Source organism: Aquarana catesbeiana, linkage group LG06 (genome assembly GCF_042186555.1).
Source record: "Aquarana catesbeiana isolate 2022-GZ linkage group LG06, ASM4218655v1, whole genome shotgun sequence".
Taxonomy (NCBI): Eukaryota; Metazoa; Chordata; class Amphibia; order Anura; family Ranidae; genus Aquarana; species Aquarana catesbeiana.
The window spans coordinates 52,873,234-53,017,412 of NC_133329.1; the positions used below are offsets into that span (position 1 = coordinate 52,873,234).

Genomic DNA, 144,179 nt, shown 5'->3' on the forward strand with positions numbered 1-144,179 from the left:
TGTGTCCTAGCAGTGACCAGTGTGGAAAAACATTGATCACTGCAAACAGGAGTTTACAAGATACAACTATAAGTGCCAAAAAACCAAAACGTATTTTCTAACAGTCATTTCTCAAGCACAGGCAGACAGTAAATGGTTAACAGGTGTGTGAAGCTCCTCCCAGCCTGACCAGCTAATTCCTTCAAAGACAACAAGGAAAGTGAGATAAATCAGGGATGGCTGACACCAACTCGGGCACAAATAGCTCTATGGAAACAGCTTAAGTTTGAAGCGTCATGCAGAAGTCTAATCATCAGTCACCGTGCTGTGTAAATTAGGGCTGCAACTAACGATTATTTTCATAATCGATTAATCGGATAAAATCATAAAAAAATGTAATGTGCCATTTTTTCGTTTCCTCCCAGGGACACCAATGACGGGGCGCTATTCCTCCAGGGGACACCAATGATGGGGTGCTATTCCTCCAGGGGACACCAATGATGGGGTGCTATTCCTCCCGGGAAGACCAATGATGGGGCGCTATTCCTTCCGGGGACACTAATGACGGGGCGCTTTTCCTCCTGGAAACACCAATGATGGAGCACAATCCCACCCAGGAACACCAATGGGGCACTATTCCCCCCTCCCCCTCCAAGGAACACCAATGGGGCACTATTCCCCCCTCCCCCTCCAAGGAACACCAATGGGGCACTATTCCCCCCCCTCCCCCTCCAAGGAACACCAATGGGGCACTATTCCCCCCCCTCCCCTCCAAGGAACACCAATGGGGCACTATGACTATTCCACCCCTCCCTCCCAGGAAAACCAATGATGGGGCACTATTATTCCAGGCAGCCACCCCTGAAACACCAATGATGGGGCACTCCCTTATTTTTCTTTTATGTTCAACCAATTTTTTGTTTATTTTTTGTTTGATTTTCATTGCAATTAGGCATTCACAGGCCATCACAGCTTGCATGTATTCTGAGAGGTGTGGTTTTCATCTGCTTGGCAAAGTGTTTTATCTCCAGGTGTTATACATGCCTTTGATTAATCACCTCCCCTTATATACCTCAGTTGTGATGACTGTCCCTTAGTTATGAGTAAGCATCCATTGATGTGAAACGCGTTAGCTGCTTTTTGTCCTATATATCCACTTTGATGTGACCTGCAACATTTTAATGAAATAAAGGTGCTTTTTTTTCACGGCAGTGCGGCCATCCGGAGCTCTTTGATTCATTATCTACATCTCCTGTACTATGTCTGCAGTCTCTGACCCTCTCCTGTGTTATATCTGCAGTCTCTGACCCTCTCCTGTACTATGTCTGCAGTCTTTGACCATCTCTTGTACTATGTCTGCAGTCTCTGACCCTCTCCTGTACTATGTCTACAGTCTCTGACCATCTCCTGTACTATGTCTACAGTCTCTGACCCTCTCCTGTACCATGTCTGCAGTCTCTGACCATCTCCTGTACTATGTCTGCAGTCTCTGACCATCTCCTGTACTATGTCTGCAGTCTCTGATCATCTCCTGTAATATGTCTGCAGTCTCTGACCATCTCCTGTACTATGTCTGCAGTCTCTGACCCTCTCCTGTACTATGTCTGCAGTCTCTGACACTCTACTGTACAATGTCTGCAGTCTCTGACCATCTCCTGTACAATGTCTGCAGTCTCTGACCCTCTCCTTTACTATGTCTGCAGTCTTTGACCATCTCCTGTAGTATGTTTTGCAGTCTGTGACCATCTCCTGTAGTATTTCTGCAATAAAGGGGGCTACAGGCACAGTAGGTGGTGAGGGAATGTGTACCTAGGCATGGTGGATAGTGAGGGATGGGGGGCTACAGGCACTTTGGGTGGTGAGGGAAAAGGGCGGTAGGTGCAATGGGTGGTAAAGCAAGGGAGGCTGCAGGCATAGAAGATAATGAGGAAAGGGGTCCCGGGTGCAGTGGGTAGTAATGGAAAGAATGCCTAGGCACAAGTGGTGGTTAATAAAGGCAAGGCTGTAGAGAAAATGTTATTGTAGCATACAGGGCAAGGGGCTTCATAATCCAGGGCGAACCAAAATCCTCAGCACCAGGCTTATGATGCTCCTAATCCAGGCCGAACGACCAGGCCGCAAAGGTCGCACTTGCAATTGGGCCCTGGTGTTCCACCACTAATATATTTTTTTATAATGGCACACAGTGAAATAATTAAAAAGTGCCATTATAAAAAAAAAAAACACATTGTGACAGATTGTCACACAATACACACTGGGATCTGTGATCAAATAGTGTATTGTGCTATTATTTAATGACACTGCACAAAGCCAGGCAAGTATCAGTTTCACTTTCACTCTGCTTTAACACTGTTGCTGATGCCCGGGTCAGAGGCCCCTCCCCTCTCCGCTGTATACATTTGGAGATAAAACTACTAGCCCCAGGGAGATCCCCCTGTTTGTGGACACCATAGAGCTGCCAATCGCCGCCTCCCACCTTCACCAGCAAGGTACAGGGGAACCTCTGCAAGGGGGAGTCAACTTTTTGGAGACTCTGATGTAAGAGGGGGGCCTCTGGGATCACTAATGTAAGGAAGGGGCCCTCTGGGGACACTGATGTAAGAAGGGATCCTCTGGGGACACTAATGTAAGGACGGGGCCCTCTGGGAACACTAATGTAAGAGGGGACCCTCTGGGGACACTGATGTAAGAGGGGACCCTCTGGGGACACTGATGTAAGAGGGGACCCTCTGGGGACACTAATGTAAGGACGGGGCCCTCTGGGAACACTGATGTAAGAGGGGACCCTCTGGGGACACTGATGGAAGTGGGGGTCCTCTGGGGACACTAATGTAAGAGGGGGGGCTCTCTGGGGACCCTGTGTAAGGAGGGGCTCTCTGGGGACACTAATGTAAGGGGGGGGGGCTCTCTAGGGAGGGAGGATTGTATTGGGAGCACTGAAGTGTCAGGTGTGATTGTGTGGCAATGGCAAATGGTTTACCTGGTATCACAGGTCAGGTAGAGGGCCCCTTAAAAGAATTTTGCTTAGGGTCCCAGGGAGGTCACGATCGGCACTGCCCACCACTACACAGGCACAGTCCCCCCCCTCTCCTGTATTACCAACTAATGTGTCTGTGAGCTGCTGGGGCACTACAAGTGCCAGCATGCCAGAAGATGGGGGCAGCAGTGTGTTCAATCAGGCTGATTTTTGGGTGAAATGTGCTTGTGTATGTGTGTGTGTGTGTGTAATTGTGTGTGTATACTGTATGTATACTGTACAGTGGCAGCTTGTGCTCAAAACTTTTGGGGGGGCTCAAACAAACTGAAAAAAAAAAAAACATCAATTGCCGCCACTGTGCCCATCAAATGCAGCCACTGTGCCCACCAATTGACGCTACTGTGCCCATCAAAGGCAGCCACTGTGCCCATCAATTGCCGCCACTGTGCCCATCAATTGCCGCCACTGTGCCCATCAAACGCAGCCACTGTGCCATCAAACGCAGCCACTGGGCCATCAATTTCTGCCACTGTGCCATGAAATGCAGCCACTGTGCCATGAAATGCAGCTACTGTACCCATCAATTGCTGACAGTGTGCCCATCAATTGCTGCCAGTGTGCTTATCAGTTACCACTACTGTGCCCCTCAATTGCTGAAACTGTGCTCATCAAGTGCTGCCAGTGTGCCTATCAATTGCCGCTACTGTGCCCATCAAATGCTGCCAGCGTGCATCCCCTGCCCGGCACTTACCTTGTCTCGGTGGGGCAGCGGGTCACAGCGAGCGGTGTCCTCCACACTCCTCAATGTCTTCTCCCGTCATTCCTTCCCGTCCTCTGCGATAGGCGTCCAATCACAGCGCCTGTCGTTTCACCAATCAGGTGACAAGTAACAGACCCCAGCACCTGATTGGCTGGGAGGCGGTTCAGTGTTAGCAAAGCGAATATTCATTCGCATTGCTAACACAAAGCTTAGTGAACAGCGAGCGCCCAGCATGGCGCCCGCTGTTCACCTTTTTGGACGCCTATTACAGCCCATGGCTCTAATCAGGTGCTTACAAAAAATACCCCAGCGCTGTATTTCAGGTGCCCTGTATGTATACTGTATGTATACTCAGTATGTGTACTGTATGTGTGTATACTGTATGTGTATGTATACTGTGTATGTATACTGCATGTGAGTGTATACTGTATGTTTACTGTATGTGTGTATGTATACTATGTGTGTGTATACTGTATGTTTACTGTATGTGTGTATGTATACTGTATGTGTGTATACTGTATGTATACTGTATGTGTGTATGTACTACGGTTGTCCCGATACCGATACTAGTATCGGTATCGGCACCGAAACCGAGCATTTGCCCAAGTACTTGTACTCGGGCAAATGCTCCCGATGCTTCCCCCGATACCTTGAGAGTCAGCAGTGATCGGCGCGTGGGGGAGTTACAAGCTCCCCCCCGCGGCTTTCAGCTACTTTAGTGACATACAGCGGTGATCGGTGCTTGTAACTCCCCCACACGCCATCACTGCTGACTGTCACCGCATCCTCCATGCCCCCTCCGTTCCGCTGTCCCTCTCTCTTCCTCTGTCCTCCTCCGTTCTGCTGTTCCCCTCCGTTGTGCCGTCTCTCTGTCCATGTCCTCCTCCTTCCTTTGTGTATGGACAGAGTCAGCTGACTCTGTCTATTCACATAACTGAAACATTGTAACCTCCTGTGATTATGATGTGTCAGTTTATGAATGGAGAGGAGCCGCTGTCTTCTCTCCATTCATTTTCAGGGCAGCTGAGGCTGCAGAGAAAGGAAGTGGGGAATCTCTATCCTCTGTCTCTTTCTCTGTTTCAAGGGGGAGATATCAGGGGTCTGTTAAGACCCCTGATATCTCATCAAAGCCCCCCAACAGGGCTGATTAAAAAAGAAAAAAAAACACATATTGCAATAAATAATAAAAATAAATATTATTGTAAAAAATAATAAAAATGTAAATTAAAAAAAAAAAAAACCACACAGACACCGTTCACCTCCCCCCCCCCTTAAAAAAAAAGAAAAAAAAGAAAGCGTGGTAAAAAAAAAAAAACACTGTCATGTGACATTTAAAAAAAAGTATCGGTTATCGGTATCGGTGAGTACTTGAAAAAAAAGTATCGGTACTTGTACTCGGTCCTAAAAAAAAGTGGTATCGGGACAACACTAGTATGTATACTGTATGTGTGTGTATACTGTATGTATACTGTTTGTGTTTGTATACTGTATGTATACTGCATGTGTATGTATACTGTATTTGTGTATGTATACTATGTGTGTATGTATACTGTATGTATACTGTATGTGTGTATGTATACTGCATGCGGGTGTGTATACTGTATGTACTGTATACTGTATGTGTGTATGTATACTGTATGCGAGTATGTATACTGCATGTGTATGTATACTGTGTATGTATACTGCATGTGTATGTATACTGTATGTATACTTTATGTGTGTATGTATACTGTATGTATACTGTATGTGTGTATGTATACTGCATGCGGGTTGGTATACTGTATGTATACTGTATGTCTGTATGTATACTGTATGTGTGTATACTGTTTGTATACTGCATGTGTATGTATACTGTGTATGTATACTGTACAGTATGTGTGTATGTATACTGCATGTGTATGTATACTGTGTATGTGTATGTATACTGCATGTGTATGTATACTGTGTATGTATACTGTATGTGTGTATGTATACTGCATGTGTATGTATACTGTGTATGTATGTATACTGCATGTGTATGTATACTGTGTATGTATGTATACTGCATGAGTATGTATACTGCGTATGTATACTGTATGTGTGTATGTATACTGTATGAACCAGGTGTGCCCACAGCTGCTCAACAAAAGTTTCTCCAACAATCCCATGCCCGTGAAAAACTTGCCAATTGGAGCCATCTGATTGGTGCACTGCTGAGCTCGGCCTCGGATCAGGCAGCAGGTCTGGGTACACACCTGTGCAGTGATATCATGGCACACATCAAGCATGGCCTTTATTCACATGCCCCACTACCCGATCTGAGGCCAGCCACAGCAGTTCACTATTCAGCTGGCTCTACGACTCACTTGGGCAGTTCAGAGGCTGCAACAAGTGGATTTTTTCTAATTAAAAGCCTTTTCCCGACAGCTACCTACCACACCAAGCACTAAGGTGCAAAGGTGGATGTAAGGGGACACTGATGGAAGGTGACACCCTGGGGGCTCTGCCATAGGGTGGCACACTGGGGGGCTCTGCCATAAGATGGCACTCTGTGGACCTTTATTTATAGGGAGAATGTTGGGACTCTGATGTGAGCGTGGCGCTCATCCTGACTGCTGTACTCGATATGTTGTTTTGTTTGTTACTTACTCCTGGCGTGACGGCCACCTGTAAGCCCAGGGGCCCCATAATCTTCTATTGCCCGAGGGCCCCATGAGTTGTCAGTCCGCCCCTGGTTTAGTATATTCAGATTCGGTTTGTATATTTGTTGTTCCGAATTGATTTGTATTTTCTGAATTTTTTTAGGAAGATTACATAGTTAGTCAGGTTGAAAAAAGACACAAGTTCATCTACTTCAACCATAAAAGTAATATATTCATTTTAACATTGAAAACTGGCTACAAGGGCGAGTTCAGAGGGTGGTGATAAATGGGGAGTACTCAGAATGGTCAGGGGTGGGTAGTGGGGTACCCCAGGGTTCTGTGCTGGGACCAATCCTATTTAATTTGCTCATAAATGACCTGGAGGATGGGATAAACAGTTCAATCTCTGTATTTGCGGATGATGCTAAGCTAAGCAGGGCAATAACTTCCCCGCAGGATGTGGAAACCTTGCAAGAAGATCTGAACAAATGAATGGGGTGGGCAACTACATGGGAAATGAGGTTCAATGTAGAAAAATGTAAAATAATGCATTTGGTTGGGAAAATATGAATGCAATCTATACACTGGAGGCAGAACCTCTGGGGGAATCTAGGATGGAAAAGGACCTGGGGGTCCAAGTAGATGATAGGCTCAGCAATGGCATGGAATGCCAAGCTGAGGCATAACAAAGCAAACAGAATATTGGCTTGCATTAAAAAGGGGATCAACTGCAGAGATAAAACGATAATTCTCCCGCTCTACAAGACTCTGGTCCGGCTGCACCTGGATAGGGATAAGCCGAACACCCCCCAGTTCGGTTCGCACCAGAACCTGCGAACGGACCGAAAATTTGCATGAACGTTAGAACCCCATTGACGTCTATGGGACTCGAACGTTCGAAATCAAAAGTGCTCATTTTAAAGGCTAATTTGCATGGTATTGTCCTAAAAAGGGTTTGGGGACCCGGGTCCTACCCCAGGGGACATGTATCAATGCAAATAAAACTTTTAAAAACTGCAGTTTTTTCGGGAGCAGGGATTTTAATGATGCTTAAAGTAAAAAAAGAAAAAGTGAAATATTCCTTTAAATATCGTACCTGGGGGGTGTCTATAGTATGCCTGTAAAGTGGCGCGTGTTTCCTGTGTTTAGAACAGTCCCTGCACCAAATGTCACTTTTAAAGGAAAAAATCTCATTTAAAACTGCTTGCGGGTTTAATGTAATGTCGGGTCCTGGCAATATGGATGAAAATCAGTGAGACAAACGGCATGGGTACCCCCCAGTCCATTACCAGGCCCTTTGGGTCTTGTATGGATATTAAGGGGAACCCCGCACCCAAATTAAAATAAGGAAAGGTGTGGGGCCACCAGGCCCTATATACTCTGAACAGCAGTATACAGGCGGTGCAAACAAGACAGGGACTGTAGGTTTGTTGTTAAGTAGAATCTCTTTGTAATTTTGAACGGGTACATTTTTAACGTGTTTAGCTCCAGCCAAAAAATCTTTTTTAAGCTTTTTGGAAAACATAGGGAAGGGTTATCACCCCTGTGACATTTGTTTTGCTGTCTTTCCTCCTCTTCAGAAGATTTCACCTCACTTTTTGTCCCAATGACAAATGTTTTCTGAAAATTTGGGTTTTTTTTGTGGAACAAGGATTGGAAAGCATCAGTGGAAAGGAGAAATGTTTTTCCCATATTAACTCTTACAGGAGAGAATTTCCCTTCCTAGGGGTAGATTTCATCTCACTTCCCGTTGTCTCCTTCCGTTTGCAAGTAGGAGTCGTTTGTAAGTTAGATGTTTGAAAGTAGGGGCCTGCCCTATATACTCAGCAGAAATTTGGGCCTTAGGTGTTGTTGTGGCCACAACACTGTAAGCCCTCACAGGGCCCTGCTGTGAAATATTAGATCAAGAATTGTAATTACATGCCCCCTGTTGAACAGGGGCAGAAAAACTGGGCCTTTGGTGGTGGTGGTGGTGGTGCTGGTGCCACAACACTGTAAGTCCTCACTCGCTCTTGGTGGGTGCAGAAATGGGCCCTGCTGTGAAATATTAGATCAAGAATTGTAATTACATGCCCCTGTTGAACAAGGGCAGAAAAATTGGGCCTTTGGTGGTGGTGGTGGTGCTGGTGCCACAACACTGTAAGTCCTCACTCGCTCTTGGTGGGTGCAGAAATGGGCCCTGCTGTGAAATATTAGATCAAGAATTGTAATTACATGCCCCTGTTGAACAAGGGCAGAAAAATTGGGTCTTTGGTGGTGGTGGTGGTGGTGGTGGTGCTGGTGCCACAACACTGTAAGTCCTCACTCGCTCTTGGTGGGTGCAGAAATGGGCCCTGCTGTGAAATATTAGATCAAGAATTGTAATTACATGCCCCTGTTGAACAGGGGCTGAAAAATTAGGCCTTAGGCACTGGTGCTGGTGCCACAACACTGCAACCCCTCACAGACACTCTAGTTGGAACGCAGGAACGAGCCCTGCTGCAAAGTATTGCATCAAAAATTGTAATTACACACCCCTGTTAAACAGGGGCAGAAAAATTGGGCCTTAGGCACTGGTGCTGGTGCCACAACACTGCAACCCCTCACAGATACTCTAGTTGGAATGCTGAAATGAGCCCTGCTGCAAAGTATTGCATCAAAAATTGTAATTACTCGCCCCTGTTAAACAGGGGCTGAAAAATTGTGCCTTAGGCACTGGTGGTGGCGCCCAGAACCAAAAATGTTCTTACAAGCTATCAGCGTGATCATTGAGGAGGAAGAGGATAATTACTCAGGGATAGTCACTCAGCATCAGCATAGGCAGTCTTTGAAGGGATCTGAGATTTCAAAAAAAATTATTCGGTTACATCAGCATCAGGTGCTTGGTAGCTGGTGGTGATCCAAGATTCATTTTTATGAAGGTCAGTCGATCGACCGAGTCGGTGGACAGACGCACCCTGTGATCGGTTACAAAGCCTCCAGCAGCACTGAATGTGCGTTCCGAAAGAACGCTGGATGCAGGACAGGCCAGTAGCTCAATTGCATACTGTGCAAGCTCTGGCCAGTGATCCATCCTCAAGACCCAGTAACCCAGAGGATTTTCGGTGGGAAAGGTGTCCAAGTCTGATCTTGCCCCTAGGTATTCCTGCACCATGTAAAACAGACGCTGGCGATGGTTGCTGGAACCGATCATACCTTGGGGCTGCAGACCAAAAAATTGTCTGAACGCATCGGTCAGACGGCCACCTTCTCCACCGCTCCTTCTTTGACTGACCGAAGCCTCAGCAACACGTTGTCCAGAAACAGGAGTTTATAACCTCCCAGTCTCTGGGAACGTGTTGCACAGACCTTTCTGCAAGGCCTCCCGAAGATGTTTCATCCTCTGCTCCCTCTGCGATGGCAAGATAAGGTCCGCAACCTTACCCTTGTAACGTGGATCAAGGAGGGTTGCCAGCCAGTATTGGTCCTTCTCCTTGATACCACGAATACGAGGATCCTTACGCAGGCTTTGCAGGATCAGAGAGGCCATGCAGGATAGGTTTGCTGAGGCATTCGGTCCAGAGTCCTCTGGGTCACTAAGGATGACATGGTCCGCAGCCACCTCCTCCCAGCCACGTACAAGTCCATGTGTTTCTTGGGACTGATCCCTTAAAGACTGCTGCTGATGCTGAGTGCCAGGCTCCACCTCCATACTGACACAATCTTCCTCCTCCTCCTCCTCCTCCTCTTCCTGTGTGATCGGTGGGCACGCAGGAACACTGGATAAAGGGGGCCTTGAGAGCTAAGGAAGTCCTCCTCTTCCTGCCTCTGTTCTGCCTCAAGTGCCCTGTCCATTATTCCACGCAGCGTGTGCTCCAACAGGTGGACAAAGGGGACAGTGTCACTGATGCATGCACTGTCACTGCTCACCATCCTCGTGGCCTCCTCAAATGGTGACAGGACAGTGCATGCATCCCTGATCATGGCCCACTGGCGTGGGGAAAAAAAAACAAGCTCCCCTGATCCTGTCCTGGTGCCATAGTCGCACAGGTACTCATTGATAGCCCTCTGCTGCGTGTGCAGCCTCTGCAGCATGGCCAACGTTGAGTTCCACCTGGTGGGCATGTGACAGATTAGGCGGTTCTTGGGCAGGTTAAACTCCTTTTTGGAGGTCCGTCAGCCGAGCACTGGCATTATATGATCGGCAGAAATGCACACAGACTTTCCTGGCCTGCCTCAGGACATCCTGTAAGCCCGGGTGCCTGCCCAAGAACCGCTGCACCACCAAGTTAAGGACGTGAGCCACACAGGGCACATGGGTCATTTGTCCCTGTCGGAGGGCAGAGAGGAGGTTGGTGCCATTGTCGCAAACCACCATTCCTGCCTTAAGTTGGCGTGGCGTCAACCACCTCTGAACCTGCCCCTGCAGAGCTGACAGAACCTCTGCCCCAGTGTGGCTCCTGTCCCCCAAGCACACCAGCTCAAGCACCGCATGGCATCTTTTGGCCTGCGTACTTGCGTAGCCCCTTGAACAGCTACGGAGCACCGCTGGTTCCGAGGACAATGCACAGGAAGAGGCCATGGAGGAAGAAGAAGAGGAGGGGGTGGAGGAGAGAGGTGTGTCACAATCATTAGCATTTTGGAGGCATGGTGGCGGAACAACCTCCAACACTACTGCACCTTGTCCTGCATCCTTCCCAGCTGCCAGCAGAGTCACCCAATGCGCCGTGAAACTGAGTCAGCGGTAATATGCACCTTACCGCTGACCCCCCTGTCCAGCGAGGCATGGACATTGCCTTCCACATGCCGGTAGAGAGCCGGAATCGCCTTCCATGAGAAAAAGTGGCGTTTGGGTACCTGCCACTGAGGAACCGCACATTCCACAAACAAACGGAAGGGGGCAGAGTCTACCAACTGAAAAGGCAGCAGTTGAAGTGCTAGCAATTTTGCCAAGCTAGCATTCAACCGCTGGGCATGTGGATGGCTGGGAGCAAACTTCTTTTGGCGGTGCAGCAGCTGGGGCAGGGAAATTTGCCTGGTACAATCTGACGTCGGTGTACCAAAAGCAGATTGCCCACAAGTACTTGGCTGTGACACACCTAATTCTACACCTTCATTCCTCTCAGTGCAGGTCTTAGAGAGGACTGAAGGTCTAGTGGGGTTGGAAATCTCAGCTGATGAGGAGCAAGCAGAGGTCCTCTTTGTTCTTTGGTGTGGGTCTTTTAGATATGCTTGCCAACGAACTGCATGGCAGGTCAACATATGTCTGGTCAAGCATGTGGTACCCAAGCGGGAGATGTTTTGGCCATGCGAGATACGCTTGAGACATATGTTGCAAATTGCAGCGGTGCGATCTGATGCACTCGTCTCAAAAAAGGCCCACACCAAAGAACTTTTTGAATAACACGCAGAGACTGCAGCGCCCTGCACATGTGGAGCTTTGGGGTGTGATGCAGTCAATGTGCTGCCCTTAGGCTGGCCCCTGGAGGGCATCCTGCCTCGTTGGTGATGTGCCGCCTCCTCCTCCTCCTCCTCCTCTCTCCTATCAGGCACCCATGTTGAGTCAGTGACCTCATCATCCCCTCCCTCCTCATCACTGGAGCAAACCTGGCAGTATGCTGCAGCAGGGGGGAGCATGACTGCCAGATTGCTGTCCTTCTTGGGCACCCCCTCTGTCCGTGCTCATGTTACTGCCTTCATCGAGCTCAGTATCATCATCAGAGCCTTCCAAACGCTGGGCATCCTCCTGGAGCATGTACCCAACACTGTGGTCAAACAGTTCGAGGGACTTCTCAGGAGGACATGGTGGGGCTAGGGAAGGAGTCACTGATGACATTGAGCCGAGGGAAGAGGCTGCTGCTTTGACAGACAAAGTACCCTCGGCATGGGTGAGAGAGGATGAGGAGGATGAGGACGGCTTGGTCATCCACTCGACCAAGTCTTCCGCATGTTGCGTCTCAACACGGCCAGCTGCCGAAAAAAAGGCCAAGCGTGTCCCACGGCCACGTGCTGATGAGGATGCACCGTCTCCACGACCAGCACTAGACACAGAGGCTGCTTGCCCTCTCGTTTTGGCTTGTGACTGTCTGCCTCTCCTTCTTGGCCTGAACACTGTGAGGTGGACGCACCCCACTAACTTGTAGGTTTAGCTGAACACTGTGAGCAGGACGCACTGCACTAACTGTAAATAGTCTAGCTGCCTGACTGTGGTACTAATAGGATCAAAAGAACACCAGCAATTTTCTTCAGGTAGCTGTAAATACTGTAACAAGACAAGCCTGCCTGTCAGTAAAAAGATAACAGGAACGGATCTAGCTGAACACTGTGAGCAGGACGCACCCCACTAACTTGTAGGTTTAGCTGAACACTGTGAGGTGGACGCACCCCACTAACTTGTAGGTTTAGCTGAACACTGTGAGCAGGACGCACCCCACTAACTTGTAGGTTTAGCTGAACACTGTGAGGTGGACGCACCACACTAACTTGTAGGTTTAGCTGAACACTGTGAGCAGGACGCACCCCACTAACTTGTAGGTTTAGCTGAACACTGTGAGCAGGACGCACCCCACTAACTTGTAGGTTTAGCTGAACACTGTGAGCAGGACGCACCCCACTAACTTGTAGTTTTAGCTGAACACTGTGAGCAGGACGCACTGCACTAACTGTAAATAGTCTAGCTGCCTGACTGTGGTACTAATAGGATCAAAAGAACACCAGTAATTTTCTTCAGGTAGCTGTAAATACTGTAACAAGACAAGCCTGCCTGTCAGTAGGAAGATAACAGGAACTGATCTAGCTAAACTGAATACAGTGTATATATATATATATATATATATATATATATATATATATATATACATACACACACACACACACACACACACACACACACACACACACACACAACACCTGGAATGCATATATATACACAATACACTGTAAGTGCAGCTAACTGACTGACTGTTCTGCCTAATCTATCTAACTCAAATCAAATGTCACTGTCTGTCTCTCTCTCTCTCTCAATGAACGCCGGAACACACACTACACAGGGCCGCCGTGCAGGCGGCCTTATATAGTGTGGGGCGTGTACTAAATCCCCTGAGCCATAATTGGCCAAAGCCTCCTTGGCTTTGGCCAATTACGGCTCTCTGTTCAGACGGCGCTGTGATTGGCTAAGCATGCGGGTCATAGTGCATGCTTGGCCAATCATCAGCCAGCAATGCACTGCGATGCTGCAGTGAATTATGGGCCGTGACGCGCCACACGAATTTGGCGCGAACGGCCCATATCGTTCGCAATTCGGCGAACGGGCGAACAGACGATGTTCGAGTCGAACATGGGTTCGACTCGAACACGAAGCTCATCCCTACACCTGGAGTATGCTGTCCAGTTCTGGGCACCAGTCCTCAGGAAGGATGTACTGGAAATGGAGCGAGTACAAAGAAGGGCAACAAAGCTAATAAAGGGTCTGGAGGATCTTAGTTATGAGGAAATGTTGCGAGCACTGAACTTATTCTCTCTGGAGAAGAGATGCTTGAGAGGGGATATGATTTCAATATACAAATACCGTACTGGTGACCCCACAATAGAAATAAAAAATTTTCGCAGAAGGGAGTTTAACAAGACTCATGGCCACTCATTAAAATGAGAAGAAAAGAGGTTTAACCTTAAACTACGTAGAGGGTTCTTTACTGTAAGAGCGGCAAGGATGTGGAATTCCCTTCCACAGGCGGTGGTCTCAGCGGGGGGCATCGATAGTTTCAAGAAACTATTAGATAATCACCTGAACAACCACAACATACAGGGATATACAATGTAATACTGACACATGGGGGTGTGGCCAAGATGGCACTGTGAGCGGCAGCGTTTCCTGAGAGCTCTGCTCGTTCTGGGCCCAGAATCCAGATCCAGGGCTGCAATCTTGCCACTGATCACCCATCCAGGTTAGGGTGACGGTGGGGAACCCCCTGGGCATAGTAGGGGAGGAGAAGAGACAGGCAGACGCTGCCGGCGATCCCGCGGACACATCCCGATCGTCCTCACGCGGCTAGGCCGAAGCCGCGGCCTTCCCTGACGAGCCCTGGTGGTCCGGATCGGAGCGGGGCGGACCCCCCAGAGCGACCGGAGTGACGAGCGGGGCAGAGACGAGGACCCTGTAGGCAAGATACTCTGGGGGAAATATCACAGAACACAAAAAAACACCACTGAGGCCTCTCTTGAACCTCCGGACCAGCTAGGCCCAAGCCGCGGACTTTCCTGCCGGCCCCCCGACGTTTACATCCGGATTGGAAGCACCGGAGGCCCCTGTGGGGAAGCGGCCACCCAGCACCACAACACAGGCACTGGGGGAGGAAAGTGCGGCTGTCCTCGGGTCTCCACATGCAGGTAGGCCGCAGTCTCAGTAAATCAGGCCTTTTCAGGAGGGCCTTGGACACCTGGAGTGGGGGGCCCTAGCACCACAGAGACTGCTGGCAGGGGGGAAGATCTGACAGGGGAGCGGAGGGTAGCAACCCCACATCCTTTGTAGAAGGTATGTTACGTGACCTCCTCCCTGATGCTCGCATGTCACCCCACTATGCGGTGGAGAGAGCCCACCGCATACCTCCGAAGCCGGGACCTCCTGGAGCTTCCCCGCGTACCTTCATTCTCCGTCTCCTCAACTTCAGAGACAGGGACGAAGTTCTCCGTGCATCTAGGGTTGTCGGGGACCTCCGCTTCCAGAACACTAAGCTGATGATCTTCCTGGACTATTCCGTGGAGACACAAAAGCTCAGGAAATCCTTTGACCACGTTAAGGCGGCACTGAGAGCACGCAACATCCGATATAGTGTCCTCTTTCCGGCCCGTCTACAGGTCCAGGACGGAGAGTCAACCCACTTCTTCAACACCCCCAGAGAGGCATCCACCTGGCTGGAGTCACTGCCGCCGGCCCGTTGATCGGACATTTGGTATGTAAGCACAGCACCCTTATACAAGATAGATGGGCCTTCTCTGAGTATGGGCTTGAGCCATTCACACTTATCCCGCAGAGGGGACGCACACACTTATATTGCACCTGTTGTGCCCCGTTTATACCCAGGATGTGTGCTGCTCTGACTATGGAAGATATCCCCCATAATGCGGATTCACAAGTTAAGTGCCCCTGACAAAGACATAGTCAGGAGACGGTTGCGATTTGTTGCTTCTCTACGCTTGCTTTTTTCCCCCTCCTGGGATGTTAGGGGCCACACTATGCAGGACTGCCCACTATTGGATCGAATTTATTAAAGGGACGTATTTCAATACTTTTTCTCCCCCTTTTTTTGTCCTAAGTCCCCTACTATTTACTACATTGAGCGAGCGGATGCCTCACGACACTGAGCTGCTCGGACTACTGCTTGACCCCCTAGGAAGTACCCGGGGGGTTGAGTTTGCCACTGCCACGGACCCCCTCTTGCAGCCGGCGAGCTGGAAATGTTAGGGATGAATACCTGCCTCAGTTCATGGGGGTTGGGTGGGGAGGGGGGTGGGGTATGTTGCCCCAATGGCCAGTTTTTCCCTTTCAGGGATTAGGGTTATTTTTTGTTTTATTGGGGAGTTTGTTTGTATAATTTTATGGGGTGTGGTTAAACCCTGGGTTAAGAAAATATTGTTATATGTATTCCTTGCAATTGCATTACAAAAGTCAGCAATGTATGTTTACTCCTACTGGGAGGTCTCCGGGGGGAGGGTGTCATTCTGATCCTGCAATTCCTCTACCAAACTGCAAGAATGACTTCCCTTAACATACTGTCCTGGAATACCAGGGGCTTAAACTCCCCGGTTAAGAGATCTCTGGTCTTTCAGTTCATTAAGGCCCATAGTCCTCATATCTGTATCCTCCAGGAGACACACCTAGTGGGTAGTAAAACATTGGCCCTCAAAAAGCCATGGATAGGGTATCACTATCACTCCACACACTCAAATTTTGCAAGGGGCGTCGGCATCTTGATTCACAAGTCCCTTCCCTTTAGGCTGCTGGATTTAGTGTTGGACTCGGAGGGCAGATATGTATTAATACACGCACAGATCCATACTGTGAAATGGGTTATAGCGGGACTGTACTTGCCCCCTCCAGCCTCGATGGCTCTCCTAAATCGGATCACCTCTAAGACTGCAGAGCTAGCTAATGACAGCATGATACTTTTGGGAGACTTTAACATGGTTCCAGATCTGGACATGGATAGGATGTCGACAGGTGGGCATTCCCATTCAGGACTGGCAGAGTGGGCTGACCTCTACGGCCTGACGGATGTCTGGCGGTGGAGGAATCCCCACTCCAGAGCATACACCTGTCACTCCGCATCACACAGATCCTTCTCTAGGATTGATTTGGCTTATTTGGGGGGTCAGGCTTTGTCACGGCTGAAGGATATTAAGATACACCCCAGGGGCATATCTGACCATGCACCGCTTCTCCTAACCATGAACCTCACGTCTAAATATAAATAGATAGGTCCGCGCTTAGGACAGTGTGAGAGCTGCTGCCTATCTCTAATTGGTACCCCAGAGTGGTCCAATTGTTGAATAAATAAAAGATATGAGAATAAAAACGGCGCTGCCCTCTAATTAAATAAGTGCTAAAGACTAATGTGGTAAGTGAATCACAATAATTATGTTAGGTGTCAGTATTGCAATCTATACAGATTATTCAGAGATGGCCTAAAAAACAATAGCACCAGTAAGTAAGACACTAATAAGTAAATCAAATCCCCCAGAGGGGTGAATAAGTGTGTCAAATTAGAAAATAGAATGTTAAAGATGAACTCTGTGATTAAATACAAAAATAAAAATGATGTGTTTCCTCAAACTCAAAAGTTTTGGGACAAAATGGCGCCAGGTGTAATATAGATTGTGTGGTGAAAAAATTTTTTTTGTGTGTACAGATAGTGCTGCTGTGGTATCCGTGCTACCATTTGCATGTGTATGTGCAAATTATTATGGGACGTGACTTATTGCCCCAATATTCAAAAGTATTGGGACACTTGGGCGCTTATGGAACGTGAATTATCTTAATGTGACACCCTGTTAACAGACACCTTATATGTTAAATACAAATATATAAAAGCATACATCAGCCTTAGATTCCGATTACATAAGTACATACAAGCAATCATTAGCTTTTAAAAAGATTGGGTATATAGTCCATACAAAGGGTTATGTATTTATAACCAGGTAGAAAAGACAGAGTTTGAATATAAATGCTGGTTATTTCATCCTTGGGGACACACCCCAGTGACTTCTGTGCCTTTCAATCGAGATGGTGACTATGAGGTGCTCACCCCCCAATGATACCCCACTCACTAGAGATGATCACCCCTGCAGGGGTACCAAGCGACAGAGTGGGTGTCTCAGGCCAGACAGTGTTTACTCCTAGTATGCTTCCATTCCTTTACTGTGTTTGATCCTCCAGGGAAAAAGAAGTGTGCTCTAATATGACCATGCTGTTCCAACGGTTTTCCACTTATTTTGTTAAAATCTCCAGTATAAACGGAGAAGAAGAAACACAAGGGGGCCTCCTTCGTGAAGTACGTTTGGTAAAATTTATTGCACATAAGCTTTAAAAAAGAGTCCCAGTAAGGAATGTCCACAAAATACAAGCCAGAACCAAAGAAAAGTAGAAACAAGCACCGCTGTGTGCAGGGATGGGACCAGCAGCGAGCTGCGAGCGTGCGTCCCACCGTGCGTTCCAGCCAGCGCTTCCAGGTATGACGTGTGAGCGTGACTCCGCCTTACGCGTTTCGTCATAGGACGTTTTCAAAGACGGTCCGTCTTTGAAAACGTCCTATGACGAAACGCGTAAGGCGGAGTCACGCTCACACGTCATACCTGGAAGCGCTGGCTGGAACGCACGGTGGGACGCACGCTCGCAGCTCGCTGCTGGTCCCATCCCTGCACACAGCGGTGCTTGTTTCTACTTTTCTTTGGTTCTGGCTTGTATTTTGTGGACATTCCTTACTGGGACTCTTTTTTAAAGCTTATGTGCAATAAATTTTACCAAACGTACTTCACGAAGGAGGCCCCCTTGTGTTTCTTTTTCTCCGTTTATACTGGAGATTTTAACAGAATAAGTGGAAAACCGTTGGAACAGCACGGTCATATTAGAGCACACTTCTTTTTCCCTGGAGGATCAAACACAGTAAAGGAATGGAAGCATACTAGGAGTAAACACTGTCTGGCCTGAGACACCCACTCTGTCGCTTGGTACCCCTGCAGGGGTGATCATCTCTAGTGAGTGGGGTATCATTGGGGGGTGAGCACCTCATAGTCACCATCTCGATTGAAAGGCACAGAAGTCACTGGGGTGTGTCCCCAAGGATGAAATAACCAGCATTTATATTCAAACTCTGTCTTTTCTACCTGGTTATAAATACATAACCCTTTGTATGGACTATATACCCAATCTTTTTAAAAGCTAATGATTGCTTGTATGTACTTATGTAATCGGAATCTAAGGCTGATGTATGCTTTTATATATTTGTATTTAACATATAAGGTGTCTGTTAACAGGGTGTCACATTAAGATAATTCACGTTCCATAAGCACCCAAGTGTCCCAATACTTTTGAATATTGGGGCAATAAGTCACGTCCCATAATAATTTGCACATACACATGCAAATGGTAGCACGGATACCACAGCAGCACTATCTGTACACACAAAAAAATTTTTTTCACCACACAATCTATATTACACCTGGCGCCATTTTGTCCCAAAACTTTTGAGTTTGAGGAAACACATCATTTTTATTTTTGTATTTAATCACAGAGTTCATCTTTAACATTCTATTTTCTAATTTGACACACTTATTCACCCCTCTGGGGGATTTGATTCACTTATTAGTGTCTTACTTACTGGTGCTATTGTTTTTTAGGCCATCTCTGAATAATCTGTATAGATTGCAATACTGACACCTAACATAATTATTGTGATTCACTTACCACATTAGTCTTTAGCACTTATTTAATTAGAGGGCAGCGCCGTTTTTATTCTCATATCTTTTATTTATATGAACCTCACGTCGACCCCAGAGAATAGTCTTTGGCGCCTGTCTAGGTTTTGGGTGTCGGATGAGGCAGTGGACGGTCACTTTAGAGGGGCACTCCAGGAATACTGGGAAGTTAATCCGGGCACGGCAGATACAGTGACGGTGTGGGATGCCTTTAAGGCATATACCAGGGGAAGGTATCAGGCAATTATAGCTAAGGTTCGTAGGGAAAGGAGAGCTGATTTGATTAGTGCTGAAAAGAAAGCGGACTTGCAGGAGACACTATTCATAAGAACCAAAGACCCTAGAGACTATGTCACACTCCAGTCCCTGACCGGAGAGGTTGTTCATATCCGCACCTCCCTCACACAGAAACGACTACTTGCTCAATCACACCGCATTTTTGAACAGGGGGAAAGATCCGGGAAGCTATTGGCCTGGTTGTCACGGGAACAGGTGGGGGGGATGAGTGTGTCCTCTATACAGGGACCCGGTGGGACCCTGTTATCCGCCCCTGACGAGATAAATGACTGTTTCGTCTCCTTCTACAGGAACCTTTACAGCTCTAGGGCAGCCTACACCACTGATGAACTGACCTCATACCTAGACCCAATTGATACCCCGGTCCTGACAGGAAAATACCCTGAACAGCTCGATGCTCCCATAACCTCTGATGAAATAACTAAAGCTCTAAAAACCATGCAATCTGGTAAGTCCCCAGGACCGGATGGCATACCGGTCGAGTTCTACAAACAGTACGCTGCAGAGCTGACGGGAGCCTTGCATGCAATGCTCTCGGAGGCCCAGAAGCTCAGAGAACTCCCGGAATCCCTGAGCGAGGCAGTGATAGTTGTAATCCCCAAACCAGGTAAAGATCCAACCCTATGTGCCTCATACCGCCCCATCTCCTTGTTGATGCGAAACTCCTAGCTAAAGTGCTGGCTAACAGGCTCAACACGGTTATAACTGCCCTAATCCATCCGGACGAAACCGGGTTCATGCCGGGGAGGGGAACAGACATCAACATTAGAAGGCTTTTTACACACATGGACAGGGCTCAGCCGGGGTCGGCAGGAGTGGTGGCGTCACTCGACGCTGAAAAAGCCTTTGACTCAGTGAAATGGGGGTATCTGTGGGAGGTCCTTTCAAAATTCGGGTTTGGGCCTCAATTTATGACCTGGTTAAAAATGCTCTATGCAAACCCCAAAGCAAGAATCCGTACGAATGGCACGCTTCCTGAAAGTTTTCCCCTGGGTAGAGGCACTCGGCAGGTTTGCCCACTATCGCCCGGACTGTTTGCTCTGGCGGTGGAACCTCTGGCCATTGTTTTGAGGGCTGATCCAGGAGTGAGTGGCATAGAGGTAGGTGCAATAGAGGAAAAGGTGTCCCTATATGCTGACGATGCCCTACTCTATCTAGCCGATGCCTCTCAGTCGCTACGGAGGTCACTGGACCTATTTGAGGAGTTCGGCCGATTCTCTGGTGTTAGGATAAATTGGAGCAAGTCAGTCCTGTTTCCGCTGCATCCCACGATTTCGCAGGGGGACACGGGATCCTCTCTTCAGTGGGTGGAGGAATTTACCTATCTGGGAATTAAAATCAGCAACACCACACATGAATTCATAGACAAGAATGTACAGCCTCTCACCTTACCGTCAAATGTACAGCTTGGCGCACCCTCCCGCTTACTCCTGTGAGTAGAGTCAATTAAAAATGGTGTTCCTCCCTAAGTTTTTATATTTTTTTCGCAACACCCCATCCCACATACCTAAATCTTTCTTTAGACGCTTGGAGGGCGTGATTGCCTCATTCATCTGGGCTGGGAGGCCGCCTAGGGTGTCGAAACGTATATTATATCTTCCCCTATCAAGTGGAGGCCTAGCTCTCCCTAATTTCTTAATCTACTACTGGGCGGCCGTATCGGTCACGGTGCGCGGGTGGTTCTCCCAGCCCAGGCAGAATCCGGCGGTGAGACTGGAGGTGGCAATTCTGGGGTCATACGCAGCGCTGAGCAATTTAGTATACCGGGGATTGAAAGTTCCTTATTTATTGACGAGGTCCATGAAGACAACTATTAGAGCATGGAAGGAGGCCAGGGCTATTTATGCTAAACCCAACTGCATCTCCCCACACACTCCACTGTGGGGAAATCCTACACTACCTCATCTCTGTGAAATACCAGATCCAGCGCACTGGGCTAAAAGGGGGATCACTACCCTCAAACATGTCATGGTAAACGGGGAAATTATGTCTTTTAGTGAAATGAAGAGACAATACTCCATACCCGGCTCCTTTGAGTTTCAATACTGGCAACTGAGACGTGCATTGAGGGCTCAGTTCTCAGACACGTTAACTCTGGAGCCGGACTCAGTTGAGCGACTACTGACTTCGAGTGAGATAGGGAGGCCCCTTTCCACACTATATCTTTACCTCACGGTAGCCCATGACGTTAAACCCACCCGTACAATGGATAAATGGAAGGAGGACATACCAGCTCTAGGGGATGATGAATGGGAGGATTGTTTGTCCACCTTCATCCCCTCTATGATAGCTGCCAAAGACAGATTCATACAACTTAAATTTATACACAGGGCATACTTCAAACCACACAGAATGGCAAGAATATATCCCAACCTAGATCCACACTGCCCCAGATGCAAGACTGAGGAGGGGTCCTTCTGGAATATGGTCTGGGCCTGCCCCATGCTCCGAACATACTGGGAGGGAGTGGCGGAGAAACTTAGCGAAATTGGGGGATCTAGGGTGCCGCCGGAGCCCATGGTGCTTTTATTAAGCTACCTGGACGAGGTTGAGGGGGACAGATATACAAAACTCTGCATAACGTTCTCCCTCTTTTATGCTAGGAGAGAGATATTGTTGCATTGGAAATCAGCAGAACCCCCCCACCCTCACATCATGGAAAAAGGCTATAGACTCAGTACTTCCCCTCTATAAACTCACATACGAGAGCAGACAATGCCCGGCTAAATTTGATAAGGTGTGGTCGGCGTGGGTGGACGCACAGGGCTAGGGGACGGAGAGGAGGGAGACCAAGTGAGGGATTCTCCCCCTGTCTGGTTGGGGGTGTTTTTGCCCCCGCCCCTCTCCCCCGTGCTGGACAACACTGGACTATTCCACTGAAGAGATCACCGTTGAGGAATACACTTTTGGTGTGTGAGAGGTTCTCACTCACTTAAGGAGGGAAAGTTTGTTTGCCATATAAAGCGATAGGTAGAACTGCAAATAACATCATCAGGTTTTTACTAGTAAAAGAATGTTAAGAAACGGATGTATTGAACTTCAGGGTGCCAATCTCTGATATGAACATACTAAATGACTATGTAGAAAAGTAATACTTGATTGTCGAATGCTGATCATATTGTAATATTTGTTTAATAAAAATTTTCTGTTAAAAATACTGACACATAATCACACACATAGGTTGGACTTGATGGACTTGTGTCTTTTTTCAGCCTCACCTACTATGTAACTATGTAACATGTTATGCTGGCCATACACAGGTCGAATTTCGAAAGAACTTTCTTTAGAAAATCTTATCTAAGAATTTTCATTCGTATTTCGCACCATTAGTGGGCTGCAGCAACAGCCGATTCTCGTGTGGCCATCGAATTTTAATAAGTAATATAAAAAAGTGCGCTTACAATCTATACAAACATGTGATGTTACAAATTGATGAATTTGCATAACACAAAATATATTGAAATATAGCAAACAAATACATAAATAAAAAATGCAGCAAACAATTGCATAAACAAAAACGTATGCGAGGTGAAAATTTCTCTAGTCATATATGATACGACCTGTGAAATATATGCAAACGTGAGAAATCAACCAATATAGTTCAAAAATTGTGTATGTTATTGGAAAGAGTGAATCTAAAAATTATGTGAAAATTATAACTCCAGTCCATAAAGTGAAACAATATGAAAAAAGTTCATCAGTGTGAGGAACCATCATCCACATGAATAGACAAAAGGAGAGAGGGATACAAAAAATGATATGACTCCACTTGCGGTGACTCCAAAGAGTAAAAGTTAAAGATGGACCCTTACCCTCGGTGATGGACCCCCTATTAGCGAGGTCAAACGAGCGTACAGTCTTCGCCCTCTGCAGGGACTATGTAGAGAAGATATCTGCAGCAGCTGACAGATCCAGCATGTCCGGTCTGGGCTGGTCCAAGTCTTGAACCTGGAGGGGGGAGAAGGGCTCACTGTAATCAGCTCCTCTCATCCCCACCTCGCTAACAGGGGGTCCATCACTGAGGGTAAGTCACCGCAAGTGGAGTCATATCATTTTTTGTATCCCTCTCTCCTTTTGTCTATTCATGTGGATGATGGTTCCTCACACTGATGAACTTTTTTCATATTGTTTCACTTTATGGACTGGAGTTATAATTTTCACATAATTTTTAGATTCACTCTTTCCAATAACATACACAATTTTTGAACTATATTGGTTGATTTCTCACGTTTGCATATATTTCACAGGTCGTATCATATATGACTAGAGAAATTTTCACCTCACATACGTTTTTGTTTATGCAATTGTTTGCTGCATTTTTTATTTATGTATTTGTTTGCTATATTTCAATATATTTTGTGTTATGCAAATTCATCAATTTGTAACATCACATGTTTGTATAGATTGTAAGCGCACTTTTTTATATCACTTTTTGAGTTTGTACACTGATATTGGTGTGTTATCAGTGCAGCTATCAGTCTGTTTCTTAAATTAGGCTCCGTAGTGCGGTTCTTCCAATTTATTTAAATCGAATTTTAATAATCGGACATGTTGGAAATTTTTTGAAAATACGAACGATTTTCTAATCAATGATGGGAGAATTGTGCGAGAAATGTAATCGAAAAAGAAATGCGCATGTGCAAGAAAAGAAAATTACCGGAAAGAAAAGAAGATTCCCAGACACGAAAATTCTTTTCTGTAGGAACATGAGGTGAAATTGAAGGTTTAGTTAGTCAAATTTTGAAATCAATGGTGGCACCATCGGATCACAAAACGCACAAATGTTCTGATTTTCAAAAGAAAGTTCTTTCGAAATTTGACCCATATATGGTCAGGCTTAGTGTAGTCAATTTAACAATTAAAAAAAAAAGTAATACTTGTAATTATCAATACAATGTGTTCCTTGTGCTGCTGGTTCCTTCTTTAGTTGATATCCTCCTCTTCTGATCCCCTACCTTAACCACTTCAGCCCCAGAAGGATTTACCCCCCTTCCTGACCAGAGCACTTTTTGCGATTCGGCACTGCGTCGCTTTAACTGACAATTGCGCGGTCGTGCGACGTGGCTCCCAAACAAAATTGATGTGCTTTTTTTCCCACAAATAGAGCTTTCTTTTGGTAGTATTTGATCACCTCTGCGTTTTTTGGTTTTTTTGCGCTATAAACAAAAAAAAAAAAGCATCAATTTTGAAAAAAAAACGCATTATTTTTTATTTTTTGGAATAATAAATATCCCCAAAAAATAATTAAAAAAATTATTTTTCCTCAGTTTAGGCCGATACGTATTCTTCTACATATTTTTGGTTAAAAAAATCGCAATAAGTGTTTATTGATTGGTTTGCGCAAAAGTTATAGCGTTTTCAAAATAGGGGATAGTTTAATGGCATTTTTATTAATAATTTTTTTTTTTTACTAGTAATGGCAGCGATCAGCGATTTTTATTGTGACTGCGACATCATGGCGCACACATCTGACATTTTTGACACATTTTTGGAACCATTGTCATTTATACAGCAATCAGTGCGATTAAAAATGCATTGATTCCTGTGTAAATGACACTGGCAGTGAAGGGGTTAACCACTAGGGGGCTAGGGAGGGGTTAAGTCAGTACTAGGGAGTGATTCTAACTGTAGGGGGGATGGGCTAGCTGTGACACGTCACTGATCTCTGCTCCCGATCACAGGGAGCAGAGATCAGTGACACTTGTCACTAGGCAGAACGGGGAGATGCTTGTTTACATTAGCATTTCCCCATTCGTCCTCTCCGTGAGGCGATCGCGGGTATCCCAGCGGCGATCGAGTCCGCGGGACCCGCGACCCGACTCACGGAGCTCCCGGCCGGAGTGCGCGCGCAATGGCACGGCGGGAAATTAAATGGGACTTACAGGTACGCCCATTTGCCCAGCCGTGCCATTCTGCCGACGTACATTGGCGTGCGCCGGTCGGGAAGTGGTTAATTTGTTATTTCAGATTACTTTTGAACTCTGAGTCATCCCTGCTAGTCCAAACCACAAAGAGAAATTGAATGAGCTTATTGGTTGATATCGACTGGAGTCGCGTGCACCTGAAAGTAACAAACGGATGAATTTCGGATTCATTCATTATGTAATGATTCAAAGATTCTGATGGATCCACCTCCATCCTCCATCCAACCCAAACATAATAATTAGAATTCATCATCTTATTTCACTTTTATACCTCACTGTATTTATTGCAATATGTTCCCATTTCATATGTAGTGCATTTTTTTTTTTTTTTAAATTTATAATAATGAAAAATATTAATGCAAAATGAAACGGATCTGAATCAATTTGGATCATTTGTTATGTCATTACGTTCTTTTGGATGCTTCAAACATTAACTAAAAGGCCCAAACTATCGCATCAGGTCATCCAAATTACAGGAATGAATACAAATGAATTTATTTGTTTTTGTTATAATTTATTTCAGGTTTGTTGAAATTTGTTACTATTGTGATTCGGGATACATCGGAATCTCCGAATAACGAAAATTTTGTCTGAATTTCGATTTGTCATGAAATAAATTGCACTTGTCTAGCCAGCACCCTGATATAAAACCATGCTGGAAATACATCAGCCTTCCTCATGGTGAGCACTCTCAGCTGCTCTGACACTTTCCCAGCATGCCAGGGAAGACAGATCCGTTATATATGGCAAAGGGTAACATGGCATAGAAACGTGGTATTCTTAAAAAGCATTTGACTTTTTGGACTGGACCAGCTGATACATTTTTACTTTTCTAGCTAGGCAGCAGCTGCATGGAGTGTGTAACTCTTCGCCTTCCAGACACACCGGATCCTCAGGAATACATACAGCTGTAAGAATAGTGAACTAACGAGTCTGAGTTTTTTGTTTGGATGCAGAGCTCATCTGTAACGACAAAAGACAGAAAGCAGCACCAGCCAGCCATTTTTCGGTATGTTGTTACTGAAAAAGAAGTAGATGCATGGAACTGACCTCCAGAAAAGGAAATCGTGGGGTGATTCTCCCTAGCGCCCCCTATTTCTGTTTGAATTTTGGGTGGGTGTGGATACCTTCTCCTGCACAGCCTTATTATCTATGCATGGGAAGACTACAACAGTGATTCTCAACCCTCTCCATAAGTACCCCCAACAGGCCATGTTTTGGGAATTGGATAAAATAGCTGTCCAAAATACCAAGCCATTGACTCTGATTTTAAAGCACCTGTGCAAGATGAAGGAAAACCTGCAAACATGGCCTGTTGGGGGTACTTAAAGGGGTTGTAAAGCTTTGTGGTTTTTCACCTCAATGCATTGAGGTGAAAAACCTCTTGCAGTGCAGCAGCCCCCCCCAGTGGCCCTCGTTTTACTTACCTGAATCCTCTTTTTCTCGTGCCGGGGACGAGCACACCAGACTTAGCCATGTCTTGATTGGCTAGATTGATAGCAGCGCAGCCATTGGCTCCCGCTGCTGTCAATCAAATGCAATGATGCGGGCGCCGAGTCCGGCATTCGTGTCTGTGGACGCAAATGCTGAACTCAGGAGCGCGCTGGCAAGGTACCCCCCCCGGGGAATCGCTTCCCCGAGGGGGTTATCTGATGTGGGGAGGAGGTGCGAGAACCGCCAGGGGACCCCAGAAGAGGATGTTCGGGGCCACTCTGTGCAAAACGAGCTGCACAGTGGAGGTAAGTATGATATGTTTGTTATTCTAAATAAAAAAAAAAATAAAAAAACGAACCCTTAGAATCACTTTAAGGACAGGGTTGAGAACCACTGGACTACAAGTCCCATTCTCCACCAATGCAGAGGGCCTCAGATCATGCTTGGTACAACTACAATGATTCCTTGTAGTCCATTCTCTATTTCCATCAGCCCCACACCACAAACTTCTACTGACCTGAGGCTTGGATGTAAACATGGCATGCACTAATCATTGTTGCAATGCTCTACAGCAGGGATCTTCAAACTACGGCACCAGCTGTTACAGAACTACACATCCCATGAGGCATTGTAAAACTCTGACATTCACAGACATGACTAGGCATGATGGGAATTGTAGCTCTTGAACAACTGGAAGGTCATAGTTTGAAGACCCATGCTCTACAGGCTTCAAAGCAAAAAAAGCAATAAATGCAAATTTGATTATATTTTATTGAGGTAGGTGCATTAATTACATTTTTGCAAAAGGTGGACTATGCCTTTAAACATGCTTGGGCTCAACAAAGGTCTATAGTCACTAAACTGTTAAAAAAAAAAAAACGCAGACTCCATGCACCGTCTTTGGTCTCCTGTGTTTCCAGTCTAAACATGAGTCAATTGAGGACATCCTCTGACACCACCTTTCCTGTACTCCGCCGTTGCATTGCTGCAGCCTTCGTCACATTATATGCAGATCATACCAAGTGCAGACGGCGGGGGGAGAACAATGCAGAGATCCTGAGTCTGCATTCATTACACACAATGTATCCAGTCTAGTCTCTTTTCAGATGGATACAATTCTTTGTTGTTACATTGTATCGCTCACTCTTTATTTTTAGCAGTGTGTGTTTGCTGTATCCTATCCTCCATGGAGAAGTGAATGAGTCCATCTCTGGGTTCCTGGATCTCACACTGTGCTGTATGTATGTATGTATGTATGCTGTGCATTCATGTGTAGGCAGGCAAGGGATGAAGTATGAGGGGTCGGTGGTGCTGACCAATAATTAAGAATAATAATTGTATATTAATGGATTCAGGTCAGCGATCTGCGATAATTGATAACGGTGTTTGGAGAAGGCAGTGCCAGGTCTCTCATTAACTCTGTGCCAGCCTGCTCCAAAGTTCACCAAACTTCCATAGGTGGAGGAAAGGCCACCAGCATCAAGACTTAATACGTTTTTATTGTACCGTAGGCTGAGACGGCGAGTGAACTCTGAATACCATCTTCGTGGGGTGAGTTTACAGTCATTTGTGCAGTTCTAGGATCTGATTTGTATAAGTGAGCCAAGAACCTGTACTTCTAGATGGAGTGGGAGAAGTTTTTAGAAGCTTTTCTTTTGAAGTGTTGTCACTGGGACAGGAAGTGAGAGGAAATCTCTCTAATGGAGCCCTAGACAGCAGTAAAAACAGGATAGAGGTTCTAATCTGCTCTGAGTTCCGGAGTCTGTACACCTGCTGTGCCTATTATGAGGGGTCCTACCATCCCTGTGCTGAGTTACCAGATCTGTACACCTGCTGTGCCCATTATAAGGGGTTCCACCATCCATGTGCTGAGTTTCTGGTTCTCCAGACCTGCTGTGCCTGCTATGAGGGTTTCACACCATCCATATACTGAGTTTACAGGTCTCCAGACCTGCTATGGCCATAATGAGGGGTTCCCACCATCCCTGTGCTGAGTTCCTGGGTCTGTTCACATGCTGTGCCCATTTTGAGGGTTCCCACCATCCTTGTGCTGAGTTTCTGGTTCTGTAAACCTACTGTCCCCGTTATGAGGGGTTCCCACCATTCCTGTGCTTTATTTCCCGGGTCTGTTCATCTGCTGTGCCCATTATGAGGGGTTCCCACCATCCCTGTGCCGATTTCCTGGGTCTGTACACCTGCTGTGCCCTTTATGAGGGGTTCCCTTCATCCCTGTGCTGAGTTCCCAGGTTTGTACACCCGCTGTACCCATTATGAGGGGTTCCCACCATCCCTGTGATATATATATATATATATATATATATATATATATATATATATATATAATATATATTATGGACAATGTAACATGAAGAGCTCAAACACATCAAAGTGGGAAGGAACCCCTTAAACCCCCCGGTGGACAGGAAAAGAACAGGATTATGGTCGGGAGATCATTCTTGGTGTATCAAAGACATTCAACATCTCAGGGGGCGACTTATCTGGTCAGACTCCCTCTGTGACTAAGAGAACCATTAAAATAATCTAGAACTAAATCCAACCTTCACAAGAAGTCTATCAGGTCTGATGTTTAGAGCTGTATAAAGAAACGGTTACATTGTTCTAGACTTTATTGCCAAAAATGTTACTTTGTTTATTTTTTAATTCTAGCATAGCATAATAAATATATCAGAAAAACATGCATATTTTGCCTGTTCTGGCTCCTCCTCCCCTCCCCTCCTAAACATGGTAGTGACATTTGTAAATTAAACCTTTTAGTTTTAATTTCATATTATTTTTAGATGCATCTCTGGATCTCTGTGCTTCTCTATGCAATGCAGGCAGGTTATAGCTGGTGGGAGGGGCCGGCAGGGTGCTATAGCCTCAGTACTCAAAGTGATTGTCAAAGGTGTGTGCAGCCTATTACATTAGTGTGTGTACCCCAAAGCTCAAACACACACGCCTTTCTCTGCAGCCTCAGCTGCATCGTACAGTCAATGAATGGGAAGTGCTGTGTGCTGAGCGGCTTCCTGTTCATTCCCAAACTGAAGAATAGTAAACAGTTTACTATGCTTTGGTTATGAATGAACACAGTGAGGGAGTGTGTTTACTGTGTTCATTTAGAAAAAGAAGGGGCCAGTAAATTATATATTTACTAGTCCCATCCCCCACTCTCCATTCTGGGAGCGCAACACAAGTGGAGCCCAGGCAATGGGGGGGGGGGGGGGAATCGGCACAGCACACCCCCTATGCTCACCTATGATTGTAAAAAAAAACAAAAAACAACCCATTCAGTTTAAAATAGAAATGAAAGGCAAAACATTTTTTGTAGAGATTTATAAAAAGACAAATAGCTTTTTTTTTTATTTTATTTTTTTAATTTTTTTATAAGTGATCACATTCCCTCTGTTCTCAGCTGCATAAGAGCTGGTGGGAGGAGAAGCGGCAGTACACTGAGCTTCCCAGCGAATGGCTGTGCAGGGAGGAGTGTGTCAGGACAAGCCTGGTCATTGGAGGAGAGCACACTTAGTTCCCAGCATAGCTAGAGAACTGACCGTGTTGTATTCTCCTGCTTAGTGTGGTCAGTTTTTAATAGAAACGCAGAGGGACTGGCAGGAACACCGGGGATTTCACACAAAGGAAGCAATACAAAGAGAACAGGAGACATTCTCATACAAGTACATGGTGCAGAAGCCACATATCAGGAATATGAAGTGTTGGGGTACCAAACGCTTTAAGAGCCCTCAGTCCTGCGAATATCAAAATGCCTCAATGGAGGAGAGGGGGTTCATAGGCAGGCCGTATTTGCATGCAGACCATCCTGGGTAATGCCCACATGTGATGATGCTGATCCGCCATGATTGAAAGAAATGAAATCCAATGAATGAAAGGGGTGGGCCATGGACAGTCAGGCTGGGGGGGTGGGGGGGCTAGATAATGCATTTTTCAACCACCAACCCTCCCCTCCCCCCCCCATTCCTGCCTACCTTACACCAATCTATCAGTGTTCTGTATGGTGGCGGCTGGTGCTCAAAAAATTGGGGGGGGCGCAAACAAACTGAAAAATACTGAAACAAAAAACATCAAATGCAGCCACTGTGCCCCATTAAAAATGCAGCTGCTGTGCCCCATCATATGCAGCCGCTGTACCCCCCACCCGCCTGCTCGCTGTCTGACCGGCACTTACCCCATATTGGTGGCGGGTCAGGCAGCGGTTGACGGCGGCGAGCTGTGGGACGGGTTGCGAGGGTCAGGCGATGGCTCCTGTGTCCTCCATGCACCTCTTCTTCGCTTCTGCTAGCTGGTCAATGGGATCGGCTGTGCCTTCAGCCAATCAGGTGACCCGTATTAGACCTGCGCCTCCTTATTGGCGGAGAGGCGGTTCAGTGTTAGAAAAGCAAATATTCATTTGCTTTTCTAACACGCCTGGGTGGACTGCAAGCACAATGCTCTGTGCTCCGAGTCCACCTTTTTTGAAGCCTGTTGGAGCCTATGGCTCTAATCAGGTGCTTCAAAAAAACACCCCGCCCCTGGAATTCAGGTGCCCGGTGTCCGAAAAGGGGCCCAACGCCTAAATAGGGAGTGGCAGTGGAAGGCCATGGATAGATTCAGCAATGCCTGAATCTATCTATTTGTCATATAGGGGACGGTGTGACAGAGGGGGCGGAGCCTGTGCGCCCTTAATGGACGGGCCGCCCCTGGCTCTGTAGGGATCTGCTCTACTGCTAGAGCACACCAATCCCGCACCACCATCTTCTATGATGTCATCAGGAGGCTGGGTGCCTTTTCCGTGTTCTTGCAGCAAACTCCCTGATGATGCACTGTGGTGTGTCATCAGGGGGACCACCTGCAAACAGAAGAGACAATCAGCCCCCTGATGATGTGGCATATGTGCAGTAGAATACCCTGCCCCCTCCATGATCGTGGATATCCCAGGGGGCTGTGGGTACTTCATATGTCATTCTGACTTAGGCAAGATACAGGAAATGGGGGGGGAGGGGGGGTGGCATTCCCTAAAAAAGGTAAAACATAAAAAGTTCTGATTGTAGGAGAGGAGGGGGGAGGAGTGGAATGTTAGGAAGTGGGTGGGGATGGTGAAGACCACCTGCCATACATAAACTGCAGCAAGGCGGCTCTATTGCACAAAAATCACATACCTGTTACCTGATTTTGTTCAATAGCCACTGGGGGGCGCATGCCGCCAAAAGTGCGATCGTGCGCTGATTGGCCACAGGGGGAGCCAATCAGCGGGCCCAGCAGACACGATGTTTGCTGGTCACCCGCGATCGCTCCCCACAGAGACAGAATGGCGGTCTGATTATGTAAACAAGCAAACCACCATGCTGTGTTCACTCTGATCTCGTGTTCCTGCTAATCAGTGTCCATGCAGTGAGCCCATCCCCCCCTCCCACAGTAAGGCTCGATTCACACCTATGCATGTTGCTTTTGAGCGTTTTTGGAGGTTTTTTTTTCATTCTTGCCATGTTTTTGAGCAGCGTTTTTGCGGCGTTTTTGCCGCGATTTGCGGTTTTTTTTTTTTTTTTACAGTCTAAAAAAATTTAAAAAAAAAATAAAAAAAAAAAAAAAAAAACAAAAAACGGCAAAAACGCATCAAAAACGCTGCAAAAACGGTGCACTTGCGTTTTTGATGCTTGTCTATTGAAATCCATTACATGCAAAACGCTGCTTTTTGCATGAAAAAAAGTCCCCGACCCTTTCCAAAAATGCAGAGAAACAAAAAGGCATTGATGTGAACATGTTCCATAGGAACCCATGTTAAAAAATTCCCGTGCATTTCTGCAAAATGCAAAATGCATCAAAAAACGCGCTAGTGTGAATGGAGCCTTAGAAAGCACAATTAGGGAATACAGTTAACCCTTTGATCGCCCCTGATGTTAAACCCCTTTCCCTGCCAGTGTCATTAGTACAGTGACAGTGCATGTTTTTAGCACTGATCACTGTATTGGTGTCACTGGTTCCCAAAAGTGTCTCAGCTAGGTGTCCGATCTGTCTGCCTCAATGTCGCAGTCCTGATAAAAATCGCTGATCACCGTCATTACTGGTAAAAAAAAATATATAAATAAAAATGCCATAAATCTATCCCCTATTTTGTAGACGCTACAACTTTTGCGCAAACCAATCATAGTTACATAATAGGTGAGGTTGAAAAAAGACGCAAGTCCATCGAGTCCAACCTATGTGTCCAACCAATCAATATACACTTATTGCAATTTTTTTTTTTTTTACCGAAAATATGTAGAATACATATTGGCCTAAACCGATGAAGAAATTTAGTTTTTTTAAATTATTTTGGGGATATTTATTAGGGCAAAAAAAAAAAAAATATATATATATATATATATATATAATATATATATATATATATATATATATATATATATATATATATATATATATATATATATATATATATATATATATATATATATATATATATATATATATAAATTTTTTTTTTTTTTTTTTTTTTACCAAAAATGTGTAGCAGAATATATATTGGCCTAAATTGATGAAGAAATTGGATTTTTTTTTTACATTTTTTTAATGTTTTATAGCAGAAAGTCAAAAATATTGAGTTTTTTTTTTTTTTTTTTTTTTTTTTAAATTGTCGTCCTTTTTTTTGTTTATAGCGCAAAATTCCTACGCATGCTCGGAAACAATTAGACGCATGCTCGGAAACAATTAGACGCATGCTCGGAAGCATTGAACTTAATTTTCCCGGCTCGTCGTAGTGTTGTACGTCACAGCGTTCTTGGCGGTCGGAAGTTCAGCAAACTTTTGCGTGACCGTGTGTATGCAAGGCAAACTTGAGTGGAATTCCATCGGAAAAACCGTCTTATCTTTTTCCGACGAGAAGTTCTATCGTGTGTACGCGGCATAAGGCTGTTATAAGTCTGGGCAATTCAGTCTGGAAGGTGATTAGAAATATACATAAGCCAAAGTCACATGGCAAGATAACCAATAGATCTAGATACACAGGCAGCTAAAGTAACATGCAAATCTCACCTCTTTCTGTTAAAGTCTAGCTTTGCTGTGGCCCCTCCCAGGATTTCCTATACTAATGTGAAGAAAAGCCTCACTAACCAATAGGGAGGCTCTGGAGCATTGAGGGGTGGAGCCAGAAAAAAAGAGATTTGCTTAGAACTTCAGCTTTCTATGACTCGCAGTCTATCAATTGCTTTTCTACATAGTAACTTCTGCTTATGCATTTTTATCCATTATATTCTCCATTATATTATATTCTATTATAGTCTGCATTATTGAAGTTTGGTAAAGGTCCACTTTAAAGACAGACAGTTTCATCTTTCCCATACAGGATAAAGTGAATGTGTATCTGCAAAGAGCCCCGCACCCCCAGAGGCTCCCTTCTTATATTGTATGTATTTTTTTTTATAAAATTATTTTATTTGCTGTTTTATTATTCTAGGTGGTAATCTCAGTCCAAAATGGCGACACAGCTGTTTGAAGGAAAGGAGCATGCGTCATATTATCAGAAATTCAGGTTTGAGCCATCGCAAGAAATAATAGACCTCATCTTCAGTTACGTGGATGAAAGGGTGAGTGACACTTCTGTCAGGTATATGTCCAGCTAAAAACAATAGGCCACTTGTAAAATTTAAAACAGAATTACTCTGCTTAGATTAGCAGAGCCAAGTTATTTTTTTAAAGGGCTTGTCCAGCCAACACTATTTTTTCTATTGCACAGATCAGGGAAGGGTGCTGTCAGGTTCCTACTGCTGTCTGTGACCCAATAGGGAGATTTCCTCCAACTTCCTGTCCCAAGTAATGGTGCCACCAGGGACAGGAAGTGAGTAAAAAATGGAGAACATGACAGAGGGTCTAACTCTTCCACACTTTATTCAGAACACCAAAAAAGGTCTTTCTTGCTTTTTTAATTCTTATTTTCCTAAATAATAATCTTTTCAATTATTTCCTAAATAGTTGTGGACACTGGGGGGATCTATTTAACCACTTAAGGATCGGAAGGATTTGCCCCCTTAATGACCAGGCCATTTTTTGCGATGCGGCACTGATGATTGCGCGGTCGTGTGACACTGTACCAAAACAAAATCGATGTTCTTTTTTTCCCCACAAATAGAGCTTTCTGTTGGTGGTATTTGATAACCTCTGCGTTTTTTTTTTTTGCGCTATAAACAAAAAAAAAGGGCGACAATTTAAAATTTTTTTTTTCTTTTTGATATAATAAATATCCCCCAAAAATTTTTAAAAAACAAAATTTCTTCATCATTTTAAGCCAATATGTATTCTTCTACACATTTTTGGTAAAAAAAAATTGCAATAAGCGTATATTGCACAAAAGTTATAGCGTCTAAAAAATAGGGGATATATTTATGGCATTTTTATTACTTGTGTGTGTGTTGCGTTTTTTTTTTTTTACTAGTAATGGCAGCGATCTGCGATTTTTAGCAGTACTGTGACATTGCGGCGGACAGATCGGAAACTTTTGACACATTTTTGGGAGCATTGACATCTATACAGCGATCAGTGCTATTAAAAAAAATGGGATGATTACTGTGTAAATGTCACTGGCAGGGAAGGGGTTAACACTAGGGGGCGATCAAGGGGTTAAATGTGTTCCTCGGGAGGGGTTTCTAACTGTGGGGGGATGGGACTGACTGGAGGAGGAAAGAGATCGCTGCTCCTAATCACTAGGAACAGCAGATCTCTCAGAACTCCCCGGTCAGATCAGGAATCTGTCTGTTTACATTGACAGATCCCCGTTCTGGCTCTCTGTGGAGTGATTTTGGGTGGTCGGCGGATGTCGCAGCCACCATCTATGTTCATCGGCTCCGGCGTCACGCGCACCCCCTATCACTCTTCGGCCGACATACACCTATGGCGATTCGCCCAGGAGAGCCAACCAGCTGCAGTATAATGAGGGCGGCTGGATGTCTTTGGACGACTATTTGGATGACTATTTTACACATTTGTTCATGGTGCATGAATTTTGGCTGTAATTTCTCTAATGGATCAATCCCTATGATTGTCAGCTCCACCTAGTGGCTAAAATGCAGTATAGTTTTCTGAAATACCTCAAAGAGAAAATATACCCCATTTTGGTCAGTAGATGGTGTTCACTAATGTGTTTGACATCCAACCAGTGATGGTTTTATAAATACAGTAGACCCCTTAGTGAGCTACACACACCCCAAAAAATGTCAATAAATATATCGGGGGTTTGTCGTGTCCTACCTCGCTGTTGCTCCTCCTCTTGCACTTGCCCACAGTTCCTAGCTGTGAAAATTACATTTGCTGTGTAAATACAGATGTAGTAGCTTCTGTTGTCAAAAAATGGACAATGGTATAGAAAGATACAAAGTAACATTGTTTATAAACATTGATCAGACAGGAGGTAGAAAAAAAAAAGTAGCATTGTTTATAAACATTCATCAGACAGGAGATAGAAAGATACAAAGTAACATCGTTTATAAACATTGATCAGAGGAGATGAAAAGGAACATTGTGACTTTTCTATCTGAGCTCTTTCATTATCTTCAGATGAAATGGATGACTTTCTGTTGACATGAGCTTTCAATGAAAGTTGATTTTTTTTTTTTTTTTGCCAACCGCCTCACACAGATATACTGCAGAAGGGCTCGTACAGGCAAAACCACGTACCTGTACAGTCCCCTTTAAAAGGCGGGCACCGGCAGTGGCGTGCGCGCGCACCCGCAGCAAGCTCCGTGAGTCGGGTCGCAGGTCCCGTGGAATCGATCGCCGCGGGGATACCCGCGATCGCCTCACGGGGAGGAAGAACGGGGAGATGCTAAAGTAAACAAGCATCTCCCCGTTCTGCCTAGGGACAGTGTCACTGGGTCTCTGCTCCCTGTCATCGGAGCAGAGATCAGTGACACGTCACACACAGCCACGCCCTTCACAGTTAGAAACACACCCCTAGGACACACTTATCCCTACACTGCCACCAAGTGGTTAACCCCTTCACTGCCAGTGTCATTTACACAGGTATCAGTGCATTTGTATAGCACTGATTGCTGTATAAATGACAATGGTCCCAAAAATGTGTCAAAAATGTCCGATGTGTCTGCCTTAATGTCGCAGTCACAATAAAAATCGCTGATCGCCGCCATTTAAAAAAAAAAAAAAATTATTAATAAAAATTCCATAAAACTATCCCCTATTTTTGTAATTGCTTATTGCGTTTTTTTGGGGGTTTTTTTTTCCAAAAAATATGTAGAAGAATATGTATCGGCCTAAACTGAGGAAAAAAAAATTTTTTTTATATATTTTTGGGGGATATTTATTATAGCAAAAAGTAAAAAATAATTCGTTTTTTTTTTCAAAATTGTCGCTCTTTTTTTTTTTTTTGTTTATAGCGCAAAAAATAAAAAAACGCAGAGGTGATCAAATACCACCAAAAGAAAGCTCTATTTGTGGGAAAAAAAGGACATCAATTTTGTTTGGGAGCCACATCGCACGACTGCGCAATTGTCAGTTAAAGTGACGCAGTGCCGAATCGCAAAAAGTGCTCTGGTCAGGAGGGGGGAAAATTTCTTCCGGGGCTGAAGTGGTTAAATAAAATTTGTTCTTATTTAACCCCTTATTACCCTAACCAGGCATAATACACTCCTTCTCTTTTTCCCTTAAAAGAGAAGTATGGGTTTGGCTTTTTTCCACCCATCATACTTACCTAGGTGGATGCTGCATCTGTCCCCTGCCACCCCTACACTGAGAACCGAGCGATCGAACATCACCGATGGTTTGGTTCTTTCACCTCCCCGAGCGGAGGGCTGCTGCCTGTCAATCGGCAGCTCTCATGCTCTGCTCCTCCTCGCTCCCTGGAGCTGTGGAGGGGCGGGGAGCGGCCATCTCAGCCTTTTTTTTTTAGTTGAAAATGTATACTTTATTTTGAAAGAAAATATACAAAAAACAAAGACTTCAACAGGGTACATTCCACTCTGTACTGCGACACAGCGCATACATACACTACATAACAATACATTTCCAAGCATACAAATAAATTACATTCATCCTGCGGTATGATGCCTGATGTGTTGCGCAGAGTAATAGTACCCCGAAACATCACATCATGCATGATGCCGCATTACCCTGATAGCATTACTTCAAAAACATGTCACAAAATGTCAAGTCATATACACTGGAACCTCGGATTGCGAGTAACGCGGTCAACGAGCGTTTCGCAATACGAGCACTGTGTTTTTAAAAATCGTAACTCGGTTTGCGAGTGTTGTCTCGCAAAATGAGCACGATTCAGGCCAAAAATCGGTGTGCAGTACCTCTTTTGGCCTGAGGTGGGGGGGCGTCAGAGCCAAGCAGACAACCGAACGTCGCGTTCGGAAATGCACGGAAAGGCCCGAGTACAGCACGTCTGACCTCGGCAAATCTCGGGTAGGAAGTCTTTCCAAGGTTTGCCGAGGTCCGGCAAAGTGTCCTTGGCCCTTTTCGGCCATTTCTGAGGCTCTCCGGTGCCCCCCCCGCCTCTGGCCACATGCGGTATTGCATCCTATTGAAGTCAATGGGAAAACTTGCTTTGATATGGGAGTACTTTGGATTATGAGCATACTCCTGGAACGGATTATGCTCGTAATCCAAGGTTCCACTGTACTGTCAAATAGCATTCCATGGTGTGATTGGGGGGGTAGGGAGGGAAAAAAGAGTTCACGGGCCTGAAGCTTTATTGAACTGCCAAAGGATACAGAGGGGGGGGGAGGGGAAATCTTCAGACCTCCTCTTCCTCCTTAAAGTTCATCAAGTTATAGTCTCAGAGCAGAATGTGCCTCTTAGCGGCTCGCTGAGAGCCTGAGACGGCCATCAGTGTAGGCACCTGGTGGATCCAGACTCCCAGAGTCTGGATATTGTGGTGCCTGGACTGATCATGTGACATCAGCGGAGAGCGGACTTCAGACCACTCTCTGCTGAAAACGGGTCACCTCAGTGCAAAACGAATTTCACTCCTGTGACCCATAGGAGAAGCCCAGCCGAATGAGCTCAGGCTGGACTTCTAACTGTTAGTTTTTTGCTGATCTTTTATTTTTCTATTTATTCTAACCATAACTATTTATTTAAATTATTTTTTTTTTAATTTGTTTTGTTCATCAATTTTTAAATTTTATTAGTGTCACGTTAAAAAGAAGGAAAAGAAAAACTGAATTTAATTCTGCTATACATTGTATCAGAATGTCAATTTCTGTCCGGTTCAACAATAGTGACTGTTCAAATTTCAATCCGTGTGTGAGTCCCTGTTCTACAGAGTCCTGTTATCGGAATACAATGTCCCAGCGGGGTGGGAATTCCTCCACCCATCCGGTTTGTGAGGATGGGGTTATCTGTTCGCTCTTTTCATGCAGCCTGTTGTCTGAGTGAAAAAAGATTGACCTTTCTATGGCCAGCCTAATGGGTAATTATTTCACTTTTGTGGGAAAAAAAATAGCACATAATAAAAAAAAAAAAAAAAGAAAACAAAAAAAAATCAATCTTGCTTATACAATTGCTACACAAGTCATATTGCAAATAAATGTTATTAGAAATGACCTTTCCTTTTCAATCTGCAGCTGCTGTGATTTTCTGTAAAATGCAATATGGCCACCTGGAGGCTTTCTATACACAGACTGTGTACAGAATGCCCCCCACAAATGTCATTTCTGCTTGTGTGATTTGGCTGACTGATTTTCCCAGAAGTCTGCACTAAGATGCAAGTCAGATTTTGGGAATCTCCTGCAATAAAAATGTCATTTTGGTGAGATACTCCCAAAGGGAAATCGCATACAAAGGGATGCAGACCCTGCCGATTTCCTCATTAGAACCCTGCAAGTGCAGCAGCTAACTGATCATTCTAAAATCAATCCCACTAGATTCGCTCTGCACATGAACACAACTGCTATTTCTTCAGAAAACAAAAAGTAGGAATCTGCTACAAAGTTTATTACAATTCCTGCAATGTACATCGATCACCCAGAGGGGAATGGCTGCAACAAAAGTGGAGTCGCACTTTATCCACTTGCTTACTGGGCACTTAAACCCCCCTTCTATCCAGACCAATTTTCAGCTTTCAGCGCTGACGCACTTTGAATGACAATTGCGCGGTCATACAACACTGTACCCAAACTACATTTTTATAATTTTTTCCCCACAAATAGAGCTTTCTTTTGGTGGTATTTGATCACCTTTTGCGGTTTTTATTTTTTGTTAAAAAAAATGTAAAAAGACTGAATTTAAAAAAAAAAATTTTTTTTTTTTTTTTTTAATATTTTGTTATAAAATTTTAAAACCGGTCATTTTTCTCCTTCATTGATGTGCGCTGATGAGGCGGCACTGATGGGCACCGATAGGTGGCAGTGATGGGCACTGATAGGCAGCACTACTAGGTGGCACTGATTGGCACCACTGGTGGGCATTGATAGGTGGCACTGGTGGGCACTGTGGGCACTGTCAGGTGGCAATGGCAGGTGGCGCAGATGAGGCATAATTGCCTCTTCCTCTTCGGGACCGATGTCCCTTGCAGATGAGCCAGTGATCTGCTTTTTTTCCTCCTCGTGCTGTCAGCGTGAGGAGAAAAAAAAAACAATCACAGAGCTTTTGTTTTGATCATGTGATCAGCTGTCATTGGCTGACAGCTGATCACATGGTAAGGGGTGGAAATTTAGGTCCACGTTGTGGCCGTCATTCGGCTATAGCATGGATGTCAAGAGGTTAATATCGATCAAAGCAGAAAAAAGGTGGTATTTTTTTTTTTTTTTGTAGCTAGTTACTTTTTTGTTTGTGGGTTACGTAACAAATGAAAGACAACATCACCCAAAGAAAGTCTTGTTTGCCCTAAAACAAAATTCGATGTATTATTTTGTTATCCTAACCACTTCCCGGCTGGGCGGTGGTTCCGTTATCCTGACTGGATGTCCTATGATGTCTTTCAGGATAGCAGCCGGTGGGCACCCTTCAGGGCACACAGCGCAGCAATCAGTGGTGCGGCATGTCAGTCTGACACACCGCAACACCAGTTTCAATAAAGAGTTTCTGACAGAGGCTCTTTGTCACATGATCAGCTGTATCCAATCATGGCTGATCACAGTGTAAACCGGAAAAGCCATGTATCAGCTTTTCCTCACTCGCGTTTGACAGACGAGGAGAGCCGATCGGCTGCTTTCCTGTCGGGGGGGTCTGCGCTGATTGATTATCAGCCCAATTCCCCCCCCCCCCCGAGGATGCCCACTTCAGACCACCAGGGATGCCACCAGGACCACAAGGGATTGCCACCACTGATGACCACCAGGTATGCCACCTATGGCCACCAGGGATGCCAATCAATGCCCAAAATCAATGCCAATCAGTGCCCACAAATGGTGCCAGTCAGTGCTCATCACTGATGCCTGCCAGTGCCTCCTTATCAGTGATCATTTCCCACCTAACAGTGTCCACCTATCAGTGCCACCCATAAGTATCCATCAATGCAGCCTTTCAGTGCCACCTATCAATGCCCATCAGTGCTGCATATCAGTGCTGCATATTAGTGCCCATCATCAGTGCCCATCAGTGAAGGAGAAAACATACTTATTTACAAAATTTTATAACAGAAACAAACTTTTTTTTCTTCAAAATCTTCGGTATTTTTTTATTTGTTGTGCAAAAAATAAAAACCCCAGCATTGATCAAATACCACCAAAAGAAAGCTCTATTTGTGGGAACAAAATGATAAAAAATGTTTGGGTACAGTGTAGCATGACCGCGCAATTGTCATTCAAAGTGCGACAGCGCTGAAAGCTGAAAATTGGACTGGGCAGGAATGGGGGAAAGTGTCTGGTATTGAAGTGGTTAAACGGGGGCTTCAAATACCGTATTTGCTGTCATTTAACAAAATGAAATACTTACCAGTCCCTGGAGTCCAGCACAGTCTTCCTACAGCCGGTTCTCACAGCTGCAGGAGCCTGGTGCCACCATCCTGGATTTGGGAGCTGGCTGTGACTTCCCCAGGAAATCGCAGCCGGCTCCCCACTGCGCAAGCACAAGATTATGCGGCGCTTTAAGACTGGTCCTGCAGCCTCCTGGGACATGTGACACCAAGTTACACAATTCTCACCTAGGCCTGTCAGAAAAAGATACCCACTCCAAGAAAAAAAAAAAAACACCAGTTCTGGTAAAGTAGGGAGTGAGGAGGATGAGCAAAACTTTCACATTTAATTGAAGGTCCGCTTTAAGTAATGACAAAGTGTTTGACAATAGCAAGAGATAAATAAAAATGAGTTGTAGTAGTTTTTAACCAAATAAAAAAATATATCATTGTTGTGATATAAATATTTACCTCCTTTCCCTCCCAGCCTTGGCATCCCTTTAATTTGGGTCTTTACGCTGTGGGGGGTCTGAGAGCAGGCTATGATAGTTTGATCCCTGTGCTGGGAGTGTGCAGTGAGCGTGCTCTCAGCACAGAAATCTTGGCCGTCCATGGACTCCTATGTGCAGCGTAGGGGCTTTAAAGCCCAACCTCTTTGCAACCATATATATGCATGACATATGGGCAGAAACTGAAAGCAGCACCCGTGTCCCTCTGATATATTTTGAAGATGTTTTTGTCCTCCTAGTTACCCAAACCGTATGGATTTGCTGTGGACGTTGGCTGTGGAACGGGGCAGAGCACAAGAATTCTCTCTCCATACTTCAAGAAAGTTCTTGGAACTGACATCAGTGAGGCTCAGATAGAAGAGGCCAAGAAAGCATTGGGGTTCTCCAATGTCACATACAGGTAGGGACATTCTAAACTTTTTTCATTAGTTACAATCAGGGGAGCAGCAGGAACATTTTGCCTGGGTGAGAACACCATACCGAGTAGTTCCTTTCCTGGTATGAACAGATCTCTTTGGGTTAAAGGAAGTTTACCATCTAAAGTGTGCCATGGTGCAGGAGTGATTTGTGGGTATTCCTAAAAGACATTGTTGGGAGGTGTGGAGGTGATTAATGGGTAATCGTAAAGAATATTGTTGAGCGATGTTGGGGGGATTGGTGGGTATTCCTAAATGATGATGTTGGGGTGATTGGTGGTTATTCTGAAAGCATATTGTTGGGGGATGTTAGGGTGATTGGTGGGTATTCCTAAAGGACATTGTTGGGGTCACCCAATGTCATACAGGAGAGGACATTCTAAATGTTTTTCATTAGTTACCTTTGGCCTGGGGGGAGCACACCCAACCAAGTAGTCCCTATCCTGGTATGAACAGACCTCTTTAGGCTAAAGAAAGCTTACCATGTAAAGTGTGCCATGGTGTTGCAGTGATTGGTGGGTATTCCTAAAGGACATTGTTGGGGTGATTGGTGGGTATTCCTACAGGATATTGTTGGGGATGTTGGGGTGATTGGTGGGTATTCATAAAAGACATTGTTTACGGTTGGGGTGAATAGTGGGTATTACTAAAGAACCATTGTTGGAGGATGTTAGGAGGATTGGGGGGGAATTCCTATAGGACATTTTTGTAGGATGTTGGGGTAATTGGTGCGTATTCCTAAAATACATTTTTGGAGGATGTTGAAGTAATTGGTGAGAAATTCCTAAAGAACATTGTTGGAGTGATTAGTGGGTATTCCTAAAGGATGTTGTTAGGGGATTTTGGGGTTTTTGGTGGGTATTCCTAAAAAACATTATGGGGTTATTGGTGGGTATTCCTAAAGAACATTGTTGGGGTGATTGGTGGGTGTTCCTAAAGACATTGATGGGGATGTTGGGGTGATTGGTGGATATTCCTAATGGATATTGTCAGGGGATGTTGGTGATTGGTAGGTATCCCTAATGGACATTGTCAGGGGATGTTGGTGATTGGTGGGTATCCCTAATGGACATTGTCAGGGGATGTTGGGTTGATTGGTGGGTATTCCTAAAGAATATTGTTTGGGGATGTTGGGATGATTGGTGGGTCTTCCTAAAGGATATTGTTTTGGGATGTTGCAGTGAATTTCCCAGTGAATCCTTTAGAAATATATCGGACCCTTGTTTCATCTGGGAAGGGATGAAAAAGAAAAGTCAGACTCTCAGAGCCCAGGGTTGGGCTTTAAATTTAACCAGATGGTGTCACTACTTATATAATCTAATCTATAATTCCTGCAGTGCCTGTCCAGCTGAAGAGGTGCCGGTTGGGGACGCCTCTGTTGATCTACTAACAGCATGTGCTGCTGTCCATTGGTTTAACATTGAGAAGTTTCTAACAGAGGTAAAAACAAACTGAGTCTTTTCGTTGCATTATTTTCTGATTGCTGCACATTGTAAAATGTGTTGTACATTACATACGCCTGACCACTGCATTCTGTACACTGTGCTGCATAAATTGGACCCCTAAACCTTGTGCTGCATGTTGCATACTGCAGACAGCTGCATGCTTTTTGAATGTTGCATACCATGTATATTATGATTTAACTTGCTTAGCCTAAACTGCTATATGTATGCTGTGCTGTATATTGCATACAGTGGATTACTGCAATTTGTTCACTGTGCTGTGCAATACATAAACCAAAATTAAAATCCACTAAAACAGGCTGCACACCCAAAGCCTCTGCTACCCTGCTGTTTAATCCATTGACAGCACACACTGAAAACTCCTGCTGGAAGCCATGCTCTAATGAAGTGGTCATCAACTCCTGTCCTCAGGGCCAACTAACAGGCCAGGTTTTATGTATTCCCTTGGGGAGATGCAGACTAGAATACTGCAATCACTGAGCAGCAAATGATATCACCTGGGATGTATTTCAGTTATCTTGCAAGCCTGGCCTGTTAGTGGGCCCTGAGGCCGGGGTTGATGATCACTGATTTAATGTGTTTCACCAAATCACCGGTCTTAACCCTAAAGTCTTGTCATGGGTGAAACGCTTCAGGGGCGTGGCTTCTAGCAGGAGTATTCATTGTGTGAAGTCAGTGGATTACACCATAGTGGAGCAGAGGCTTTTTATGTGCAGCCAGTCTTATTGCAATGTAGAGAGGAATGGAGTGCGAGTTGACTCCTGGGATTGAGCACCCGACTGGTGTATAGGAGACGAAGGAGGATACGGGTTGCTTGTGAGTCGTGATGTGAGTCAGGATCACTGAACACATAAATGAATGGCTGGACTCAGTGTATAGCATACAGCAGTCAAGAATATGTAATGTATAGCACAATGTACAATATTATACTTTATATACACTGTACACACTGTGCTATATATTACATACACTGAACTGCTACACTCTATACACTATGCTATATAATACTGTATATTCCCTAAATCACTGAACTCTATATGCTAGATTGTACACTTTTTGATTTTTTTTTTTTTTTTTTTTTTATAAATTCAGTATTTCATCCTGTTCAGTGAAGGGGCACACTTTTGCAGGTATATATTAATGTAGATGTCATCATTTCAGGTCGATCGGATCTTAAAGCCACGAGGCTGCCTTGCTTTCTTCTCCTATCTCCCCCATATGGAAGTTCACTACAAGGACCGCTCAGAACAGATGACTGAGGTCTTTACAGAGGTAAGTACTGAATATCTTTGTGTTTTCAGTGTCCCTTGTCTTACATACTGCTTTGTCTGAGATATCGCTGTTGTATTTGTGAGTGATAAGTAAGCCTGGCATGATATAAAATCCAGTATAAGAGTTTGGAAGCAGTCACCTGCACTCCCCTTTCTTCACTGTGCCGAGCACTCTGGGGACTTCCAGGTCTGGGACGCTCAATATGCAAATACTGACTGATTCCAAAGTCAGAGCTATGCCCCTCCCACTCCATGTACAATACTCTTGTTTCTATTGGGCAAAAAGTGAGAATGCATTGTACTGGGGGGTGTGCTGGTAGCCCTCATATGAATTCCTAGCTCCTTGGGGTTCCGGGGCCCCTCAGCATGAATCTAAGATAGGTTGGTTCCTTGTGTGATCCGATTTTAAAACCTTTGGTCATCTTCAGTCATTCTGTACTTTAGAATATGTGTTTAAATACAATATTAATCAGGTAAATTATTAATTTTTTATCACTAACAGAGTCCACTGGACTCCAAATGGTCACTCGGCGCACAAAATGCATTAATTAAATTAATAATTGTTCATTTATGGACACATTAGTGTTGATTTATTAACAACAAATAGGCTGTGCACAGAGAGCACCAGAGCATAGTAAATGAGGGGGAAGCTCTGCTGACTTCCACCATCCAGTTATGTGCATGTGATTGGGTATTCTTTGTAAAATAAAGCTTCATATGAAATTACTATGCTCTGGAGCAACTGCACTTGCAAGGTGCATGGTTTGTTTGCCTTTAGTAAATCAACCCCACTGATGCTTAACCCCTTAACGCCGGCGCCCTCCTGCTGAGAGGCTGCATATTTGCATACTCTCGGCGCTAAGGCTCCATTCACACTAGCGCGTTTTTTGATGCATTTTGCATTTTGCAGAAATGCATGGGAATTTTTTAACATGGGTTCCTATGGAACATGTTCACATCAATGCTTTTTTGTATCTCTGCGTTTTTGGAAAGGGTCGGGGACTTTTTTTCATGCAAAAAGCAGCGTTTTGCATGTAATGGATTTCAATGGACAAGCATCAAAAACGCAAGTGCACCGTTTTTGCAGCGTTATTGGTGCGTTTTTGCCGTGTTTTTTTTTTTTTTTTTTTTTTTTGTAATTTTTTTTTTAAGACTGTAAAAAAAAATGAAAAAAAAAAAAAAACGCAAATCGCGGCAAAAACGCGGCAAAAACGCTACAAAAACGCTGCTCAAAAACGTGCCAAGCATGAAAAAAAAACCTCCAAAAACGCTCAAAAGCAACATGCATAGGTGTGAATCGAGCCTAAGAGGCTAAGACCTAACTCCAAGCAGTTTTAATAGAACAGAGCCCCAGTCAGTGGTTAAAAAAGCAAAAAAGATTGCCAACTCTTCGTTGCTGTACCCTGCAGTTATTTAATTCTACCACTAGATGTCCTCAGTCTTCTGGACCGAATGTAATGCAGATGAATTAAAATGTATGGCACTTACTGTACCATATTGTTTATTTAAAAGCAAAAATAAAGCATGTGTGTATAAAATAAATATAAATAAATATAATTTTACAGTGCATTAAAAAGTATTCATACGCCTTGAAATTTTCCACATTTTGTCATGTTACAACCAAAAACCTAAATGTATTTTATTGGCATTTTATGTGATAGACCAACACAAAGTGGCACATAATTGTGAAGTGCAAGGAAAATGTTAAATGGGTTTCAATTTTTTTTTACAAATATCTGAAAAGTGTGGTGTACATTTGTATTCAGCCCCCTTTACTCTGATACACCTAACTAAAATCTAGTGGAACCAATTGCCTTCAGAAGTCACCTAATTAGTAAATGGAGTCCACCTGTGTGTAATTTAATGAAAACATCACGAAAGCCATGGAACACACCAGACAGGTCAGGGATAACATTGTGGAGAAGTATAAAGCAGGGTTAGGTTTAAAAAAACATCCCAGGCTTTGAACATCTCACGGAGCTCTGTTCAATCCATCATCAGAAAATTTCTCTCTCTAGATGTGCAAAGCTGGTAGAGACATCCCCAAAAAGACTTGCAGCCGTAATTGCAGAGAAAGGTGGTTCTACAAAGTATTGACTCGGGGGGGGGGGCGCTATACAAATGTACCCCCCACACTTTTCACATATTTATTTGTACAATATTTTGAAAACCATTTATCATTTTCTTTCCACTGCACAATTATGTGCAACTTTGTGTTGGTCTATCACATAAAATCCCAATAAAAAACATTTACGTTTTTGGTTGTAACATGAAAAAATTTCAAGGGGTATGAATAATTTGAGATATATAGATAGATAGATATCTCAAATTATTCATACCCCTTGAAATATATTTATTTATATAATTTATTTTGTAGTTATTTATTTTAAGACCACAAATCCATTTCAGTGTGAGGAATCATGGGTGGGGTTGGATTAGTATGACAACTACATTCTTTTAGCCCATCTCCAGAAAAAAAAATGCTCCCTTGTAGAGGGCTGCCCTCACATTTTTCAAGGGTAAAATGCTTGTTTAGGTCTAAGGGGCCACAGAAAGAAGCTTTATCCCTGGTTCACAATGACTGCGGGAATGAGAAATGGTGTAAGTTCAGCTGAACTCACACCAATTCATGCCCGCATGTCAGTCCCAATTTCAGGGGCGATTTCAGAGACATCTGTGCAGGTTTCTGCACAGATGTCAATGGAGATCATACCCCGAAATCGGCAAAAGTAGTACAGAAACTACTTTTAAAAGACGCGACATTGCCGGCAATTGCTGCTGATTTGGCATGTCAAATCGCACCAATGTTAAGCAGGGCTTACTCCCTTGATCCTCCACAGCTTTCCTGTACAGTCCTACTTGCCGGTGGACTGTCCCTTACAAGGGTCCCTCTTTTCAGCTTCTGGCAGGGGACAGGCCTTTCTACTCAAGCTGTGGCTGCTTTCTAAAGAAAATTAACTGTAAGACTTTTCACACCTTTTATTTTGATGCAACTGGGAAGTATTTAGTCGATTTAAACTGGAAGTTCAATTGGGTTTTAAAGTGGACCCTCTCTTTTAAATGCAGGTTAGGTATAAAATAATTATTGAAAAATACCTCCATTGTCTCCATGTGTAAACACAAAGATTTCATTTATTTTCCAGGTGGAAGATATTCTGTCTCCATATCAGCATGAGAAGGTTCACCATGTGAAGACTGGATACAAGGAAATATTTGAAGCCATCCCTTACACTGACAAAAGAAGGTCTGACTACTTTGTATAGACTAGACCAGTGATGGTGAACCTTGGCACCCCAGATGTTTTGGAACTACATTTCCCATGATGCTCATGCACTCTTCAGTGTGGTTGAGCATTATGGGAACTCTAGTTCCAAAACATCTGGGGTGCCAAGGTTCACCATCACTGGTATAAATCAACCATGTGATATGTTGTAACCCCTTGCTACCCTTTAAAGCAGTGGTTCTCAACCTCTCTAGTGCCGTGACCCTTTCATAAAATTTCCCAAGTTGTGGGGAACCCTAACAGTAAAATGATTTTCGTAGCGTGGGTTGTCATCACCCAAGGCAAATAATTTGTGCCCCTAACCCACGGACATTTAGCGCTCCCTGATTCCCTTCCACTCGTACAGTATTAAAACCCTTTATGGTACATTTTAGAATGTACCAATCTCTTTGTTCTCCTCTCTTTCCCTTTTAGCTCTCTCTATCCTAATTTCTTGTGTTTCACCCCCCCCCCCCCCCATCTTTTTTTCTCTAGCCGTCTTTCTTATATTCTTTCTCCTATTCTTCCTCTCCCTTTTTTTCTTTGTTCCTCCCCCTCTTTTCCGCTACCTTTCATGTATTCTCTATTTTTATTCCTTCTCTTACTCCGGGGGGGGGGGGGGGGGGGGGGAATGGGATGAGTGGCAGTGCTGGGGGGAGTTCTGATCATCCAACTTGGGTGCTTTTGATGACGGTCACCTGCTGATCTGAGAACTGTAGTGAGGACTTTTAATGGCAACTATAATCACAGGTAGTGTTACTCACTGTGTCTCCGGCTTCACTGTATCTCCAACTTTGTGGTGTCTCGCAGCAGTGACACCTATGCCGAAATCAGAAGATAGGGTCTCATCCCTCCCACTTCACATTCCTCACCAGTCAGCTGACCTCTAGTCTCTGCCCCCCCAGCCATGCTATGAACTGAATGGGCGGCTGCAAAGAGGCTGAGTGGGCAGCCGCGGGCTCCAGGGACAGCCATCCTGGGTGGCCGCGAAAAGGCTGGGAGAGCGGTGCGGGCTTCAGGAACTGCTCATATTTCGGTGACCCCTGGCAAATCGTCCTTCGACCCCCCCCCCCCAGGTTGAGAACCACTGCTTTAAAAAGTGTTCTTGGCATTGGGAATTTACATTGTTATACTGCTGGATCCTTTTCATGAAATTGATTTAAAGCTTTTCTGTTAAGAGAAGATTATAACCTGATCCAGTAGCAGCCGGTGATAATTTTCTTTGGGGGTGGGGTGGCAAACAGTACCACCCCCCCCACCCTTTCCCCCCCCCCCTCCCGGTCCAGTCCAGTCGGTTCGGGTCTGGTGCACTTGCCCAATCTATGCAGCACTTCTCCCAGGCTCTTGGTGGCGGCTCCCTTTTTCCCCCTGCTTTCTATGGGCAATGACTCTGGCTTCTGTTTCCTGTCTCCTTCTTGGTGGCAAATCGGGAGTCCTCTCTTTTCGGACAATCAGAAAACGAGTCTCATACCCGCTTCTGATTGGCCAGTTTGAGGATCAGTGTTACAACAGCGACTATTCATTCTCTGTTGTAACACCTGGGTGGGCTCATGGCGCAATGGTCTGCGCTACGAGCCCACATGTTTTAAAGCCTATTAGAGCCTACGGCTCTAATCAGGTGCTTAAAAAAAAAAACACCCTGGCCGCTGTAATCTAGGTGGCCCTCATATAGGGGGATGGCGAGGATAGAGGGGGTGGCTGCCGGGCACCCATAATGGACGGGCCACCACTGACCTGATCATTTACAGATTTTTTTCACTATTTATGTAAAGTATTTTTTTAAACTTGTACAGTATAAAACCTTGGATTGCGTGCATAATTTGTTCCGGAAACATGCTTGTAATCCAAAGCACTTGTATATCAAAGCAAATTTTCCCATAAGAAATAATGATAACTCAGATGATTCGATCTACAACCATTTATTCATAAGTCCTTTGGTTTACAGTCCATATAAAAAGATTATAGCAATGTGAAAATGTCCATCCACAAATGGAAGCCTCCACAATGGGATTAGAAGCAAATTCCAGCAGGAGCTCCAGAGTATAAAAGAGAAGAGAGGCGCCTCTAAGTGTAGTAATATGGTTACATTTAATGAAGTGTGACAGTAGGAGATGCTGTCAAGGTAAAATTGATAGTTTGGGGGACACAGGGTATGCACATTTGCTTGGTGCAAGGCTACAGAGCATAAATGTGGACTGGAGAAAACTGCTTTCGCAGCTTTCTCCAGGTTTTGGTATTCGGTCATGGGGCTCTGTAGTTTGGAGATTCCATAGTGTCTTGGTTGGGACAGGATCTCCAACCCTGTATCCAGACTTTGTAGATTACCAGCAGGGTGTGTGCTCAGGTGAGCACAGCACTTATAATGAGGGTATGGGAAGACCTCATGGCTCCCAGTTGGAGACTGCTCCACACCCAGAGAGACAGGAGGTCTTCAGGAGTCAGAGGGGCTGCAGGAGGCAGCCAGAACGTGTGACTGCAAGAGGCAGTGCAATGGTCTGAGGACTAAGGCCAGAGCGGAGCTGTGGGCGCTAAAGTGAAGCCATCCACATTGAGGAATCCTGTGGTCTGTGTGACCAGGATAAAGAGCAGAGGTACTGCTAAAGAGCCAGGTGGGCTAGCATTTTCTGTGTGTTTATTTGCTGGAGAAGAACCACTGCGTGGGAAACCTTTATGTCACTGACTTTTATTTGTAGTCAGAGTCTTCGAGTTTAGAAAGTGATACTCCTAAGCACCAAGGCCTGAGGTGTGCCTTGGCCTGACTGGTCAGTATGCCTGAAAAGAGGGCATACCCTGAATGTAAGAAAAGTAATATGAGTGAGTATGAATATTTGGGGGAAACGGGTGGGTGGGAACCCAGAACGCCCACGAGCCCTGACCTGACAGAGGAGGAGGCTTAAATAGCCCTCTCAGACTCCTCCCACAAATGCAGGCTAGCCTCCGGCCAGCCTTTGTACTTGTAGTCAGAGTCTTCGAGTTTAGAAAGTGATACTCCTAAGCACCAAGGCCTGAGGTGTGCCTTGGCCTGACTGGTCAGTATGCCTGAAAAGAGGGCAAAAAGACACAAATTTAGGTGAAAAGGGAAGGTAACAATCCATCAAGTGGAGAAGTGCGTGCCCGGATGGCAATAGTATATAACTGATAAGTGTCCGTTATGACAGGAGAAACCCCCGACTCGGTGATGAGACAGAACCCCTTGTAGAAACCTGCGAAGCTACCCCGAACCCAACGAAACGTCCCATGAACGATTGGGCAGAGCCTGAATCCCGAGACGACCCAGATATGAGAATGAACTACTGTGAATGAGCGGATGCGTGGGGGAAGAGGAGTCATGGCTGTCCCAAGGAGCCCCTGCAAAATGATAGCCGAGAAGATCAAAACTTTGCTCAGACCCTGGGAAGTGCTCCGTGAAACCCTCCCCCCAAGCCATGGCCTACCCATACTGGTATGGGAAAGAGCAAGGGTAAGTACCAAAGGACAACTGGCAGGAGTTCAAAAGGTAAATACCTGAAGGATGTGATGGAGTAGGTGGTTGAGGCCCAAACCCTAAAGCAATAAGCACTGACAACGTGGAGAAACCATGCCAGACATCGAATGCTGGTCCCACCTGATTTGATCAGGTCGTGCTGCAGCCGAGTCTGAATCCTGAACCGAGGAAGGAGGGCCAGACTCCACACCAGGGAAATAAGTCTCATGGCCTGAAACAGTCATACCCCAAAGTGACTGAAAAACCCACCTACCTGACACCGGCTGGGGAACGGAAAAAAAATTACAGGACTGACGTCCCTGAGCAGTCTTCCAGGCCACATCCTAGACAAGATAAGATATCAGGCCCGAGTGTAGAATCCAGAATCATGACGACGTTTGCCCAAACCTACCACTTAAGGACCAACAAGGGGATGATGGCTGCCAATGCAGCCCAACCTGAGAACATGAACAAGAGAAATGACAGGCAACAATACATGAGAACAGCAATCCCCCTCTGAGCCTACCCAAGTATGAGAACATGAGCAGAAATGACAAGACCACTGCGCGTGAATGAAGCTGATGATGGACCACCCCCCCCTCGTGTAAGTAGTGACTTAGCCCGAGTAACCTGCTGCGCAGAGACAGGTACTTGACTGAAAACTCAGGGCTGGTGTACCCACAGACCGTGGTGGGTAATCGTATAGGTGTGGTGAATGAACGTGCATCGTATGACGTATGTTATACGGGCGAGAAGATTGTGGTCAACAATCATTAATAAACGAAACCTCAGCCCGTATGGATCTGTAGACGTGACAGATCCTGACATGTGAGCCCTAGCTAACTGACCCAGGTACAAACATGAACAAAGATACAATGAGACATGACAAACAATGAAGATAAAACCAGCTACCGAAGTATGCCGTGACTGAACAACAACGCCCCTCTGAGAAACGCTGTGACAGGAATGCTGAGACTGAACACTGAGGTAGAAAGGCTATGCCAGAAATCTCGGGGCAGAAGTGCACTGACAGCAATGTCTGACAGAAAAACCCTATGACAGAAATGCTGAAACTGAAAGCTGAGGCAGGAACGTGAGAACCGAAACCCTGGGCAGAGCGTAATGACAAATGCTGAGACTAAAAACCTGGTGCAGAAATGCAATGACAGAAATCCTGGGGCAAAAACACTATGACAGAACACTGACAGAAATGCTGAGGCAGAAAAGCAAAGACAGAAATCCTGGGGCAGAAACGCAGAGGCAGAAATGCCATGTCCGAAATCCTGGGGCAGAAACGCAGAGGCAGAAATGCCATGTCCGAAATCCTGGGGCAGAAACGCAGAGGCAGAAATGCCATGTCCGAAATCCTGGGGCAGAAACGCAGAGGCAGAAATGCCATGCCCGAAATCCTGGGGCAGAAAAGCAGAGGCAGAAATGCCATGCCCGAAATCCTGGGGCAGAAACGCAGAGGCAGAAATGCCATGCCCGAAATCCTGGGGCAGAAAAGCAGAGGCAGAAATGCCATGCCCGAAATCCTGGGGCAGAAAAGCAGAGGCAGAAATGCCATGACCGAAATCCTGAGGCAGAAACGCTATAACAGAACGCTAAAGCAGAAATGTAATAACAGAAAACCTGGGGCAGAAGCACCAAGACAGAAAAGCTGAGACTGAACGCCAAGCCAGAAATGCTGGGGCAGAATGCCGCTGTGATAGAAATCCTGGGCAGAAATGCTATGACTGAAATCTTGGGCAGCCATGCTGTGACCGAAAACCTGGGGCAGAAACGCCTTGACAGAAATGCTGAGACTGTGCGCTGAGACAGATATGCGAGGGTAGAACGCTATGACAGATATGCGAGGGTAGAATGCTATGACAGAAATGCAGGGGCCGAACGCTATGACAGAAATGCAGGGGCCGAACGCTAAGACAGAAATCCTGGGGCCGAACGCTAAGACAGAAATCCTGGGGCCGAACGCTAAGACAGAAATCCTGGGGCCGAACGCTAAGACAGAAATCCTGGGGCCGAACGCTAAGACAGAAATCCTGGGGCCGAACGCTAAGACAGAAATCCTGGGGCCGAACGCTAAGACAGAAATCCTGGGGCCGAACGCTAAGACAGAAATCCTGGGGCCGAACGCTAAGACAGAAATCCTGGGGCCGAACGCTAAGACAGAAATCCTGGGGCCGAACGCTAAGACAGAAATCCTGGGGCCGAACGCTAAGACAGAAATCCTGGGGCCGAACGCTAAGACAGAAATCCTGGGGCCGAACGCTAAGACAGAAATCCTGGGGCCGAACGCTAAGACAGAAATCCTGGGGCCGAAACGCTAAGACAAACGCTGATACCGAAATGCCGGGGTAGCACGCTAATGATGGAAATGCCGGGGCAGAATACTATGACAGGAATGCTAGGGCCAAACGCTGAGACAGAAATGCTGGACGTTGCAACAGAAATGCTGAGGTATAAGTGCTGACAGAAATGCCGGCTGAACATGACAGAAATGCTGGGGCAGAAACGCCATGACAGAAATGCAGGGCTGAACGTGACGACAGACATGCTGGGGCAGAACACCTTGACAGAAATGCTGGGGGAGAATGCTGCGACAGAACTGCTGAAGCAGAAAACACTATGACCGGAACGCTACGACAGGAGTGCTATGATAGCAAAACGCTGACACTGAAACGCCTAGATAGAAACGCTGTGATGGAAACCTGAGGCTGAAATGTTATGACAGAAATCCTGGGGATGAAACACTGGTACCTGAAGCGGTGAATGCCCGTGAGGCGTGCAGGGGATCTCCCCCCCCCCCCCATGATGCCCCATGCGAGTACCGGGAAGTGAGCAGGCGGGTGAACACCCCCCCCCCCCCCAAGAGAACCGGGAAGCGTGCGGGCGATTCCTCCGTGATGCACGGTGTGAGTTCCAGGGAGGTGAACAGAAATGCAGGGGCCAAATGCTAGGTGAGTGGATAAAAGATGGACGAACAGACGCCCACCCCCCCCAGGAGAAGCAGGCGCCTGCCCCCCCCCACCCCACGCTGGCAGGACACACAGGGATGAGGGAGAAGAGGGCGGCACACCCCCCATGCAGGATTGGCCCAGCAAAGGTGGAAGATGGACAGACGACCCCCCCCCTAACTGAGCCCTAGAGAAGTTGGTGTGGGTAAAGATGATTGACGGCCGCGGCGGTCCTCCCCCCCCCCCCCCCCCATGGGCGCCGGGAGAAGCTCGGGCTGCGTGCTGGCCATGTGGAGCTGTGCAGGATGGAAGGATGACCCCTCCCCCGGCACGAGCGCCGGGAGAAGCGGGCGGGCAGCACCTGACCAGCTGCAGCCGAGGGGAAGGAAGGAGGGTGGTGGAGGACGGATGGATGGACGGCCCCCCTCCCTTCCCCCAGCATGCTCGCCGGGAGAAGCGGGCGGGCCGCACTTGACTGGCTGCCGCCGAGGGGAAGGAGGGTGGGTGGAGGATGGACGGCCCCCCTCCCTTCCCGCTGCAAGATCACCGAGAAAAGTGGGCGGGCAGACCCCCCGTGGCTCCGTGTGCAGCTGGCTGAACATCCCCCTTCCCCTCAATAACCGGAGAAGCGGTCGGAAGCTCCCCCCCTGAAGCAAGCTGGTAAATGGAGAGAGGAGCTAGCTGGCAAGAGGCTCCCTCGTGGAGCTGTATGCATGGGGAGAGGAGTCGGCGGTCGGGCGATCGCCCCCCCCCCACCCCCTGCTGAAATACCAGAAGAGGGACCCGTGAATGTGGGTGCCGAAGGAGGACCCAGGTGGGTGGAGAGGTGAACTCCCTGGTGAAGCACCGAGAGAGGCACCGCCACCATCTTGTAATTGATCCGGAAGTGACGCGTAAGCCCCGCCCCCTACTGAACCCAGAACGCCCACGAGCCCTGACCTGACAGAGGAGGAGGCTTAAATAGCCCTCTCAGACTCCTCCCACAAATGCAGGCTAGCCTTTGTACTTGCCTTTTTAATAAAAATGGGCTACCACACCCTCAAATATAGTTCCTGACTGGCTTGAATCACTCACAAATGCATCTGCCACGAGAGCTAATGGTCCCCGATATTACAAGTGGTTGTTGGATGCGGGCACAAGACGGTGGAATCTGGGTCCTTGCTCCACAGTGAGTTCAAGTCAGGAACTATTGGCTGTGTGTGGAAGTGCAGCCAGGCAAAAGGCATTGCGTGTTGCAGGTGGTGTACCTGTGAATGAAAAGTCCAAACTTTTTTTTCTGCTATGAACTGTGTTTGTGTGCATGAGACAGCACAATCTGTGTGTGCGCTGTGCAGGTGAGGAAAGCTTGCATGAAGTGAAAAGCAACTTGCTTTAAAGTGACAGTGCATAATTTTTTGCTGGAGGGCGCAAAAGTGTGGTGGAGTGACTGCAAAGATGAAGCAAGAGTTTGAAACTGCCGGAGAATTTTGCAGACCGTTTTTTGCTACACCAACTCCAGTTAAAGGGGAAGTGCATGCTGTTGCCCCTGGCAATGCTGGTGCAGGCCAGCTATTAATGGGCAAAGTCCCGAGCTTATAAGAGGATGCAATTGGGGAAGCCCTGTTAAGGCTCTGAAGCAAGAGCACTGTTTGCGGTGCAGAGAGTGGGGGCATGTTGTCTCCAAGTGCCCTTTGTCTCAGTCTCCAATACAAGGTGACACGGCCAGACAAAGGTCGGCAACAATGTTTGGGAAGCCTGATTTGAGTCCCAGGAGTGTCCAAAAGGCTGATCAGAATTTCGAGAAGTATGTGGCTGCCCGTAGCAATGGTGGTGATGTCAAGTCTGCAAACTACGCGAGAAACTTATTGCTGACAGAGGATCGTGGCAAGTTGAAAGCAACAATGCTTGGAGGAGAGCAAAGTCGCTGCATTTGGGAGAGTCAGCAAAGTGCAGCTGGAAGAGTGCCTTCTCCCTTAGCAACAAGAGATCGGGTGTTAACCGGAAGGAGGAGCTACAGTGGAGATGTGGAGCGGCGTCCCACTAAAGATATGTGCAGAAATGTACCATGCCTGGAATGTGGTCAACTGGGGCATGGAATTTTTTTCTTGTCCCAGGTTATGGAACATGCCTGGAGATGTGGTTACTGGGCAGAAGTCTTTGCCTGCTTTTCAGTCACCTCTGGCAACAGCGAGAAAGTACCTGTTGTGCCTGCAGTTTCGTCCCATGGCCACCAGGAAGAGTTAGCCAGTAAAAGTGCGATAAAGGATAGACAACGTACTCAAATGAAGCCAGAGTTACCTGCTACAGATGGTAAGGCTGTTGCAGTTCATGGGAACGATCCCAGTGAAGTGGGAGTATATCCGGCTGGGAGATCGGCAGAAGGTGTAAAAATGGACTTGCTGCAGTGTGCTACCCCGAGTAGTGGGGAGACACAGGTTGAAGCTCAACCTGCAGCAAGGTTAAGAACTCAAAAAGACTGGACTCTGTATGTGCCTGGTGTAATCCACCAGAGTGCTGAAAGTGGTAACCTAGGGGTGACCAATACAGTTTATGTGCCAGGTTCCTTATTGACAGGTGCTACAGAGATGCCCAGGGAAACCTCCCAGGAGCCCACAGTGGTGAGGCACATGGTTTCCCAGGACAACTGTGGAGCTGCCCTAGTGGGCAAAAGAATGGAGAGGAAGGGTGGTGACCAAAAACAGCCTGTTAAAGCTTATAACACTACTATGTCTATGAATGCTGATAGTAAAGGTATTGCTGATGATACATGTACTTATTGTGATGTGTTCAAAAGTAATGCGTAAAGAGGGATGTCTCCCTTGGCAACCAGACGCAGAGCCACAGGGTTGTCCATGGAAGTCTCAGGGGCTCTCCATGCATTTGAGCCAGAGATTTTCCAGGATAGCACTGAATTTGCTCGGGTGGAACAGACTGGGTCTACACCATGCAGTGAGAGTTTGTGTGAGCAGTCCATTTACCATCTGTGTAACTAAGTTGGAAAGGGGTTAAGTCAGCTGGCCAAAGCTGAAAGTACACAGCCGAGTGTGTTAGCGCCCCAAGAGCAAGGTGGTGATGGTGTATTGCAGCCTGCCTTGTTTGATGAAGCATTAGCAAAGAGTAAAAGCATGTTGTCAAAATGTGATTTGTATAGAACTGACAAAGGTACTGTTTGTGCTGCAGAATCCCAGGTGCCTCCTAGAGCAGATGATGAGGTACTGCTGAGCCCTCATAATGGAAGCACAATGGATTGGGACAGTTGGGCCAAACAATTACTAGCCATGTTAGACAAGGCTATGTTGAGGACAGGGGTGTGAGTACAACAACTGCTATGCCAGACAGGGAGATTGCAGAGCGACCGATGGTTGAGAGTGCGTTGGTCCCTGCAAGGGTTGTTTCCTCCAGTCAGAAGGACCAGATCAGGGCGCATGCATGGCAGATGTGGCGTTCACAGCCCAGCAGCTGAATGTCAAGTGTCAAGGTGACAATGTAATGAATGTTGACTTGCAGAGGCTTATTGGTGAGTTAGAGGGCATGAGTGGGAGACATAGGTCTGACAGTGGTTCAGAGGAGTGTCAGGCTGTGATGGGTACTTCCAGTGAGGTGGAGGCCCCCTTAAATGCCGTGGCCCCTCAAGCTGCAGTGAATGAGCCCCTCCATGTCTCCAATAAGGCAAAAATGTTTTGCATATTGATGTGGAGTGTGTAGAAATGACAGATATGCTAGTGGAACTGCTTGAACTGGTGAAAGCACATTCCTTGTATACCTGGGTGCCTCCATTACAGTCAGATGTGGTAGTGCTGCATGGTAGCAAAGGAGGAAGCCAGGTAATGCAAGCTGTGCTGGGTAACATTAATCACCAGTGGAACTGGGTGGTACGGTGCTTATTAATAGTCTGGCAAGTGATCTCACAGTTCCCTGTGAGGGTGCTTCCGGATACGGTTCAGTACGGAAGGCACTCTGGGGGGCTGCTGGAGACATCAGAGGTCTCTCCGCCTTTTGTGGTGATGGACATGTCTGCTAGTGTGGTCCGAGGTGTGGCTGAGCAGGATTTAGTAAATGGCGCAGATACTGCCTCACCCGCTAGACCTCCTAAGAAGGAAGGGCCAGATATGGACGCGGCAAAAGAAGAGATTCTGCCTGTCACCTGCAGAGACGTACAAATTGGGGTACCCAGAGACGCTCTCAAATATAGTATGGAGAGGAACAAAAATTGTGACGTGGAAAAGTGTGAGCTGGCAAAGATTGGTACTGCTAGAAATGGGTCATGCATTGCTCAATGTCAGTTGTTAGGACAACTGCCCACAGAGATTTGGACAACAGGTGAAGTGAAGCCTTGTGTAGGTCCCATAGTGGATAGCTGCTCGCCTGTGTTGTCCCTCCTTGGGCCTGGCCCTAACAAACCCCGAGCAAGAAAGAACTGACGGTATTGGTAATTGGAGAAATGGTGACTTATTGCTGAATGTTAATGTAAATGGTGGCCTGGATGTGAAAATTTAATTTTTTTCTTGGAAAATTAGCATGATAAGCAGATATTGAGCTCTGGGGAGTTGGTAGTCAAAGGTAACGGCAAAAGAGTTGGTAAACCCAAGAGACCTATTGTGATGGGGAAATCTGGTACCAGTGAGGGAAAAGGTGGTGGTTCCTCATCAGGCGTAGTGTTGGGAGCAGGTTCCCTACAGAATCTGGAAACTGAGTTGGAAGGAAGTAGCGGGAAAGGCAGGGGGCCACCAGAAAAGAAATGTGAGCTCAGGAATCCCAAGGACAGAGGGAGTAGGCTGAGGGTACAGAACTGTAGGACCCCGTTGTGATCCAGGGTAGGGCGTGCCTGGAAATGCATCTGAAAAAAAGATTGGGCCTATGCAGCGAACAGCTGGCGCAGAGGTGCCCCAATCAAGGATTCGGGCTGGTGTGTTCCGCCCCCTTCGGTTTCGAAACAAGGGGAGGGGATATGTGACAGTAGGAGATACTGTCAAGGCAAAATTGATAGTTTGGGGGACACAGGGTATGCACATTTGCTTGGTGCAAGGCTACAGAGCATAAATGTGGACTGGAGAAAACTGCTTATGCAGATTTCTCCAGGTTTTGGTATTCCGGAATGGGGCTCTGTAGTTTGGAGATTCCATAGTGTCTTGAGTGGGACTGTATCTCCAACCCTGTATCCAGACTTTGTAGATTACCAGCAGGGTGTGTGCTCAGGTGAGCACAGCACTTATAATGAGGGTATGGGAAGAACTCATGGCTCCCAGTTGGAGACTGCTCCATACCCAGAGAGACAGGAGGTCTCCAGGAGTCAGAGGGGCTGCAGGAGGCAGCCAGAACGTGTGACTGCAAGAGGCAGTGCAACGGCCTGAGGACTAAGGCCAGAGCGGAGCTGTGGGCGCTAAAGTGAAGCCATCCACATTGAGTAATCCTGTGGTCTGTGTGACCAGGATAAAGAGCAGAGGTACTGCTAAAGAGAGCCAGGTGGGCTAGCATTTTTTGTTTATTTGCTGGAGAAGAACCACTGTGTGAGAAACCTTTTGTCACAGACTTTTTTTTTTATTTGCCTTTTTAATAAAAAATGGGCTACCACACCCTCAAATATAGTTCCTGACTGGCATGAATCACTGACAAACGCATCTGCCACGAGAGCTAATGGTCCTCGATATTACAGAAGGTACAACATTTAGCAACTGACATGGTTGATGATTTAAAGAGGCACATCTAAGTATGCAGGCATCCGGGGTAAAGCTGTCCACATAGACCATCCCCCGCACTGCCGACTCTCACCGCTGTCAGTCTGCAATCGTGACCGGGGAGACTACCCTGCAGTAGAGCGATCTGAAAGCTAGGCCTAAATCACTTGTGGAGTGCAGCATGTAAGGGATGATGTCAATGGCGGTGCGGAGGATGGTCTATGTGGACCGCTTTACCCCGGATACCTGCATACTTAGATGTGCCTGTTTTAATCATCAACCATGTGAGTTGCTAAGTGTTGTACTTTTAATAAATGTAACCATATTGCTACACTTAGAGGCGCCTCTCTTCCCTTTTATACTCAGTTGTTACTTGACACTACTTGTATAATCAAGACATCACTTGTATATCAAGTCAAAATGTATTTTAAAATGTTGCTTGTTTTGCAAAACGCTGTCAAACCAAGTTACTCTCAAACCCAAGGTTTTAATGTATTTAAAATGCTGTGTGTAGGCCAGTGTTTCTCAACTCCAGTCCTCAAGGCGCCCCAACAGGTCGTATTTTCAGGATTTCCCTCAGATGAAACGGCTGTGGTAATTACTAAGGCAGTGAAACTTATCAAATCACCTGTGCAAAATAATGGAGAGCCTGAAAACATGACCTGTTGGGGCGCCTGGTGGACTGGAGTTGAGAAACACTGGTGTAGGCAATGCCCTGGATGTAAAAAACTCTAAACCACAACCCCTCATTTTGTGTCTCTCGAAGGGCTCATTTACATTTGTTTTCGGCTGTAACACACATTAAAGCACCCACCGCTTCAACCTGTGTGTTTTTTTTTTTTTTTTGCTCATTAATTTCCCTGCTTGGCAGATCCCCAACCTATTAGTACCCTTATTCAGCAGATCCCCATCTCAGTAGTACCCCAGCTTTGCTGATTCCCCCCCCCCCCCTCAGTAGTACCCCAGCTTTGCTGATTCCCACCCCCCCCTCAGTAGTACCCCATCTTTGCTGATTCCCCCCCCCCCCCTCAGTAGTACCCCATCTTTGCTGATTCCCCCCCCCTCAGTAGTACCCCATCTTTGCTGATTCCCCCACTCAGTAGTACCCCAGCTTTGCTGATTCCCCCACTCAGTAGTACCCCAGCTTTGCTGATCCCCCCCTCCCCCCCACTCAGTAGTACCCCAGCTTTGCTGATTCCCACCCCCACTCAGTAGTACCCCTGCTTTGTTGGTCCCCCCCCCCCACTCAGTAGTACCCCATCTTTGCTGATTTCCCCCCCCCCCCACTCAGTAGTACCCCATCTTTGCTGATTTTCCCCCCCCCCACTCAGTAGTACCCCATATTTGCTGATTCCCCCACTCAGTAGTACCCCAGCTTTGCTGATCCCCCCCCCCCCCCCCACTCAGTAGTACCCCATATTTGCTGATTCCCCCACTCAGTAGTACCCCAGCTTTGCTGATCCCCCCCCCCCCACTCAGTAGTACCCCATCTTTGCTGATTCCCCCCCCCCCCCCCACTCAGTAGTAACCCCCCCAGATTTCTTGATTCTCCTCCCCCTCCAATCAGTATTAACCCCCAGGTCTGCTGATCCTCCTCTCTATCCAGTCCCCGCTAACTCCCTACTATATTGCTGCACGCTAGAGATGGGCTCAGGCATGTTCGGGATCCTAGTCCCAACTCACCTGCCCGATCCCCTCCAAGAAGCCGAAACTGAAAACCGCTAATCGCAGGCAGTGAGACCTTTCCCTTTCTGTACAGACTGGAAAATGTAACCATTTTATTTAGCGACAGGAGCTTTAATTGCCATTTAGAAAAAGTGTGTCCAATGCCACATTTTGAAGCAAGTGTAAAATGAGCCTTAAAGCGGAGTTCCACCCAAAAGTGGAACTTCCGCTCATCTGATTCCTCCCCCCTCCCTCCGGTGACACAATTGACACCTTTCAGGGGGGAGGGGGTGCAAATACCTGTCTACTACGGGTATTTGCAACCAACTTCCTGGAATAGACTCCCTCGGGAGTCATGCCCCTTCCCGCACCCCCCCGCTGTCTCCTGGGAAACACACAGGTCCCAGGAGATAGTGGGGACCACTTGGGGCGCGCAGCGCGACTCGTGCATGCGCAGTAGGGAACCGGGAAGTGAAGCCGCAACGCTTTACTTCCTGATTCCCTAACAGAGAATGGCGGCAGCAGCAGCCGAGAGATTGATCGGCTTCGGCTGCCTACATCGCTGGACTCCAGGACAGGTAAGTGTCCATTTATTCAAAGTCAGCAGCTGCAGTATTTGTATTTTTACATTTTTTTTTTTTTTTTTTTTTGTGTTGACTCCCTCTTTAACTACGTACTTTTAATAATCCAGCACTGACCCCCCCCCTTTCATCAGACAAGACACAAAGGGGGCTGATTTACTAAAACAGGAGAGTTGTAAAATCTGGTGCAGCTCTTCACAGAAACCAATTATTTTTTTATTGTCAAAGCTTAACTGAACAAGCTGAAGTTAGAAACTGATTGGCTCATGCACAGCTGCACCAGATTTATCGCCCCCTACTCTGTCACAGTATATAGAGCAGAGGTAGGCAACCTTAAAGAGGTGGAGATCTACCTGAACAACATGGGAGAAGTCAAAGATCACAGGGCACAGTGTCGCCTCCTCACACCTCTAATTGCTGTACCACCGTGTCGCAATCGCGTGCATTGCACCGCAATCATAGGTTTATTTGCTGTACTACACAAAGTTGTAGAGCACTCGCAGGGTGGCCTCATTCACTTGAATGGGTCATGTTTGGCAGATGCTACACCCACCAACCATGACAGGGCATACAACTCCTGCTGCAGCTGCGACATATGAACACCCCTGCAAAAACATACTTGGGAGGGGCACAGCCTAAAATGATTTACATTTAAGATGGTGCTGCTATAAGACCAAAAACAGTACAAAACAGATTACAGAGCACACATACAAAAATGACATTTATCCTGCAAGGCTAGTTAAAAACACCTGAACATTTTCAAAAATACGAGGGTTTGGTCACACTATATGGCCTATTAATTCGGGGTTCTTTGTCGCAGTAAGTGGGCTTAGCACTATATGACCATATAGTGTGACCAAACCCCCATATTTTTGAATATGTTCTGGTGTTTTTAACTAGCCTTGCAGGATAAATGTCATTTTTGTATGTGTGCGCTGTAACCTTGTTTTGTTTATATGTACACCCCTGGCCGCTACAGCTGAAGGGAGTGTGGTTGGGGCACAGGTGGTAAAAAGACCACCTCCCAAACTGCAAATGTAAATTAACCCTTACTGTACTGAGCCCCCTATAAACACTGCCGGGTTAGCTGCACATTGCCATAGACTTCTGTTATATTCTGCAGGTATGGTGCACTTTCTGAAAACGCACCAAAACCCCTGCATTCAGGATGGGACAGGAGCCAGCGCTACAGAGGAGGCATCGGCTTATGCAGCTCTTGCTCCCTACTACAGCTCCAACTTTACAAGTAGTCCCTCTGCATTATATATGATGCTCTGGAATGGCGGGTCACCAAGCCCAGACCGTGGTCTACCAGTCACCTGTCTGCGATCTACTGGTAGATCGCAATATACAGGTTGCTGACCCCTGAGATAGAGTTTTCTTTTCCAGCATTGCTTCCTCCTCCATTATCTATTCTGACATGCACTGTCACCTTTTAGGCTCGCTTCACACCTATGCATGTTGCTTTTGAGCGTTTTTGGAGGTTTTTTTTTCATGCTTGCCACGTTTTTGAGCAGCGTTTTTGCGGCGTTTTTTGCCGCGTTTTTGCCGCGATTTGCGTTTTGCGTTTTTTTTTTTTTTTTTTTTTTAGTCTAAAAAAAAAAATTAAAAAAAAAAACAAAAAAAAAAAAACCAGCAAAAACGGTGCACTTGCGTTTTTGATGCTTGTCCATTGAAATCCATTACATGCAAAACGCTGCTTTTTGCATGAAAAAAAGTCCCTGACCCTTTCCAAAAATGCAGAGAAACAAAAAGGCATTGATGTGAACATGTTCCATAGGAACCCATGTTAAAAAATTCCTGTGCATTTCTGCAAAATGCAAAATGCATCAAAAAACGCGCTAGTGTGAATGGAGCCTAATACAGCGTACTGACCCAACACTACTTCCTTATAATTCAAAAGAGAAGGCAGAACTCACGGGGCTTGAAAGGTGAACCCATACACATACAGTATATCTCTCTTTAAAGCCCAACTCCAGGAAACTTTAAAAATAATCCCTTGCAGTGAAGCTATGCCTGCACTGTATAGTTTGTTTGCCCGTTTAGGGGACACAGAAAAGAAGTAGATTTACTTATTCCCTGCAGTATCTTAGACCCTCTAGTAATCTAAGGTGCTGATGTCCTGAATACTGATGCAGGGTCCATTGACCTGCTTAGGACATGATGACACCAAGTGACATTCCACCTCCAGAGCATGGGGGAGAGCCATCTGCCATCTACCCTAAATGAGCAGTTATCCCTTGCAGTGTGGGTACAATCCCATTGCAAATGAGGATTGTTAAATTTTCTGGAGTTGGGCTTTATCTTATCACTAACATACAGTATATACAGTATATGCTGCAATTAGATGTCTGTATTGGTATTCTCTGTATTAATCACCCTTGTTTATATCACTTGTACAGCACCACAGCATATGATCCCACTATATAAATAACTGATAATAGGAACGTAAGGATTGCATTTGTTTTCTTTAACCTCTTCTTTAACTCACAGTGCTGTCTGACTTTACAGAATAGAAAGTGTTGTGACCAAGATCCGAGTGCCATTGACAGGGCTGATGGGTCTTATTCAGACATTCTCCATGTTCCAGACATATCTTAGGACGGAGCCTGAGAAAGCGAAGGAAATGATAAGAACAGTAGAGCAAAGGTGAGTATGTGGGTGTATGGGACAGGAAATAGCAGGGAACAGAGGACTATAAAAAGGTAAAAATTGTGCAGCAGCATTGTCCCCCTGTGGACAGAGTGATCTTAGGACATGAAGCTTTACATAAAGTCTTTAAGCAACAAATTAAAGCCCAAATCCAGCTGACACTTTTTTAAAGCACAGTTTAAAAAAAAAAAAAAGGGAAGGATTCATACCTCTGTACAGACTTGTGGTCGATCATTGAACGGGTTTTTGCAAGTTCCAGACCTCTGTACAGCCTTGAGGCTGGTCAGTGGACAGGCTCTTGCAAGGTCCCGACCTGTGTACAGGCTAGGGGCTGGTCAATGCATAGGCTCTTGCAAGGTCCAGATCTAGGGGCTGGTCAATTCTTGGGCTTTTGCCAGGTCCATATCACTGTACAGACTTGGGGTTGGTCAATGCACAGGCTCTTGCAAGTTTCAGACCTCTATACAGACGTGAGGCTGGTCAATGGTTAGGCTGTTGCAAGGTCCAGACCTCTGTATAGGCTTTTGCAAGGTCCAGACTTGGAGCTGGTCAATGCATGTTTTCTTGCAAGGTCCATATAAATGTACAGACTTGGGGTTGGTCAATGCATAGTCTCTTGCAAGGTCCAGATATTTGTGCAGACTTGGGGCTGGTCATTGCTTAGGCTGTTGCATAGTCCAGACCTGGGGCTGGTCTGTAAAGAGGTACGAACCTTCTGCTATGGGTCTGGAGGAAGTGTAGCTAAAGTACAACTGCATTGCAGTGACACACTATTCTCTTCATGGAGACAGATGAAAGTTGTAGGGACTTCTAGTCATCATTGCTGGACCTTAATGATGCAGCTGTGTGAGCAGAGCCATACACAATCCCCAGAATAAATAAATAACAAGACTTCCAAAGAGGATGCACTTGGGTTTTGGGGATGGAGCATAAATTAATATTTCATGTTACACCCTAAATATGAGTGTAATATAATCATGGTCCAAATAGTGGACTAAGCCTTTAAATTCACTAGAAGCCACCAAACTACATATTTTGAGTAGAACAAGTGTTAAGTTTGAATGGGTTCAGGGTATTATTCTTTGGGAATGTTCTCAGGCTATACATGAATCCTGTTTCAGGTTCCTTCATATCATGGGAACGTCCTCCACTGAAACTGAGGTTGAAGTTTGGCTACGAAACATCCTCGTATTGGCTTCTAAACCACAGTGAAGCAAGCATTTGGAAAACCAACGCTGAGACATGGTTGGAGACCCCACCGATTAGTATTTTATCATATCAGAATTAGGAGACCCCATTGATCAGTATTTACTTTATCAGAGTTCTGTTCACTGTTTCAATATGTCAGATTTTCAAATGGAAAAATCTAATGTAATCTGCTTTGTATAAAATCAAACTAAGAAAAGAAATGTATACACCAACTGTGATAATGTAGCAAAATGTCCAAGTAAAGAAAAATATTTCTAAATGTATAACCTTGTATCTTCTGTGATGATTTATCTTCAACTATTTCTGTTTAGGAATCTCTCCAAATAGCTCAGTCCCATACACCAGTGGTCACAAAGAACTCACTAGAGGGTATTGGATCTTATGATCTACAATGCTTAATTAACCTCTTTATGGCAGCTTTAGGCATATATGCAGCAGTAAAGCAGGTAGTTCTTCACACCCAACCTCTGCATATATGCATTGCTGTGTTCTGGGGGACATTCCATCAGCACCACAAGAAGTGCGAATGAACTGTCAATCGACTGCTCAAGGTCAACTACCGATGTCATGGAGCTGGTAAGATGATCTCCAGATGACTTCATCAGTACACAGCCAATTGCAATGCTCAGGATGATCAGGAGCCTTTCCTACCAGCCTCAGGTGTCGGAGCAGGGACATACAGTGGCTGGAAGGTAGACCTGGTGGCTCAACATTGGGGGCTGGGTACAAGAACCCAAAAAAAGATAGCTGGCTTCTGTTTAAATAGGGAAAGGAATATGGCGGCACAGGTCCTGGTTTGTGGTAGCAGAGCAGCAGGACAAGGCTAGATTTGATGGGTAGAAGAGTGTGTTTTCTGGAGACAACCCTGCATAAGAGGAGATGGGAAAAAAGCAGTGAGAGCCTGGTATGATACCATCTCCTGGCATTTAATAGCCACCTAATCCAACAATGATGCTGTAGCCTCCAGCTTTCTTATTTGGTGGTATTCTGTGCAAGTAAATGCTCAGGGCCTTTCTTCCAAAGTGTCAAGGGTTCCCTCTTATTCATAAAAAAGTACTTATTACCCCTCTAGTAGGTTCTTTGTGAGCACTGGTGTATTCATACACAGGGATAGTTGAAGACAAATGACCACAGACAATGCATGTTTCTAGATTTAGAAACGTTTTCATTTATTTGGACATTTTGCTATATTATCTAATCATTTTATCATGGTACTTTTTGGGTGCCTATGTTCACTTGATGGTTGGATTTTATACATAGTGTATTGGGATTGATTTTCTCTATTCATTGTTGATTACATATAATCTATTGTTTATGATATATTCAATGTCCATTCATCAAAATCCACAACCACTCTGCCTTCTCCATCTACAGTGAAAAATTAAAGAAAACACTAAAACATCACACATTTCTCTCATTTTTACTTATGAACTCATTGCATCCATTATTATCCTCTACTATTATCCAAGGAGACTCTGTGATCAATCATTAGCTGACCAACGTATGTATAAAAATGTCCCATTAGCAAGTAGTTCTACAAGGATCATGGCTGTACGGTTTGTTTTTTTTTGTTTTTTTTCAGCCGGCAATCGGCGGTCTTGTAAAAGTGACCCGGGTGGCTTTATAGCCGTCTGATATTTTTTCACAGAACTCAAAGGGCCCCCCTCCAGGCTGGGGAGCCCAGGACTGTGGTAAACAATCAGGGCAGCTTCCCACAGAGGGGATGGAGGAACCTGTGTTCCCCCATCTCCTCTGATGAATAAAGCCAGAAGCAACAATTGTTTTGTCACTTAGGTTTCAGAGCTGTCATTTCCTGGCTGTTTCTAATGTATGTTTATTCTGTTCTGGAAAGTGGTTGCCACCATCCCTATTTCTGTGCTTGAAATAGGAAAAAGACGCTCTTGTGGGATTGTGAAGGCAACCAAAATTTTTTTTTTCATTTTTTTTGGTTGCCTTCAAAATCCCATAAGAGGGTATTTTTCATATTTCATTACCTGGCTACTACAGCGAGGGAAGCAGCTAACCGAGCATGATCTATGCTTGGTTAGTATCTTTGGAGGGCAGGGGAGAACCCAGGGGTATAATGGACCCTTGATGTCTCCAAAAAAAGTAGGTCTAGCATACGTATGTAAATGGTAATTGTACCACACACATGAGATATTGTCGGAAACGTTGGAGTAAGAGCAGCTCACTTTCAACTGTTAAATGTTAAACAATAAAGGTTTTTAAATGGTCACCTATGGATAATTTTAGGCACTATAGTTTGTGCAGAGCTGCCAACACTGCTCTGCATGGCACCAGTGATATAAAATTTGCTTTCCTTTCCAGGTTCCCAAAATAAAAAATAGTACTTAAACATTTTTATTACCTGCAAAAAAAAAAAAAAAAAAAAAAGGTGCGTTTTCTTACTTTTTTGTGAAAAGGTGGACTTACCCTTTTTAAGTAATCTTATATGCTTTTACATGTAATGCAAAAACACAAAGGAATGAATCATTTGTAGCACCTACCCCTGAAGGAGCTGCTGTTTCTTGGGTCTCCTGTTCCCTGTGCTGATGAGTCTCAGAGCAGCACCACACTCTCTGACATTCTGGGGCTGAAGAGCGCATATTTATTGTAATAACACACAATATTACAAAAAATGGAAAACCTCAATAAACACTTCTAAACAAATATGTGAAAACATTTTCAAAATAGCATATACAGTCAGGTCCATAAACATTGGGACATCGACACAATTCTAATCTTTTTGGCTCTATACACCACCACAATGGATTTGAAATGAAATGAACAAGATGTGCTTTAACTGCAGACTTTCAGATTTAATTTGAGGGTATTTACATCCAAATCAGGTGAACGGTGTAGGAATTACAACAGTTTGTATATGTGCCTCCCACTTTTTAACAGGCCAAAAGTAATGGGACAGATTAACAATCATCCATCAAACTTTCACTTTTTAATACTTGGTTGCAAATGCTTTGCAGTCAATTACAGCCTGAAGTCTGGAACGCATAGACAATACCAGACTTTGGGTTTCATCCCTGGTGATGCTCTGCCAGGCCTCTACTGCAACTGTCTTCAGTTCCTGCTTGTTCTTGGGTCATTTTCCCTTCAGTTTTGTCTTCAGCAAGTGAAATGCATGCTCAATCGGATTCAGGTCAGGTGATTGATTTTGCCATTGCATAACATTCCACTTCTTTCCCTTAAAAAAACTCTTTGGTTGCTTTTGCAGTATGCTTCGGGTCATTGTCCATCTGCACTGTGAAGCGCCGTCCAATGAGTTCTGAAGCATTTTGCTGAATATGAGCAGATAATATTGCCCAAAACACTTCATCCTGCTGCTTTTGTCAGCAGTCACATCATCAATAAATACAAGAGAACCAGTTCCATTGGCAGCCATACATGCCCACGCCATGACACTACCACCACCATGCTTCACTCATGAGGTGGTATGCTTTGAGCAGTTCCTTTCCTTCTCCATACTCTTCTCTTCCCATCACTCTGGTACAAATTGATCTTGGTCTCATCTGTCCATAGGATGTTGTTCCAGAACTGTGAAGGCTTTTTTAGATGATGTTTGGCAAACTCTAATCTGGCCTTCCTGTTTTTGAGGCTCACCAATGGTTTACATCTCGTGGTGAACCCTCTGTATTCACGCTGGTGAAGTCTTCTCTTGATTGTCGACTTTGACACACATACACCTACCTCCTGGAGAGTGTTCTTGATCTGGCCAACTGTTTCTTCACCAGGGAAAGAATTCTTCGGTCATCCACCACAGTTGTTTTCCGTCGTCTTCCGGGTCTTTTGGTGTTGCTGAGCTCACCGGTGCGTTCTTTCTTTTTAAGGATGTTCCAAACAATTGACTTGGCCACACCTAATGTTTTTGCTATCTCTCTGATGGGTCTGTTTTGTTTTTTTCAGCCTAATGATGGCTTGCTTCACTGATAGTGACAGCTCTTTGGATCTCATATTGAGAGTTGACAGCAGCAGATTCCAAAAGCAAATAGCACACTTGAAATGAACTCTGGACCTTTTATCTGCTCCTTGTAAATGGGATAATGAGGGAATAACATGCAACTGGCCATGGAACAGCTGAGCAGCCAATTGTCCCATTACTTTTGGTCCCTTAAAAAGTGGGAGGCACATATACAAACTGTTGTAATTCCTACACCGTTCACCTGATTTGGATGTAAATACCCTCAAATTAAAGCTGAAAGTCTGCAGTTAAAGCACATCTTGTTCGTTTCATTTCAAATCCATTGTGGTGTATAGAGCCAAAGGGATTAGAATTGTGTCGATGTGCCAATATTTATGGACCTGACTGTACACTTCTTTTACTTCTTTATGAACATGCAAACAAGTGACTGACCCCTAATCCCTATACTATGGGATATACTGTATAATGCAAGGGCCCAACAGTCTCTGACAAACACTCACCAACTGGCCAGTGCGTTGGTGCCCAAATCTGGTGTTGGAGCACTCAAACTTAAGTCCTTCACAACCCAGTTATGCATGGTGTCCTAAGTGAGCAATACTGATCCTTTAAAGGGGTTGTAAAGGTAAAAATTTTTTCACCTTAATGCATTCTATGCATTAAGGTGAAAAAACTTCTGACAGAACCGCCGCCCCCAGGCCCCCCGTTTTACTTACCTGACGCCTCGAAAGTCAGCTTCGCGTTCCCGACATCTGTTCCTCCGCTCACCCTGGCCGCTGATTGGCTGCAGTGGATGGATTGAAAGCAGCGCAGCCATTGGCTCGCGCTGCTGTCAATCACATCCGATGACACGGCGCGCCGGGGGGCGGGGCCGAGTGATACAGCGAGCGGCTATAGCCGCCGGCTGTATCACGGGAGCGCGCCCGCAAGCACTCACCACCGTGCGAGGGAGCTCGCATTAAGGTGGTGAATGCTTGCGGGGAGGAGCTGAAACAGCCGCCGAGGGACCCCAGAAGACGAGGTTCGGGGCCACTCTGTGCAGAACGAGCTGCACAGTGAAGGTAAGTATAACATGTTTGTTATTTAAAAAAAAAAAAAAAAACACCTTTACAAACGCTTTAAGTAGGGTGCAGTAGGGTATGGGCAGAGGCCTCACTGAATCTTAGGGTGGTGACTTGTCTCCTCCCACTCTCTGTCCAGGGCTTAGTGATATCAGCCACAGTGAAGTCCTCTCCACAATCAGGTGGGTACACCAGGCCTCACAGTGGTGTTTCCACAGATCAGGGGATGTCCACAATTCAGCATCTCTGCATCTTTAACACTCCAGCAAATCATCCTGTCACCAGCCTGCTGCACCGTGTCCTCCATAATGTTCTCCCAATGAGGGCCCCAAGTCCATGAACAGTTCTTTCCCACAGATCAGGGGATGTCCACAATTCTGCCTCTCTGCATCTCCAGTACGCCAGCAAATCATTGTGTCAGCAGTCTGCTGCACTGTTTCCTCCACAATGTTCTCCCAACGAGGGCCCCAGGTCCAGGAACGGTTATTCCTCCCCCTCCCCCCTTGCATAGCTTTGATAATGTTGGGATATGTAGTCCAAGAGTCAATCTGCAGTACAGGCTCAGTCTCCCTGGGAGTGGGGACTACATTCCCCACAAGTGATAGCTCCTCCCAGCAGGTTTGTTCTTCTCAGGATTTACAGCAGTTCAGTTTTCTCTTTATCTCTCTGTGTTCCCAGGTGGTGGGAGGGGCTTACTCAGGCTACATTCACAGCCCTGCAGTACTATTTTAAATATTACAAGGATTCTACCCAATAACTTTCACGTTTTTATATATTCATTCTTTTGTGCAACTCTCCAGCACCCCTGGTCCTTTGCCGTCTTTTTCTGCCAGCACCATATCATGGCAGGAGACACATTAAAATATCATATTTTTTAAATTTAAACTTTAAGCTGAGTCAGTGCTCCCAAAAGAACACTTCCCCCTCCCAACAGAAATAGGTGACTAAGTTATACGATCCTTAGGCTACAATCAAGAAGCAGGATCCTGTATTTAAGCTGAATAAACATGGACACTAAGGTCATCTTACTCAAAGCCAGCTGACAAAGAAAAAAATTTTATGTTTCCAAGTCCAAGTTTCAAAGCTTTCAAAGAAAAGAAAAGACCTGGATAAATAAACCTATTGTGTAAAAAGGTGAATTTATATCCTTAGTCAACCCCAATGTTGACCCAAACTGTCTCCCAAGACAATGATTAAGATGCTAAGTTAATGTTTACACCAAAAAGACAATTAAGACACCAATATCGGAATAGTAAATATTGGGAATGTGTCTGAAATGTTCAAGGTTCATTTTAGACGCTGTGAGAAAACTCTGAAAACCTGTATACCTATGGCATTGTAAATATATGTGATCCTAAAAGTAGAAATATATAATTTAATATAGTACAAATTAAAAATTGTGTTTAGATACCCATCATGGTGGTAAAGACATAGAAAGCGTGACCGCATCTATATGAAAATACCCATATTACATGTGTTATATCAAGACAAAATAGGTTTGCATAGGAGATACAGGAGTCAGGCAGTTGTTCATATAAATATCCATTGTGTGTGATATTAATTAATCATATTTACATTAATTGATATATTTTGTACCAATTACTGGGGATCCCTAAACTGTATAGACATATATTCATATCCTCAAAATATAGATAAATACTAATTGTAAAAGAAAACATATTCCTTCTTTTAACAAAAAAGTTTTTTTCTTTTTTAACAATCATGAGTGCTTTATTGAAGGAAAAGAAAGAAATAACAATACAATAAAGTATGTAATCATCATGTTCAACAGACATGGTATAGTACATCAGGTTTCTCACATCATATATTGCTTTGCTGACGACCATATAACATCATGTACAGTGGAAATGAGAACGATGCAGAAGATTCCCATACACAGATCGAACCAGCCGGGGGGGGGGGACAGAGGAGGGGAGAAGGTACCCTGTTTCCCCGAAAATAAGACCTAGCGTGATTGTCGGTGATGGCTGCAATATAAGCCCTACCCCCCAAATAAGCCCTACCCTGTTTCCCCGAAAATAAGCCCTACCCTGAAAAGAAGACCTACAAGGACTTTAACTAGGGCTTATTTGGGCAGTAGGGCTTATATTGCAGCCATCACCGACAATCACGCTAGGTCTTATTTTTGGGGAAACAGGGTAGGCACACATCTGTATGTCCCAATTCAACAGTTGCTTAGGGCAAATAGGATAAGCAAGGCGGCTTGGCAGTTTATATTAAGTTGTCCAGGGCAACCATACTTTAACAAACTTCCAAGGACAGCCACGACTAATATACGTCCGCTTATAAAGGTGCAAGGCAGCATTAACTTTATCCTCCCAGGAAGACGGGGGGGGGGGCAAGGGAAGACCACCTTCAGAGGATCTCCTATTTGGCATAGAAAAGAAGATAGGAGATTAAAAATGTACTATGGTGCAGTCTTTGTTCATCCTCGTGGATACCCAGGAGGGCCAGTTCAGGTGTCCTGGGGACAGACAGTTCCAGCCGGACATTTAATTGTTCAAATATGCCTGACCAGAAGGTCGATAGGGCAAGGCAGTCCCAGAACATATGCAAATAGGTACCCAAGTGTGTGTGACACCGGGGGCAGTACGGGTCCCTATCAGGATATATCCTAGACAATCACACTGGGGTGAAATAGACCCTGTGGAGAAATTTAATTTGTATCAGCTTATCTCCAGCTGAGATTACCAATTTAGGACCCTGTTCCAAACAATCCACCCAGTCCTCCTTATCCAAGGCAGGAATATCCATCTTCCACACCTTCCACAGCCTATCCATTTTGGGGGAATCTGTTGTCAACAGGGTACCATATAAAGCAAAGAGAGGCTTCTCCAGCTCACTACAGAACAATAGGTCCTCCACTGGGTCGAGCTGGAGGAGTGGGGGCGTGGGCAACTGGGCCCTAGCAGCATGACGGAGCTGGGCGTATCGGAAATACATCCAACCCGGTAAGTTATGTGTCTTTGTGAGATAGGCTAATGGTAATAATGTACCTGCGGGCATAATATCTCTTAGGGTCTTAATCCAAATCTCACCCACACCTGGGGATCTGGAATCATCCTGGAGTGAGGTAGATTAGGGTTCCCCCAGAGAGGCTGGACAGGGGACCAGTGCTCTGCTAGTAAGAACCGATGACGAGCTACGATCCAGATTAGCACCGTCGCCCTTGTTGGAGCGGGTAGTTCCGCATAGGCCCTTACCCCCCTATATACTAAATTTTGCAATACCTGTAATGAGCATTAGAATGTTTCCCCTCAAACCACCAGTAGGCCGTAACCAACATTGCTGCCGAGTAATAAACCTGCATATTCGGGAGTGCGAGCCCCCCCAAACGTGTTGGTAAATATAACGTGGATTTCGCTAGCCGGGGGATAGACCATTCCATATAAAGGAAACAATGTATTGGTCCACCTCCCGAAATAAGGATGCTGGGATCCATATTGGGCTATTTCGGAAGAGATAGGTGAATTTGGGAAAAATGCGGCCCAGCAGATTTAATGGAAGTCCGGACCATGATTGGCACCTCTCCTGGGGTGCAAGGGGAGTATGTTGAGAGCATAGTACCGGGCAGCATCCCTGGCCACCCTGACCCCAAGACATTTGAACTCAGTGACCCATTTAAAAGGTGTAGGATTAACTGTGGCAGGGACCTGATTATCCAGTGGAAACAGGACTGATTTTGACCAATTAATACAGATTCCTGATAGGGTACCGAATTTTTCAAAAAGCTCTAGGGCAGCAATCAATGCGGGCCCAGCATCGTGCAGGTAAAGTAGGGCGTCATCCGCATACAGGGATATTTTCTCTTCTAAATTGCCTATCTGCATTCCCTGAACCTCCAAAGATTCTCTGACTAATATCGCTAGGGGTTCTAGTGCTAGGGCAAATAAGCTAGGGGACAGTGGACACCCTTGAGTACCTCTGTGGAGTGGGAAAGGATCCGAGAACCTGTAATTGGTACACACCCTAGCCCTCTGTGCCCGGTAAAGTAGCTGATAATAGTGCAGAAATCCAGGGCCGAAGCCAAAGTGCTTCAGCACCCCCCAAAGATATTCCCACTCCACAGAGTCAAATGCTTTTTCAGCATTGAGAGATGCGATCACTCTGGATCCAGCATTGTCATGTGTCATGGACAGATTGAGGAAAAGGCGCCTAATGTTTATGTCTGTGCCCTTACCCGGCATAAACTCAGTCTGATCTACATGGAGATAACTGAAGACAGGCGAGTGGCCAAAATTTTTGCCAGAATTTTTGAGTCCACATTGAGCAATGAGATGGGTCTGTATGATGCACACTCCTGAGGGTCCTTACCGGGCTTGGGGATAAGGATTATGATTGCCTCTTCCATCGATTCGGGCAAGGTATCCATATCTGCAAGTCCAGAGGAGAGGGTTGTAACTCTGGGGGCAAGGAGTTCCATATGTTGGGAATAAAACTCTGTAGGTAAACCATCCGCTCCCGGGGTCTTACCTCCCTGCAGACACCCAATAGCCTCAAGTTGAGTCCTATGGGCATCCGATAGAACAGGGAAGGGAATATTCCCTAGATATTCCTGCAATTCCGATGGGGTGAAACGGGTCCTAGAGGTATTGACCTCCTGAAAGAAAGTATAAAATCTGGAGCTAATATCCTCTGGAGAGGACAATAATACTCCATGGGCATCTCGTATTCTCGCAATGTATGTGGAGCCCACCGGCCCCCTTGCCAACCAGGCTAAAAGTCTTCCATTTTTGTTCCCATATTCAAATATCCTCTGCATGGAGTGCAGCATAGATTTTTTAGTTTGCCCAACATTGTACAAGAAGAGTTCCCGCAGGGCTCTCTGCCAAGTCACATGGTTGGCGATGTTGGGGGATTCAATATATATGTTGCCTCACACCTTCCAGCCTCCCCCTGCAGTATTTCCAAAGACCGAGATGCCTCTCTCTGCAGTGATGATATACGGGAAATGTACTCCCCCCTGATCCAGGCTTTAAATGTGTCCCAAGGGGGGGTACAGACATTGGCTGAGTCCCCATTAAAAACCCAGTAATTACAAATGGCTTCCAACATTGGCTCCTGTATTCTCTCATCTAGTGCCCAGAACCTGGACAGATGCCACAACTTCAGGCTCGGAGGCCTGGCTAGGGAGATAGTGATATTAAGGGGGGGGCGTGGTTGGAAATTCCTCTGAGTAGATGCTTAACTTCTCTCGTCCAGCGTAGGGCACCAGAACATATGCCAGATCTATAAGGAGAGAGGGTGTGATATGAGGTAGAATGGCAGGTGTATTCTCTGTCATGAGGGTGAAAATGCCACCAAGCATCCATCAGTGCAAATGAATTTGCCCTATTTTGAACAAAAAAGTTTAGAACACATTTTCTGTCCTCAGACACACCCAGTGGCTGAAGATGATATTACCTAAAACATTTTCAGGTAAATCATTAGAATTCCCCAACCAATGGAGAATGAGCCAAACCTTCTGGGCTGAGTTTATAATAATTTTATGAGCTTATTGTCCCAAATTGGTATAAAGGTTGTGAGGGCCATAGAGAAGGGATCACAGACCCACACACCAGATACACCCCCTAGACACTGCTCATCTTGCTGGACCTTGTGACTGAAACCACTTGATATACTGAGAGATTGGCAGACATCTTCCCCTTTTAAGCTGTTGGTAAGATAAAGATCATACAAATCCTAATTATCTTTTCTCTCAAAATTGTAGGGATTATATTTTATAGTTTATGTATTGACATTTATTGATTGTCTAGGCCAGTGATGGCGAACCTTGGCACCCCAGATGTTTTGGAACTACATTTCTCATTGTGCTCCACTACACTGAAGAGTGCATGAGCATCATGGGAAATGTAGTTCCAAAACATGTGGGGTGCCAAGGTTCGCCATCACTGGTCTAGGCCATGTATTATTGCAGCCGTGTTTAACCCCTGGGCACTTAAACCCCCTTCCTAACCAGACCAATTTTCAGCTTTTAGTGCTCTCACATTTTGAATGACAATTACTCAGTCATGCAACACTGTACCCATATCAAATGTTTGTCCTTTTTTCACACAAATAGAGTTTTCTTTTGGTGGCATTTAATCAATGCTGGGTTTTTTATTTTTTGCGCTATAAATGAAAATAAAAGACTGAAAATTCTGTAAAAAAAAATACATCTTTCTTTGTTTCTGTTCTAAAATTTAGCAAATTAGTAATTTTTTATAATAAATTTTGGCCAAATTTTATACTGCTACATATCTTTGGTAAAAATAACCCAAATTGGTGTATATTATTTGGTCTCTGTGAAAGTTATAGAGTCCACAAGCTATGGTGCCAATCACTGAAAGTTGATCACACCTGATGTACTGATGGCCTAGCTCATTTCTTGAGACCCTAATAAGCCAGGACAGTACAAATAACCCCCAAATTACCCTTTTTTGGAAAGTAGACATTCAAAGGTATTTAGAAAGAGGCATGGTGAGTGTTTTGAAGTTGTAATTTTTTCCCACAATTCTTTGCAAAATCAAGATTTTTTTTCTTTTTTCACAAAAGTGTCATATCATCAGGTTATTTCCCACACACAGCATATGCATACCACAAATTATACCCCAAAATACAGCGTGGCCACATAGAGAGGCCCAACATTGAGGGAGCACCATCAGGCGTTCTAGGAGCAAAAATTACACATCTAATTTCTTGTCTACCTCTTGCACTTTTGAAGACCCTGGAGCATCAGGACAATAAAAACGCCCCAAAAATTACCCCATCGTATAATCTATGAGGCATATCAAGTCTTTTGAACATGTCTTTTTTTTCTACAAGTTTTTGGAAAATGTGGAAAGAAAATGCTTTTTTATTTATTTATTTATTTATTTTTATACACAAAGTTGTCCATTTTTACAATATTTCTAACACACAGCATGTACATGGCAAAAAATGACACCCCAAAGTAGATTCTCCTACTCCTCCTGAGTATGACGATACCACATGTGTGAGACTTTTACATGGCCTGGCAACATAGAGAGGTCCAACACGCAGGGAGAACAATCAGGCGTTCTAGAGGCATACATTTCAAATCCAATTTGACTACCTATTACACTTTGAGGCACTGTAGTGGCATGGATGAGCTGTGGATGGGGATGGCTAAGCATGGTTAAGCCATGAATGTGGATGGCTGGGTATGGATGGGATGGCTGAGTGGGTATGGATGGGATGGCTGGGTATGGCTGAGGCTGGGTATGGCTGAGTGTGGATGGAATGGCTGGGTATGGATGGATGGATGAGTATTGCTGAGCATGGATGAATGGATGAGTATGGATGGCTGAGCATGGATGGATGGATGAGTATTGCTGAGTATTGATGGATGAGTATTGCTGAGTATGAATGGATGAGTATGGATGAGTATGGATGGGTATTGCTGGGATGCATGGATGAGTATTGCTGGGATGGATGAGTATTGATGAGTATTGCTGGGATGGATGGATGAGTATTGCTGGGATGGATGAGTATTGATGAGTATTGCTGGGATGGAGGAGTATTGCTGGGATGGATGAGTATTGCTGGGATGAATGGATGAGTATTGATGAGTATTGCTGGGATGGATGGATGAGTATTGCTGGGATGGATGAGTATTGATGAGTATTGCTGGGATGGAGGAGTATTGCTGGGATGGATGAGTATTGCTGGGATGGATGAGTATTGATGAGTATTGCTGGGATGGAGGAGTATTGCTGGGATGGATGAGTATTGCTGGGATGAATGGATGAGTATTGATGAGTATTGCTGGGATGGATGAGTGCTGGAATGGGCACAGATAAGCGCTGTGGGCATTACACATCCAGCCCACAGCGCTGCAGCACTTGATCTCTCCCCTCTCACTGTACCGATCTGTACAGAGAGGAGAGACATGAACCGGACATCACGCCGGTTTGTTTACAAGTGATCGCTCCATCATTTGACGGAGTGATCATGTGGTAAACGGCCGCTGTCAGCGGTCACGGATATTCCCGGTTGCGTGCCCCAGGGGGCGCGCGGGAGCAAGATTCTGGGAGGACGTCCATGGACTCCCTCCCCGAATAAGCCAACCGCGCTGCAGCCGTCTTTCGGCTCTGGCCCGGTCGGCATGTGGTTAAGGGGATTCAGACAAACTTTTTTACATCCAGTTAAATTTCTGTGGTCTCAGGGAGAATTCCATTGCCCCATTTAATTTTAGCAGCTCTGTTGCTTTAATATTTAATTTCAAATTGGCAATATTTTTCTGTTGACTCTGTGAGACTTCCGGCCGGAGAAATTCAGAGGACTGTTTCCCTGAGCGACAAGGGATATTGTGTTCTTGAATATAAAGCCGCAATTACCGCACATATTTTTCCAACAGACCAATTTGGGCTTCCCTGAGTAAAATGTAATATTTAGATATATTGTTTTATTGCCGTGTTGATTGTTTTCATAATATATGTGTGAAATATCAATCACCAGAAAATCTAATTCTGTATGAAATTGTATTAATATACTTGTTAATTAATAAAGTCAAATTATTTACTTATTAATTTTGTTGGGAGATATTTATACCTTGGTAAGAAAAAAACATAAATTAGCGAACTCAGGAAAGGATTGTGGTATGCACTAATTTACCGTAGGGTTGGAGGCACTGAAAACACTGAGATCTTAATTAAGATTCCATACCACACTCACAACAACCACTATATATACACTTTATATATATAAATGGGTGGTGCTGCGCTAATCCTCAATATAAGATTAAAAAACATGTGCCATAAAAGTGAGTAAAGGGCTTATGGTCAAATCTTACATCACAGAACAGATATAATAAAAATAATAAAATAGAACGTATACTGTGATAAGTGACACTAGCCAACAAATATAGCTAATCAAATAGAAATATAAATACTAATACTAAAAAATATATATCATATACGTGAAAACATGTTCATGATGACACACAGATATTTAAACCATATCCTCCTAGCAATTTAGTAAACTCGCAATCAGTGAACAAACATTCCTTCATACAGTGCAAATAGGTATATATATAAAATAATAATTAAGACTATGTGCAAAAATGCTCAGAAAAGTGATAGTGTGCAATGGTGTATTCCAATCAGACCCGTATGGATATCAGATGAGTCCATACACCATGCTACATATAAGGTGACAGATGTGCAAAACGTCCACCCAAATAAATACAACATAAATGTCCCAAACAGTTGTGTTCAAAGTGCTTCACAAGAAAGATCCTTTATATAAATAAAATATGTGACAGCAACGTCCTAACATGCAGCCGTTGCAATTAGAGTGCTCAGAGTGGGTGACATCAAATGTATCTTCGTGTGCATACACACAAGTGGGTAATGGCCCCTTACCTTAGGGTAATAGGGCAAAAGCATATGACGAGATAAGCCTTTGGGGTGTCCACCTAGGGGCTCCAGCGCATCCCTCACGGTCCTAGATCCGAGATATGGTTCCCTCAGATGTAGTGCAGGGGGGTATATAAGATAATAAAGCAGGAAGGATCCCAATAGTGTAATACCGTTTGGTCAAATAGTAAATTTTATTAGGAAATAAAAGTACTCACATCAGAGATAAAAAACAGCAATTGTATCCAACGAGCGTCGAGCTCGTAAGCCTCTATCAGTGTCTGCAGCCTGTCTCGTCCCTACACGTGACGTCACACCACACGTGACTTCATCAGGGGATTACCGCACATATTTTTCCAACAGACCAATTTGGACTTCCCTGAGTAAAATGTAATATTTAGATATATTGTTTCATTGCCGTGTTGATTGTTTTGATAATATATGTGTGAAATATCAATCACCAGAAAATCTAATTCTGTATGAAATTGTATTAATATACTCGTTAATAAGTATAGTCAAATTATTTACCGTATTTATCGGCGTATAGCACGCACTTTTTTTCCCCTTAAAATCAGGGGAAAATCGCAGGTGCATGCTATACACCGATCCCCTGCGATCCTGAGCTGACAGATGTTCAAAATCGCCGTCCGCAATTTGAAAACGGCGCCGCCGGCACCGAAATACACAGAGCCGGTCCTCAGCTCTTCTCGGCCACTTTCGGCTTCACTCAAGCGCCGCCCGAACCTAGCCGAGTGGGACTACGAGTGGAGCCGAAAGTGAAGAGAGCCGCCGAGAAGAGCCGAGGACCGGCTCTGTGTATTTCGGCGCCGGCGGCGCCATTTTCAAATCGCGGTCGGCGATTTTGAAGCTCAGGATCGCAGGGGATCAAACTGCGAGTTGCAAGGCTGCACTGGGGAAAGGCTGCACTGGGGCAAGGCTGCTCTGGGGCAAGGCTGCACTGGGATAAGGCTGCAATGGACACTGGGGAAGGCTGCACTGACAAGGCTGCACTGACATGACTGCACTGGGGCAAGGCTGCACTGAGAAGGCTGCAATGATGGGCATATAAATGTAAGTTTTTTTCCCTTCAACTTCCCTCCTAAAAGTTTTTTTTTTTCCTTAAAATTCCCTCCTAAATTGGGGTGCGTGTTATACGCCGATAAATACGGTACTTATTAATTTTGTTGGGAGATATTTATACCTTGGTAAGAAAAACCCATAAATTAGCGAACTCAGGAAAGGATTGTGGTATGCACTAATTTACCGTAGGGTTGGAGGCACTGAAAACACTGAGATCTTAATTAAGATTCCATACCACACTCACAACAACCACTATATATACACTTTAGTGTGTTTACTGACTTGGCAAAAAAAGGAGGAATTTCTCAAAATGCGTTGCCTGCCTAACCCTTCCTTGGTTACAGTTTGACTTCAGGAGACCAGGACTGCTGTTATTGTTAAGAGTGAGTCCCGACTAAAGATTTGACAGCCGCTGAGAACTCCACTGCAGCCAAACCAGTGGTCACGTCATGTGGGATGCATCTCACCAACTTCTCCTGGCCTTAGATCTGCTGTGTCCTTGTGAAGTTTTGCGAGTTGACACTTTGTTCTTTTAATTAATAAATGTATTATATTTTTTTATTGCACAAGATCCCTGTGCGCTTTTTGTTTGTATCATTATAGTAGTAGAAGTAGTATTCAGGGCCCCGGTACAAGACTCCCGTCGTGGGAAACTTTACGACGGTCCCACAGCGGGACCCTTTCACATGTTCTTCAGCGGGCCCCCTTCCTGCTGTCTTGGGCTCCCCCCATGGTGGCAGAACCACAGGGCCTGGTCGCAAATGCAACCTTTGTTACCTTCAAAGTTCCACCACTGGTGTCCAGTAGTTTCCTATTTTTGTTATTTTATTTTATAACTACTTTTTTCCTTTTTTTTTTTACAATGGTACTTCTTTACATTTTTTTAAGGATCCCTGTTGGGGTGCTTTAGTGAGATATCAGGGGTCTAAAACAGACCTCTGATGTTCCGCATTTGAGACAGAGAACAGGGATTGAGGACACAAATGAATGGACAGGAATAGCTCTATACACAACTTCCAATTCATTCACTAACTAAAGCATAGTAAATAGTTTTCATAACTGAAGCATGGTAAACTGTCCATTTAGAAGGGAAGGGGCCGGTAAATTACATATTTACTGACTCCTTCCCCCATTCTCCATCCTGACACATCCCCGTAGCAGTCGGCAGGAGAGGGGAGGGAGGAAGCAGGCAGCGCTGCGAGGGGGTGTCAGGAGAGCACATATGGACCCATGGGCAGCAGGACCTGGATAGGAGGGGTAGCATACAGAAGAACCCCCTCCATTTTCCCTTAATGCAGCTACTGAATGGCTGCAGGAAGGAGAGGAGGAGAAGTGGGCTTTCAGCAGCTGCAGGAAGATGATGGAGGGGATTGTTTCCTCTATATGCTGTCACACCTCCTGTTCAGGTGTACAGGGGAGCTGCATAGCCCCCTGGAGCATGGGGTGGGTCTGTTCTGTGGGGCTGTTTGATCACGTACCCCCAATCCCACTTCTGGTGGATCTGTCACCTTATTGCATAGACTTTCTGTTTATTAATTTAAAGATGGCTGCCTCATGGGAGCCAACATTAATGTGGCAGGCCCACGCTTAGAGGCACCGAGCTCTGCGACATGCAGAGTGGCAGGAGAGGCATTCAGAGGGTATAATGGGGGCAGTATGTACAGGAGAGGAGTGGGGAGAGTATGGTGGGGGCAGTATGTACAAAAAAGCGCACAGTGCATCTCCTTCCCTCCTCCTATGTGTCAAATAGGATCGCCCATCCTTTCAGCCAATCGGGTAACAGGTATCAGTATTCATTCACTGTTGCAACACATCTGGGTGGGCTCCAGACACAATGCTCTGCACCCCAAGCCCACCCTATTTTGAAGCCTATTAGAGCCTCTGGCTCTAATCAGGTGCCTAAAAAATCACCCCCTCCATAGGAATTCACGCGCCTGATGTCCTGAAAGGGGCCAGGCACATGGATAAGGAGGGCAGTGGATAGGGGAGGTGGCACCCATGTGCCCACAATGGATGGGCTGCCCCTGCTCATTATGCTTCTCATGCTTCTCAGAAAATACCTTGTGTTTGCTTTCCAAAATATGTTGTGGATGTTTTTTCATTGTCCTCATTCTCCAAGAATGTGATAGGTAGTCAGGAAATTAGATGTGTGTTAAGGACACCGGCGGGTGCCAGCTCCTTAACAACCAGCCAATCACCCATCTGAAGATGGAACCAGCCAATCCACTGGTTGTCAAGGGCGTTGGTGGCGACTACTTAACAACCAGTGAATAGCAGAGCCAGCACCCGCTGTTATCCTTAACAATCAGCTATTCACTGCATAGGCTTTGCATTAAATTTAAAAGCAATGCATTTAAAATGCACTATTCAGTATGAAAAAACTAGAGTGATGAGTACAGAGCTGGAAAATAAAAAAAGAATATTTTATGTTTATAGCCAGGACACGGCCATCTCCCTATTGGTGGATACAAGCTGCTCAAACTCAGGGTCATCATAACCAATGCTCAAACACACCAAGGAAGAAAAAAAACATAGTGCTCTCCATAATAAAGTATTTGTTGCTACAAAGTAATTACACTTATGATTTTTTTTTTAACTTACGATTTTTCGAATATTCGGAAAAGTTCCTTAATTCGATATTTCCGAATGAAAACATTTGTTGAAATGTGTTAAAAAACGAATTCGGAACAAAATGAATTGCACATGTCTAAACAAGATTACAGTCACTGAAAGGTCTCATGAGGGCAGTGTGACATATCAAATAACTTCTCCGGGAGCTCCAATATACATCCATCCCCCTCCCCCCCCCCCCCCCCCCCGGTTACAAGCTTGTTAGCCGGAGGAGATCGGTGTACAGGGGTTGTTATTTGAGTTATTTGAGGACATGTAGCCACCCTGTGACTGAAGAATTATTTGATGAATTTACAAGTGAGTGTACAGCTTTTACTTTGTAGCAATAAAAACTCTTGATTCGGAGCAGTTTGCATCCACCAGTGGGAAGACAGCTGTGTCCTGGCTATAAAGGGGAAGTGCGTTTTGGACCTTTTCACTTAAAGTCATATTAATAAGGTGAGGGAGTGTCCATAGGAGTTTGGTTTGGCTTTAGCATGATGACTTTCCTCTGTGTGACTTTCAGTACATGTCCCAATGATAATTGTACATTAATGGGTTCATACCACTGATCTGCAGTAAATCATAATGTATTTGGCAAAGGCAATGCCGGGTCTCATTAATTTTGTGCCAGTCTGATCCAAAGTTCACCAAAGTTATATAGGTGGAAGCAGGGCCGCTGATAAGTCAGTACAAATGATCCTGATGTACTGGACCGAGGCTTCATCAGCTAAACAGGGGGGCTCTAAGCAGCTTTATTGTTCATTCTGCCTCAATGAATAAATTGATTTTACTAGACCACACCCCGGCTCCTACTTGCTTACAATCAATTACATTTCCCTGGGCCCCAGGAGATGGGAGCAGAGGAGAGACTTTTATTTCATTTTCTGGGCGCAGGCAGATAAAGTCAGTGCCGCTGTACTGCTGCACTTCGGGGGGGTGGTGGGGTTAGAGGGCCCCATCAGGAAGGCTGTATGGGGCCCCATGATTTCTAACAGCAGCCTCGGGTGGAAGAAGGACAGAGGTCTGCCAAAGTCAAGATTAGTAATAAAACATTTATTAGGTATTTGTTGTACCTCAGACTGAGATGGTGAGTGAGCTCTGAATACAGCCATCACCAGGTAAGTTCACATTCATTTATCTGATTCTAATTTCCACTTCCTATAGAAATGTATGTAAGCCATAAACATGCACTTCTAGTTTTGGATGGAATGGGAGATGATTCAAATTCCTGGTCCAGGGATGTGTTGTCCCTGGGTCAGGAAGTATGAGGAAATCTTCTGAATGGAGGCCTTGAAAGCAGTAAAAGCATAACAGGGGTTCTAATCTGCACTGGTCTCCCAGGTCCTTACACCTGCAATGCCCATTATGAGGGGCTCCCACTATCCATTTGCTGAGTTCTTGGGTCTGTAGACCTGCTGTGCCCATTATGAGGGGTTCCCATCATCCCTGTGCTGAGTTCCCAGGTCTATATACCTGCTGTGCCCATTATGAGGAGTTAATTTTGTTTATTGAAAAACTTAACAACAACTTACATACAATAAAACCATAATAAATAAAACATATTTACAATATAATTTAATATGACTATACAAAAAACAAAACAAGAACATAATAAATGGTGCAAACAAAATTGTGCACAACATAATCCCTACGGGAGAGCCAGACTAAGGAACATCACCGTCACCATGCATGTAGCCTTTTATAAAAACGAAGTGGGAACTGCCATGAGGGTAGTTGAGGCAGACGTTTCTTAGCCTAACTACTCCCTCTCCCTGGAGAACCAGCGCGTTTCGTTGCACCCTGGCACTCATCATCTATAGAGAATGCAGAACTTAACGAGTCCCATTCATCATCATCATCTGACAGGACCCCAAACTTATTTGCCAAAGGCAAAAGCTTAGGACCTAAGGTAATTGTACCTCTTTTTTTTCTTTCTTTTGCCCCTCCTCCTTTTATCCTCCAACCACTCCATATCATCCTTGGACAAACCGGAGTCAACAGCTTCCCCACACCCATCCCCCCCCCCACTCTCCCTTCCCTTATCTACCACCAGGCCAGCCTCTTCACCATTTTCCCCACTCCTCTGCACCCCACGATCCTCAATAGAAGCCCTGCAGCGTCAGGGGAGGGGGACTGGCACTGCACTTGGTGCACCTGCCTCAACACCTCTCGCTGCCTCTTTAATTTTAGAAGACATAGAAGGAATGGACACATTCTTGGTAACTGAAACCTTACCTACAGACTGGCAAGACACTGGCACACTAGGTAAATGTACAGACTGGGAAGACACAGACATACTGGATATTGACACAGACTGGGGCAACTGGGAAGACACAGACACATTGAATATTGGCACAGACTCAGATGGACTCACAGGTAAGGATGAGCCGAACACCCCCCTGTTCGGTTCACACCAGAACATGCGAACAGGAAAAAAGTTTGTTCGAACACGCGAACACCGTTAAAGTCTATGGGACACGAACATGAATAATCAAAAGTGCTAATTTTAAAGGCTTATATGCAAGTTATTGTCATAAAAAGTGTTTGGGGATCTGGGTCCTGCCCCAGGGGACATGGATCAATGCAAAAAAAACTTTTAAAAACTGCGTTTTTTCAGGAGCAGTGATTTTAATAATGCTTAAAGTCAAACAATAAAAGTGTAATATCCCTTTAAATTTCGTACCTGGGGGTGTCTATAGTATGCCTTTAAAGGGGCGCATGTTTACCGTGTTTTGAACAGTCTGACAGCAAAATGACATTTCAAAGGAAAAAAAGCCATTTAAAACTACTCGCGGCTATTGCATTGCCAGTACGACAATACACATAGAAGTTCATTGATAAAAACGGCATGGGAATTCCCCACAGGGGAACCCCGAACCAAAATTTAAAAAAAAATGACGTGGGGGTCCCCCTAAATTTCATACCAGGCCCTTCAGGTCTGGTATGGATTTTAAGGGGAACCCCGCACCAAAAAAAAAGAAAAACGGCTTGGGGTCCCCCCAAAAATCCATACCAGACCCTTATCCGAGCACGCAACCTGGCAGGCCGCAGGAAAAGAGGGGGGGACGAGAGAGCGCCCCCCCTCCTGAACCGTACCAGGCCACATGCCCTCAACATTGGGAGGGTGCTTTGGGGTAGCCCCCCAAAACACCTTGTCCCCATGTTGATGAGGACAAGGGCCTCATCCCCAGAACCCTGGCCGGTGGTTGTGGGGGTCTGCGGGCGGGGGGCTTATCGGAATCTGGAAGCCCCCTTTAACAAGGGGACCCCCAGATCCAGCCCCCCCGGCGTCTTCTATCTTCTTCTCCTCAGGCCGCCTGCCAGGTTGTGTGCTCGGATAAGGGTCTGTTATGGATTTTTGGGGGGACCCCACGCCATTTTTTTTTGGCGCGGGGTTCCCCTTAAAATCCATACCAGACCTGAAGGGTCTGGTATGGAATTTAGGGGGACCCCTACGTCATTTTTAAAAAAAAATTTTGGCCGGGGTTCCCCTTAATATCCATACCAGACCTGAAGGGCCTGGTATGAAATTTAGGGGGACCCCCACGTCATTTTTTTTTTTAAATTTTGGTTCGGGGTCCCCTGTGGGGAATTCCCATGCCATTTTTATCAATTAACTTCTATGTGTATTGTCGGACCGGCAATGCAATAGCCGCGAGTAGTTTTAAATGGCTTTTTTTCCTTTGAAATGTCATTTTGCTGTCAGACTGTTCTAAACACGGGAAACATGCGCCCCTTTACAGGCATACTATAGACATCCCCCAGGTACGAAATTTAAAGGGATATTACACTTTTATTGTTTGACTTTAAGTATTATTAAAATCACTGCTCCTGAAAAAACGGCCGTTTTTAAAACTTTTTTTGCATTGATCCATGTCCCGTGGGGCAGGACCCAGGTCCCCAAACACTTTTTATGACAATAACTTGCATATAAGCCTTTGAAATTAGCACTTTTGATTTCTCCCATAGACTTTTAAAGGGTGTTCCGCGGCATTCGAATTTGCCGCGAACGCCCCAAATTGTTCGCTGTTCGGCGAACTTGCGAACAGCCAATGTTCGAGTCGAACATGAGTTCGACTCGAACTCGAAGCTCATCCCTACTCACAGGCATTGCAGCTGCTGAGCTCTGAGCATCCTCCATGTCCAGGCGGAAGAACTCTCTCATGAGCTCAGGCTTGTTGTGCATTGCCTCAGGACATTGACTGTAAGGTTGTAAAAATTGCATTACACAGATTGCACACTATAATATTGCAATCTTTGCCAAATGTCGTATACCCTGACACAGAGAGCACTTCATCACCGGACAGGAGGATGCAAGATGCCCTTTATCTCCACACTTATTGCAGAGCTTTGGCTGGCCCGGGTAGAAAATGGTCAGCTTGTCCCTCCCCAGGAAAGCTGAGGATGGCAGATGCTGAACAACATTGTCAATTACTTTTAATTTTAACTGCACTGACCATCCCCCCATCCATATTCGCCGATCGTTCAAAATCTTCTTTAGAGGGCTCAGGACATCTCCATACCTCCTCAACCAGGGATGGACTGGCCATCGGGACTACCGGGAGATTACCGGTGGGCCGATGGCTCAGTGGGCCAGTTTCAGAGACAGGGAAGGAGAGATACATAGCGCCAAATGTAGCATTAAAACAACTTTTAATCCACTTAAAAAACGTTACTGACAAAGTAGGGTGAAAGGCATTGAAACACTGGCAAGAATCCAGGCTTGTCAACAATTTGAATTAGGAGCGGCCACCGGGAACCGATCGGGCCAGTAGATGCAGAGCGCATCGGTGTGTACTACTACTTCCTGGTGGCGGAGGAATGATGGCCTGAAGGATGCGTCACCTCCCACATCTTGCATCATTTCCGGATGATGACATCACGTCCGCCCCATCATGTGTTCCACCGCTACCAGGAAGTAGTAGTACACACCAATGCTCTGCATCTACTGGCCCGTTCGGTTCCCGGTGGCGGCTCCTAATTCAGATCACAGTGTCTCAATGCCTTTCACCCTACTACCTTTGTCAGTAACGTTCTTTAAGTGGAATACAAGTTGTTTTAATGCTACAATTGGCGCTGTGTATCTCTCTCTCCTCCCCTGTCACGTTGTGTGTTGGGGGGGTTACAGAGCTGGGTTGGAGGTGCCCATCAAGTCATGTAGTAGCACTGCATCTGCCATCTGGTGACAAGTGATTTGGCAGGATACAGGAGACGGGGCAAGTGATATGCGGCATCTGGTGGCAGGCGACGTGGCAAGTGACAAGCTGCCTCTGCTGACAAATGACGTGGCAAGTGACGTTTTGCATCTGGTGGCAGGTAACGTGGCAAGTGACATGTGGCATCTGGTGGCAGGCAATGGTGGCAAGTGACATGCAGCACCTGGTGGCAGGTGACGTGGCAAGTGACACGCTGCATCTGGTGGCAGGCGACGTGGCAAGTGACACGCTGCATCTGGTGGCAGGCGATGGTGGCAAGTGACATGCAGCACCTGGTGGCAGGCAATGTGGCAAGTGACATGCAGCATCTGGTGGCAGGCGACGTGGCAAGTGACAAGCTGCCTCTGCTGACAAGTGACGTGGCAAGTGACGTTTTGCATCTGGTGGCAGGTAACGTGGCAAGTGACATGCGGCACCTGGTGGCAGGCGACGTGGCAAATGACAAGCTGCCTCTGCTGACAAGTGACGTGGCAAATGACATTCTGCATCTGGTGGCAGGCAACGTGGCAAATGACAAGCTGCCTCTGCTGACAAGTGACGTGGCAAGTGACATTCTGCATCTGGTGGCAGGTAACGTGGCAAATGACATGCAGCATCTGGTGGCAGGCGATGTGGCAAGTGACAAGCTGCTTCTGCTGACAAGTGCCGTAGCAAGTGAAACACTGCATCTGGTGGCAGGCAACGTGGCAAATGACAAGATGCCTCTGCTGACAAGTGATGTGGCAAGTGAAACACTGCATCTGGTGGCAGGCGATGTGGCAAGTGAGGTGGCAGGTGACACACTCAAGGCTCCCACTGATTCTACATTATGGTGAGTTGAACTATTTCATGTTATATTACAATGTAATAATAGAAATAATGCGCTTCAATCATCCTGACACCATATGAACCATGGTGCCGAGAAGATTGAAGCGCCAACACCAGGTGTTTGGAGTAAAGTGGGCCGGTCTGGATGAAGTCCAGGGCCAAATTTTTGTCCCAGTCCAGCCCTGTCCTCAACCATACAGATAAATCTCCTTGTGGCATGGATTCATTGCAGACAAGAACTGTCACCATTTTAATGAGTGGCTGGCGTGAAACAAACTTGGGGATGAGCCCTTTCCAGTCCAGAAGGCCCCTACACACATGCTCATACTTCTCCCAAAATATATCCAAAGACTCTGGACGGATAAAAGACAAATCATACTTGTAGGTAGGACTGATCAGGGCAAAGATATCTGTAGGCCTAAACCCCATCTGCAAAATTTTATCCACCACTGCCCTCCTATTCTCCACCATTCTCAGGAACAGCCGCTGTGTCTGGTCCAGGCAAAGTCTCTGTATTGTCCATGGAGCTCCTCTCTGAAGACTGTTCCCCCAGAAGCTGACAGTTACTCTCACCAGTTTGATCTGAAGCTTTGTTTTCAGCAAGTAATTCAGACTGCATTGCATGCTGTACATTGTCTGGGGTCTGGGCTGACTGCCCGTAGCACTACAACGCTCAGCAAGTTCATTGTCATTAATAAAGTCCACATCACCATCTTGCACACACACTGTACCTGCTTGCTGTGTTGTTACCTTTGCAATGTCATGGCTGACTGTGGGATCAGACTTTCCCCCAGCTGCTGCAGACTTCATGGTGGATCTTGCTCTCGCTACAGGTCTCTGTTTCACAGGGTGAGGAACAGTGTCCATCTTCTCATCATCATCATCTTTGCATGCAAGAAACGGCTCCTCTCCTCATTCAGTTGAATCGTTCCTCATTTCTATATTTTTCTTTAAATATTTCACTATTCTCCTTCAGAGAGCTCCCCAATTCTTTCTGCTTCATCACAGCTTGCTCCAAGTCCTTCAACTCAGGCCTCAGAGCCGGTCTCTTAGCTGTATAGTTTGGCACAAACCTGTTTTTTCTTGCTAAATTCAGCCATCAAAATCAACAATTTCTCCTCTTCCTTCTCAATCCATTTCAGCTTACCAACAATCCTCTGTCTAATGGCAGACAGGGACTCATCACTCCATGTGCCAGGCCCAGAATCTTCCACAGGCCTATTCAGGGGGCTCCTGCCAGGGTCCTCCTCAGGATCCAGCATTCCTCCTGGGGCAGAGAAGCAACTCTAGCCCCTGGTCTCTGGAAGCACAGGAGCTAAGGAACCAGCAACCTCAAACCTCACTGTCAAGGAGCAGAATGGCAGTTTCCCACCATCTCTGTGCTGAGTTCTCGGGTCTGTACACCTGCTGTGCCCATTATGAAGGGCTCCCACCATCTCTATGCTGAGTTCCTGGGTCTGTACACCTGCTGTGCCCATTATGAGGGTCTCCCACCATCCCTGCACTGAATTCTTGGGTCTGTACACCTGCTGTGCCCATTGAGGGGTTCCCACCATCCCTGTGCTGAATTTCTGGGTCTGTAGACCTGCTGTGCCCATTATGAGGGGTTCCCATCATCCCTTAGCTGAGTTCCCAGGTTGTGTACACCTGCCGTGCCCATTATAAGGGGTTCCCACCATCCCTGTACTGAGTTCCCGGGTCTGTACACCTGCTGTGCCCATTATGAAGGGTTCCCACCATCCCTGTGGGATTTCTATTTATTTTATATTATGGAGAATGTAACAGAGCTGAAACACACAAAGGTGGGCAGGAACATGCAAAACTCCCCAGTAGACAGGGAAAGTCACTTGGGACATCAGGGGCTGACTGCTGGCCAGGCTCCATCTATCACTAAAATATCACACTCTTGTGGAGAGAATCATTAAAGTCATCTCGAATTAAAGTAGAACTATAGGCAAAACTTTATTTTTTAATTTTGGATAGAGCAAGGAAAGGTTATAACCCCTGTCAGATTTTATTTCCCCCCACCATCTAGGTCCCATTGTACCTTTACCTCCTGTTTTATAGGCAAACAGGAAGTTAGAGGAAATCCCTGTAAATCAAGGGAATTCCTTGGAAACCCCCAGGTTACCAGAAATGTTCAGAAATATTGTATACATATGTTCATGTGCGCTCTGTCATCTCAAATAGAGAGAAAAGGGCGATTAATCTACTCTCTATGGTGGGGAGTCCATGTATGAGAGTTCAAATGCAGCAAGAGGTGTGTAGATGGTCACAGATGGGCTGACTCTGGATGGCTGCCAGCTCATAACAAGCTAGAAGGGGCTCTGTAGACAGTAATAAAAATAAAAGTGAACATGAAGATAAAGAATAAAAAAAGGGGAAAAAAAATGTAATCAGAAGCCCGTCCCACAAATGGTTGCCATGGCACCACATCAACATCCCCTGGCTGAATCGACTATAAAAACCTCTCCAAACATGACCATGGCTACTTTCTCACCAGCCGGAAGTGATGTGTCCAGCTGCCCCTTAGCCGAATCTGAGATTCAGGAAGTGTTGGGAGCAGTGTCGGCCCATCTATAGGGGGTGCACGGCAGGCAGTCACAAAACAAAAGTTTAAAACTGACCCTTTAAAAAAAAAAAATACAAAAAAGGTCCTTAAGTGCACTGTGTTCGGACGCCAGACACAGTGCGCTATGGGAAACGCCACGTCTATGCAATCACGAGATTACAGATGCAGCACTTCATTTGCGGGCTTTTATCCCGCCTTGCGGCGCTTTCCGAAGCGCCGAGTAGCTTCTGCCGCCACTTGTAGTATCTATTACAATGGCCGAGCGATGTGATTGACATCTGAGTTTGATGTCATTTCCTGTTTTCTCTGTCCCATTGTGCCCGAGAGAGAGAAAACCGGAAGTATGAGGAGCGGACTCCTCCATCGCCGCTGCCTGGAAGGAGATACCGCAGGAGAGGACAACACAGCAAGGTAAGTACTGCTGTGCTCCCACAGAGAGGGGGGGGTTCAATGGGACACAGGCAGGCTGCATTTGGTGGGACTCAGGCAAGGCTGCATTTGGTGGGACACTGGCTGGCTGCATTTGGTGGGACACAGGCAAGGCTGCATTTGGTGGGACACAGGCTGGCTGCATTTGGTGGGACACAGGCTGGCTGCATTTGGTGGGACACAGGCAAGGCTGCATTTGGTGGGACACAGGCAAGGCTGCATTTGGTGGGACACAGGCAAGGCTGCATTTGGTGGGACACGGGCTGGCTTCATTTGGTGGGACACAGGCAAGGCTGCATTTGGTAGGACACAGGCAAGGCTGCATTTGGTGGGACACAGGCAAGGCTGCATTTGGTGGGACACAGGCAAGGCTGCATTTGGTGGGACACAGGCAAGGCTGCATTTCATGGGACACAGGCTGGCTGCATTTCATGGGACACAGGCTGGCTGCATTTGGTGGGACACAGGCAAGGCTGCATTTGGTGGGACACAGGCTGGCTGCATTTGGTGGGACACAGGCTGGCTGCATTTGGTGGGACACAGGCTGGCTGCATTTGGTGGGACACAGGCAAGGCTGCATTGGGTGGGACACAGGCAAGGCTGCATTTGATGGGACACAGGCAAGGCTGCATTTGGTGGGACACGGGCTGGCTTCATTTGGTGGGACACAGGCAAGGCTGCATTTGGTGGGACACAGGCAAGGCTGCATTTGGTGGGACACAGGCAAGGCTGCATTTGGTGGGACACAGGCAAGGCTGTATTTGGTGGGACACAGGCAAGGAAGGTGGAAGGTGAACCTCTGGCCCAGTCTAGTTTTTTGCAGACTCTAATGCCGTGTACACATGAGCGGACTTTCAATGGACTGAACTCCGAAGGACTTTTTGACGGACTTTCGACTGAGTTCCGACGCAACGGACTTGCCTACACACGATCACACCAAAGTCCGACTGATTCAAACGTGATGGCGTACGACCGGACTAGAATAGGAAATTTCATAGCCAGTAACCAATAGCTGCCCTTGCGTCATTGTTTGTCCATCGGACTAGCATACAGATGAACTGATTTTTCGACCGGACTCGAGTCCGTCGGAAAGATTTGAAACATGTTCTATTTCTAAAGTACGTCTGATTTTTCGACAGCAAAGGTCCAGTGAAGCCCACACATGATCAAATTGTCCGGTGGATTCGTTCTGTCGAACCTTTGCTGTCGAAAAGTCCGGTCGTTTGTACACGGCATGACAGGTTTTAATTTCTTCTTCCATCTTCTTTCTTCTGGTCTTTCTTCGGTGTTCTTCTTCTTCCTCCATCTTCTTCTTCTCCATCTTCTTCTTCCTCCGCTCTTCTCATCCCGTATCTTCCTCCGGCTTCTTCTCTGCTCCGTCTGCACGATCCGCCTCAGTGGGAGTCGTCCACCGTGTGACACTTCGGTTCTTCTGACACTTCTTATATAACGGAGTGCGGGGCCACCCGGTGACCCCACCCTCCTCTGACGCATGGAGACTTCACGGGGACTTCCCTCTGGCTTTCTCCGTGTTGTCAGAGGGGGGCGGGGTCACCGGGTGGCCCCGCCCTCCATTATATAAGAAGTGTCAGAAGAACCGAAGAGTCACATGGCGGAAGACTCCCACTGAGGCAGATCATGCAGATGGAGCGGAGAAGAAGCCGGAGGAAGATCCGGGACAAGAAGAGCAGAGGAAGAAGAAGATGGAGAAGAAGAAGATAGAGGAAGAAAAAGAACACAGAAGAAAGACCAGAAGAAAGAAGATGGAAGAAGACGCGGAAAGAAGAAAAAATTAATAAAGGACTTGTCAAAAACCGTCTCTTGTGTTTTTTAACCTTTTTGACACTTTTTTTGTGAAATGGTAGGGGTACATTTGTACCCCATTACCAATTCACACAGGGGGCGGGATCTGGGGGTCCCCTTGTTAAAGGGGGCTTCCAGATTCCGATAAGATTCCCCCGCCCACAGACCCCCACAACCACCAGGCAAGGGTTGTGGGGATGAGGCCCTTCTCCCCATCAACATGGGGACAAGGTGCTTTGGGGGGCTAACCCAAAGCACCCTCCCAATGTTGAGGGCATGTGGCCTGGTACGGTTCAGGAGGGGGGGTGCTCTCTCGTCCCCCCCCTCTTTTCCTGCAGCCTGCCAGGTTGCGTGCTCTGATAAGGGTCTGGTATGCATTTTTTGGGGGGACCCCACGCCATTTTTTTTAAATTTTGGCGCAGGGTTCCCCTTAAAATCCATACTAGACCTTAAGAGTCTGGTATGGATTTTGAGGGGGACCCCCATGCCATTTTTTAAAATTTTGGCACGGGGTTCCCCTTAATATCCATACCAGACCTGAGGGGCCTGGTATGGAATTTAGGGGGACCCCCACGCATTTTTTTTTAAATTTTGGTTCGGGGTTCCCCTGTGGGGAAATTCTATGCCGTTTTTATCAATGAACTTTCATGTGTATTGTTGGACCGACAATTCATTATAGCTGGCGCTAGCGATAGTAGTTTTACATGACTTTTTTTCCTTTAGAAATGTAATTTTGCTGTCAGACTGTTCTAAACACAGGAAACATGCGCCCCTTTACAAGCATACTATAGACACTCCCCAGGTACAAAATTTAAAGGAATATTACACTTTTATTGTTTCACCTTAAGCATTATTAAAATCACTGCTCCCCAAACACTTTTTTAAAATGAGCACTTTTGATTATTCGTGTTCGTGTCCCATAGACTTTAACGGTGTTCGTGTGTTCGAATACATTTTTTGCCTTTTCGCATGTTCTGGATGCGAACCGAACGGGGGGGGGGGGGGGGGGGGTGTTTGTCTCATCCCTAGATTGCATGTGATTTTCATGGCTTGCAAAGCAGAGCTTCAGCAGGGGTATCACCTTTCTCTAAAAAAAAAATGCTGCAATCTGCTTATATTTTGCCTTCTCTGGCTCCTGTTTTCCCCTCTCATAAACATGCTAATTACATTTTATTATAAAAAAAAAAAAAAAAAAAAAATTTTAGTATTTATTCATTTGCTTCTCTATGCAATGCAGGCAGATCATGGATGGCGGGAGGGGCCAGCAGGGTGCTGTACATGGCTTCCTGAAAACATCACAGCACCGGCCTCATTATTCCTCTTAGGGGGCCCTCAGCCCTGATGCAAACATTAGGTGGGCTCTTGGGAGGAGTTATGCAAATATCAAAATGCCTTGCTGGAGTAAAGAGGAGAGGGGGTATGTAGGCAGGTTGTATTTGCATGCAGACCACCCTGAGTAACACCCACATGTGATGCTGATCCTCCATGATTAAAATAACTGAAATCCAATGAATGGGACAGGTTGGGAAGGTAAGGGCTAGATGACGTATGTCTAGACCAACAACTCAACCCCCCTCTCAAATTGCTACCTACCTTACACCAATCCAGCAGTACTCTGTAAGGATCTGCCATAAAAGATGGTGGTGCAGCACACCGGGTCCTACACCACCATCTTCTATGATGTCATCAGGAGGCCAGTCCCCTGATGATGCACATGGCACACAGATGTGTCATCAGGGGGCCGTTTGCAAAAGGAAGAGACAATCAGCCCCCTATTGATGTGGCATATGTGCAGTAGAATACCCTGCTCCCTCCTAGGACACGGGCATCCCAGGGGACTGTGGGTACTTTTTAAGCCATTCTCTCTTAGGCAAGAATACAGGAAGGGGTGAGGGGTGTATTCCCTCAAAAGGGTAAAAAATTGTAAAATAAAGTACTGATTGTAAGAGAGGAAGGGGAGCTAGAGTTACATGCAAATCTCACCTTTTTCTGTAAAAGTCTAGATGTGGCCCCTCCCAGGAATTCCTATACTATTGTAAGAAACTCACTGACCAATAGGGAGGCTCTGGAGGCATTGAGGGGTGGGACCAAAAAAATGTAAATTTGCTTAGAACTTCAGCTGTCAATGACTTGGGATGTAATTCCTTTTCTACATATATATATACACAGTCAGGTCCATAAATTTTGGGACATCAACACAATTCTAATCTTTTTGGCTCTATAAACCACCACAATGGATTTGAAATTAAACAAACAAGATGTGCTTTAACTGCAGACTTTCAGCTTTAATTTGAGGGTATTTACATCCAAATCAGGTAAACAGTGTAGAAATTACAACAGTTTGTATATGTGCCTCCCACTTTTTAAGGGACCAAAAGTAATGGGACAGATTAACAATCATCCATCAAACTTTCACTTTTTAATACTTGGTTGCAAATCCTTTGCAGTCAACTACAGCCTGAAGTCTGGAACGCATAGACATCACCAGATGCTGGGTTTCATCCCTGGTGATGCTCTGCCAGGCCTCTACTGCAACTGTCTTCAGTTCCTGCTTGTTCTTGGGGCATTTTTCCCTTCAGTTTTGTCTTCAGCAAGTGAAATGCATGCTCAATCGGATTCAGGACAGGTGATTGACTTGGCCATTACATAACATTCCACTTCTTTCCCTTAAAAAACTTTGGTTGCTTTCGCAGTATGCTTCGGGTCATTGTCCATCTGCACTGTGAAGCGCCGTCCAATGAGTTCTGAAGCATTTTGCTGAATATGAGCAGATAATATTGCCCAAAACACTTCAGAATTCATCCTACTGCTTTTGTCAGCAGTCACATCATCAATAAATACAAGAGAACCAGTTCCATTGGCAGCCATACACGCCCACGCCATGACACTACCACCACCATGCTTCACTGATGAGGTGGTATGCTTTGGATCATGAGCAGTTCTTTTCTTTCTCCATACTCTTCTCTTCCCATCACTCTGGTACAAGTTGATCTTGGTCTCATCTGTCCATAGGATGTTGTTCCAGAACTGTGAAGGCTTTTTTAGATGTTGTTTGGCAAACTCTAATCTGGCCTTCCTGTTTTTGAGGCTCACCAATGGTTTACATCTTGTGGTGAACCCTCTGTATTGACTCTGGTGAAGTCTTCTCTTGATTGTTGACTTTGACACACATACATCTACCTCCTGGAGATTGTTCTTGATCTGGCCAACTGTTGTGAAGGGTGTTTTCTTCACTAGGGAAAGAATTCTTTGGTCATCCACCACAGTTGTTTTCCATGGTCTTCCAGGTCTTTTGATGTTGCTGAGCTCACCGGTGAGTTCTTTCTTTTTAAGGATGTTCCAAACAGTTGATTTGGCAACACCTAATGTTTTTGCTATCTCTCTGATGGGTTTGTATGTGATGGAAAAATCTGGACAGCCGCACTCCGGATTGGAAAAGTGAAAAATAAAATCCTCTTTATTGAAAAAGTAATAACATGATTAAAATCCGTACATGGCTTTGTTGGGATAATGCAGCTTAACCGCTAACGCGTTTCACGCTCCCATAGAGCGCTTACTCATAGCTGGTTTGTACGAAAGTGATCACCACTTATATACACATAATTTATCTACCACATGACTACATATTGATTATCTGATTTAAAACAGCTGATCGTTAGTCTGTGTGGGATCTTTTTGGCATAGATGTGATTGGATGTGCGTCCTATAGTGGAATCACTAATGAAGACATGAATATATAAATGAAATGTATTCATATTGGCAAATGTCAACATATATAAATAATAAAAAATTCTATTCAAGGTTTTTGAAAAACATGTTTGTTATTTTTCAAAACCACAATAATGAGATGGGTGCTGGAATTTGACGTTCAAACGTATAAATTATCATACGGATAGGTGCAAGTATGGGCAAACTATGTGAGCTGGTGGCTGCGGTATAATGTAAACGGTGTATAGGATAAGAATTGGAATTGGGTCTATATGCATGTGATAAAAAGATGTGCATCCAACACCACTATCAGTGTCTACAAGAAAAGACTAAATATGTGTGTATGGTGCATAAATATATGCAAAAATTTTTAACGACATAAAGATAAAAATAATGATGAAAAGCAATTCTTTATATGTGTGTGTATGTGTATATACATGATGATTTCAACTTTCAAAAAACGTGGTGACATATGTGAATTGGAAGCTGGGCAGAAAACTGGCGTCCTGTCGCAATAATGCGACCAAAAGTCTCCTGATTTACAGGAGTCTATGTGTGAATAAATGCTTTTGCTTCAATTCCTACATGTGTGAATATTATTCTTTACAACATATAAAGGATTGTGAAACTTATCACTCTCTGATAACCCCGCCACTCCAGCTTCACAAAAGTGCTCATTTAAAACCTTGCATCACTCCGTATGGGATGCATTAATCCCAATCAGGTAACAACATTAACGTTGCTGAACGTCTTTCTTTGAAGCAATCACATCTCTCGATGAGTTGTCTTCAAGTGTATGGGCAGAACTATATGAGGTAGATAAAAATGGGACAAAATGCAGTGTTTATGCACCTGTCTCTATTCTTTCTATACATAGTATAATATTGGCAGTGACCATATGACAGGTTCTTCCAATATATGTGTTTATATCAATAGATAAGTAACAATCTCACTAAACCAATTACTATGTGAAATAAACAACTGGTCTACCTCTTTGAAGACCACAGCTCTTAAATCAACTCAAAACACATGGGAACCTTGCAAAAAAGGTAATGAACCATGTACACATGTGGTAAAAAACATTTGTGCAAAGTTAGGCTATCCATACACCATACAATTCTCCCGTGCAACTCTGGTCCAGATTCACCAAAACCACACAATAGGAGGCCAAACCCAAACACCCCCAACTTGTATGCAATCAGGCAGGCCCTTCAACCACACAGCCGAAGGCAAATCCAAAGAAAATTGAACAAGAAAATTGCATGGTGCACGGCCAGCCTTAGTGTTATGGTCTACCTGCAGCTACCATCAAACAATAATGTCTAATTAGAAACGAGATTCAAGTGACAGTGAATGCAAAAGATATAGTAAATTGTTTCTTTTAAATGAAAACATATATGCATATCACTAGTCATTTGCTCGTATGGATTGGAGTGTGTGTAGCCCAATAAAATGTATCGGTTACTGGGGATATGTGTAAAAAAGGGAACTGATATATTGATATGTGTCCCTATATGTTTTTTTGCTCCATCATCCACCAAAAAAGGGAATGTGGATGTGTAATCAAGGAAAAAGTTGGGAGGAAAGGGTTACAGATGTATTGCTCGGGGATATAGCTTCAATGTTGTTTTATTCATAGAAATGTGAAACGTCCCACTCAAAGTTTAACCCCCGTGGAATCCTGGTGTCTAACGAGAATATCCAAAGGACTTCTCGTTTGCACAGTAACTGGAATCTGTCACCTCCTCTCACTGGTGTGATGATTTTCTCAATGCCCTGAATAGTTAAACTGGAAGTGTCTTTGTGGTGTGTGTAAACCCAGTGCTTTGATACATTGGTTAAGATCTCTTTCTCAATGTTGTACAGGTGATCATGTAGCCTGTCTCTGAGACGCCGTGTTGTGCGTCCAACATATTGTACCTGGCAACTGGTGCATGTGATAACATATACCACAAATTTGGTGTTACAATTAATAAACACGGGGATCGAGAATTCTTTTTGATTGCTGCATGATTTTATGAGTTGACCCGTTTTAATGTACCTGCAGTAATTACAAGTTTTTATTCCACACTTGAAATTACCTGTGAAATTGAGCCAATTGGATTTTGTTCGGTTGGTTGAGAACAAACTGGGAGACAGTGAACGTCCCAATGTGGGTGCTCTGCGGGATACAACCTTGATCCCTTTAGAAAGGATGTTACTATATATAGGGTCATTATACAAAACAGGAAGGTGTTTCATGATAATTTTCTTGATTGTATTAAATTCAGAGCTGTATGGAGTAGAGAATACCGGGATTCTAGGGGACATGTCCCTTCTCTGTTGAATGTTTCTAGCTGTTTTTTTCTTTACAAGTGAAGGTCTTGGGATGGATCTTACTGTGTTGAGTGCTTTTTGTATTGATGTTTCTTTATAGCCACGAGCTTTAAACCTGTTTGCCATGCTTTTGGCTTCAGCCTCAAAAGCATCAGGAGAGCTACATAGGCGCTTTAACCTTAAAAACTGGCTATATGGAATGCCTCTGATGGTGTGTTTAGGGTGTGCAGAGTCAGCTCTAAGTAGAGTGTTGCCACTGAGAGGTTTTCTGTACAGACTGGATTGAATCGCATCACCGGACCCCACCAGTTGCACATCAAGGAATTCTATGGATCTGGATTGCAGATTTCCCGTAAATTTTAAGTTTAATGAAAAAAATTTTTTGCATATATTTATGCACCATACACACATATTTAGTCTTTTCTTGTAGACACTGATAGTGGTGTTGGATGCACATCTTTTTATCACATGCATATAGACCCAATTCCAATTCTTATCCTATACACCGTTTACATTATACCGCAGCCACCAGCTCACATAGTTTGCCCATACTTGCACCTATCCGTATGATAATTTATACGTTTGAACGTCAAATTCCAGCACCCATCTCATTATTGTGGTTTTGAAAAATAACAAACATGTTTTTCAAAAACCTTGAATAGAATTTTTTATTATTTATATATGTTGACATTTGCCAATATGAATACATTTCATTTATATATTCATGTTTTCATTAGTGATTCCACTATAGGACGCACATCCAATCACATCTATGCCAAAAACATCCCACACAGACTAACGATCAGCTGTTTTAAATCAGATAATCAATATGTAGTCATGTGGTAGATAAATTATGTGTATATAAGTGGTGATCACTTTCGTACAAACCAGCTATGAGTAAGCGCTCTATGGGAGCGTGAAACGCGTTAGCGGTTAAGCTGCATTATCCCAACAAAGCCATGTACGGATTTTAATCATGTTATTACTTTTTCAATAAAGAGGATTTTATTTTTCACTTTTCCAATCCGGAGTGCGGCTGTCCAGATTTTTCCATCACATACCATTGGAATAGCAATTGCCGGCACCTGGGGCTCTCACAATCATCCACACAGCGGAGGACGGGAAGCTTGAACCCGATCACCTAGAGCGGTGGTAATTATCCTGTTTATCTCAAATATCTGGACTTTTGCTACATATTTTTCTCCACCAGCTCGGTCATCTCCCCGCACCACCAAGGTATATATATTTTATTATAACCTTATGATTTTTGGAAGACCACTCTCGGTCTCAGAGTGAGAGAACAATATTGGAAATAAATCATGGATCATCCCAGTACACAAGTGCCTGTTGTGGAAGCAGCTTTTAGCAGAACTCTTACAGCACCATCCAATAATCCTCTAAGACAGCCATTGCAAGCATACACCTTACAACCGTCGGAAGACGATGAAATACAATTGATAAGGCTCTTTAGGAAATTAGAACAACTAATGTCTAAAGAGATTAGAGCCTATTGGGACATTACTTTTCTTACAGAATATGTATCAATACTGCACATTCCTCGAGGACTAAGAATCAAAAAATTTCCTACCTCAGATTTATTTGATGAAGATTTCAAAAAACAGTGGACAGACACTTTAGACACCTGTTCCTTTAAACTCATGGAGATTTTGATCGCCTCAAAGAAAAAAGAAACAGAGAAGTTACAACTGGATATTTCCACAATACAAAAAGATCTTATCACTTCTCAAGCGATTAAAGGTTTCTCTGAACTCGATGAAAGGTTAAACAAGAAACTAGATCGAATGGAAAGAGCAGTAATTGATACCAAGAAAGGCAAAATGGCCCGGGATAAGGATGATTATCAAGGAAACAAGGTCTACACCTGGCACAAGCCACTTTACAAGTCCAACAGATCCCGCAAAAACCGAGGTAAACGAGTAAGTTTCTCAGACCATGAAGGGGAGTCGGCCGACAACACTCTAGCACGTACCATGTCAAACTCATCACTTGACAGATCTCCAACCCCACCAGAATCCATCAGATCCACCAACAGCCGCTCCCCTGGAAACCCTCACAGGTCCAGACAAACCAAGAAAAAGAAACCCTCCACAAAAAGACAAGAAGAGGTGGTAGGAAACACAAACGCCACGAACAACACACGCTATATGCTGCGGGAGAAGACGCCGAAGACGCCGAGGAAGTAAAACACAGTGTGATTAATTTGTCCAAAAAAAAACTGAGCACAGAAGAGGTCAGCCTGTTGGCCAAAGGTTTGAACTTTTGTCCTAGCAGACATTTCAACCTTTTTGAAACAATTTTGGACATTAATAAATTCTCAAGGACTTTAACTCTTAGGAAACATTTTTTTGATTGTGCAGTGGATGAGCCCAATGTGTCTGTAGACAGCTGTGACACAGGTGAGTCCCCTTCTTCACCCATACTATTCGTTGATAACTGTGCTCTACAGGATTTAACTGATTTGGCACATGAGTCAGATCCTTGTCCTCTAAATCCCACGGATGTACATATTGAAATCTCCAGGGGTAGATCAGATTTTTATCCGGTGGCGGCCAGAGGTAAGAATCTTGACTCATTCCAAAAACTGGTGGAGGGGGACTTGGTACACCTGGCTCACAGCTGCAACAGAAAGAAATTTACACAGGACAATCTGTCCGTCAAGGAGAGACAAGCCTTTAAGAGGCTCTCCGCAGACGACCAGATTGTCATCAGAAACGCAGATAAGGGGGGTATGGTGGCGGTTTTAGATGTAGAAGTCTACAAAAAAGAAGCTCTGCGTCAACTATCTGACACACACACATACCAGAAACTACCCTCCAACCCCACTATTGCTTTCAAAAACACGCTCTCCACACTCATAGATAGAGCCACACAAATGGGTATATTCACTCCTAGGGAGAAAGAATTTCTTATTCCAGAATGCCCCATAACACCAATATTCCACCACCTACCAAAGATCCACAAGGGGTTAAATCCCCTTACAGGTCGACCTATAGTGGCGGGGATAGGCTCTTTAAATGAACGCCTAGGAGAGTGGGTAGACTCTCATTTACAGCCAATAGCCACCAGTCTCCCTGGTTACATAAAAGACACGAACGATTTATTGAACAAACTGCAAGACATTAAATGGGAAGACAATTATAGATGGATCAGCTGTGATGTATCTAGTTTGTACTCTAGTATCCCACATCATCTGGGGATCCAGGCAGCCACTTATTTTCTTAGAAAAACAGGCAAACTCTCTTTGATTTTACAAGAGTTCATTGTACAAGCCCTGGAGTACCTTTTAACACACAATTTTTTTATGTTTGATGGGGACTATTTTCTCCAGAAATGCGGGGCCTCTATGGGAGCCAAATTTTCCCCCTCACTGGCCAATATTTATATGGGCTGGTGGGAGAGGTCCCGCATCTTTGGACCAAATAGTCCCCGCCGCAAAGATATGGTCTTTTTCTGTCGCTTTATAGACGACCTGTTATTTATTACATCAGATAGAGAAGCTAATTTGGATATCTGGCTGGCATATTTCAATGACAATTCATTAAACTTAAAATTTACGGGAAATCTGCAATCCAGATCCATAGAATTCCTTGATGTGCAACTGGTGGGGTCCGGTGATGCGATTCAATCCAGTCTGTACAGAAAACCTCTCAGTGGCAACACTCTACTTAGAGCTGACTCTGCACACCCTAAACACACCATCAGAGGCATTCCATATAGCCAGTTTTTAAGGTTAAAGCGCCTATGTAGCTCTCCTGATGCTTTTGAGGCTGAAGCCAAAAGCATGGCAAACAGGTTTAAAGCTCGTGGCTATAAAGAAACATCAATACAAAAAGCACTCAACACAGTAAGATCCATCCCAAGACCTTCACTTGTAAAGAAAAAAACAGCTAGAAACATTCAACAGAGAAGGGACATGTCCCCTAGAATCCCGGTATTCTCTACTCCATACAGCTCTGAATTTAATACAATCAAGAAAATTATCATGAAACACCTTCCTGTTTTGTATAATGACCCTATATATAGTAACATCCTTTCTAAAGGGATCAAGGTTGTATCCCGCAGAGCACCCACATTGGGACGTTCACTGTCTCCCAGTTTGTTCTCAACCAACCGAACAAAATCCAATTGGCTCAATTTCACAGGTAATTTCAAGTGTGGAATAAAAACTTGTAATTACTGCAGGTACATTAAAACGGGTCAACTCATAAAATCATGCAGCAATCAAAAAGAATTCTCGATCCCCGTGTTTATTAATTGTAACACCAAATTTGTGGTATATGTTATCACATGCACCAGTTGCCAGGTACAATATGTTGGACGCACAACACGGCGTCTCAGAGACAGGCTACATGATCACCTGTACAACATTGAGAAAGAGATCTTAACCAATGTATCAAAGCACTGGGTTTACACACACCACAAAGACACTTCCAGTTTAACTATTCAGGGCATTGAGAAAATCATCACACCAGTGAGAGGAGGTGACAGATTCCAGTTACTGTGCAAACGAGAAGTCCTTTGGATATTCTCGTTAGACACCAGGATTCCACGGGGGTTAAACTTTGAGTGGGACGTTTCACATTTCTATGAATAAAACAACATTGAAGCTATATCCCCGAGCAATACATCTGTAACCCTTTCCTCCCAACTTTTTCCTTGATTACACATCCACATTCCCTTTTTTGGTGGATGATGGAGCAAAAAAACATATAGGGACACATATCAATATATCAGTTCCCTTTTTTACACATATCCCCAGTAACCGATACATTTTATTGGGCTACACACACTCCAATCCATACGAGCAAATGACTAGTGATATGCATATATGTTTTCATTTAAAAGAAACAATTTACTATATCTTTTGCATTCACTGTCACTTGAATCTCGTTTCTAATTAGACATTATTGTTTGATGGTAGCTGCAGGTAGACCATAACACTAAGGCTGGCCGTGCACCATGCAATTTTCTTGTTCAATTTTCTTTGGATTTGCCTTCGGCTGTGTGGTTGAAGGGCCTGCCTGATTGCATACAAGTTGGGGGTGTTTGGGTTTGGCCTCCTATTGTGTGGTTTTGGTGAATCTGGACCAGAGTTGCACGGGAGAATTGTATGGTGTATGGCTAGCCTAACTTTGCACAAATGTTTTTTACCACATGTGTACATGGTTCATTACCTTTTTTGCAAGGTTCCCATGTGTTTTGAGTTGATTTAAGAGCTGTGGTCTTCAAAGAGGTAGACCAGTTGTTTATTTCACATAGTAATTGGTTTAGTGAGATTGTTACTTATCTATTGATATAAACACATATATTGGAAGAACCTGTCATATGGTCACTGCCAATATTATACTATGTATAGAAAGAATAGAGACAGGTGCATAAACACTGCATTTTGTCCCATTTTTATCTACCTCATATAGTTCTGCCCATACACTTGAAGACAACTCATCGAGAGATGTGATTGCTTCAAAGAAAGACGTTCAGCAACGTTAATGTTGTTACCTGATTGGGATTAATGCATCCCATACGGAGTGATGCAAGGTTTTAAATGAGCACTTTTGTGAAGCTGGAGTGGCGGGGTTATCAGAGAGTGATAAGTTTCACAATCCTTTATATGTTGTAAAGAATAATATTCACACATGTAGGAATTGAAGCAAAGGCATTTATTCACACATAGACTCCTGTAAATCAGGAGACTTTTGGTCGCATTATTGCGACAGGATGCCAGTTTTCTGCCCAGCTTCCAATTCACATATGTCACCACGTTTTTTGAAAGTTGAAATCATCATGTATATACACATACACACACATATAAAGAATTGCTTTTCATCATTATTTTTATCTTTATGTCGTTAAAAATTTTTGCATATATTTATGCACCATACACACATATTTAGTCTTTTCTTGTAGACACTGATAGTGGTGTTGGATGCACATCTTTTTATCACATGCATATAGACCCAATTCCAATTCTTATCCTATACACCGTTTACATTATACCGCAGCCACCAGCTCACATAGTTTGCCCATACTTGCACCTATCCGTATGATAATTTATACGTTTGAACGTCAAATTCCAGCACCCATCTCATTATTGTGGTTTTGAAAAATAACAAACATGTTTTTCAAAAACCTTGAATAGAATTTTTTATTATTTATATATGTTGACATTTGCCAATATGAATACATTTCATTTATATATTCATGTCTTCATTAGTGATTCCACTATAGGACGCACATCCAATCACATCTATGCCAAAAACATCCCACACAGACTAACGATCAGCTGTTTTAAATCAGATAATCAATATGTAGTCATGTGGTAGATAAATTATGTGTATATAAGTGGTGATCACTTTCGTACAAACCAGCTATGAGTAAGCGCTCTATGGGAGCGTGAAACGCGTTAGCGGTTAAGCTGCATTATCCCAACAAAGCCATGTACGGATTTTAATCATGTTATTACTTTTTCAATAAAGAGGATTTTATTTTTCACTTTTCCAATCCGGAGTGCGGCTGTCCAGATTTTTCCATCACATACATACCATTGGAATAGCAATTGCCGGCACCTGGGGCTCTCACAATCATCCACACAGCGGAGGACGGGAAGCTTGAACCCGATCACCTAGAGCGGTGGTAACTATCCTGTTTATCTCTGATGGGTTTGTTTTGTTTTTTCAGCCTAATAATGGTTTGTATCACTGATAGTGACAGCTCTTTGGATCTCACATTGAGAATTAACAGCAACAGATTCCAAATGCAAATAGCACACTTGAAATGAACTCTGGACCTTTTATCTGCTCCTTGTAAATAGGATGAGGGAATAACACACACCTGACCATGGAACAGCTGAGCAGCCAATTGTCCCATTACTTTTGGTCCCTTAAAAAGTGGAAGGCACATATACAAACTGTTGTAATTCCTACACCGTTCACCTGATTTGGATGTAAATACCCTCAAATTAAAGCTGAAAGTCTGCAGTCAAAGCACATCTTGTTCATTTCATTTAAAATCCATTGTGGTGGTGTATAGAGCCAACAAAATTAGAATTGTGTCGATGTCCCAATATTTATGGACCTGACTGTATATATATATATATATATATGTAGTGCACTACTCCCTTGGGAGCTGCTGTTGGTCCATACCTTTCTGTTAGTGTCGTTCTGTTCTCCTCCCCTGCACGAATAACATCAGCAGACAGTCCAGAACAATTGAACATCAAACTTTATTCTCTTTCTTTAAGCATGATAGAAAAGAATGTGCAATATTTACAGTCAGTATCTTCAGGAAGTATGAGCTGCCTCTAAATCTTTGGTTCCTTTAAAAGTAGTTCTATCCTTCACCCTTAATGAACCGACAGGTGCCTCTCTGAAAAACACCTTGGAATTCAGATGTTAGAAGTGCCAGGCATCACCTGCCTATCTTGACTCCTGCAATCCTCCCCGATCAGTTCAGGAAACACCCTGATCTACTGCATCCTTTTAGCAGCCGCTTCCTGCTCCGCATGTTCAGAACCATCCCAGCCAGGGACGTCTTATACATTACTCCAGGAGTTTCTTTAGGTGACTTTTGTGGATGAACCATCCAGCGCTGAGGTCTCTGAACCCTCAGGCCTTCAGGTTCAAGATCTGGTGCTATCCAGCACTGAGAGCATTACACTCCCAGGCCTTCAAGCCTGGACCCCTGAGGGTCAAATTGTTGCTGCTTCCCTGGATCAAAATCCAATCTCCAACCAGATCTCTCCAGCTCCCCACCTCCCCAGGAGCATGTGACCCTTAGTTTATATTGGCCTGATAGCCCCTGCCCATTCAAATTAGTGATTGGTCCAGGGTGACCTACACAAACTAACTGTATCCTGTGTCCAACCCACCTTCCCTCCAGAACCTCTCACTGGAAGAACAGGGCATCAATCAAACAGAATACAGGTGGTCACACCTCCCCTTTCTATTCTGTCATTTCTCCCAACCAATTTAACCCAACCAGGCTTAAACCAACAGGGCAAAACACTGGCAACTTTACCTAATACTACTTCTAACTAACTAACGAGCACCCACCTAAAGGTGGTGGGAGCTATATACACCCCCTCCTGAAATCACAACTGTCCCCAGTTGTGGAAAGGAATCCACAGACCAGGAAACAGTCCTATACCTACCTCCCAACCAGATCTCTCCAGCTCCCCACCTTCCCAGGAGCATGTGACCCTTAGTTTATATTGGCCTGATAGCCCCTGCCCATTCAAATTAACGAATGGTCCAGAGTGACCTACACAAACTAACTGCATCCTGTGTCTAACCCACCTTCCCTCCAGAACCTCTCACTGGAAGAACAGGGCATCAATCAAACAGAATACAGGTGGTCACACCTCCCCTTTCTATTCTGTCATTTCTCCCAACCAGGCTTAAACCAACAGGGCAAAACACTGGCAACTTTACCTAACACTACTCCTAACTAACTAGCACCCACCTAAAGGTGGTGGGCGCTCTCTTTCTCTCTCTCTCTCTCTCTCTCTCTCTTTCTCTCTCTATATATATATATATATATATATATATTTTTTTTTTTCATCGTATTTTCAGTCTGATTGATTGACGTTTGGTACAGGTCCACTTTGAAGAGACACTTACACTGTCACTTTAACCTGTATAGGAAAGATGTATCTGCAAAGAAAAAAAGGAACCCTCTAACCCCCAGAAGGTCCCCTTTTTTTTTTTGAAAATATATTTCTTCTGTTTTATCATTATAGGTGATAATCTGAGTCCAAAATGTTGACACGGCAGTTTGAAGGAAAGGAGCATGCATCATATTATCAGAAATACAGATTTGAGCCATCACAAGAAATAACAGACCTTATCTTCAGTTACGTGGATGAAAGGGTGAGTGACGGCTTCTGTCTGGTATACGCCCAGCTAAAAACAATAGGTCACATGTAAAATTTAAAACTGAACTACTTTTCTTAGATTAGCAGAGTCACTCAAGTTATTTATTTTTTTAAAGGGGTTGTCCAGCCAACACTTTTTTTTTCTATTAGACAGATCAGGGAAGGGTGCTGTCAGGTTCTTACTGCTGTCTGTGACCCAATAGGGAGATTCCCCCCCCCCAACTTCCTGTCCCAATTATCGGTGCCACCAGGATGCAAATAAAAATGTAAGAACATGACAGAGGGTCTAACTCTTCCAAAAATTTTTTTTTTTTAATTTTCCTAAATAACAATCTTTTCAAATATTTCCTAAATAGCTGTGGACACTGGGGGATCTATTTATGAAACATTCTTTGGATGAATGTCACACACAATTGTACACGTCACACAAATTGTGGCTATAATTTCTCTAATAGATCAATCCCTATGATCATCAGCTCCATCTAGTGGCTAACATGTAGTAAAACTTTCTGAAATACCACAATGAGAAAATATACAACATTTTGGCCACTAGATGGTGCTAACTATCACAGGGATTACTGTATATGGAGAAATTACAGCAAAATTGCACTAATGTGTTTGACATTCAACCAATGATTGTTTAATAAATAGATGCCTTATTGTGCTACACACACCAAAAAAAAGAAATAAATAAAATAACTTCATTGAAACATACTCTAGTATATCCTGTCCTTCTATTCCTCCTCTTGCACTTGCCCAAAATTCCTAGCTGTGAAAATTAGTTACTGTGTAAATACAGATGCTGTAATAGATGATGCTGTAAAAAAATGGACCACAGTATAGAAAGATACAAAGTAATATTGTTTATAAACATTGATCAGAGGAGATAGAAAGTAACCTGTGACTTTTCTATCTGATCTGTTTCATTTATCTTCAGATGACTTTATATTGACATGTGCTTTCAATAAAGTGGTTTTGCACAGAGCCCTGATCCTCCTCTTCTGTCACTCACTGATATTCCTGGCCCCTCCCTCCTGCTGAGTGCCCCCGGAGGAAGCTTCAGTGTGTATATATATATATATATATATATATATATATATATATATATATATATATATATATGATAATATAATATAATTTATTTTTTTCCCCCATAAATTATTGCAACCATCGCCATTTCTTTTTTTTTTTCTCTAGGGTCTCTGCTAAAAAAAAAAAAAATCTGTTTTGGGGTTATAGGTAATTGTCTAGTAAACAAATACTGATCTTTAACTTGTAAGCAAAAATGTAATAAAAGGGCTGAGTCTTTTTAATAAAATAAACAAAAGTCAGAAGGAAAATAGTTGATGAAAGGAGAGGAAAGTTAATGAGGGCTAATTAGAGTAAACAAAGGAACATTTTATTTTTACCTGTCAGATTGCTTTAACTGACATCATCTACAGATTAAAGTTTTATTGCTTTGATTTGCAGATGAATGAACCGAAGGATCTAAAAGTAACAATGTTAATTTGTATATTCCCAACTGAGCAGTGTTATTTAATGATGGGTATGTGTGTGTGTGTGTGTTGTTGGGTTTTGTTGTTTTTTGTTTTGTGTGTAGCACGGCTAAGATACATACCAGTCCCTGGAGTCCAGCACTTTCCTCCCACAGCCAGTTCTCAGTTGCCAGACCTTGGTGCCACCAACTTGAAGCTGGGAGCTGACTGACTTTTTCTCAGGAAATCACAGCCGGTTCCCCACTGCGCATGTGAAAGATTGTGTGGTGCTTTAAAACCGTTCCCGCGGCCTCCTGGGACGTGTGATGCAAAGTTGCATAGTTCTCACCTAGGCCTGTCAGAAAATGGCACCCGCTCCCAGGAAAAAAAAAAAAAAAAACAATTCTGGTAAAGTGGGGAGTGAGGTGGAGGATGGCAATTTTCAACCAAATAAACTATCATTGTTATGTTATTATAAATGTAACCCCTTCCCACCCAGCGTCGGCATCCCTTTAAATGGGTCTTTATGCCGAGGAGGGCAGAACAGAGTTCTTAATCACATGACCACTGTGATTGGCTCTCCAAATGGACACATGATTGGAAGCCTGTCCCACCACCTTCTGATTGGGATTAGAGACGGAGAGCTGGCTATGCTGTGGCTATGACTGTGCTGGGGGCATGCAGTGAGCGTGCTCTCAGCACAGAAATCTTGGCTTTCCATGGACTCTTATGTGTGATGTAAGGGCTTTAAAGCCCACCCTCTTTGCAGCCACACATATGCATGATGTGGACAGCAAAAGATTAAACTGAAAACACCAGTGTCATTGTGATGTATTTTGAAGATGTTTCTGTCTCCCTAGTTTCCCAAATCATATGGATTTGCTGTGGACGTTGGCTGTGGAACGGGGCAGAACACAAGAATTCTCTCTCCATACTTCAAGAAAGTTCTCGGAATCGACATCAGTGAGGCTCAGATAGAGGAGGCCAAGAAAGCCACGGGGTCACCCAATGTCACATACAGGTAGGGACATTCTAAACGTGTTTCATTAGTTGCGTTCAGGGGAGGACTAGGAACATTTGGCCTGGGGGAGCACATCTAACCAAGTAGCCCCTTTCCTGATTAAAGTTGGGCAGACGGTTTGGCCCCAGCATGATTTCAGACCGAACAATGGCTGTTCGCCCGTTTGAAGAACACTCGGATTATCGCGGGTCGTTTGCCTGTTTGTTCGGCCTACCAATTGACCACAACGCACTACACAGTGCATTGGAAGCCCTGATTGGCTGAATCAATTAAAGCTTTGCCCAATCAGGGCACAGAGCACGGTCAGAGCCATGACTGGAGAAAGTAATGACTCCATCCAATCATGGCTCATTGTTCTTAGTCCGGCCCCACACTATAAAAAATATTCTCCCCATAGCGGCCATTTGTAGTGTGATATTGGCATGGAGAAAGATAGAACAGGGCTCTGTTCAGTGCTACGAGAGTTAATGTGCTATTGTGCTTCTATTGTCAGTGTAGAATATCAGTTTAGTGTGAATCAAGTGATAGTTCAGTGTGAGTGTAGTGTGACCATTCATTTTTACTTTAGTGTCAGTTTATTTTGTCAGAGCAGGTTTCCTGCAGTGCATTACTGCATGTTTAATGCAGTATATCGCAGAGCGTCAGTGCAGTTTTACTGCAGTATATTGGAGTGTCAGTGGAGTGTGTCTGTGTAGTGAGTACTCAAGTTAAAGTGCATCAAAACCATTTTACATTGATTAAAGTGCATCCACGTACACATTTCCACATCTTTATTACATTTTGTTAATAAGTGCCCCCATCATGTCTGGGAAGCCAACAAGGAGAGGCAAATGTTCCCATGGCATTGAGGGGGGCCAGCAGCATATGTGTTCACAGGCAAAGGTGGACGTGGTCAGTCCTCAGGCAGGGCTTCATTTCCTCTGTTTAGTGATGTAGCCCATGCCATCTAGCCACAGCATGCGGTGGAGGTGGTGGACTGACTTACTAAACCATCCTCATACTCCTCATCCTTATTCACCCAAGCAGAGACTAGTGGGTGGTCCACTGAGGCTGCCGGAGTGGCTAAACCTGCCTCCTTGTCCACAGCTATTCCTGCCATAGCCCCAGCATAAGGCATGGAGAAGTCAGCTGAGTTATTTGAACACAACATCAGTCACTTGCTCCTTGATGATGCACAGCCATTACTTGATTCAGATGTTGGTTGTGAGGTTGAAGGCAGGAACATGGGCCTACAGAGAGAAGAACACTGGTACACAAATTTGCATTCATGTTCCCCCAGCTGCAGTGTATTGCCAAGTTGTCTCCAGTGGTAATGAGGATAAAGATGATGATGAGGTCACTGACGTGACTTGGGTGCCAAAAAGAGCAGAGGAGGAAAGTAAGGGTGAGGCACAAGCCTAAGTATGCAGTCATCATGGAAGAGTAAAGAGCAGCCACCTTATTCCATCACATTGTGGAGCTGTTATCTTCCGGACCACTTCCCACAGCTCAAATGACTGGGTCTTTTTAGTACATTGCTATTTGCAAACTTTTGTTTCAAGCGTGATAAAAACACCAGCCATTTGGGTACCACATGCTTGACAAGGCATTTAACCTCCCACCGCTCATTGGCAAGAGCTCCTAAAAGCCACACAAAAGGGGCACAAATCTCTCCCTCCTCCTTACTCCTTACTCACCTCAGTCTGCCCCACTATACCTCATGATCTCTCAGCAGCCTCCACTGACAGGGATGATGGTATAGTGCAGGGTTTCCCAGTCCTTGCAGCACACGACCAGCTGTAGACTATAGCCGGCAAATTTCTCTGCCCCATCTGCTGCAGCGGAAAAAAAATAATCACTGCCGCCCACATGCCCAGCGTCTAAATGCAAGCTTGTTAATGCTGCTGGCTGTAAAACTTCTGCCTTTCCATCTGGTGGATTCTCCCCCCTTCTGTGAATTTCCAAAATGTGTTGTACCACAATGGCAGGTTCCCAGTCGCTATTTCTATTCACGTAAAGCCATTCCAGCTCTCTACCATCATGTGGAAGGCAATGTTGTGGCATCGTTGGGCAAGGCAGTCAGCCGCAAAGTCCACATTACTGCTGACACGTGGTCCAGCAAGCATGGGCAGGGATGATATATTTCGTTCACAGCACACTGGGTAACTCTGCTTGCAACTTGGAAGGATGCAGGACAGGGCTCAATGCTGCAGCTTGTTGTGCCCCCACGTCTCCATGCAGCTGGTAATGATGTGAGATTTGTTGGCTCTACACCCTCCTCCAGTTTTGGAGGCATTGAAGCAGATGAAGACATACATCAAACAGTAAGAGATGGTTTTCTATCTGCAGAACCCTTGGGAGTAGTACGTGGCTGGGAGGAGGCAGTTCCAGATACTATAATCCTGAGTGACCCAGAGGAGTCTGCTTCTTATGCCTCTGCAAATTTGCAGTGCATGGGCTCCCTCATGTTTCAAAGCCTGCTAACGGACCCAAGAATATGTGGCGTAAAGGAGAAGGATCATTTTGTTTGGAAACCCTCTTTGACCACCGTTACAAGGGGAAAGTCTCAGAACTCATCCCGTCCCCACAGAGTGCAGAAGATGACATCTCTTGAGGACACCTTAAAGAGGAGTTTATCAAATGCTTTGTCCGACTTAGGCAGCCGTCTAAGTGATGCATTTCTCAATATATATATGTATTTTTTTTTTAGTCCTCGCTGTCCAGGGCTGTTGGCTTCAACATCCCATTGGTAGCATTTGCATCACATGGTGGATGATTATCTAGTGATAAAAACAGGGATGGAGAGCTTTCCGGTCAACAATCCACTGACTTACTGGGTCATGATAATAGACAACTTGCCCAGTATGCAACTGGGCTGCCCTGCATCCAGCCTGCTTTCCCAAAGGGCATTCAGTGCTGCTGGAGGTTTTGTTAACGATAATAGAACGCCCAATTTTTCCCCACACGTTACTTCTATCCAAAGTCTGTGGAAGAGACACCAGAATTTATCCAAAAAAAATCTCTAATCTTGTTCCCAGTGCACTACATTTTGGTCCCATCATACAGACTTGTTCCCCGAGCCATTGCTTACAAAATAAAGAAAGCTTGGAGAGAAAATGTGTTTGTTTTTTGGCTTTATAAATGCAATTATTGCTGCAGTAGCTTCTATACACAGTACAGATGTGCCACTTTGCAGGTAGGCTAAGGGGACCCCACAGCAGAGGCGGCTCTAGGCTTTGCGAGGCCTTAGGCAAAATTTAGACATGAGGGCCCCACTCATAATGCTTAAAAAATTCAAGCAAGTAAAATGGCGAGAGAGATCTTCAGGACTATCAATCTTTGCCAGCCTCACTGCTCACCTTGCCCGGACTGGGCCAAAAAAAAATAGACTGAGCAGCTCATGATAGCGTTCCCTTCCCTGCTCTCCAGCCTGGGAAGGAGCCAGGGAGAAAAGTGGGGGGAAGCTGGAGAGCACCATGGGGGAGGGACTGGACAGCACTGGGGGGGGCAGGTAGAACTGGGAGGGGCTAGGGAGCAGAGAGCTTTGAGGGGAGCAATGGAGCACAGGGGGTCAGAGCACTGGGTGAGAGTATGGGGGGAGCCAGAGAGGACCAAAGAGCACTGTGGGGGGGAACTGGACAGCACAGTGGGGGGAGAGCATGGGGGGAGCCAGGGAGCACAGAGGGGACCAGAGAGCACTGTGGGAAGCCAGGGAGCACAGAGCACTGGGGGGGAGCTGGGGAGCAGTGGGGGGACTGGACAGCACAGTGGGGGAGCATGGGGGAGCCAGGGAGCACAGAGGGGACCAGAGAGCACTGTGGGGGAGCACAGAGCACTGGGGGGAGCTGGGTAGCAGTGGGGGGGACTGGACAGCACAGTGGGGGAGCCAAGGAGCACGGGGGACCAGAGAGCACTGAGGGGAGCCAGGGAGCAGGGGGTGGGCAGGGAGAACTGGGAGGCACCAGGGAGCAGGGGGGCAGTAAAAAGTTGGATGGGAGGGGCGGCAGGGACAGCTGCATATGAGGGAATTGATCTTTTCATATTCTTTCTGCAGCCAATGAACGCCCGCAGAAGAAGATCAATTCCTCCATATTCAGCTGTCCCCGCTGCTCCTCCTATCCAGGCACACAGGAGGACTGCACGGCCTGGCACTCACTCACTCTGGGCGGTTGGCCAGGCTGCAGCAGGCACTGGGATGGGATCCATCCACCGGAGCTCATCCTTTTTCCTTCAGACAGTCATAGGGCAGCTGGATAGTTACCGCCGCCTGGCCTGACTCTTGACCCAAATAGGCAGCTGGCCAGACGTGGAGAGGCCAGGTGAGCGGCGCAGGCTAAAGGAGCAGCTCAGCTGCTTTAGGGTCCCGCAGGGACTTGCGGCCTGCCCGATGTGCCCTATGGCTGCCTGCATGCTTTTTACAGATGGCACCTGGAGCCAGTTTGTCAGTCTGCAATAGTGATCAAGCACAGGCAAATTGGGCGGCCGCAAGGCCCATCTGAGTGCGAGGCCTTAGGCAGCCTGCCTAATTTATCTAATTAGAGAGCCACCTCTGCCCCCAGGTACTATATTGAAAGGACTTTTTTCATTTTTATGCTTTCACTTTAAGCATCAATAATTCACTGCTCATTTAAAAACAAATTGTTTTTTTTTTTTTCATCTTTGCATGTCCCCCATGGCAGTACCCAGACTCCCATAACCATTGTATGGCCAATTACTTGAATATAAGCCTTCAAAATGGGCACTTCTTTCACATTCGGGCCCCATAGACTACAATTCGGTTCCAAACTTTCGTGATGTTCGAAAGTTCTGCTGCGAACCGAACAAGGGGGTAGTTTGGCCCGTCCCTTCTCCCGACCCACTTCCCACAGCTTAGATGTTTGGGCCTTTTTTTTAGCACAGGTGAAGTGGATTGCACTGTTGCAATTTGCAAACTTTGCCTCAAGCACATTGAGTGTGGCAAAAACAACACCCATTTGGGTACCACATGCTTGACAAGGGATTTAACCTCCCACCACTCAGCCATTGGCACGAGCACCTGAAAGCCACACAAGGTATGCAATTCTGCTCCTCCTCACCTTTCTGGTCTACTCCCGCTATACCACATGACCTCACGGCAGCCTCGACTGACAGGAATGATGGTATAGCTCAGGGTGTCCCGGGTCCTTGCAGCACGTCTGCCAGTAACACACCACCAGCTGTAGACTACAGCAGGCAAATTTCTCTGCCCCGTCTGCTGCAGCGAAAAAAAATAGTCACTGCCACCCACACGCCCAGCGTCTAAATTCAAACTTTTCAAAGCTGCTGGCTTTACAACTCCTGCCTTTCTGTCTGGTGGATTCTGCCCCCTTCTGTGAATTTGCAGAATGTGCTGTACCACAAAGGCAGTTTCCCAGTTGATATTTCTTTTTCACGTAAGGCTATTCCAGCTCTCTACCATCACGTGGAAGGCAATGTTGTGGCATTGTTGGAAAGGCAGTCAACAGCAAGGTCCATGTTACTGCTGACATGTGGTCCAGCAAGCATGGTCATGGATGATATATTTCGTTCACAGCACACTGGGTATCTCTGCTTGCAACTTGGAAAGATGCAGGACAGGGCTCAGTGCTGCAGCTTGTTGTGCTGCCATGTCTCCATACAGCTAGCAGTGATGATGCGGGATTTGTCTGATCCACCCCCTCCCAGTGTTAGTTTTGGCAGCAAATTTCGATTTAGTTTTAGTCTTGGGACAAAATTGTATTTTAGTTTTAGTCCCATTTTTAGTCATAGTATTTTAAAACCCCTTCGCGCCGAGCGTACGCATATTTGCGGCCTCGGGTTTTGGAGGTTATACCGGGATGATGCCCGCAGCTGCAGACATCATCCCGGTATCATCTTTTAGAGCGGGCGATTGGGTTTCCAGGGATAACAACCGATGTGGCTAAAAGCTGCTCGATTGTTATCCCGGAGGAGCCGGAGGGGACATCCCCCCTCCCGCCGCTCTGACTGGGCCTTCCGTCCCGCTTGGAGACCCGATCCGCGATCCGGCACTTCCGGCGTCTAGCCACAGACTGGAACAAAGCCGTAAACATCTTTGTTCCAGTCTTCTGAATGTAAACACTGAAGCAACGTCACAACGTCACTTCTGGTTTACTCGGCTGCCAATGGCACCGGATTTAAAAAAATATATACAGTATTCAGAATCGCCGTTTTCTTTGAAGTGCAAAGGAGGAATTGGAGGTCTTTTAGACCCCCGATCCCTCCATAAAGAGTGGATGTGACAGCAACAAAAGTGATCAATTTTTTTTTGTTTTTAAAACACAATTTAATAATACAAAAATAAATAACATAAATAAGAAAAAAAAGTTTTAAAACGCCCCTGTCCCTGCGAGCTTGCGCAGCAAAGAAAACGCATACGGAAGTCGCGCCCGCATATGTAAACAGTGTTTAAATCACACATGTGAGGTATCGCTGTGATCATCAGAGCGAGAGCAATAATTCTAGCACTAGACCTCCTCTGTAACTCTAACCTGGTTAAAAAAAATTTAAAGCATCGCCTATGGAGATTTTTAGGTACCGTAGTTTGTCACCATTCCACGAGTGCGTGCAATTAGAAAGCGTGACATGTTTGGTATCTATTTACTCAGCGTAACATCATCTTTCACACTATAGAAAAAAAATTGGGCTAACTTTACTGTTTAGTTTTTTTAAATTTATGAAAGTGTCCCAAAAAGTTGCGTTTAAAACACTGCTGCACAAATACCGTGTGACATAAAGAATTGCAACAATCGCCATTTTATGCTCTAGATTCTCTGCTAAAAAATGATATATAATGTTTGGGGGTTCTAAGTAAGTAATTTTCTAGCAAAAAATATGGATTTTAACTTGTAAACACCAAATTTCAGAAATAGGCTTAGGCATGAAAGGGTTAATCAACTAAAATCAAATGTGTTTAGTTAAATTTTAATGCATTATTTAAGCATTTCTCTAGAACTTCCAAACTCACTACATACTCCTGGAGTAAAGTAAATGAATATGTTATTTATGGTATTAAGATTTGAACAAACTCAAAGATTTAGCCGCTTTGGACAGGCTGAGGCCTGCAATGGTGCATAGTGCTCTGGACAGTCTGAGGAGCCCTGCAATGCTGCATAGTGCTCTGGACAGGCTGAGGAGGCCTGCAATGCTGCATAGTGCTCTGGACTGTGGTCTGAGGAGGCCTGTGCTGCATACTGCATAGTGCTCTGGATGGTGGTCTGAGGAGGTCTGTGCTGCATACTGCATAGTGCTCTGGACAGTGGTCAGAGGAGGCCTGTAAAGCTGCACAGTGCTGGATGGTGGTCATCTGAGGGATGGCCTGTAATGCACAGTGCCCTGGATGCCACTGGTCAGAGGAGGCCTGTGTAATGCACACAGTGCTGGATGGTGGTCTGAGGGGATGCCTCAGGCCTGCTGTAATTGTAATGTACAGTACCACAACTGTACTTGGTTTGCTCTGGTGCCTGCTGGCGTGGTAGTCTCATCAGGAGGTCTCAGCCTGGCTGGCCTGTAACTAACAATGCTGCTCTCACTTTCACTTAGTGCGCTTTCTTGCTAGGAACGGATTGTGGAAGTAGGTGGAGATCTGTGAAAAAACAGAAGTTAGTTAACGGATCTGATTTTCGTCAGTTTTCGTCACTGGATGAAAATGTGCTGTACTTTTCGTTTAGTTTTTGTCACTGTAAAAATGCTGCAAAGCAAACTAAATCATTGACAAAAGTTTTTATTGACAAAATTAACACTACCCTCCCCCTCCTCCATGCCCTCTGCTTAACTGTCCCATGAACTACAAGTACCCCTAAGAGCTCAAGGGGCTATTCAATGAGTCAGGCTGAAAGGTGCCATGCAGTGCTTCAGCTGGTCTGTCTAGGGCATAGGAGCCATACCAGAGCAGAGGTTCTGGAAGCTCTGCAGGGACAGGCCGAGAGGTGGCTCACGCAATGCCGGCTGGAGCCACAAACCTCCTGTCTGCTCTTAGACAGAGAAAGTTGACACCTATGCCTTACCTGGCACATGTCCTCAATTTGGAGGTGCAGTATTTTTTTAATAGGTACCCAGGGTTGGAAGATCTGCTAAAGCAGGCCAGAAGAGTCTATAGCCATTTCAGGCGGTCATACATAGCCAGTGCTCGGTTGGCTGAAATTCAGTGGGAATTCCACCTGCCAGTAAACCACCTGATTTGTGACATGCCCACCAGGTGGAACTCTGGCAATGCTTCAGTGGCTGTACATGCAGCAGAGGGCCATCAACGAGTACCTGTGTGAGTATGGCACAACAACAGGCAAAGGCCAGCTCTGCTTTTTTTTTTTTCCCGACGCCAATAGCTGCTGATAAAGGATGCACGCACTGTACTGTCACCATTTGAGGAGGCCACAAGGATGGTAAGCCGTGACAATGCATGCATCAGTGACACAATCCCTGCCGTGTTCCTGCTGGAGCAGACTCTGCGTGGTATTATGGACAGGGCACACGAGGCAAGGCAGCAGGAGGAAGAGGAGGACTTCCTTTCCTCTCAAGGCCTACTTTATGCAGACACCATTCTTCCTATGCCACAGAACACACGAGGAGAGGGAGGAGGAAGATTCTGGCAGCTTTGGAGGCATTGAAGCAGAGCAAGACATACGTCAATCCTTAACAGATCTTTTTCCATCCCCAGAACCCTTTGGAGTAGTACGTGGCTGGGAGGAGTCAGTTCCAGATACTGTAATCCTGAGTGACCCCGAGGAGTCTGCTTCTCATGCGTCTGGAAACTTGCGGTGCATGGGCTCCCTCATTCTTCAAAGCCTGCGAAAGGACCTAAGTACGTGACATCAAGGAGAAGGATCACTATTGGGTGGCAACCCTCCTTGACCACTGTTACAAGGGGAAAGTCTCAACTAGTGGTGCACCAAAATTTCGGCCTGCGAAAATTATTGGTCAAACTGTTTTCGACATTGGCCGAAAGTCGAAAAATGCCAATAATGGAGCTGAAAAGGGGACGGGGTCCCCCCCGGGTGCCGCCCATTGCAGGGGTGTCATCCTGGCAAGCCTCCCCCTCCTCTCCTCACAGAGCTGCAATCTCCGTGTCACAGAGCTGAATTGTCCGGGCGGCCGCAGTAACAATGTTCCACCACCTGTGATAGACAGCTGTCAGGGCTAGGGTCCAGCCCTTCCTTCTCAGAGCTCTGTGCTCAACTGTCGGTTAATTGCCACAGACTCTTCCTTCCACAGTGACTCACCTGGTCTTCATTTCCATCAGCTAGAGCTGCTGGTTATATAAACTCCTTGGATCAGATCTTCTGTGCCTTTGCCTTGGTCAACATATCTGGACTCTCTCTGTTGTGTTTTCCTGTGAGACTTTTTTGCTTTTCTAGCTTCCCTTCTGGTTCCTGATCCTGTTTGCTGCACACGATTTTCACTGATCTCTCGACTCCTGTTTCTCTGGCATGTTCTGACTACCCGTCCTGGTTACCAAACTCTGGCTATGTTTTGACTATGTTTGCTCTGTTTATACTGTACCTTTTTACCATTTTATTAAATAGTGTGATTTTTACTGCACTTCTGTCTCACTCTGATTCATGGTTCCTGACAACAGCACACTGATCCAATGGTGGAACATTGATGCTGCGGCCGGAAAATTGAAATCCAGCTCTGTGACACAGCAGGAGATCGCCGCTCTGATTTGGGCACTGGGAGGCTGTATCTGACTGGTAGGATGCATCTGATGGGCGCAGGCAGGCTGCATCTGATTGGCGAGGCTGCATCTGCTGGGGCTGCATCTGACTGGCGGGACTGCATCTGACAGGCACTGGTGAGGCTGCATTGATCTCTTGTATCATGTCTGCTAGAGGTGCACCGAATGGAAATTTTGCTAAAACTATTAGCAGTTTAAGTAAGAGATTGCAGACATGATACAAGAGATGGTTAGAGACTGCAGACTGCATTTTTATTGACCTTTCTTGCACTAAAGGTGCCAATAATGACCAACAATAAATTCATATTAACTTAAATTGATGATAATAATTTAAGTCGAATATAATACAATTTATATATAAATATAAAAACTGTAATTTTTGGCTTTCGGCAAAGTGCATCCCTGCATTTTCGGTTTCGGCACCAAAATTTCCACTCGTTGGAAACCTACTCAAAACTCATTCCGTCCCCACAGAGAGCAGATTAAATCTCTTGGACATCTTAAAGAAGAGTTTATGTAACGCCTTTCCTGACTCTGGTAGGTTAGTCTCATGGAAAACGTCCTTTTGAGGCTTCTGTTGGTCAAGAGAGGAGCAGCGGAGAAGGGGGCCACCTCAGTGATGCCTTTCAAAATTTTTTTTAGTCCTCGGCACCCAGGGCTGTTGTCTTCCACATCCCATCAGCAGCATCTTCATCATATGGTGAGAGATTATCTAGGGGTGAAAACCAATTATGGAGAGCTTTCCAGTTAATGATCCACTGGGTTACATGAGAATAGACCACTGGCCAGAACTTTCCCAGTATGCAATAGAGCTGCTGGACTGCCCTGCTTCCAGCGTGCTTTCCAAATGGGCATTCAGTGCTGCCAGAGGTTTAGTGACAAATTGAGAGCGTGTCTGTCCAGACTCTGTGGACCAGCTGACATTTATCAAAATGAATCAGTCTTAGATTAGCAGCAACTATCAAGCCCCTGATGCTGATGTCGCTGATTAAGTGGTTTTTGGATCTAGAATCTCTGAAAGACTGTCTAGGCTGCCTAGCTTTGTGGGTGTTTTTCATCTAGAAGAATTTTCTTTGGAGTAGGTTTCATGGGCAAAAACACCCAAGGTCCTGTTTTCCACACCTGTTTAACAGGTGCATATCATTGCAATTTTTTCACAGCAAGTCCAATTCTTGCTTTCATCAAGAGTACCTTGATAGGGTTACAGTGTGAAGGCACCACTGACACCCAAAGACCAATTTTTTCTGCACTTGTTACTTCTATCCAAAGTCTGCGAAAGACACCAGAATTTTTATCCAAAAAATGTTTTAATCCTGTTCCAAGTGCACTAAATTGTGGCCTCCATCATACAGACTGGCTCCCCGAGCCGTTGTTTATATATAAAAAAAAAAAGCTTGAATGGAAAGTCATTTTTTTGGCTTCATAAATTATCATGCTGCAGCAGGCTCTATACACGGTACAGACGTGACACATTACAGACAGACTAAGGGGACCCCCCCCCAGGCACCATATTTAAAGGAGTTTTTAGTTTTTCTTTCATTCGGACACAGATCCTCCTTAATCTTGACCATTGGGTTATATCGCCTCTGCAGGAGTAGTACTAGGCAGAACAAAAAACACCTGGCTACGCCTATGGGCTGTCCTCAGTCAGTATATAACCCCCTCCCTGCTCTAGGTATTCATTTTTTTTTATTCTGTCTAGTCAGGACCTAGCTCCTTGCTGGGATCTTTTGGTCTTAGCAAATTTTACTTTCTCTTTCTTCCATGTATTTTCTCCTGGAAGATCTGCAATCAACTGCCGGGCTGGGTGACGGGCTGGATAACCTAGATCCAATGGTCTCGCCAGTCCAGCCAGCAAGCATGTGCAGACCGCAGCTACGTGCTAGCTCGGCTGTGACATAGCCTCACCAGACAGAGGCTGGCCGGGGAGTTAAACATCGTGCAAGGTCACATACGAATAGGCTCTAGTCAGAGTCGCAGTGGTCCCTTGGCCAATAGCCCCCCACTTCGGTGGCGAGGAGTTCTGTCTGAAGGGTCACTCACACCATGGATCAGTAAGTACAGTCCCCCTTTCCCCTTTGTGCGGTTTGAGGTGGATGCGGGTACCCTCCAGGGATGGTTGGACCTGCCTGCAGGATCCCTCCTCCCATCCTAAAGTCCCTTGGTTAAACTGGGCTTCCCCCTCCCCCCATTGATTGGTGCGAGATAATAAATTATTGAACACAATAAAAAAGAAAGAAAGAAAAATGACATATATTAATGTAATGAACCACAGCGCACAGATATCTCAATAGGACAGCATACCGATGTGAAGAAATATAACGTCTTTGGTGATTGATGAATATAGACAGGTTTTAATGAGTAATCCCCAGTGATAGATGGCTTGCTCATATATTCAGCTGCTCATTAGCATGGGCTGGCTTCTGGCTTTCAAAGAACTTCCGCGGTATGAAACAACAAAAAAAGAGACCATTGCGTAGGTAGTTAGTGTGATATATATTCCCTATAAACTAATGGTAAACTTCACTCACACTTTTCAGCAGAATAAATCGCATATGGTAAGGTCAGTTGCATACAGCTAACAGCTGGGATCTCCTCACACGCCAACAGTGCACACACAGCACTGCTCGTCACTGGCTCCTCCCGACTGGTTTCATCACTAGACACGTAACTTTTTCAAAGACCTTTGAAAAAGACCTTTGAAAAAGACGGCTGTCCTTGAGTCATTGGTATCCCGGGTGGAAATAGCATGTGGGCAAAGACCCACCTTTCCCTGCTCAGTCTGTCTCATCTGATTCTGAGCCTGATGCCACCAGGGACATGGCCAGTCCAGGGAGGTTTATTATCTCGCCCCCTGACCCATTTGATAGTGAGGATGAGTCCTCTGCAGTCTCAGCAGTGAGTGAAAAGGCGCTGGTGGATGCACTTGTTACTGCAGTGCGGGAGACTCTAAAGATTGAGTAACGCGACTGACAGGGCCACAGATGTGGCTGTGTCCTTTGGTACGCATAAGTCACCTCGCACACCAAGGGCATTTCCTTATCTGCCTTATTTTGATTGGTTATTCCCATTTCTTATAGGTAAACTTAAGTCACCCTTTGTGGTCCCCAAACGTTTCTCAGTATGCTACCCCTTTGAACAATCACTTTTAAAAAAGTGGATTACCCCACCAGTGGTGAACCCTCCTGTTTCCAGGTTGAATAAAGCAAACATGATCCCAGTAGAGGAATCCCCGTCCTTTAAGGACCCGGCTGACAGGAAAGCGGAGGCTGTGGCAGGCAGCATGTTTACTATGGCTGGGTCGGCATTGTGTCCAGGCTTGGCCTCAGCCCTAGTGTCGCAGACCCTAACTGATTGGGCCAAGCTTTTGCGCCAGGATCTGGGTAGTGAGCAGGTTCCCGCTGCTTATGTTTATTTAGTGGACCAGTCGGTCCATGGGCTGCAGTATATTTGTGATGCAGTCTTGGATGCAGCTCCTGTGCTGTCCAAGCTTTCTGTTTTGGCAGCGGTAATTAGACGTATGCTGTGGCTTAAGCATTGGTCGGCAGACCAAGCCTCTAAAAAAGCTCTCGTTGATCTGCCCTTTCAAGGCGACTGCCTATTTGGGGCTACCCTGGTTGACATCATTAAGGGTGTCACGAGTGAAAGAGTACATTCCTGCCTCAATCTAGGAAAGGGAAGGAGCCTTGTAGCAGATTGGGGGCCTTCCTTATCAGCCCATAAATTCTTCTGGGCTCCCGGGACTGCAGATAAATGAAACTGATCTCTCAAGTCTTCCACGGGAAGTTCCAAGCAATCTTGGTCTGGTAGGTCTAGAGCAGGCTTCTCCGGATCCACTGACAAGACACTGACATGAAGGTCTGCCCTCACCCATTGCTGCGGTGGGGGGACATCTTCGCTGGTTTCCAGATTCATGGACCTCCTTCGTGAGCTTCCATCCTGCTTTACAGTAACTGGTTTTAATGACCTAGCCATTGAAATCCAGGTACTGAGAGATAGAGGTCTGTCGGGATCAGTGATCCCTACTATGGTGAAGGTGAGGAAGTCGACCTCTATTAAGAGATGCCATTGTACCTGGAAAGCGTACATTACTTGGTGTGAGTCGATTGCATTCATCCTCTATCATTTTCTGTGGCTCGGATCTTAGCTCTTCTTCAACAGGGCATTGAGCAGAAGTTGGCTTTGATCACTATCAAGGGCCAGGTGTCTACCTTAGTAGTCTTCTTTCAGCGATCCCTAGGAGTCCCTATTCAAGGAGTCCAGCATGTGGCTCCACCTGTATGGTCTCTTTTGCCGCCATGGGATTTAAACTTGGTGCTGTCGGTTCTCCAGAAACCTCCATTTGAAAATATTCGGGAGATTCCCTTACCTACGTTGTCCTAGAAGGTTGCTTTCTTGGTGGCTATTACCTTGGCCCGCAGGGTTTCGAAGTTGGCAGCATTATCCTGTCGTTGTCTCCATTTGGTACTCCATAGGGATAAAGTGGTTCTTTGTCTCTGTCCATTATTTCTGCCCAAGGTTCTCTGACTTACATTTGAATAAGGACATTGTGTGGCCGTCCTTGTGTCCCAAGCTGGCTCATCCCAAGGAATTTGCTTTGCATACCTTGGATGTGGTTCGCGTGATTCGGGTGTATCTGGCAGCCACTGAGGGTCAGACTCACTTTTTTTGATTACACAGGGACCAAGGCTGGCTGCTTCTTCAGCTACCATCTCCAGATGGATCAGACAGACTGTGACTCAGGCCTATTCTATTAAGGGTTGGGTTCCTCCTTTCCCTGTCATGGCGCATTCTACTCGGGTGCTTACTACTTCTTGGGCCTTCCGTCAAGCGTCAATATCACAGGTTTGCAAGGCGGCCACTTGGTCATTAGTGCATACCTTCACTAAATTCTATTTTGTGGCATCTGTGGATGCTTCTTTTGGCCACAAGGTTTTGCAGGCTGCTGTTTAAGAGTGGTGTTCCCTCTTGAGGAGTATTTTTTTTTTTCCATTTCAGATGAGGCTCCTATGTCCTGGTTGGGGCACTTGTGGTTAGCCTTGGGTTATTTTGCCCACCCCTCATTTTTTCTTTGGCACTGCTTTTGGACGTCCCAATGGTCAAGATTAAGGAGTCGCTGTGTCCATCGATGAACGAAAGAGAAAATAGGATTTTTGTACTCACCGTAAAATCCATTTGAGTTCGACGGACACAGCACCCATCCCTCTATGGAGTTTTTGATACTTTTATTACTGCTTGCTACTAAACTGAATACCTAGAGCATGGATGGGGGGTTATATACTGACTGAGGACAGCCCATGGGCGTAGCCAGGTGTTTTTTGTTCTGCCTAGTCCTACTCCTGTGGAGGCAATATAACCCAATGGTCAAGATTAAGGAGGCGCTGTGTCCGTCAAACTCAGAGAAATGGATTTTACGGTGAGTACAAAAATTCAATTTTTTTATTTCTCATTTTGATGGTTTCACTTTAAGCATCATTATTATTTTGTTTTTTATTTTTTTTTTCATTGATGCATTACCCCAGGGCAGTACCCGGACCCCTATACCCATTGTTACGTCCACTTACTTCCATATAAGCCTTCAAAATGGTCACTTTTGATTTTTCCAGTTTGGGTCCTATAGCTTTTAATGGGGTTCCCTATTCAGGTCCAAACGTTTGCGATGTTCGAAAGATCTGCCGTGAACCCAACAGAGGGACATTTGGCCCATCTCTTTTCCTTATATATAGACAGACCTTTTTTGGCTAAAGAGTTTACCATGCAAAGTGTGCCATATTGCTGCAATAAACTGATGGGTATTCCTAAAGGACATTGTTGGGGTGATTGCTGGGTATTCCTAAAGGATATTTTTAGATGTTGGGGTGATTGGTGGGTATTCTTAAAGGATATTGTTGTGGAATGGGGGGCATGCTGTTTTGTTTACATTTGTAAAAAAATAAACGTGGCCCTTCTAGAGTATAATAAACACAGCTCACCACTAGGGAGGAAGTTTTCCTGTACAGCTACTGTACATGTGACATTGTTGGTGGTTTACTGGCTGCTGCATTGGCCTGGTACACATTCATTCTAATGTAAACAGGTGATTTTTCAGTGATTTCTTTATAAACAGACCAACCCCTTTGTGTCATCTGGGAAGGGATGAGGCAGAAAAGTCAGAAGCACAGAGCCCAGGGTTGGGCTTTCAAGCCAACCAGATGGTGCCACTAAAAGTCTATACCTATCATTCCTGCAGTGTCTGTCCAGCTGAAGAGGTGCCGGTTGGTGACGCTTCTGTTGATCTACTAACAGCGAGTATTGCCGCCCATTGGTTTAACATTGAAAAGTTTCTAAAAGAGGTAAAAACAAACAGTTTCATTGTTTCTAACTGCTGCACCTTGTAAAATGTGATGTACATTACATACACCTGACTGCTGAATTCTGTACACTGTGCTGCATGTTAACATAATCTGGACTCCTGAGAAATGTGCTGCATGTTGAATACTGCAGACAGCTGTACAATTTATGTTTTTTGTGCTACATTCTGTATCGTGATTTGCTTACATGGCACAGCATACATATAGCAGTTTAGGCTGTATATTGCATACAGTGGATCACTGCAATCTGTTTACTGTGCTGCGCAATACATACACCAAACTAAACTCCAATAAGACAGGCCACACACTAAAAGCCTCTGCTCCACTGCTGTTTAATCTATTGACAGCACACACTGAAAATCTCTGCTGGAAGCCATGCTCTAACGCTTTTCACCCATCACAGGGCTTAATGATGAGTGTACCATTTTAGGGCCGTGGCTTCTGGCAGGAGTTTTCAGTGTGTGCTGTCAGTGGATCAAGAGTGGACTTCTGGGCTTAAGCACCCGGCTGGTATATAGGAGGTGAAGGAGGATATGGGTTGCTTGTGAGCAATTATATGGGTTGGGATCATTGAACATACAAGCAAACTAAGGGCTGCACTCTATACACCGTCCTATACATTGCATTATCTTAACTGCTGCACTCTATGCACAGTAGTATTCATACACTGAATTTCTACTCTATATAAGTGCTATATATTACATACACTCAGTGGCATAGGTTGGGTTGTTTGCTCCCCTCCCTAACCCATGGACTTGTAGCAGTCCCTTCCACTAGTACAGTAGTACTGACTTGCCTGATTACTACACTGACCTGCCTGACCACTACACTGACCTACCTCTTTGCCCCCCCCTCTTTGCCCCCCCCCAACCATGTCCAAGTCCCTGGGCCGGCAACATGTGCTATATATTACATACACTCAGTGGCGTAGGGTGGGTTGTTTGTGCCCCCCCAACCCATGGACTTGTAGCAGTCCCTTCCACTAGTACAGTAGTACTGACTTGCCTGATTACTATGATTACTACACTGACCTGCCTGACCACCACACTGACCTACCTCTTCGCCCCTCCCCCAACCATGTCCACGTCCCTGGGCTGGCAGCATGTCACACCTCTTTCTGTCTCCTGAGTCCCATCCAGAGCAGAGGAGAGACACAGCATGCCAGCATAGACGTAGAAATCATGCACCGACTGCGATCTTCACTCACAAGCCAGCCCCAACCTGTGGCCACACGTGACAATTACATCACAGGGCAGTTGGCACCCATGTCTGCCATTCGTCCATCACAGAGCAGCGGTCACAGAGTGCAGTCCAAGTGGGGGGAAAGCAGGCGGGCCACCGGACGGGACAGTGTAGAAGGGTGGACAGAGACTCTGGATGGCGGGCGCAGAATGTCCCCCCTAAATGTTGTGCCTGGGGCCACCGTCCCCTTTGCCCTCCCCCCATGCTACGCCACTACATACACTGAACTGCTACACTCTATACCCTGTGTTATTTTCCCCAAATCAATGAACTTTATATGCTAGAATATACTTTTTTTTTTTTCTTATCAGTATTTCATCCTGTTCAGTGAAGGGGCACACTTTTGCTGATATATTAATGTAGATGTTATCATTTCAGGTCGATCGGATCTTAAAGCCAGGAGGCTGTCTTGCCATCTTCACCTACTTCCCCAGTATGGAAGTCCACTACAAGGACCGCTCAGAACAGATGACTCAAGTCTTTGCAGAGGTAAGTACTGAATAGCTTTGTGTTTTCAGTGTCCCTTGTCTTACTGCCTTGTCTGAGATCACTGTTGTCTTTGTGAATGATAAGAAAACCTGGCATAAGTCTGATTTATGAATTTGGAAATGGGCATCTGCAACTCCCATTTCTTCACTGTGCTGCACCCTCTGGAGGCTTCCAGGTCTGGGACGCTCAATATGCAAATACTGACTGACTCCAAAGTCAGAGCTATGCCCCTCCTACTCCATGTACAATACTTCCATTGGTCAGAAAGTGGCAGTGCATTGTACTGGGGGGTGGGGGGGTGCTGATAGCCCTCATACACATAATCTGGGGGTTCCGGGGCCCGTCAGCATGAATATAATATATGTTGTTACCTTTATGTGATCGGTTTTTAAAACCTTTGGTCAGCTTCAGTGATTCTGTGTTAGGATGTTTGCTTTAAATACAATATTAATCAGGAGGTACTTGTAAATATTTCTCACTTAGAGAGTCCAGTGTTGACTCCAAATAGATTACTCAGTGCACAGTATGCATTAAGCAAAATAATTAGTTGTGCATATATAGACAAATTAGGGTTCATTTATTAAAGGCAAATAGACTGTGCAGTTGCTCCAGAGCTCAGTAAATGGAGGGGAAGCTCTGCTGACTTCTATCATCCAATCATGTGCAAGCAAAAACTTTTGTTTTTCTTTCCGTGTGATTGGGTAATCTTTGCAAAGTGAAGCTTCACCTCTTTTACTAAACTCTGCAGAAACTGCACTTGCAAATTGCACTGACTGTTTGCCTTTAGTAAATCAACCCCATTAATGCTTAACAGCCAACTCCAAGAAAGGAGCCCCAGTCAGTGTTTAACCACTTCAATACAGGGAGACACAGGGCACTTCTACCCCCTTCCTGCCCAGACCAATTTTCAGCTTTCGGCGCTGTCACACTTGTCAATTACCGTACTCAGTCATACTACACTGTACCCAAACAAACTTTTTATCTTTTTTTTTTTCACACAAATAGAGCTTTCATTTGGTGGTATTTAACCACTTCAGCCCCAGAAGAATTTACCCCCTTCCTGCCCGGGCCATTTTTTTTTTTTGCAATGCGGCACTGTGTTGCTTTAACTGACAATTGCGCGGTCATGCGACGTTGTAACCAAACAAAATTGATGTCCTTTTTTTCCCCCCAACTAGAGATTTCTTTTGGTGATATTTGATCACCTCTGCGGTTTTTATTTTTTACGCTATAAACAAAAAAGCGTGACAATTTTGAAAAAAACAGAATATTTTTTGCTATAATAAATATCCCAATTTAAAAAAAAAAACAAAATTTTTTTTCCTCAGTTTAGGCCGATATGTATTTTTCTACATATTTTTGGTAAAAAAAAAATCGCAATAAGCGTATATTGATTGGTTTGTGCAAAAATTATATCGCCTACAAAATAGGTTATTAATTTATGACTTTTTCTTTTTTTTTTTTTATTGTGACTGCGACATTGCAGCGGACAGATCAGTCACTTTTGACACTTTTTTGAAACCATTGACATTTATACAGCGATCAGAGCTATAAATAGCCATTGATTCTAACTGTGGGGGGATGGCTCCTATATACTAGGAACACACTATCTGTGTTTACATACACAGATCCTCATTCCTGCTCTGTCGGACATCGCAGCTGCCGGGCATGCACATCGGCTCCTCTGTGACGCGGCGGCGCCCGCCCTCCTATACCAGCAGGAAGCTGAGGACGTCGTATGATGCCTGCCCAGGATGGGAGATCCCATCTGTGGACATCATTTGACTATAGCCAGAATGTGAAATGGCTAATCACCACTTGATTACACCTGATGTACTGACGGCCGATCTAATTTCTTGAGGCCCTGAAATGTCAGGACAGTACAAATACCCCCCAAATGACCCCTTTTTAGAAAGTGGACAGTCCAAGGTATTTAGTAAGAGGCATGGTAAGTTTTTAGAAGTTGTAATTTTTTTCCCAAAATTCTTGGGAAAATTTAAGAAATTTTAAACTTTTTTTTTTTTTTCTTTTTCATATGATTGTCATAATAACAAGTTATTTTTCACACAGAGCATAAGCATACTTCCAATTACACCCAAAAATACATTCTGCTACTCCTCCCGAGTATGGCGATACCACATGTGTGAGACTTTTTCACAGCCTGGCCACATACAGAGGCCCAACATGCAGGGAATGCCTGATGATGCCCTCTAGGACCTCAACATATATTTTTATGAGGCATAAGGAGTCTCTTAAACATGTCTTTGTGTTTTTTTTTTTGTTTTGTTTTTTCCGTCTCAAAGTTGTCAATTCATAAGATATTTCTAACACACAGCATGTACATAGCAAAAATTGCCTCTACATTCTGCTACACCTCCTAAGTATGGTGATACCACATGTGTGAGAGTTTTACACAGCCTGGCCACATAGAGAGGAGCAACATGCAGGGAGCAACGTCAGGTGTTCTACAAGCATAAATTACACATCTGATTTTATTCCTACCTATCACACTTTTGAAGGTCCTGGAGCACCAGGACAGTGGAATTGCCCACACAATGACCACATGAAAAGCAAACACCCCAATGTATATTCTAGGAGGCATGGGCTACAGATAGGTACTTGGGCACTCTCATGGGCTGGTGCCAGGTCCCCTTTATTTGGGGGGCAATCGGGCACATCACTGTACTTTTTTTTTTTTTTCTTTTCTTCTTAAGGCCCCCTCCTCACACACTGAAGAGGAGAAACCGTAAATGGCACTACAGCCATTTGTTGACATTTGTGACCGGCTATGATTGGACACGTGGTAAAGAGCCAATTTCATTGGCTCTTTACCCTGATCGGGGAGAGGCTGTGTCCGAGGGACACACCTCATCCCCGACCACCGCGCTGCCTGCCCCCGGGGGCGCGCAAGAGCGGCGAACGGGCGGACATCATATGACGCCCGCCCAGAGGGAGGAGATGTTCCTGCCGGCGTCATTTGTCTATACGCTGGTAGGGAAGTGGTTAAAAAGCAGCTCTATCTGCAAAGCTTGCCAACTCATTACTGTTCCAGTCAGTAATCTAATTCTACCATTAGATGCCCTCAGTCTGAAGGGAGATGATTTATTTATTGTTGTCCTACAGGATTTATGAAGATATTTTGAATATTTTATAGTATTTTGAATATTGCCAGAGAAGGACAACAAAGCTAATAAAGGGACTGGAGGATATTAGTTATGAGGAAAGGTTGCGAGCACTGAACTTATTCTCTCTGGAGAAGAGACGCTTGAGATGGGATATGATTTCAATTTACAAATCCTGTACTGGTGACCCCACAATAGGGATAAAACTATCCGCGAAGGGGAATTTAAAGACATGCGGCCACTCATTAAAATTAGAAGAGAAGCAGTTTAACCTTAAACTACGTAGAGGACTTTTTGCTGTAAGAGCGGCAAGGATGTGGAAGTCTCTTCCACACACAGTGGTTTCAGCAGGGAGCATCGATGATTTAAAAAAAACTATTAGATAGGCACCTAAATGACCACAACATACAGGGATATACAATGTAATATTGACACAAAAGCACACACATAGGTTGGACTTGTGTCTTTTTTTTTCAACCTCACCATCACCAACTATATAGCTCCAACAGTTTGTGCAGTGCTGTACAATATAAAGGGGAACGTTACAATATGGAAGGAATAGGAAGGCCCTGCTTGTGGAGTTTACAGTCTAATGGGAGGGGGAGGAGGTACAAAAGGTAATAGCTGCGGGGATGATCTGATGGAGGTGACTCGGGTAGAGTTCTTAGGTGGAGGTGGGGTAGGCTTTGCCTGAATAAGTGAATTCTCAGGGATCGCCTAAAGGCAAACAGGGAAGGAACTGACCAGACTTACTGGGGCACGGAACTCAGGTGAGGCTCTGGAGAAGTCCTGGAGGCGAGAGTGAGAGGAGCGATTTGGGCGATATCTACAGATGAGATTGGTGCTGTAGCTGGGGGTGATGTTGTGGTTACTGGTTAATATTTAGAATTTTATACGATTGGGTAGTGGAAGTGAGTAAAGGGATTGGCAGAGAGGGGAAGCAGTCACGGATCAGTTAGTAAGGGGCATAAGCCTGGCAGCAGCATTCATAATGGACTGAAGGGGGATATAGCCTGTGCTAGCCCCCGTTCACACCTATGCGAATTAGGTGCGGCTTACACCGAATCCAATTCGCAGGACATCTTAAAATACATTCATTTGAATGTATCTGGTTCACATATGTGCGTTGCATTCACATTGCGCATTGCACAAAAAAAGTGTGCGTTTTTTGGGCATTGTGGTGCGAATTACAAGCCCACTATCTCCTATGGAAACGCATCTGATTCGCAGATGCACTGCGTCCTCAACAAGGATTTTCTCCTTCTCCTCACTACACCTCCCCCTCTCCCCCCCTCCTCCCCCTCTCCCTGCTCACTGATCCGCAGCTACAACGCAGTGAAACCTTTGAACAACTGATTTTTATCTTCCCAGTGAAACCTGAGCTTTAATTCGCACCGCACATGTGTGAACCTAGGCTAAAGGTAGACCAGTGAGGATGGAGTTGCAGTAGTGAAGGCAGGAAATAACCAAGGAGTGAATAAGTTGTTTTGTGGTGGTGGTAGTCAGAAAGGGGCGAATTCTGGAAATGTTGTGGCGGTTAAGGCGGCAAGATTTGGGCAGTGATTAGATGTGGGGGGTGAAGGAGAGGTCAGAGTCTAGGATTACACCCAGCACCTTGGCATGTGTGGAAGGACCAATGGTTGTGCCCTTGATCTCAATGGTAAAATCATTGGGTGGGGGGGGGAATCAGGGAGGAGGAAATATTACAAGCTCAGTTTTCAAAAGATTGAGTTTGAGGGAGTGGTGTGACATCCATACTTATGTTGCTCAGTAAGTCAGTGATATCTGAGGATATTGAGGGGTTAAGTTGAGAAGAGAGATCTGGGTGTCGTTAGCATGGAGATGGTATTGGAAACCATGGGAGGTTATCAACTGGCCCAGGAAGAACATATAGAAAGAGAATAGGAGGGGCTCAAGGACGGAGCCTTGGGGTAACCCAACAGAAAGAGGAGCGGAGGAGATGGTGTTGTATGACACTGAAAGTGCGCTGAGATAGGTAGGAGAACCATGAGCAGAATCATGGAAGCCAAGGGAGTGGAGTTTGTCAAGGAGGAGTGGGTGGTCAACTGTGTTAAAGGCAGCAGAAAGGTCCAAGAGTAAGGGTATGGAGCACTGGCTGTTGATTTTAGCAGTTATTAGGTCATTGGTGAGTTTTAGTAGGGTAGTTTCAGTGGAATGTTTTTGGGCAGAAGCCAGACTGTAGGAGATCGAGAAGGTTGTTGTCGGTGAGGTAGGAGCTCATACAGTTATGGACAAGCCATTCAATAAGCTTGGAGGCAATGGGGAGCATGAAGATGGGTCTTAGGTTGTTCAAACTGGTGGGGTCCACTGAGGGGTTTTTGAGTATGGGGGTAACCAGTGCATGTTTTGAGCATGGAGGGAAAGGTGCCGTAGGATAGGGAGAGGTTTGAGATGTGGGTTAGAGAGTTTAGGCTAGAGCAGGAAGGTGGTTACAGTAATTGTGAGGTGACAGGGTCTAGGGCACAGGTGGTGAGGTGGGCCGTGGAAAGAATATTGTCAACTTCCACAGTGGTAACAGGGCTGAAGGAGGAAAGTATTGAGTGCAGTGTTAGACTGGCGGATTTAGACCTTTGGGTCTAATATGGATTCAGAGGAGACCCCGCCCCCCCATGCCATTTTTTTTTTGAATGGCATGGGCTCCCCAAAATCTATACCAGACCCTTATCTGAGCATGCAGGTCAGGAAAGGGAGGGGATGAGCGAGCGCCCCCCTCCTGAACCATACCAGGCCGCATGCCCTCAACATGGGAGGGATGGGTGCTTTGGGGGTGGGGGGCTCTGCCAAGGGCCTCTTTCCGACAATCCTGGGCTGTGGTTGTCAGGGTCTGCGGGGGGTGCTTATCAGAATCTGTAAGCTCCCTTTAACAAGGGGGGGGGGCCAGATCCCAGCCCCCCTATGTGAATGGGTATTGGGTACATCGTACCCCTACCCAGTCACCCCAAAAAGCAGTGAAATGTTAAAAAAAAAGAGACGGTTTTGACAAGTCCTTTATTGAAAAGGAAGCCCGGAGCTGTCTTCTCTCTCACTGCCGGTTACCTACTAAAAACAAAAAAGCTGCTCTTCCTCCGTTGTGTTGTCGCCCGCTGTATGGCATCTCTTATATAGCCATGGGACGTGGCCATCTGACGTCACCCGGATGGCCACATCCCATGGCTATATAAGAGATGCCAAACAGCGGGCGACAACACAATGGAGGAAGCCAGCCTTAGAAGAAGAAGAAGGCCTTTTGTTTTTAGCGGATAACCAGCAGCGTGGAAGAAGACCGCTCCGGGCTTTTTTCAATAAAGGACTTGTCAAAACCAGCTCCTGGGGGTGTGTTTTTTTTAAAAACATTTCACTGCTTTTTGGGGTGAATGGGTAGGGGTATGATGTACCCATTCACATGGGGGGCGGGATCTGGGGGCCCCTTTGTTAAGGGGGCTTTCATATTCCAATAACCCCCTGCCTGCAGACCCCAGCAATCACAGCGCAGGGTTGTTGTGAAGAGGCCCTTGTCCCCATCAACATGGGGGGCACGGTGCTGTGGGGTGCACCCCCATGTTGAGGGCATGCTGCCTGGTATGTTTTAGGGGGTTGCTCACTCATCCCCACCCTTTCCTGACCTGCCAGGCTGCATCCTCGGATAAGGGTCTGGTATGGAAGGCCTGAAGGGCCTGGTATGGCCCGGGGGACCCTACGCCGGGTTTATTTTATGTATTTATTTTTTTGTGCAGCCGCATAGATGTGAACCTAGCCTAAATGCAGTTCAGTCATGAAAGAATTATTGAAAAATTTCTCCATTGTCTCCATGTGTAAAAAGACAGATTTCACTTATTTTTCAGGTGGGAGATAGTCTGGCCCCATATGAGCATGAGAAGATAATTCATCTCAGGAATGGATGCAAGGAAATGTATGAATCCATCCCATACACTGACAAAAGAAGGTCCGACTGCATCTACATATCACTGGCTCCCCGGCCCTTTAAGGGTTTCTGAACGTTGAGAATTTTACAATGTCATACTGCCAAATCTTTTCAGAAAATAGCTTAAAGGGTCAATTTTATTTTCTGTTCAGGATTACAAAAATATAATCTGATAAGGTTTTTTTTTTGCTATTTTAATTTAAAATTTATTTTACAAATAAACATAACTGTGTGCGCAATGCACTGGCTGTATAGAACTCTACTTTGACCTTTAATTTCATGTCTCTCTAATGGAAAGTCAACTGATCCAGCACTGCTTCCTCCTCCACTATCGGACAAGACACACACTATCGCCCTAAAATTCAAAAGATAAGGCAGCACTCATGGGGCTTGAAAGGTGAACACTCAACAAGCTCATGCTGAAGCTCGCCTTCCTTGGGACATTACGACAAGCTTGTGCCTTATTGATATTTCAAAATAGACTTTATCACTGAGTGATCCCCTTTCAAGCTCCATGAGTGCCGCCCTATCTTTTGGATTATATGCATTTTATGTTGCGTTGAGCATCCAGGTCTGTTTTCTCTCGGATATGTCTGCAGTGACAACCACTGGATTATACACCAGCACCTTATATACAGCATTCCGAGCCAGCAATGCTTCCTCTATCTGCCTAGGCATACACATTCACAGCTTAATTCTTCTCTGACCTGATGTTCCTACTCTTTGGCTGGGGTAGATCATAAGATTGCCAGATCTGGGATCTCTTGTTTAATTTAAAACCCAACTCCAGGAAACCTAAAAATAACTGCTTGTTCATTTAGGATATACTCAATCCTTCATGCTGCTAGGCCTGTCCTCAGTCTTCTATCTCTCACTCCAGCATTCTAAGGTCCTGACATTATCAAGACTGATATGGGGTCCATAGCCCTGCATTGGGCGTGATGATGCCAAGGAACAACCCACTGCCGGAGTATAGGGGAGCGCCATCTGCCAGGGGAGCAGAGGATCAGGTAGGGAGAAACGCTTTTACTCTCCCTCAGGCTGGGTTCACACCTATGCAAATTGGATGTGGGTTTCTCTGCATCAAATTTGCATAGCCGCTCTCTATGGAGCCGGTTAACTCATCTCTGCTGCTGCTCTGGTGCGAATTTGCACAGGGGTCCTGTGTGTCTTTTGGTCCATTTCAGGTCTGACTTCAGCCCAAAATTCGGGCTGAAATCGGATCTAAAACGGTGAATGGTAAATTTTTTATAGCACAAAAAATAAACTTGCAGAGGTGATCAACTACCACCAAAAGAAATCTCTATTTGTGGGGAAAAAAAGGACATAAATTTTGTTTGGGTACAACGTCGCACGACCGCACAATTGTTAAAGCGGCGCAGTGCCGTATTGCAAAAAATGGCTTGGTCAGGAAGGGGGTAAATTCTTGTGGTTAATAAAACTTTTTTTTATTAAAATATAAATTTTCATCTTTGTGGCACCATAAAAGTCCCCCTTCTCCATTTTTCTACCAATTTCCTATTTGGGATGAGGGTGCCTTCATCTTTTGAGGTAGTGTTGTCATCTCAATTCAACATAGCAGGTAAGTCGACCAATTTTATAGCGGGTTGCTCTTCAGTGATATATGGGGGTTATCCACAGGCACAATGCCCACTGGTAGTATCCACTTTTACGGTTGCAAACAATCTAAGGTGTGTGGTATCACACCACAAGCCAGACCGCAGTAGCGCACAAGTGGTCTGGCTTGTAGGGTGATACCACACATCTTAGTTTATATGCAACCTTAGAAGTGGATACTACCAGGGGGCAGTATGCGCTATAAATGGTCGACTTACCTGTGATGTTTATGCTGCACTAAAGTGCATCTCGGATACTGCTTGAAGGGACCATCTATGCCCCTATTGATTATCCACATAAGTGTCCTTTACAATTACATTTTCAATGTTGTGGGAGAGCCAAGCTGTTTTGGTTTGATGCTATATAACAATGTCAGAGAAATTGTATATAAGCTCCCAAAGAAGCAGTTCCCCACCGAAACATTGAGCTTCCTTTAAATATTACTGTTTGTATAGCCGTGATGCTACTATTGGGATTGCCAGCTGTGCATCCCTGATTATGGTGGCTGACTTGGAGACCTATATTTGAGTACTGTGTTTTTTCAATTGTTGGTTTTTAAACTGATTTTATATTCTATGTGGTGTGTTTCAATAAAATGTACTATAATTTTTTATTTTGTATTTTTTCAGTGGTGCCTATAAAGTCAATTTTTCCAGTTATCCTTTCTTCTAATTTCTCAGTATACTAGGATGTGGTGCTTTGCTACTTTTATACACCCACAGCACCATCCTATGTTGGTGTACTCAGCTTCTTTTACATCAACCACTTGCCAACTTCCCGCCGGCAGTATGGCTCCCCTGCACGAATCACCGTAGCTGTACGGTGGCCGCTTTAAGGGGTATAGGGGGAGCATGCCCGCTGCATCACTTAGGAGCCGATGTCCACCGGGCACTTGCGATCGCTCCTGACAGCCAGGAAAAGAGAGTGTAAACGCACAAATCCCGGTTCTGTCAGGGGAGTAGAGACAGATCGTGTGTTCCTAGTAATTGGGAACAGCGATCGCTCTCCTCCCCCAGTCAGTCCCATCCCCCCACAGTTAGAACACATATTGAGGGAACACATTAATCACTTCCCTGAAAGTGACATTTATATAGTAATCAGTGGCTATTTTTAGCACTGATCGCTGTATGTCAGTGGTGTCAAAAGTGTCCGATCTGTCTGCTGCAATGTCGCAGTCCTGCTAAAAATTGCAGATCGCCGCCATTACTAGAAGAAAAAAAATTATATATATATATGTGTGTATATATATATATATATATATATATATATATATATATATATATATATATATATATATATATATATTGGCCTAAACTGAAGACTTTATTTCATTTTTTTCAAATTTATTTATTTTTTGGGATATTTTATTATAGCAAAAAGTACAAAATATTGTGTGTGGTGTGTGTGTTTTTTTCGCAAAAAATAAAAATGGCAGAGGTAGTCAAATACCACCAAAATAAAGCTCTAATTGTGGGAAAAAAGGACATAAATTTGGTTTGGGTTCAGCATCGAACGACTACGCAATTGTCAGTTAAAGCGATGCAGTGCCGTATCACAAATGGCCTGGTCATTACGGGGGAAAATTCTTCCAGAGCTGAAGTGGTCAAGGTTGCAGTGAAGTGCAGGCTCAGCCCCACTGCAAGGGAGGATTTTCACATTTCCTGGAGTTGGGCATTAATGTATTACTAACATACAGTATACTTTCACCTGATAGTTTCTATTAAAACGCTCCCAGTATAGTATACTCTTAATCTATTTACTCACTGCTAAACGCCCCCAGTATAGTATACTCTTAATCTATTTAATACAGTATACTTTCACATTTCCTGGAGTTGGGCTTTACTAACATACAGTATACTTTCTATGTGCTGCAGAAGCTGCAATTAGTTGTCAGGCTTGTATGCATTGGTATTATCTGTATTAATCGCCCTTGTCTATATCACTTGTACAGCGCCACAGCATATGATCCCACTATATAAATAACCGACCATAGAAAACGTAAAGATTGCATTTGTTTTAACCTCCTCATTAACTCACAGTGCTGTTTACCTTTGCAGGATAGAAAACATTGTGACCAAGTTTCGAATGCCATTGGCAAGCCTGATGGGTCTTATTCAGACTTTCCCTGAGTTTCAGATCTATCTTGAGACTAAGCCTGAGGAAGCGAAGGAAATGATGAGAACAGCAGAGGAAAGGTGAGAATGGAGGTGAATGGGATAGGAAATGGCAGCAGGGAACAGAGGACAAGAAGGGAACAAATTGTGCAGCAGTGTTGTCACCTGAGGACAGAGCGATCTTAGCAGGACCTTTTCACTGCCAGGTCCGTACATCATACAGACCTGACAGCTGGGTGTTTTACACACAAATCACTGTGGCTGCAACATCGGGATTGTGTGTAAATCTGGCAAGCACGCTCCTGCCTGCCAGGTGAAAGCTCCCCTCCCCCATGCGCCATCGTTGTATACCAAGGGCTCTGCTTGCCCATCTGTGGGCCTGGAACCCCAAGCACATAAAATCCCCCCCCCCCCTAACACAAAATTGATGACCTATAAGGGGCTTTTAAAGGGTCGCCTATTGAAAATATAGACACTCACCTGTCCCTGGAATTCCAAGTGTGGGCGCCCGGCTGTGGCTTCACAGCCGGGTGTGCACTGTGCATTACGCAAGCCACTCAGCGCATTGTGAATGGCCGGGCAATCTTCTGGGACCTGAGACGTGTCCCAGAAGATTGCAAGGAGGGAGAGGGAAGAGGTGAACTTCCGCGCAGCACCAGGAGAGGAAATGGGAGCTGGGTGCTTGTGAAAACAAGGTACCCGCCCCCCAAAAACAAAATGCCAAATGTGGCATGTCAGGGGGTCACCAGCTCTTAAAGCTGAGTTCCACCCAAAAATGGAACTTGTGCTTTAAGGTTTGAAATGTTGGGTATCTATTTACTCAGTGCAACCTCCCCTTTTTTAAATTTTAACAAAAAAAATGTTTGTGTGCTCTAAAATTAGTGTGACAAAAAAAAAAAAAAATTGGAAATACCATTGTTTTATTCTCTAGGGTGTCTGCTTTCAGAAAATATATAATTGGGGGTTTTATGTAATATTCAGGGCTAAAATTATTTTTTATCCACTTACTGACCACCCGCCGCAGTTATACTGCAGCAAAGTGGCTCGGCTGCGCGAATCGCTGTACTATGCACTAGCTTTTGTGGGCGCACCATTTGGCCAACGGGGGGGGCAGATCAGAGGGTCTGGTGGACGCTATGTCCGCGGCCACCTGCGATTGCTCCCCACAAAGACAGAGTGAGGATCTGCAGAAGTAAAGGCAGAGCTCCATTCTGTCAGGGGATGACATTGAGATCTGCTTTCCTGCTAAGAAGGAAGATGGATCTGTGTGTTTCCCCGGTCCCACAGTCCCCCATACACTTAGAAAACCCAAACAGGGAACACATTTAACCCCTTGATCGCCCCGATGTTAACCCCTTCTCTGCCAGTGTCATTAGTACAATGCCAGTGCATATTTTTAGCACTGATCACTGTAATGTCACTGGTTCCCAAAAAAGTGTTAGTGTCAGTTATGCCGTGTACACACGACCAGACTTTACGGCATACTTGGTCCGGCGGACCGGAGTCCGGCAGACAATTCGATCGCGTGTTGACTCCAGCGGACTTTTTTTTCCCAAAAGTTCGACGGACCTAGAAATTAAACATGTTTCAAATCTTTCCGATGGACTTGAGTCTGGTCGAAAAGTCTGCTCATCTGTATGCTAGAATGACGGACAAAAAACGACGCTAGGGCAACTATTGGCTACTGGCTATGAACTTTCTTGTTTTAGTCCGGTCGTACGTCATCACGTACGAATCCGTCGGACTTTGGTTGATCGTGTGTAGGCAAGTCCGTTCATTCGGAAAGTCCGTTGGAAAGTCCGTCGAAAAGTCCGCCGGACGAAGTCTGCCGTAAAGTCCGCTCATGTGTACGCGGCATGAGGTGTCCGATCTGTTCGCCAAAATGTCGCAGTCCTGCTAAAAATCACTGATCGCCGTCACTACTTGTAAAAAAATAAAAATAAATAAAATAATAAAAATGCCATAAATCTATCCCCTATTTTGTACTCTAACTTTTGCGCAAACCAATCAATATATGCTTATTACAATTTTATTTATATTTTTTTAACCAAAAATATATAGAAGAATTCATATTGGCCTAAACTGATGAATACATTTTCGTTAATTCGGAAATATCCAAGTTAACAAGAACCCGTTATTTTCTGGAAATCTGAAATGACTAATAATAACTTAACTATTACGAACTTTAAATTATAGGTATTGGAATTTTCCTTTCAAACTTGGCTGTTGGTGAACGCAACGAATATGAATTTTTCCAAAATAACGAAAGCCACCTAAAACCAGTTTTAAGTGGAGTTAGGTTTGGAAAGATTCAAACTTTGGGAATGTTCTCAGACTATACTGTACATGATTCCTGTTTCAGGTTCCTTCAGCTCATGGGGACGTCCTCCAGTGAAATGGAGGTTGAAGTTTGGCTAAAAAACGTCCTGATATTGGCTTCTAAACCGCAGTGAAGGAAGAATTGGGAAAACCAATGCTGAACCCAGCAAGATTT

The 144,179-nt window shown here is 45.1% G+C and overlaps 2 protein-coding genes across 11 annotated transcripts in view; both read left to right on the forward strand.

The window, feature by feature from the left end:
* Positions 1-2,372: 2,372 nt before the first annotated feature.
* Positions 2,373-68,264, forward strand: LOC141148410 (uncharacterized). 10 transcript variants are annotated; one of them, XM_073635888.1, is made up of 9 exons: positions 27,678-27,696; positions 28,431-28,470; positions 34,364-34,493; positions 42,507-42,667; positions 44,021-44,123; positions 45,308-45,418; positions 48,561-48,661; positions 65,511-65,648; positions 66,773-68,264. In XM_073635888.1, the coding sequence occupies exons 3-9, from the start codon at positions 34,383-34,385 to the stop codon at positions 66,861-66,863; spliced, it is 816 nt and encodes a 271-aa protein (XP_073491989.1). In that variant the 5' UTR covers positions 27,678-27,696; positions 28,431-28,470; positions 34,364-34,382; the 3' UTR covers positions 66,864-68,264. The 10 variants fall into 10 exon arrangements, with proteins under 10 accessions (XP_073491996.1, XP_073491991.1, XP_073491989.1 ...); XM_073635887.1 differs by lacking the exon at positions 27,678-27,696 and adding an exon at positions 27,987-28,160; XM_073635886.1 differs by lacking the exon at positions 27,678-27,696 and adding an exon at positions 27,987-28,156.
* A 42,286-nt stretch (positions 68,265-110,550) lies between these two features.
* LOC141147561 (uncharacterized) overlaps positions 110,551-144,179 on the forward strand; it is a 33,804-nt gene continuing 175 nt past the window's right edge. The window contains exons 1-7 of the mRNA XM_073634785.1: positions 110,551-110,661; positions 113,002-113,162; positions 129,059-129,161; positions 130,800-130,910; positions 137,875-137,975; positions 141,629-141,766; positions 144,048-144,179. The exon at positions 144,048-144,179 is cut by the window's right edge and continues 175 nt beyond it. Of these exons, the coding sequence (XP_073490886.1) occupies positions 110,551-110,661; positions 113,002-113,162; positions 129,059-129,161; positions 130,800-130,910; positions 137,875-137,975; positions 141,629-141,766; positions 144,048-144,138 (816 nt within the window). The 3' untranslated portion in view covers positions 144,139-144,179. The remainder of the gene's footprint in view (positions 110,662-113,001; positions 113,163-129,058; positions 129,162-130,799; positions 130,911-137,874; positions 137,976-141,628; positions 141,767-144,047) is intronic.

Bases quoted from the DNA above. Each gene is read 5' to 3' on its own strand.
- LOC141148410 (XM_073635895.1), top strand. From the start codon at position 34,383: ATGGCGACACAGCTGTTTGAAGGAAAGGAGCATGCGTCATATTATCAG. The intron at 44,124-45,307 runs GTAAAAACAAAC...TCATCATTTCAG, and splicing joins TTGAGAAGTTTCTAACAGAG to GTCGATCGGATCTTAAAGCC. The intron at 65,649-66,772 runs GTGAGTATGTGG...ATCCTGTTTCAG, and splicing joins ATAAGAACAGTAGAGCAAAG to GTTCCTTCATATCATGGGAA.